Here is a 144,179-nt window from a genome sequence, read left to right as displayed (position 1 = left end):
CGATCCTGCAGAAGGCTTCCTTCTCAGTTGTGCTCTAGAAAGAGAAATACCACAGCCATGTACCGGCTCTATTTTGAACGTGGCACAGAGATTTTTCCTTCTGCTTTCTTTTTTGTGGGAGGACACGTGGAGAAGGAAAGTTTGCTCCACTGTGGGTCAGGTATTCAAGGATTCCTGCCGTGTGGGTGACAGGCTGTAAACATAAACCTCTGTAAAGAGCCTCTCCACGTTTCCTGCAAATGCAGCAGCCTTTCCTCAGAAACTCCCAGTTTATTTTCCCTGCAAAGGTTTTGCTGAATAGGCACCTGAATAAAGTCACCCAACTAAGCAAATGACAGGGTGGGCATTTGAATGAAGAACCACCCGTCTGTAGCCCAAGTCCGTTTACGTGGTGCAAGTTGTTCTTTCTGTGGAAGATGACCACATGAACTCATAGTCAGAGTCTGCTCTCGCTCATTCCTATGAGGTTTTCCTGGAAATCCTACAGGCTCGTTGAATACATGGATGCCCATCCTTTGGCTTGGCCAGGGCTGCTGTGGCCATGCTTTCCACGTAGCCCTCCCCGTGGGAGATGTGGAGTGTGTAGAAACTCAGGGTCCAGGGGAGGAGATCAGACTTTTCTCCATAGCTAGAGGTGAGTACCAGGGTCAGAGCAAGATGCCCCAGGAGTCTGGCCTCGGGAGATCGGGGAAGCTTCTGAGAGAGGGTGCCATCGAGCTGGGCCTAGGACAGGGCTTCTGTCAGGGGACTTGGACCTTGACATGCGTGGTCAGACCCGTGCTAGGAATGCTGGCAGCTCTGCTGTGGGTCTGGCCACGTGGCTCTCCCTGGGGACGTTTGGGCCTTAGAAGAGGGCATGAGCAAGCGGGGAAGCAGATCTTGTGAATCTGGGAGAAGGCTGTGTCTCAGTGTGAACCAGGCCTGGCGTGGCCTCTCATTTCCATTGAAGAACCAAGTCACAAAGCCTGGAGAATGGTCTTAAGCTTCAGTCCGATCCAGCTCGGACAAAGCTATCTCTATCCTCTGCCAGGGCCTGTTCTAGTCCCTTGCCACTCAGAGTATGGTTTATGGGCATCACCTGGGAGCCAGGTAGCAATGAAGCGTCTCGGGCCTCATCTCAGACCCACTGAATCACAAATGTGCATTAACAAGATCTCCAGGGGATTCGTATGAGAAGAACTGTCCAAGCAGCTTTTTAAGTTCTTAGCAGTCTCATACTTTTTTCTGGTTATCAAGGTGATACATGTTGGCTATAAAAATAATATATTCAACAAAAATGAATTCACTCATTATCCCACCAGCCAGGGATAACTATTGTTAATATTTTGGTAACTATCTTCCCAGGTTTTTTAAATACTTTTTTTTTCTTCAAAATAGGGACCAGCTATTGGTACTGCTTTGTAGCCTTTTCACACTTAACATACAGTACAAGCATTTCTTAAGTCGTTCAATGGTATTTGGAACATAGGATTGAGAGCTCTATAGGAACCCATGGCATATGTGGACCCTAACGGATCAACCCCCTATTATTGCAATTTTTTCTTCTGTAAATAATGTTGCAGTGAATCATCCGTGCAAATCTTGTTTATCTTTTGTTTCTCTAGGCTAACTTCTACGAGCACCAGAATCCCAGACTACAAAAGCTTCCCCTTTCCCCTGTGGGGCCCATAGGGAAGGCCTTTGGAAGGACAGACGTATTTAATGAGCTGGCTGAGAGCCCTCCTGGGCCCAGGAGTCTAGTTGGAAATGTAAGAGCAGTGCCAGCATCTCTGGGCTCAGGGAGTCAGGAATCCTCCCATAAATATGGTGCCCCTGGGGGTGAGCAGAGGTAAGACCAAGGAGAAGGCAGCCACTACCTCGGGTGTAAATGTAGGAGACCCCCGTGTGGCTGGAGGGAGAAAGTGAGGTTTTAGAAGACAGAGGACAAGAGCTGCTGTGCTTAGCTTCCATCAAAACTTTTAGAGACTTTTCTGACACTGGCTTGGAGCCTAGACATTAAATTGCCTCTTAGTTTTGCATATATGGCCATATAATATAGGGAAAAGCCCTGTAAAGATACTTGTGAAAGGACTTCCTAAAGGTAATTAGGATACAATAGGAACTGAAAAGAGTTTGAATCAAATGGAAAAACTTTACAAAAAAACCCACAAAAACTAACTCTAAAGGCCTTTTTAGCTAAGGGCCTTAACGTTTTAGTTCCATTCATGTTGAAGCAACAGGATGATACCCCATCTCAACTGCTTTCAGCTGCTTGTCCAGCGCTCCGCTTGTGTGTCTGTCATCGCTCAGGGGCACACTTTGATGACAGCCTAGCAGACCTGCAGTTCAGAACAGCTCAGGAAAAGAGACTCAAAAGGGAGGCCCAGGCGCAAGCCATAAGGAAGCCCGTCCCTCAGGGGAATGTCAAAACGGCCGCTTCCTTCTGTGGCAGTAACTCTAGTAGAGTTCTGACTTGGTTCTTGACTAGCTTCATTCCGGGCCATAAAAATCCAGTCCTATTTGTGCTGTATCCCTCATCTCCACTTTTAGTCAGCCAGTACTGTTTATGGAAAATCCTCTACTTTCACACACACACAAAACTATTTGAGGGTTGGTGTAGAGCTCTCTGAAAAATTATGAACTTTAGCTCTCTTTGGTAGGAAATACCTCCAATTAATGGCACACCCAAGAAATCCTCCAGAGACCAGCCTGCTGTTGCTTGCTTTCCACTTTGCTGTTCATCAAACCGCCTTTATTTCATAGACACCCAGTAGGCATTGCCCATGAAGTGCAGGATTTAGATCAGCACAGTCTTGCCAGCAACTGCCTAGAGCAGAATGCTACCCAACGTGGAGATACAGGAATTCTTGATCCCCCAAAGAAAGAAAGTTAATACAATGGATTTGGGAAAGATGTTCCTCTTTGGGAACACAAAGAAGTAACTTTCCTTCCCACATACCACCTTTGTGGGTTTTGAAAAGCACTACCTTTCCTTGTTCTGAAATACCTTGATTAGTAAGCAGCGCTGAGTCTTTGAGGAAAAGAAAAGGATAGAAAAATGAGATTGTTCGTCCGGGAGGAACAGAAGCAGGTCGGGGGAAGGCACCGGAGGCAGGTCAGAGTGAAGGAAGGCAGCGGGATTTGTTTTAGGAGATGTCTACTTGTGTGGTGGGGGAAGGATGTGAGAACCCAATAAGAGGAGGGCCAGCAGTGGGAGGAAACGGCGTGAGCAGGCCTGCACCTCAGCAGGGCTGAGGGGTGGCTGAGTCTTCTAGAGACAGCCCAGGGTGGGGTGGCCCAGGCTTGGAGTCTTGGAGGGTTTTGATCATTTCCAACCGCTGGCTCCTCCCTCTTAGAATTATTGCTTCTCTACAACCAGTTTTTGCCTTTAATCAAGAGTTACATCATCTTACAATAACACTTTCCACTAATTCAAGAGTTGGATAGCAACCAACTTTCAAAATCACTTTCATTGCTTCAGATGTGGAAACTGAGGCAAAAAGAGGTGTGCAAATTGACCAAAGGCTACACAGCTAGTTAATAGCAGGACTGGGGCTGACACACCACAGGCTGTGTCACTTTCAGACCCTCAGCACGTTCTTCTTGGGGCCCTGCCCTTGGCTTTGGTAAAGCCCACTCAGCAGTGTAGGCGCCCCCAGGAGAGCCTAGAGCACAATGCAATGGACTCCTGGCTATTTTATATACATATGTGAAATATTAACATCACATTCATATATAATTTTATATGGATGTAAAATCTCCAAGGCCTTCCAACCTACCGATGGACAGAGTCTGATCCATGATAAGATTCTGAAGGACAAAATTATATATGCTCTTATATAATATACATGTATTTTACATACTATACATAATCACATTACACTAGTATACATTAGTGTACATCCAACTCCTGGAATACTCTTAAATGAAATGAGATATTCAGGTAAAGACCTGAAGAACAGTTTTCTCACGAAGCAGGACGGGCCTGTTTCACGGCCTGGGTCCTGGGCTATGGCCCTGCCCAACCCACAGGGTTTCACTCCTGGCCAGGCTGCCCCCTCTGGTACACGTGGAAAGCAGGTGGTTAGGAGACCACTGGTAAATTGAAGCTTTGGGTTTTTCATTCTCAGTCGTGTGTTTCCATGAAAACAGGAACTGAAGTGCACAAAGCTATTGATATGGCTGTAGTCAGGTGTTTGTCAGAGAAAATGCACTATCAGCTGTCTCATCTATCTCCTCCCACTGCCGATAGAGGGGCGGGGGTGAGACGGCACCGGAGGTGGAAAGGCGAGATGCCCGAGCAGCCTGAAGCAGGGATGGTTGGACCCCCACCTGGTAGGATGGTCCGGACCAGGCTGGAGGGCAGTCCGCAAGACAGAGCAAGCCGAAAGTGTCTGGACAGCCGCCCCGGAGCCGGTGGGCTGCGGAGGAGGAGGGCTCCAGCAATACCTTCTCTGTTGCCATAGGAAGTCTCTTAGACAAAATGAAAGCTCCCTCAACCTGTAATCTCAATATCTGCTTTTGTGAGAGTATTTTCGGAAATGTACGGGCCATACAAATTCTCTCTTCCAACAAGCGTTTATCGAGTGCCTCCTATATTTCAGGTACGAGGCTGGGCCTGGGTAAAATCCTAAAGAGCTCTGCCTTGACCAGGATCTGAGTTAGGATTACAAGATCCAAGCTATCTCTTACACATCTTCTAAATCAAGTGAAACCAGAAACACCAAAACATTTTGAGAGTAAAGATCAGAATTCTCATTATAGTTAAGTTGGGCCCGTTCTCTTTCTGTTAAAAAAAAAAAAGGTTTCCTGTCCAAACACTTATGGATGGCTCTCCTCTCCCAAGTCACCCATCTGCCAAAGCAGACCTGGGGCAGTTCTTACCTTTGGGGCAGGCAAGACTTCTGCTACAGTCATCTCCATACACCGGTCCACAGTCTAGGCGGAAAAATAGAGCAAAAGACAGTTACCTCCAACTGTGCAGACTACATCCAACTAAGCATCTCTCACTCCCTCGAACTGACAGCACTTCCTACAATCCCTCAGAGGAAAAGTGCCAAGCGAGAAGTCTCTGCTCTGCTCCCCATCCTGCCACCAACCACCAACTACCAACTTCTCTAGAAGCTGCTATGCTCCTCTCACAGTTGAAGAAATACCCACGGCATCACCCAACATCTGGAGAGATGGTGCCAGATAGCTTACTCACCTTTGTCTCTGTGAGGTGGTTCAGCGTTTTGATGATCTCCTGTAAGAAGATGAGCCTGCGTCCTTGGATGCAATTGCTGGTACATGCTAGTAGGCAGACCAGAGCTGGGGTCAGTAGGGAGGTGAGATACATTAATAGAGCTCTATTTGTAATGACAATGTGAGACAATTAGTTTATAAGGTGAAGCTAACAATGCAATTCTGACAAAGATATCTCTATATATAGATTTGAAATTGCTGAAACTGAGGGAAAATGAGTTTACATTGGAAATTTTCATTACACCAGGTTGGGGCCAATCAGCGCCTCTCTTCCAGGAGAAAAAAATGCCTCACAGAAACAGGTAAAATGTTCCTGTGAAATCAGACCAATAGGAAAATGAAACTTTTTTAAAAAATTAACTACAAAGTATCAGCATAGGAAATTACACCATAATTTGCTCTGTAGATTAATCTTATCAGCTTGGGGTTATGCTGGCTTTTTGCTTTGAAGGAAGAGGCCACAGGTGTCCGAATTTGTTGTAGTGCAATCCTCCTGGGGAAACACAGAGTAATATCAAGAAAGCTTGACTTGAATGGTATTTCAACCTGGCTTTTTCCAAGTATGGGTGGCATCTTGGAAACTTTTCTTTTGTGGAAGAGCTGACCTGGGGTTCTTTCTCTGGGTGGAAGGGAGGTACTGACACAGATCCTCTCCACTCCTAGCGCTCAGACAAGCCACTCTTCCAGGTCTCGGTCTTTGCCAAAGGACGGGTCACACTAGGTGGGCTTAGTTTGGGTCCCAGCAGGTCCTTAGGTCTTTCACAGTGAGGGGGTCCTACGCAAGTTAGGACCATCCCAAAGTTTCAGGAGTGGCCCCTGTTTAAATGGGACTTAACTTCATGTTCAGCTCATTAGGAAAAAGAGCCACAGCCTGAGTGATTTACAAATCAGCTCCGTCAATGCCCCACCGCCCACCCTGCTGCCTGAGCCTGATTTCGGGGACCTGGTGAGGTGCTGGGCATGTGCATTATTCCCTCGGATGCTGCAGGATTCCTGCACCCAAACATGGCACGCTGCTTTCTCCTGGAACCTTCCCTTCCCTTTCCTGTCCACTTCTGTCTCTTGGTTTCTGACCTTTCCCTCTGGAAGATCACACAGAAAAGAATCCTGCTAAGGTCGTTCCTGCATTTGGGATCTTACTACCGTGCCTTGTGCTCTGTGAAGGAGAGGACCTGGCTTACTGTATCAAGAAGGCCCTTCCACCAGTTTTAGGGTGCGCACGGACTGCGCAACAAGTTTGCCAAACTCACGCAATGACTCCTGACACCAACTGCGGGGAGTTGGGTCAAACTTCACAGGTGAAGGGCACAGCCTCTACAAGACCGCTGCACATCACACACCAGCTGCACATTTGGGGGTTCCAGTCCTTGCATATATTGTGACATGATTACCTTAAGGCAACGTCTGCCATCTCATACAGACGCAACAAAAATAGGAAAAGACAAAAAGTTCTTTTCCTTGTGATGAGAACTCGAAGATCTACTCCCTTAACAACTTTCCTTGTACACACCGTAGAGCAGTGCTAAGTGTGGTTGTCATGTTGTAATGACATCCCAGGGCTTCATCTTAGAACTGAAAGGTTGTGGTTTTTAACCACCTTCATCCACCTCTGGTAAACACAAATCTAATTTTTTTCCTATGACTTTGTTTCCTTGTTTTTAGATTCCACCTATAAGTGAGATACAGTAGTTGTCTCTCTGTCTGACTTACTTAACTTAGCATAATGTCCCCCGGGTCGAGCCATGTTGTCACAAACGGCAGGATTTTCTTCCTTTTTAATGGCTGAGTAATATTGCGGTGTGTGTGCGTGTGTGTGTCACATTTTCTTTATCCATTCATCCATCAGTGGACATTTAGGTTGTTTCCATGTCTTGGTTATTGTAAATAATGCTGCAATGAATGTGGGGGTGCAGATATTCTTTCAAGTTAGTGTTTTTGTTTCCTTTTGTTAGTGTACGTGTATCCAGAAGTGGAATTGCTGGGTCATATGGTGGTTCTATTTCTAATATTATGAGGAAACTCCGTGTTGTTTCTCATAGTGGCTGCATCAATATACCATCCCGCCAACAATGCACAAGGGTTCCCTTTGTCGTCACTGGCATTTGTCATCTCCTGTCTTTTCGATGATGATCATTCTAAGAGGTAGGAGGTTTTGATTTGCGTTTCCCTGACGAACAGTGATGTTGAGAACCTTTTCATGTACTTCTTGGCCATTTGTTTATCTTCTATGGAAAAATGTCTATTTAGGTCCTTTGTCCATTTTTTAAATTGGATTATTTGTGTTTTTGCTAAGGTAAGTAAATCCTTCACTATACAGATGGGTGGAGTTTATGAGAAGGGTAAACAGTTCCTTTCAGGACAGGTGGAGACTTCAAATTCAGGTTAACTTTTATTTGGAGTAAAAGGGCGCATACATATTCCTTTCTTGAGGAAAGGTTCAAGTCAACGCAGGTGTGAACTTGGGAGTGCAGACACACTGGAGGAGTGTCCGGGTGTAGAGTACACCTCTCCACAACCTGTAGTTTGAGGACAGCTGGAGAGCAGGGAGGTCAGCAGGCTCCTCCTGCGGAGGAGTTTGTGAGAGGTGATAGAAAAGACACCCACATATTTCTGCAGTGATTTTTGCGAGCACCTACCTTCGCTAAGGATCAGATCCCCGGCTGGGGGCTCTGGGGGCAAAGGTGTGAGTCAGCAAAGGGGTGTCATATGGGAACCAGTAGTTCAGAAGCAGAATACAGCTGCTGCTTTCGTTTTTTCAACGGTCGGATGAGACCGGGGAAAAAGGACTAACTTTCCAGAACATCAAGGAGTGGCCAGAATGTCCCCTCAAAGGGAATAAGGAGAAAATGGACCATGCTTTGCAGTGTGGCACCATGGCAGCTGTGCATGTGGCTGGCTGGGCAGAGGCCAGGAATGTGGGGGTCAGAGAATGCCGCTCCCAGCCTGCAGGTGTCATGGGCGGTAATGGTCCACGGCTGGCGGGGTGGGCATCAAAGCTCAGAGAGAAACTGAAGACTCTGTTGTGTATGTCCTGTGTCAGCCATACACCCTCTCCCCTTTACCCTGCATGAGAGCTGACACCCAGCACTGGCCCCGTGGGGCTGCAGAGCTTTCCTCTCAGGCCCTGGAATGTACCAGTTATAAGCGCTGGGCTTTGATGCTTAGCTAACAAGCCTCTTGTCGACAATGTGATCGTGGGCAGATCACTATCTCTCTCTGGGTCTCAGTTTCCTCACCTGTGAAATGGGAATAATGTAACTCCTCCTCACGGGATTCCTGTGAGGAATGAGTGAGCAATTCCGTGAAAAGTGCTGGGCACACGTCACTCCATAAAGGGTGGCTGTTCCTGGATGCCTCCATGGCACACAGTGGGCCCAGGCAGCCCAGAAGTGCTGGCTGCTGGGCTCTGTCACTGCGACCTTGGGCACGCCACTCAGCTCCCTCCTTAAAGTGGGGGTGACAGTTATACCTGCCTTGTGAGGTGGTTCTGAGGAATAAACACTTTAATGTTTTTAAAGCAGTGAGAAGGGTGCCTGGCACATAGTGAGTGCTCTGTAAATGACAGTTCTGTTGTCATTATTCATCCCGTCTCTGGTTGGTCAGATGACTGTGGTACTTAATCTATTAGCAAACCTGACTCTGCACAGGGCCAGGGGAAGTTTGGCCAGTGATCACGTCCCCACACATGTCCTCCCTGGATGTGTCCCCTTTATGGTTTTTGAGGTCCTGTCCTTGTTTCAGGGAGTCGCCTTTAGTTGCTACACTGCAGCCCTCACTTATGTGTCTGGATTCAATACTTTCAGGCAGAAAGCATTTAATGCAGGAAAGTAGGTACTTTTAAAATGTTGGGGGTGTGGGTGGAGGAGCAGGCTCCAGGCTGGGCCTAAAACTTTGAAGAAATGACCCATAGGAAGGACCACTACCCTGGAGGCTGCCACTGCAGGTCTGAAGTTCAAGAACACAGGCCTGAAGCTGCAATCCAGGGATCCCCGGGCTGCTGCCTCAGCTATTTCCAGACACCCACAGAATGGCTCCAGGGCTCCAGCTGGAGGGAGCAGGAAGATGGCGTCTGCCTTCCGCCTTCCTTCCTTCCGCAGCTCCCTGGAGAACAATTCACACCCAAATTCTAACTTCAAGGGGGCCTGAGAACTGAAGTTGCCAGCATTCAGGGGGAAAGGTATGGAGGCTGAACAGAGCAGCCCGGTGAGGATTCTTGCCCCACCCTGAGCCTTGCGGAGCTCAAAGCTCCTCTTCCCTCCTCTTCTGTCAGCTGGCAGGACAGCACGCAGAAGGAGGAGCCCTTTGCAACGCCTCCTGAGCTTATTCATGAAAACCGGTCACAGGCCTCCAAGAGTGTGACGTTAGCAGAGACTGGAGTAAGTGAGCCCTGGTGAGGAGCAGGGGGACCGCACGTGGATGGTCCTGGAGGCCCTGAAGAAAGACAGGGGGACAGGAGCAGGGGGACTGCACCACCCGTGCACAGGGCAGGACAGCAGGCAGGAGCGCGGTGGGTCTGAGGTCCTCAGCAGGGCAGAGCGTGAGTGAGGGCCGTGCGTCCTGGAGTCAGCGGGACCTGGTCATTCTCCGTCCCAGCTCTGCCGCCTACTCTCTGGGGGGTAATAGGGCTGTGGGAAGGTCATATGAGGTCATAAATATAAGGTGCTTGGCCTGATGCCTGGCACATAGAAAGCCCTCGGTAAATGCCAACTATCATCATTATTGCTATAGTTTATGGTTATGATTTTCATTGGCTGAATATGGAGGTAAGGAAGAGTGAGAAGTCACAAAGGACCACAGTTTTCTGGCTTGGGGACCGGCTGTTCACGGAGATGGCAGGTTAAGGGGGGAGGAGGTGAAGTGGGGGGACCATGAACTGAGCTGCCTCCCCCTGGGTCCGCTGCTCTGGACACAGCGAAGGGTCTGGGTTGTTGACACAGAGGGTGAGGAAACCAAGGGGACGAGAGAAGGGAGGAAACCAAGGCCTACAGCACTCCAGCGACACAGGGCAAGGAGAGAAGGCAGGCAGACGAGAAGCCTGAGAGGGACGCCAGGCCTGAGACAGTCTGGAGGAGAAGTGAGAAGTCAGCAGGGGCACACGGTTCACAGGGCAGGTGGAATAAGGGCACATCGCTTCCGCTGGATTTGGTGATAGGAGGTTATCAGTGACATCACAGATACAGCATGTGGAGTACAGACAGGGCACATCGACGCCCAGCGGGGGTGGGACTCACGCAATGGAAACAGCAGTGTGGATGCTGTGAATGTTTTCGAGAAGGGGTGCTGGCTGTGAGGCGTAGGCAATCCATCACCCATGATCAGTAGTTATTTTATAAATGGCACTCGCTGGAGCACAGGCTTCCCCAACTCAGTAAATGGCAACCCCACCCGTCACGGGGCTCACACCACCATAAAAACCTCCTGTGCTCCATATCCAGTGGGTCACCCAGGCGTCTGCCTTCGTACTGTCTCCCGAAGTGAATGGAAAGCCCGTGTGCATTGGGGCGAGGGAGGGGCCACGAGCTGAAAACTGGTGAAGCTGGGCGGTGGAGACCCAGGATTTACTTTGTACGTGTTTGAAATTTCCCATAATAGAAGATTTTTTAAACTTATATGGATAGAAAAATTAAATATATATTTAATATTCGTGTTACCTAAAATACATGTTTATAACTTTACGTGGCCAATGTTCATATAAGTGATATAGCCATAAGTGTATGTTGTACAGAAAACGCATACATATCTCCGAATCTGACCACATCCCACCGCTCCATTGCCACATCCACCGTCATTTCCACAGGAGGTTTCCACAGGAGCCTCCTAACGAGTCATCCTGCTCCCGCCCTTGTCCCCACTTTCCGCTCTTCACGCAGCAGCCAGAGGTGCCACTCTGCCCCCCTCCAGCAAAGCCAGACCCCGCAGCCTCGCCTCCTGCTGCTCCAGTTCTGGCCACACAGATGCTGCTGGAAGGAGCATCCCAGCTCCCTCTTGCTCAAGACCTTGCTGTCCCCTGGCCCTGCATGTTTCCCTCTGTTATGCAGAACGCCTTTCTCCTCCCTCATTTCACCCAGATCTCCTGTGCCTTAGCTCAGGTGGGAGGACTTCTCCGACCAGCCCTCACGACAGGCGGCCCCTCACAGCCCTTGCAGCCCTGCTGCCTCATTGCCCTCGGGGCACCCACCACCACCTGCACGTCCTGTGTTCTCGTGTTTGTGGGCTCTGTTTTGTTCACCGGGTCCCTGGCGCCTAGAAGAGGGTCTGGCCCCCTGTGAAGGCTCGTGGGTCCTCGTGGAAGGGATGGAGGGGGCTTCACTCCACGATGGGCAGCTGAGACTGGGCCTTCGTCACACCAAGGGACCTTGGGCACAGCAGGGACTGGGAGCCAGGGCTGTTTGGACCCTGAAGTCCTTGTCCCAAGCCCCTCCAAAGGGACAAGGAACCACGGGGAATCTGGATCCAAGACAGGCAGGGCCTTGGACTCGAGCTTTGCTGAGCGGATGGTGAAGGAGTCTGTAGACCATTCGCTTCTGTTTTCTTTGAGAAGCAGATGGACAGTCGTTCTCCCGAGAGAGAGGGAAGCTGGCTGAGGAGACGGCAGGACCTCTCCATCTGTCCCCAGGGCATTGATGTCACGTCAGCCTCAGATCTGGACTGGCAGCCCAGCCTTTCCCATGTCATCTCCGGGTCCCTCTGCCCCAGCCTGCTGGGCCGGGGCTGGATAAAGACCCCCAAGAATGGAGTGCCTTTCCCACTTTGGCAACACGGGGTCTGACTGGCCCGAGGGTCCAGCCCGTAGGAACAGGGTTGCTGGACCTCCTGGCAGCCAGGCCTCTGCACATGCCCCCCTTCTCCTGAGACAGCCGGCTACGAGGGAGGGGCTGGGACTGCACAACGGGGTGCTGCTGACCTCTTCCCCCCAGTTGTGATCAGGTCCCTCATGACCAGACATCAATTTCATCTTCTTGTTGTTTTCAATTAAATTTGCCTTTGTCCCCCAGTGGGAAATGAATGTATGTTCATTATAGAAAATGTGGGGAATAGAGATTAGAAGAAAGAAGAGACAATACATGAGAATTTGCCTTTCTAATGTATCGCTGTGGCTCCTGGCCAGGGCCCTGGACCCTCTGGCTGGTGTGGTCAGCAGGCCATCAGGTACCGCAGGGGACTCCCCTCCGGGTTTCAGGAAGAGCTATTGGGCCCCAGGCTTTTGCAAGTGACGCAGAGAATGGAGCTGAGGAGAGCGGCTCTATTTAATTTTGGCATCTACGTCACGGGTGACCACACCGCAATGTCTGCCCAGACAGTGCACGGGCGGGGGCCTCCCTGAAGGTCGCTTTGAGAATCACTTTCCACAAGAGAAGGCACCGTGGAGGGGAAGGGGGAGAACGCAACAGAAAGTAAGGTCGTAAGTAGAAAACCGCTTCTGGGATCTCGCTGGCTTCGTCATGGGGCCCCCCCGGCTGCCGGGAAATCAGTCGATCTGGGAAAGTTTGTTGCAAACCCTTTGCTCTGCTGCTTTGGGTGGAGCCGAGAAATGAAGATAATGAGGCTTTATGAGTTTTTTCAGAGTAGGAGTGGGCCTTGTGTGTGGGAGTGGGGCGTGACCGTGGATACAGCCACCAGTTCTGACACTGGCTTGGCCTCCTAGAAAGACTAGGTAACTGGCCAGCGTGTCCCAGGCCAGGCCGCCCCCCGGGGGTATGGTCAGCCTGGACCAGGCTGGGCCTTCTTAGAAGGGCGTCAGCTGAAGGGAGAAGTGGTTTTTGAGTTTGCTCTAACTGACCAGCTGAATTAAGATCATAAGCGGAAGGAACTTCCCCGTTGATCATAATGAAAAAGTCATAAGCTGATGGACTTGATAAACCCGTCACAAGATGCGGGCCCCTGGCCTCCTGGGTCCTGAGCAGTTCAGAGGGCCAGCCTCAGACAACCCCCAAGGTGACTCGAGTATTTCTGACACCTCATCTGAGCAGCAAACAGAGGTGTTTGGTGCCAAGTTCACCGGAAGCTCATGTGTGTCTCATTTCTCACCTGAGCCCCCACCCCTCTTTCAGTGAAACCTCCCAGGCCTGGGGTTCCTGGGTGTCAAGGGGCTCCCCACCTTGGGCCCCATGACCAGCATCTCCCTCCCACTCACCAAGCACACTGTCTCTTCCCAACCCCTCGCCCACCTTGTCTCTTTGCTCAGGGGTCACCTCCTCCATGAAAGAAGCAAGAAGACAGGCAGAGAAAACTCCCAGCAAACACCCCGGGGGGTCAGTCCCTAGGGGCTGACACTCCCAGCCACAGTGGCTGACACCGACCTTTTGGTTCTCTTTCTATTTTTCCTTTCTCTCTCATTCCTTTCTGGGCCCACCTCCCTGTTGCCCCCAGCAGTGGTTTAGTTGTGTGGCTCTGTGAGGTGTCTGTCTTCTGTGGAAGGCCCTGAGCCCCTCCAGCTCACTGCACAGCACCCGCCTGTGACCACAAGTCCCCAGCCTGGGGGACAGTCTCAGAGAGCAGGCAGAGCTGCGGGTAGCTGAAGATGTGGCACGCCGTGGACCCCTAGTGGTGGAGCCCGGCGGGGCACTGTGTACCCAGCGCGGGGACCTCAGGATGGGCTGGCTTGGAACATCGCCTGGGGACCCTCCCCCATGCCAGCCTCAATTCCAGTCTCTGTTCTTGGGAGATTCACATGGAATTTCACCAGAAGACTTTCCATCTCCCTTTTAGACAGACAGGCCAATGCTCTGGTTGGGCAGAGGACATGGGTCAAAAGTGATGCTGCCGGCAGATGGGTCGCTAAGTTTTGTATTTAAATAAATCAATCTTCTATAAATGTACTCTGGCCTTAAAATCCTCGAATCTCTGGATGGAGAGGGATAGGGGAGATCTTGCCTCCTACCCCCACCCCTGCCTTTGGAAGCTCCCCACCCTCCCAGGATCCAGCACCCTTCTCCAGACGTTCCTTTGCTTAAAGACGCCTTTCAGGTGCTTCGCCTTGAGCTCATGTAGTGTCTTAGTCTTCGCTGGCCCGGGAGGCTGGTACATCACAGGCCACAGGCAGTCTCAGCAAACGTAGTGTGAACCCCCTGGGACCACAGAGACCAGTCCGGTCCCTGCTCTGGACAGCCCGTGGGACACTCAGCTCCTGTGCCCCCTCCCCAGGCCGAGCATCGCTGGCACCCTGCACTGTCACTTCTGGCTTCTCCCCCCACCTCCGCCTGGGTACGAGTGACGAGTCCACAACACGGCTGTCTGTCCTGGTCCCGCACCCCCTGGACAGGTCCGGCCACGGCCTCTGTTGCCTGCAGCAGCCATTGCTGCTCCTGGCTGGCTGCTTCCACTGACTTCTTTTTATTTTTAAATATATTGGGGTGACAATTGTTAGTGAAATTACATAGATTTCAGGTGTACAATTCTGTATTACATCATCTATAAATCCCATTGTGTGTTCACCACCCAGAGTCAGTTCTCCTTCCATCACCATATATTTGATCCCCCTTATTCCACTGACTTCTGAGCACTGCTGTGCTGTCCCCGTGTGGCTCTGGGGACAGAGAGAACACCTGTCTGCCACTCAGCGTTGGAAACTGGTGTCTGATGGCCACCACCCACTGCAAAGGCCTTCCGTCCTCGGGTCGCCCTCTGCTCTGGGCCCCTCCCAGAGCAGAGAGTCCCAGTAGGAACCACTGCTGACAGTCATGACCATTCACTGGGCTTGCTGAGCCCGCTGGTACTGGCACTCCCTCTGCTGGCCTGGGCCAAAGAAGAAGCAAAAAGTCATTTGACCAGGGCCCCTGACCCTGGCTCTCTGCTTCAGCTGCTCCACAGTCCACAGGCCACAAATCAACTGGTGTGTCTTCCTTCACAGAGGTGGTGAGTGCATTCTCCAATGATGAGAAGTGGTAACGTTGAATAGGCTGTCCCTGGAAAGTAGGTAGTGAGCTCCCCATCAGGGGAGGTGCCCAAACAGGTTGATGACGAGATCATAAAGGTCATGCATTCAGGCCAAATGACACTTGGACAGAGGGAGGCAAGAGTTGGAGTGAATTTTAGAGTTGGAGTGAATTTTGAGTTGAAAGTCCTGACGTTACTCCTTGTGTGACCTTGGGCAAGCCACCTTCTCTTCTCTGAGGCTCAGAGAGGTTATGAGGGAGATGCCAGAGGGTGTGTGACTCACTAAGAGCTGTGAACGAGACACCAGAGGCTGGCCACTCCTCAAGAGCTGTGATCACGAGAGGACTTTTGAGGTCCCTGTCTGCTCCAGACGCCCTCCTTGGACCTTGAGAGCCTGGCCCAAGCTTTGTCTCCCTCCCTGCAGGTGGTAGGTGGGGGGGCTGCCTCCAGGCCAAGGCCGCCCTCCCAAGGGGCTGGCTTGCTTTCAGCACAGCTCCTGTCCCTCACTCCCCCTCCTCCAACAACTGGCTTGCCTCCCCAAGAGCTCCAGAGTCGTAAGAACACAGGCCAGCATTCAAAGGCCAAAATAAAAGGCAAACACCATCGGCTCTCTTGCCACCATCTTTATTTCTGGTTTCCAGTGTGACAAAGTCAATGAAAGAACTTATTCAACGACCCATCCGTACAATCCACACATACCATGTACAGTGTTCTAGGCTGTTCATCTATATATTATTAACTCTGATAACATATTTTAATACTCAACTTTAAATATAGGGAAAACAATAAATTACTCCTTGGCTGAGGGCTGATTGCCCTGCTGGCTGGCAGGACCCCAGTGAGGTAGCAGGATTTTGCACACGGTACTTATTCCCAGGGATTCCTTACACCCGCTGCTTTAGTGCTAGAGCCCCTCCCTAGCCCCGGTTCAGACAAATACACTTGTTTAAATAACACACAGTAATAAATAAGACCAAGAGGAAATATGCCTGAGCCACTTTGCCTCAGCTGCCCCTGTGGTAAGTGGATCCCGTTCCCACGGTGTGTCTGGCAAGGGTGGCACCCACTGTAATGCTACAATTTGCTCTAAGGAAGGGGAAGTTGTGTGGGGCAACTTTTTTACCCTTGTCCATGGAGCTCGGAGCCCCGGATGGAGGAGGCCCCACCAGGCTGAGCCCCGGGCACCAAGCCAAGGGGCCGCTGGATTGGCGGGGCTGAAGGCAGGCAGCATGGGCTGAGGTCTAAACTAAGGCGATCTTACCCCCCTCCCTCCCCCTCTTCCCCATCTCCCCAAGAAATTTCTGACATCTGAAAGGAAAAAGACTCAACAACTTAAACAGTCAGGGGCAGCTTCTGCTGATAATACTGCTAGCGTTTCATGCTTCAGTTGAACTTTCCGTGGCGAACGATTTTCCTTGCGTGTCGGAGCAGGTCTTTGGCAAATTGGGACACTTCGATTTTGGTGTGTCTGATGGGCTGGCTGGAAACCTGCTGTGGGGCAGAGGCCAGTGCGTTAGTGGGACACCACCAGAGGAAGGACAGCCGACACCCGCCCGGGGCTTTCCGGGGACCGGCCTGTTGGCTCCTCACAGAAGCCCCGTAGGTGAGCACTGTCATCACCGCATTTTACAGATGTGGCTCCTGAAGCACAGGTAGGAGTCAGGAATGCTCAAGCCCAGGTCTGGAAACCCCAAAGGCCATGTCCCTGCTGCCACAGTGGACCCCCTCCCCGCGGCGGACGCCCAGCAGGTTCCCCTGGAGCTCCCTGGTGAGCCCAGGGCTGGCAGGAGACAGGTGCAGGGGAGCAGGGGCCTTACCCCGGCGGAGGGCTTGTGGGAGCACAATGTTTTCAGTATCCTCTGCGTCTTTTGGATGGCGTGGCAGTCAGAGACGTTGATCAGGGATTCCAGGGCTGCACAGGACTGCAGGGAGGACAGCGTGGCCTGTTAGGCTCTGCTGGGCACCCCCAGCCTACGGCTCGGGTGACACTTCAGTGCGTTTGCAGGAGGAGGGGGACTGAGAAACCTGGCAGAGCTGGGTCTGGGGGGCGGAGGGGCCCGGATTATGAGGGGAGAGAGAACAGGTCTTGCAGCTTGCTTGGAAGCCCCAGCCCTAAGAGCGAGGCTCAGAGAAGACAAGCCCAAGCCTTCAGCCACCTCCCTCCCAGCTTCCGAGTGGTCCTTACCCAGTTAGCCGTCAGGTTGACGTGCCACACCATGCTGCCATTGCAGAGGGAAGCCTGGGGGAGCAAAAGGACAGTGAACTGAATGCTGGCAGGCGTCCCAGTCATGCCCCAGCCACCCCAGGCCAGGCCAGTCCATGGGGGTCAGGCCCCACAAGCATCCCTGGTGTAGCACTGAGACAGGCCTGGTCCCCCTCACTGTCCCTGAGCCCCATTTCCTGTTCTGCACAGTGGGGGAGACCCATCTTCCAGGGTGTTTGAGCTGAGAGGAAGATGGAATGACACAACCAGTGAGGGACACACCTGTGTGAAGCTTGCCGTAGGCAGGGCATGAGGACGTAAGATACCAGGCAGGTAGGAAGGGCCAGGCCAAGCAGATGGGAGGCAGCGGGATCCAGTGTATAAACATCCCGGCTTCCGAACTGGGGGGCAGTGCAATTTGGAGCATGGGCACGCTGATGTCAGCCAGGCCTGCTTTGAATCAGGCTTTTGTGAATTAACCTCACGGAGGCGTAGTAGTGAAACAGGGTCATCATACCTGCCTCTTGAGATGGTTGGCAGTGATGAAATAAGATATAAAGCACCCAGCACGAGGCCTGGCATGTAATCAGTGCCCAGAAAGTGTGAGCTGTCACCACCCGGGAGAGGAGCTGACTCAACTAAGGAACCATTCCTTAAGAATGGGTTTAACTGAGATGCTGTGAAAATGGCCGTACCATTGCATTCAGATCCCGTTGGCAAAAGCCAAATGGTTCTGAGAGGGTGCTGGCCTGTCTCTGCTTTCCTCTGTTAAGAAATGGCTAAGTAGGAGCTGGCAGGGCCGGGCCAGGGGAACAGGTGGTCCATCCATATTGCTGCACCCCCCAGCCTGGGTCCTCTCTCTCCCTCACGGCCCAGCTTGTCCCCTGGTCCATGGCGCTTCTTTCTGACCCACAGGCGTCTTAGCACCAGGTCCAGCCTTCCTGGCCCAGACTGTAACCTGTACTCTTCTGAGAGTCACCCACCCAGCATCCTCAGAGCTGGGACCCTGGCCAGCAGGCACTCACCTTCTGGGTGATGTTGTTCAGCTCCTCAATCAGCTCCCTGAGGGCCGTGAAGGTAGGCACAGGGCCCGGGGAGGCAAGACCACCAAAGCAGGTGAGAGCAATGACCAAGGTCATCCAGTGCGCCATGGAGCCCAGAGCCAACACAGGAGTAACGAGGAGCAGACGTGTAGGTGGGCTGAGCTGACTGACTTGTGGCCTTGGTCTCTTGTGGCAGCTTTTATAGCCCAAGTGTGATGCTTCATACTCTGGTCTCCGCTTTGTCGAGCACTATCTATAAACCACATCTTTACTTATCTTGATTTTACTTTGTGGAAAATCCAGCATCGCATAAAGGAAAGAGTTTGATTTCTTGTGGACGTAATATTGAGAGGGGCTTGGGGCAGTTTCCAAGACCTGGATGGGTTCGCTCCAGGAGTAGGTGAGAGGGCCTTGAGGGGGCCTAGAGCTCCGGCCGTCTTGCTTGGTGACCAACCCTGAGGGCTTGCTCAGCTGCTGTCCTCAGACCCCTTTGAGTCACCACTGTGCTTGGGCAGACAGTGCTATGACCACCAGACACGGGAATTTGGAGGTTTTATTTTTCAATGAAATGATGATCTCTTGCATTACCAAAGTAATACCTGCTTTGGATACAAAATACAAATGGAAAAAGGAGCAGAGTGAAGTTCAGTTCTTTTGGCACCCCCTGGCTTCCCACTGGCCCCACAATGGGAAGGATTATAAAAGTTCAGATTCCCAGGTCTGTACTGAAACAGCCAGTCAGATTCAAGGATCTTCCTGGGAACTTTCCTTCATTCCAGGGCTTTGATGATGACCGAGTAAAGGCGCCCCACCCAGGACCTCAGGGTGGGCCCATCCTGCTGGGAACCCCTTCATGTGCCAGGTTGGTGGGAGGTGGACCCAGCCTTAGGCCAGGTCAGAGTGTAAAGGTTCAGTGCCACTGAGACCTGGAGTGACACCTTTGCCCATCAGTCTCTGTGGTACCAACCTCTACCCTCTGGGGGCCTCAATTTCCCTTCTGAACAATGAAGGCCAGCTTCTGGGTCCCTTGTGAGCAGCCCATCCCATGCAGGGCCTCTGGCGCGGAGCCCTTCTCCTGCTCATCCCCCATTTCTCTAGAAGTTCTCCAGAAACCCCCACAACAGAGGCTGCAGCGTCTGCCTGTTGGGAGCTGATGTCAAGCGCTGTCCCTCCCTCACTTCCTCCCCTAAGCCAGTGCCTCCCTCTCCAGGCCCCCTCCTTCCGCCTGCTGGCTCAGGGGGCCTCTGTGATGCCCCCAGGGGGCACTCAACCTTCTCAAAAGGGTCTTTCAAGAGATGCTGGAGCTGTATCTCTTTCTCAGAAGTTTCCGAGCCTCGCAGACCCTCTCCTCCCACTGGTAACACGATGCCCACCCTCTCCTGTCCAAACCCCAAGCTGCCCACCGAACTGCAGGCCCTGACTGTGGAAGCCAGCCCGTGACCCGCGTGGCCCTCCAGTGCCCGGAGGGCTGCCACCTGGCTGTGTGAGCCTTCTGTGGGCCTCAGTTTCCTCATCTGTAGAATAAGGCCAGTGGCACCTTCCATGGGGTCTCTGTGACGGGGGAAGAAGTGGGGAACCACCGTGGGCTGTGCAAGTCCCTAGTGCAGGCACTAGGATGAGTCAATGCCTCCCCACTCGCCACGACCAGCAAAACCCAGGCGGGGAGCAGTGGGAGGTGCGCCCCGCACGTGGGAGAGGGCGCGCTGGCCCGGCGGCCGCGGTGATGCCCGGCGGAGATAGGGGCGCGGCCTCATGTAACGGCGAGATGGCGCGGGTAGCGGCGCGGGCGGCGGCCGGGGTGAGGGCGGGCGGGGGGGGGGCACGGGGGGGGGCGGGGTGGGCGCGGGGGGGCGCGCGGGGTGGGGGCGCGGGGGCGCGCGGGGTGGGGGGCGCGGGGGGGCGCGCGGGGTGGGGCGCGGGGGGGCGCGCGGGGTGGGGCGCGGGGGGGCGCGCGGGGGGCGCGGGGGGGGGCGCGCGGGGGGAGGGCGCGGGGGCGCGCGGGCCCCTGGCGAGGCGGTGGCGCGTCCGTCCCGCTGCCCCCACCTGGCCCGGACCCGGCTGCCCGCCACCCCCCGGCCCTGCCGCCATCGGCCGCGGCCGGGAGACCCTTCCGGTCCCCAGCCGCGGGACGAGACCCGCTGTCCGTGTCCACTGGTCTGTGTTGCCATTTCTTGATTTTTTGCGGGGCGCCATCCACACGCGGTGATTGTAACCAACACGAACGACAGCAGGGCAGCCCCGTGGCTCGCGGTCCCCACGGCGGGTCCCGGGTGGCGGGCGCCGTCCCGAGGGGGGGTCGCTGCGGCCGACACCGCCCTTCTGCCCACCAGACCGCCCCGCGCAGTTTCGGAAAACTTCCTTTTCCAATTTTTTCCGACTTTGGGTCTGGGTTGGAAAGAAAAGATGTCCCGTCAGTGGGAGTAAGGGCTGTGCGAGTTGTTTTTAATAATGTTAAACATCTAACTTATTACATTGTTAGTTTTATGGAAGTTATACATGCATGTAAAATTTTTAAATCAAATAATTCAAGGAGGGTATAATGAAAAAACAGCAGTTTTGAAAATCAGTCCTCCATGGCCTCCCGCATCTCCGCGCGTCTCGCGCGTGCGGCACCGGCCGCCGCACCGTGTACCCGGCGGCCTTGTTAAGGATGTTTGTGTAACAAGCGGGAAGAGAACACCTTCCTCTGAAGCAAAAGGCAGGCTGAGTCACGGACCGTTATTCCACCTGCAAATTCCCTAAGCTCAGGCTCCCGCTCCTGCAAGGCAATCCCCTGCGAGTACAGGTTCCATCTGGTTCTCTTGGCGTCGCTCTGTGAGAAGTGGGGTTCAGGGAACAAAATTAAAAATGCCAATACTGTGCCTAATGAACTGTTCTTTGTCTCTTCTGCCAACAAGCATGAAATGAGGGACTAACTTGTTAGCATGTGAGTAGGGTAAAATCTCAGATTTTAGTTGTTGACAAGCAACGCCCCCCAACCTCTTCTCCAGAGGAATCATGATTTTAACTATTTCTTTTGATGTTTATCTCCTCCACGTCTCTAAATGTCTTGATTTTTCAGGTGTAGCCATTATCTGTGGTCTACGATGAATATGTACTTCTCTGGAGTCTTTGCCATTCTTCTTCCATTTGCATCCTTCCTTTATGCCATCCTAACAATATACATAGATCATCATTTGGGTAAAATGCCCTGTTTACCATTTATATAATTACATTAATATACTCACAGTTGAAATATGGTTAACTACGATTATTTGTCTTTTCCATCAAAACTGTTTTCTGGATTTAACAATTGTTTTGTTTTTCCATTTGCTTAGTTTTTGTGTTCATCTCAGTGATTTAACCCTGAATTCTCCGCCACTCATATAAATCTCGTCTCAAGAGATTTGGGTAAATCAGTTATTCTCACAATTTCATCTTCCCAACAAACTCTTCCCTGGAGCCTGCTGACATGCTCTGACATGGACAGCTGTCCTTGACCCTTCTACACAGCTGTCACCCTGAAGTCTCCTGTCACCATTGCCCTGGAATTCCCTTTGCCTCTGTCCTGTGTGATTCTTCTATTACTTGTACCCCAGGTCTTCGTCTTTCTTGGGGGGGACACATCCTCATAAACACAGAATTTCAGGCAGGAAATAATTTCCTTTCAGAATCTTGACTGCCTGTGCTATGGCCTCCTATCTTCCAGTATTGCTGTGTGGATGTCCAAAAGCTTTTTTGAATCCAGATCTTTTCTAACTCTCTCTAGAAATTTGTAGGAAATTTTCCTAGTCCCCATGTTCCAAGTTTTACAATGATGTACCTTACTATCTTTCATCTATGATGACATAAACACAGTGGGACCTTTTAAACTGAAAACATGTTATATTCTGGGAACCTGTTTTTTGAAAAATAAAAATTTCTGTTACCATTTATTAAATTTTGTGAAGCCATTGCTTTTTAAAAAACTAGGTTTTATTTATTGTTTTATAGCAGTTTTGGATTCACAGCAAAATTGAGGAAAAATTACAGGGAGTGCCCATGTGCTCCAGGCCCCCATGCATGCAAAGCCTCCCCCATTATCAGCATCCCCCACCAGAGCGGTCCATTTGTTACAACTGATGAACCCACACTGACACATCATTGTCACCCAGAGTCCACAGTTCCCATTAGGGTTCACTCTTGGTGTTGTAGCCTATGGGTTTTAACAAATGCCATAGCCACTGTTCTGTTATCATACAGCGTAGTCTCACTGCCCTAAAAATCCTCTGTGCTCCACCTTTTCATTCCTCCCTCCCTTCCTAATCCCAGACAACCACTGATCTGTTTACTGTCTCCATAGTTTTGCCTTTTCCAGAATGTCATATTGTTGGAATCATACAGTATGTATGTAGCCTTTTCAGATTGGCTTTTTCTACTTAGTAATATGCATTTAATTTTCTTCTATGTCTTTTCATGGCTTGATAGCTCATTTCTTTTTAGCACTGAATAATATTTCATTGTCTGGATGTATCACGATATTTATTCATTCACCTACTGAAGGATATCTTGATTGCTTCCAACTATTGACAATTGTGACTAAAATGCTATAAACATCCATATGCAGATTTTGTGTGGACATAAGTATTCAGTTCATTTGCATAAACACCAAGCAGTATGATTACTGAATCATAAGGTAAGAGTATGTTTAATTTTGTAAGAAACTGTCAAACTGTCTTCCAAAATGGCTGTCCCAATTTTGCATTCCTACCAACAGTGGATGAGACTTCCTGTTGCTCTACATTCTCATGAGCATTTAGTGTTGTCACTGTTTTGGATTTTGGCCATTCAAATAGGTATTTCACTCTTGTTTTAATTTCCATTTCCCTGATGACATATGATACAGAGCATCTTTTCAGGTGCTTACTTGCCATCTGTATATCTTATTCGGTGAGGTGTCTGTTAAGGTCTTTCGCCCTTTTTAAATGTGGGCTGTTTTCTTATTGTTGAGTTTTAAGTGTTATTTGTATATATCGGAAAACAGTCCTTTAGCTGATGTCTTTTGCAAGTATTTTTTTCCAGTCTGTGGCTTATCTTTATTCTCTTGACAGTGTATTTTGAAGAGAATTTTAAAAATTTTATTGAAGTCCAACTTATTATTTCATGGATCATGCTCCTGGTGTTGCATGTAAAAAGTCATTGCCAAACCCAAAGTCACCTACATTTTCCTATGTTATCTTCTAGGAGTTTTACAGTTTTGTGTTTTACACTTAGGTCTGTGATTCATTTGAGTTACTTTTCGTGAAGGGTGTAAGGTCTGTGTCTAGATTTTTTTTTTTGCATGTAGATGTCCAGTTGTTCCAGCACCATTCGTTGAAAAGATTATCTTTGCTCCATTGTGTTGTCTTTGCTGCTCTGTCAAAGATCAGTTGACTCTATTTACGTGGGTCACTTTCTGAGCTTTCTATTCTGTTCCATTCATCTATTTGTCTCTTTATTTTTCAATACCACACTATCTGATTACTGTAGCTTTATAGTAAGTCTTGATGTCAGGTAGTGTCAGACCTCCAACTTAGTGCTTCTTTAATATTGTGTTGGCTATTCTTTTGCCTGTCCATATAAACTTTAGAATCAGTTTGTTGATATCCACAAAATAACTTGCTGGGAATTTGACTGGAATTGCATTGAATCATATATCAAGTTGGGAACAACTGATATGGCAACAATAGTAAGTCTTCCTATCCGTGAACAATGGTCTATCTGTCCATTTATTTAGTTCTTAGATTTCTGAGAGTTTTGTAGTTTTCCTCATATGGACCTTACCCATATCTTGTTAGATTTATACCTAAGTATTTCATTTTTGGGGGTGCTAATGTAAATAGTATTGTTTTTAATTTCAAATTTCACTTGTTCATTGTTGGTATATAGGAAAGTGATTGACTTCTGTGCATTAACTTTATATTCTGCAACCCTGCTATAATAGCTTATTAATTCTAGGAATGTTTTATTGATTCTTTTGGATTTTCTACTTAGACGACCATGTTATCTGTGAACAAAGACAGTTTTGTTTCTTCATTCCTAATCTGTATACCTTTTCTTTTCTTTTTTCTTTTCTTATCACATTAGCTAAGACTTTCAGTACCATGTTGAAAAGCAGTGGTAAGAGTGCCTTGTTCTGATATTTGTGGGAAAGCTTTGAGTTTCTCACCATGAAGTGTGATGTTAGCTGTAGGTTGTTTTCTTTTTAAGAAAAAAATTTTTTTTAATTTTATTGGGGGAATATTGGGGAACAGTGTGTTTCTCCAGGGCCCATCAGCTCCAAGTCGTTCTTCAATCTAGTTGTGGAGGGCACAGCTCAGCTACAAGTCCAGTTGCCGTTCTTAATTTTTAGTTGCAGAGGGTGCAGCCCACCACCCCATGCGGGAATTGAACCAGCAACCTTGTTGTTGAGAGCTCACGCTCTAACCAACTGAGCCACCCAGCCGCCCCTCTGGAAGCTCAGCTGCAGCTCATTGTCTTCAATCTAGTTGTGGAGGGCGCAGCTCACTGGCCCATGTGGGAAGCGAACCGGCAGCCCTGTTGTTAAGAGCTCGGCTCTAACCAACTGAGCCATCTAGCCACCCCTAGCTGTAGGGTTTTTTTAGATATTCTTTATCAAGTTAAGGAAGCTCCCCTATATTTTCAGTTTACTGAGCTTTTTTTTTTTTTTTTATCATGAATGGGAGATAGATTTTATCAATCTCCACATATTTGGGTATTTTCCAGCTATCTTTCTGTTACTGGTTTCTAGTTTAATTCCACTGTTGTCTGAAAGCAGACATTGTGTGATTTCTATTCTTCCAAATGTGTTAAGGTATGTTTTATGGTCCAAAATGGTGATCCATCTTGGTGAACTTTCTGCGTGAGCTTGAGAAGAATGTGTGCATTTCTGCCTTTTTGGGTTGTCGTTGGATGAAATAAGTCAATAGATGTCCACTGTATCCAGTTGATTGATGGTGCTGTTAAATTCAACTATATCCATACTGATTTTCTGCCTGCTGGATGTATCCATTTCTGATAGAGGGTTGTTGAAGTCTCCAACTATAATAATGGATTCATCTATTTCTCTTTGCAGTTCTATCAGTTTTTGCCTCATTCAAAACTGACACTGTGTTGTTAGAGGCATACATGTTAAGGAGTGTTCTTTTTGGAAAACTAACTCCTTTATCATTATATAATGCCCCTTTTTATCCCTGATAACTTTCCTTTGTCTGAAAGTATGCTGTCTAAAATTAACATCATTATTAATATAGCTACTCCTGCTTTCTTTTGATTAGTGTTATCATGGTAGATCTTCCTCCACCCATTTACTTTTATTGTATATGTCTTTATATTTAAAGTGGGTTTATAGTTGGGTCTCATTTTTTGACCCACTGTGACAATCTGTAATTAATTAGTGCATTTAGGCCATGATGTTCAAAGTGATTATTGATATAATCAATACCTACCATAATTGTCACTGTTTTCTATTTGTTGCCCTGATTCTTTGTTTCTATTTTTTGTCTTCCACTTTTTTCTGCCTTTTTTGGTTTTAATTGAGCATTTTGTATGATTTTTCTTTCCTTGATTAGCATATTAATTATACTTCTTACTTTTTTTGGGGGGGTTACCCTAGAGTTGGCAATATACATTTACAACTAATCCAAGATCATTTTAAAAAAAACTTCATGGGTAGTGTATAATAACAAAATAATCCTAATTCCTCCCTTCCAAACCTGTTCCTTATTGTCATTCCTACATATATAAAAATAAGCATGTATGCTAATATATGTTGTGTGTATATGTATATATATTTATATAAAAGCATACACAATCAGATACATTGTTGCTACCATGTTTCCCTGAAAATAAGACCTAGCTTTAATGTGTCTTTTGGAGCAAAAATTAATGTAAGACCTGATTATATTATATTATATTAAAGACCCGGTCTTATAGTAAAATAAGACCGGGTCTAATATTAATTTTTACTCCAAAAGACACACTAGCGCTGATGGTTCGGCTAGGTCTTATTTTCAGGGAAACACAGTATTACCATTTTAAACAAATTGTTATGTTAGCTCAATTAAGAACATGAAAAATAAATGTCTTTATTTTACCTTCACTTATTCCTTCTCTGACGCTCTTCCTTTCTTTATGTAAATCTAAGTTTCATCGTTTTTCTTCTCTCTAAAGAATTGCTTATACCGTTTCTTGCAAGGCAAGCCTGTTAGCAGCAGATCCCCTCAAGTTTTGTTTGTCTGAGAAGTCTATTTCTCCTTCAGTTTTGAAGGGTAATTTCAAACAACCAGCCATTGGGCTGGTTGTTACATAGGGCGCCCTCCCATGGCAGCTTCTTTAAGGTCATTTTTGGCAGCCAGAGCAGCTTCCCTAGAAAAGATTCTCCCTGTCTCCAGCCTGGCTGCCAGCACTTTGGCAGCCAAGGGCAGGTAGAGGGCTGAGCATGGGGAGCTCAGCATCAGTTGTTCACTTAGCACCCTGATTTCAGCACAGCTAGGCCACTCTCAACTGCCTAGTGTTTCTTGGTCCAGATACACTCTCCAGAGAAAAAAATGCTTCCATCTTCTGCTGGAGTTGGGTCACCCGACTTTGAAAAGTAGAAATGGGGATCTAACTGTTTCTTAAACCAAGTTTTGACTTATTTTCACCATTCCCCATCCAGAGGTACTTGATCCTCTGCCAATTCCTGAGCATTTGGGGGAATATGTACATCAGAGTAGGTCTTCTCTGTGGCTAGTTTAGGATTCGGTTTTCTTTGTTCAGCCAAGCAGTCTGCCTGCTGTCAATCTGCTTTCCACCTTTCAATATGTTGTTGATATTGCCCCTTTTGGTGGCATTTTGGTGGGTTTATACCTTTAAAAAATTCTGTTACAGTCATTTTAGAAGACTATCAGGTGGAATTTTGTGTTCACTCCACTGTTTTGGCTTGGAATATGTGGGGTTTTTTAAAAGATTTTTTATTGGGGAACAGTGTGTACTTCCAGGACTTTTTTCCAAGTCAAGTTGTTGTCCTTTCAATCTTAGTTGTGGAGGGCACAGCTCAGCCCCAGGTCCAGTCGCCGTTACTAGTTGCAGGGGGCAGAGCCCACCGTCCTTTGCGACACTCGAGGAGTCCAACCAGCAACCTTGTGGTTGAGAGCCCACTGGCCCATGTGGGAATCGAACCGGCAGCCCTCGGAGTTAGGAGCACGGAGCTCCAACCGCCTGAGCCACCGGGCCGGCCCCTGGAATATGTTTTTAGTGTAGAGAATTTATGAAAGACACAAGCCATGAAAAGCAAACACTAATCTCACACCCCTTTTACTTGGCACTGATAAACCTCAGTATCTCCTAATAGCTCTCTTTCTATGCACATTCATATTCTGTTACAAAAATGGGATAATACATTATATAAATTTACTATCTTTTTCACTTAACATACATAGAGGGGCATTTTCCAATGTTAATATACTGTATTAAAAAATATACAAAAATGTTATTGTGTAAGTTTCAGATATGCAAAGAAAGACAAATCCCCCCCCAAAATCCCAGCTACCAGAGAGATAATAATCCCTGTGATATCTTATCTGTCATTCTACTTGGGGGATATGTATATGATAAGTAGTTTACTCCCAAACTAAAAGGGAAATCTTTGCCTTTGCAAATATTCAGCTTACTGTGGAAGACATGTTTTAAAGAAATGATTACAAAAAATTCATGGAACAATTACAAGTTCATTCATTCATTCAGTTAACATTTATTAAGTGCTTACTGTGTGCCAGACACTACACAAAACAGCACAGTCCTCACCTCTTGAAGATACATTCTAGTAAGTGGAGGCAGGTAACTATATAATTATGTATAGATAGATATAGGTCTGTTCCCCTCATTTGTACTGCGGTCATATAAATTATCTTTATACATTATAAACCCATCAATAGTGTTTAAATTACTTCTTAATGCAGTTATGTTCTAAATCAGATAGAACACAATTAAAAACCAAAATACATTTATACTTTTATTTTACCTTTACCTTTACTGAAGCTCTTTATTTCTTCATGTGGACTAACGCTAGTTTCATTTCAGCTTAAAGGATTCTCTTTTTAGTATTGAAGGATTAGTCTACTGGATACAAATCATGTCAGTTTTTGTTTATGTGCAAATGGCTTAATTTCTTCTGTTTGAGGATAGTTTTCCTGCATATAGAATTCTCTTAGTCTTTTTCATTCAGCATTTTTGTATGCCAGCCCCTGCCTTCTGGTGTCAATTGTTTCTAAGGAGAAGTACCTGTTAATTTTATTGAGGTTTCTTCACTTCTTTCTCTTGCCACTTCCAAGATTTATCTTTGTCCTTGTTTTTGAGTTTGACTGTGATGCATATAAGTGCAAATCTCTTCGAGTTTATTCTACCTGGAGTTTGCTCAGTTTCTATGAAAATTAGTATTTTTCATAAAGTTTGAAAAACAAATTTTGGCCACTAGTATTTCAAATGCATTTTCTACCCTTTCTCTTTGCTCCTCTGTGATTCTCATTGTGCTTGGTACACTGGGTATGTTGATTTGCTTGACAGTGTCTCACAGGTCTCTAAAACTCTTCACTTTTGTTCATTCTTTTTCCTTTCACACTGGATCATCTCAATTGAGCTGTTTTCAAGTTCATTTCTTTTTCTTCTGTCAGTTCAAATTCACTGTTGAGCTCCTCCAGTGAATTTTTATTTCGGTTATTGTATTCAACTCCCTAATTTCTATTTGGTTCTCTTTAAAAATATATAATTTCTATCTCCTTGAAGATAGTCTCTGTTTGGTGAGACATCATTCTCATACTTTCATTTAGTTCTTTAGACATGGTTTCCTTTAGTTCCTTGAACATATTTATACTGACTTAAGTCTGTCAGGGCTTCCTCAGGGACAGTTTCTATTGACTGCTTTTTTAGGCTGTGTCTGGGCCATATAGTTCAGTTTCCTTGCATATCTTATAATTTTTTGTTGAAAACTAGACATAATGTGTCAACTCTGAAAATCAGATTACCCCCCTCCCCAGGGTGTGTACTTGTTGCCGTTTGTTATTGCTATTTGGTGACTTTCTGGACTAATTATGTAAAGCAGTATTCTTTGTCAGGTGTGGTCACTGAAGTCTCTACCCAGTTAGCTCAGTGGTAAGTTAATGATTGGACAGAGATTTCTTTTGATGCCTTGAACTAATAAGTTTTCAAGCCTTTGTTGAAAGGCTGTGTGTATGAGAATGTGTGTGTGTGTATGAGAGAGAGAGAGAGAGGGAAAGAGAGAGAGAGAGATTGAGATTGTTGTTTGGTCATGTTTTCAATGCTTCAACAACTGTGCCTTAGCCTTCACTTCTTGCATGAGTCAAGTTTCAAGGTCAGCCAGAGGTCAAAGTGTTGGGCCTTCTCAGGTCATGAACTTCTGGATTCCCAGGAATATGTTCAAGCTTGTCAAAGCCCCCATGGATATCTCATTCCTTATTTTCCCATGTTTTTCTTACTCTCTTGTTGGCCCCAACTAGTAATGCTGCCTCTGGCAGTTGCAGGATTAACCAATTACCATTGATTGCCTACAGCAGGTAGGGCTGTTGGAGTGAGCTTGCGTCAGCTCAAATAAAGACAGGCACTGAGGATGAAGAGTTTCAGTGAGCTGCCAGACGCATCAAATAGCAGCAGTTCTCGGGCTGAAGATTTGAGGGTGCTCCAAATCCATTCTGCTTCCTCCAGTAGCTGCTGGTTTTCACAGGTACTGTAATTATATTGTTTTTTAAAGCTGGCAGAGACACAGGGAGAGGGGAATGCGGTTAAGGCAAGTTAAAATGCACTGGCTTTTCTTACTGAGATTCATCCGTTGTCCTTGAATAAACACTTTTTGGCTTATTGCAAGCCTTTAGTTAATTTCCAAAGTTTTAAAAAAGTTTGAGTGTTTGCCAGCGTTCTCATTGCTTCTATGGAGCCGATTTTTGGCAGTCCGTATTCTTCTTCCCTTATGGAAGTAGAAATCTTTTATATACCAAAACCATAAATTCACACCGATACTTTGGATTTAATCCAACACTACAGGGTTCTTTTTATAGTCTTTTCCCATTCTAGATATGCAAACATCTTTAACAATGAGAAATTCAGTTCTTATTATCTATGTTTGTTTGATTTTGGTATATAAAGTGGTTTCATAATTGCTAACCCGCACACCTGTGAGAAATATTTGCGTTCAAAAAGATGACTAGCTGCTGTGTTGAGAACTGTGGAGGGCAGAACTAAATCAGTCAGAGCCGTTTGGTGGTTACTCCGATTATTTAGGTTACAGATGATGGTGGTTTGGGCCAGAGCAGTGGTGGTAAAGGTGGTGAAGCAGTCAGATTCTGGATTTATTTTGAAACTTGAACCCACAGTATTAAACTATGGATTGGATGTGGGATATGAGATAAATGGAAGAATGAAGGATGATGCCAAGATTTTTGCCTGAGCAACTGAAAGAATGGAGTTGCCATGAATTGAAAGCCTATGGGAGGTGCAAGTCCTGGGGGAAAGACTGGTTTTGGTTATTTTAAGTTTCGGATGTCTATTAGTAATTCAAGTGTAAGTAAATGTTGGGTGTGCAGCTTAATGTGACTCAGGAGTTTAGAAGAGCTCTGGACTAGAAACTTACTTGAGGAGTAGCATCTAGGCGATTATTAAAGTTGCTGTCAGGTAGCTAATACACCTTTGAATAGCCCTGTTAGTAACTGCTGAGAGTATGTACACACCCCAGTTCTCTTGCCTTAGGTGGGATAATTCTGAGGCATGTATTTTACCAAATTTCCCAGAGTCTCCCTGTGGGATTAAGCCCCAATTGCCTATTATGGTAGCTGGCTTAAGAACACACTCTTCATTGGCTGTCTTCTTATATAATTTCCACAGTCTCCTACTGTGATCTGAGAATTGGTCTGCTGTTTTTTCTCGTGGTACCTTTGTCAAGATCTTTCGCTTGAATCATTATTTCAGGTTCTGCTTCTGGGAGAACCCAAACTAAGATAATAATTTTAAGGCCAGGAGTCTGAATGAGATCACCAAACAAGGGAATGTAAAGAAGTAAAGAGGTGCAGACTCAAACTGAGCACTAAGGCACCGCAACCTCAAAAAGTTAGGGAAATGGGGAACCAGCACAGGGAACTGCATGTGCAGGGAGAAGGCTGGAGGTTGTCAGGGAAGTGTGAGGACAGAAGAGGGGCCAGGCAGGAGAGGGTCTATGCACGACGGCGATGTCCTGATGAACCGTGGAGTCTAAGGTGTACAAGGAGAGAAGGCCAGAGGGAAGTGAAGAACTGAAAAAAGTGGTAGAATCAGTGCACCGAAATTCTGGTGGGCTCAAAGAATTGCTGGGGTTGGAGGCTCCAGGAGTGAACTGTAAAGTACCAGGGGTTCGTTGGAGCATGAGATGCTTCAAATCGAGGTTGTGGAGGTTGCTGTTGTTACTAACAGGACTGGGGTCTGGAGTAAGACTATGGAGTGAGAGTCTTCTCATTGGAGGAAGGAAGGAGGAGCTGAGGCCAGGGAGTTGTATTAGATCATTTGGATACTGAAATCACCAATGACTATGAAATTAGTATTGGAGAATGACAGTGAACTGGGAGCTGAAACTGTCAATGAGTAAGAAAGGGCAGTGAAGAAAACTGCAACAAGAAAGTAAACTGAAGATGAGATTTTTCTTGAACATATAGTACTACGTGCCACGCAGTTCTTAGTTTATAAAGTCTTTTAATCCTTGCAACCCTACAAGATAGGTACCGTCTTTACTTACTTTTACAGATAAGGAAACAGAAGCAAAAGAGGATGAATGACTTGCCTAATTCCAAATCTAGTGAGTGGTGGTGCTAAGATTTAAGTCCAAGTAGTCTGGCTCATATTCTTAACCTCCATCCTGTAATGCCTATTCATTCCAAGTGCGAAGGACAGGGGTTAAATGGAAAAGGGGGAGAAGAATGATCTAGAAATAGCAATGAAAAGTAAGGCACCTGCCCCACCTCCAAGCCCAGTGATAAAAGGAGACCAGGAGAGACAGCAGTGCTCTCAGTAGGGCTGCAAAGGTAACTGCACCCTCAAGAGAACACCAGGCTCGAAACTGGCAAGTCCATTTTGGTTTATAAATAACTATTTCATTGCCTATTATATTTATCTTGTATTGCCTTTTTCCTCATTCCTTATTGCAATGGCTTTCAGAACATGTTGATAGAAGGTATCTGGTTTTATTATTTAATGGGAATGTTTCATCTTTTGCTATTGACAGCTGAATTTTGATTTGATGGCAAATAACATTAAGAAAATATTCTTTGAAATATCGTAAGTTTGCTAAAGCTAGGAGATGGTGAAATTTATTAAATAACGGCCAGTATTAGGCATCTATCAGAATTTTTCCCCTTTGGCTTTGTGATGTTGATGATTTATGAACAAATTTCTCATTTTCTGAAATATTCTTGCACTCTTGGTGTGTTTAATATGACTGGAATTGATTTGCTGTTTCTTAAATTTGTGAGTTCCTGGATCTGATCTCTGAGTGCGAGCTGTTTTTTCTTATGGTACCTTTGTCAAGATCATGCTAGATTAGTAAATAATAGGTAATTTTACTTTTAAAAAGTGAATTAGGATGACTCAACCCTGTCATGAGAAGGAGCCTTGGACAAGAAGCAGTTGGTTGGAGTGGTGGCTATGCTGCTTGGCCCTTTCATCCAGGGATGGGGTAAGGGTTTTTCAACCAGCCCTTTTCATGTGAACCACAGAACACAGGGAATGATTTGAGTAACTCTTTTTTTCAATTTGCTCAAGGACAGTATGTAACTAGTGTTTTAGAGGCACAGAAATGGATTACATATGGGGGATACTATATTAGTTTCTTACTGCTGCTGTAACAGATTACCACAAACTCAGCAGCTTAAAACAACACAAATTTATTCTTAGTTATAGAGGCCCGAAGTCCAAAGTCAGTCTTACTGGGTTAAAAGTCAAGGTGTCAGCAGGGGTGGTTCCCTTTGGAGGTTCTGAGGGGAGAATTGGTTTCTTTCCCTTTTTTAGCTTCTAGTGGTCACTTATAGCCCTTCCTCCATCTTCAAAGTACATCACTCCAGTCTCTGCATCTGTCAACACAGTGCCGTCTCCTCTTCTGTAGTTGTTTCTCTTTGTGTCCTTCTTATAAAGATACTAGTGATTCTATTTAAGGCCCATCAGGATGTCATATCAAGATTCTTTTAATTACATCTGCAAAGCCCCTTTTGCCATATAAGGTAACATTCACAGGTTCCAGGGATTAGGACCTTGGTATCTTCGGAAGCCATTATTCGGCCTGCCACAGATACGTGAGGACTTAGAGCTTAACTCTCTTCTAGACCCTGGTTGAGAAGGGCTGTCTAGACCATATCCTCACTACGTCTGCTGATGGCATAAAACTGTACCACATGACTGACAGATAAAACTCCACAAAGTCTAATCCAAAAGCGTGTTACTTGATAGCATTCTGTGTGCAATGCTTGTAAAAGGCTTCAAGATGTTAGCTGGCAATTCTAAGAAAACGTGTGATTGGGCTTTTGCTAGAAGTGACATCTGGAGTGAAAATGAGAGGCCTACACTTTCAGGTCTGGCTGGACACCACTAGGAGGAGGTCATGACTTTGTGAAGGAGTCTTGCTTGCCTTCCCCCCTAGAACGCACATTTGGAGAGCAATCAGGGTTGACGATAAGCCTGAGATGTTGCACAGGAGAGACTTAAGAGTTAAAGACTTCTTCATGACAGTAGATCAGGCTCGAAGTGAAGGGAGGCCTTGCTCATGGTCAGTTTTCCAAAGGTGCATGTGCACAGTGGGGAACTTCCTCTCACTAGAGAGAGCCCTCAGTCTGGATAGCTACCTACAGAGATATGGGGGGAGAGAAACGGTGGAGATGGACCTAGCTTACTTAAGGTTCCTGTCAAATCCTGAAGCCCCATTCAACTACTTAAATATTAGTTGGGGAAACAGGCCCAGAGAAGGAGGTTACTTGGTTGGATTTATAAAGTTAAGAGCAGAGCCATATATTAACATCTCATTTACGGTCATCTCCAGATATTAATACTCACTGATAACTCAGTTTTTTAAAACCACATCCAAAGAAATAAATTAGGTGGTAACACTTAACCCTGCTTTTTTATTTTTATGCCCAAACCATGAATTGTCAAGGCAGCAAGCATCTCTTCTCAACAGTGCTTTGAGAACTGAAAGGCAGTCGCTGCAGGTCCCAGGGAATCATACATGATGCTGGGGAGGGAAGGGGAGAAGCAAAGCCAAGTGTGTTGCTGCTGAGCGCTGAGGGCCTGTCCGAGGCTTCCAAGGGGAGGGAGTTCCGGAATCCGTCCAAATCTCATGTGAAACAACTTTAATCATTTTAGAACCTCTCAGACATTCAAAATCTAGATACAAAGCTCCTTTTAAAGAACATATTTTCTTACTGACTAGTTGATACCAGAAATAAGCAGTTGCTTGAGGACTTGTGTTTCTAAGGCGTTTAAGTACTGACTATTTTTAATGAACATAAGATCCCAGGGAGCTAACACTGCATTTCACAATCTCTGAGCACTGATCAATGTTCTTCTTAATCCTGTAGAATTTCTCCATATATTCAGATCGCCCTAAAAGCTCCACAAAATCTTCATCATGAGTGATTACCAGAAGCTGGAAGTTACGTTGTTGTGAGCGACTTTTTATTATCCTGAAACAATATATTTAGAACAATTAATTACTAAAGAGCATAAAGAGCTTTCTTTAATTTAAATAAACCACTGAGAACCTTGTCAGACACATGACTGTGTGCTACGTGAGACGACCAGGCCTTTCCTGTGCCGTGTGTCAGAGCCTCTGACAGCCCTGCAGGAAGTGGGGGATGGGCGGCGTCGACCCAGGCAGGTCGGATGGAGCCCCATCTCCTCTCCAGACAGTGGGGATGCATGGCTTGACTCTTCACCTAGGTCTGGCTTACGGACTTGTAAGAACATGTGATCTAGTTTGTTCTAGAACACAGTTTTTCTTACTACAGCAGGTGGAAATGTTTTACTGAGTTTTTCTTAACACCTATGCTGTTCAACTTTAGGAGTCTGATTTATTCCTTTGCCTGGGGTTTTCTTGACCTGTGACTAGTTTTCTCTGGAAGAAAATAAAAATGTTGTTAAAAGACAGACTAGAGGCAAGGGGAATAACATATGCTGCCTTCTTAGGATCTGGCTGTACTGAGAATTCTGCCACCACCAGTCACTAGATGCATCATTAGTATGACACACAGGGGGCCCGAGTGGGTGTACTGAGAACATTTGTGCTTACTACCTGTATGCTGAGGTAACTAGCTTTGAAACTGAGACCCGAAAGACTTTTTCTTTTAATTAACCACTTGTTTACCCCTTATCTGCAGGTGGATGCACTTGGGTTTCAAAAGCACTAGCGCGTACTTGCTGGTTACTTGGAGATGGCTAGAGAAAGGTGGCTCTGTGGCCGCTCAATTCTCCTACTGGCCCAACCCGGGCTGTCAGACAGGAAACATTGTGTCTGCCAGAAAGAGTCTATCTGGAGTCAGGAGTACGCGGAATAGCTTCTCTACTTCTGGGGAAGTGCCTTTCCTTTCCAGCACCGTCCTTAAGCAAGGGCTGCCCATCCCTGGAGCCCGCCCCCACCACAGGTGGTGAATGTGGTAGGATGTGTGTACTCTTTCTGGAGCCTACTTAACCACTAATATACTTTTTGAGTAAGAGCTGTCTGTCATTCCTCACAGATGCTTGATGCATGTGAAAAGCTGGGGAGACAGTCCAAAACCACTGTCACCACCTAGCAGCGGCTTAACAGGTCATGCAAACTCCTGGACATGGCATGTGGGTTCCTCTGGTAGGTTTACAGGAAAGCCAAACCCAGCCAGAAAATGCTCACCATGAGTTTCCCTATGAACACACTTGGGGAGACAGATGCAGGCTGTGTCTGGAGTTGCTGTTCACCATTTCGTTCTTTTTAAAAATCTGACAAATTACTATCAGAATGTAAAGCCTAAGGTCTGGCACCAACCAGCCTTCCCCAAGGAAAGCACATTTAGAGAGGGGTTTCATCACAGAACTCTCTTAATCTTACTTTAAAAGCCTAAAAGGTCATAACCTACCCCACATTTGAGAAACTTACTCAACCAGAGCATGTGCAAGAGATTCGATGTTTTCTCGATCAAGATTTGTTGTTGGCTCATCCAAAGCAAGGATTCCACAGTTCAAGCAGAACGTCTCAGCCAGAGCCAGGCGAATGATGAGTGAGGCTAATACCTGGAAAAAAGCACCGAAGCTGAGCTGCACCGCACAGACCTTTTTCTCACTCACCTTAGGAAAGCACGGAGACCTGGCTTAATCTCTTTAGATGGGAAAGGTCACAGGGTCACTGACCTTAGGTAAATCATTGCTCTTTTGTTTAGAAGAGGCTGGCACTGTGCCCAGGCTCTGATGCCCTTCCAGAAGGTGAACTATCAGGTGCATGATCTAAGCCTATCATTTGCAATAAAGTGAAATGCTAAAGGCAATGCTGACAGCCCCCTCAGCCCCCCCGCCACACACAAATCGCAGGAGCTATAACAAAACTTGAAATCACAGATGTGAATCAGAAATGCATTACCATTTATCTGTAACTAATTATTTTAATAATGGTATAAGATTAACAATCTTATAAATTCACGACCTGGCTATTTTCTTGGTAATGGGATTTGTTAGAAAACTTGGACACATTACATTTTCCAGAGCCTCAGAGACCTTTTCTCTCTTAGAGACTTCTTTAAATCTCTATGTTCTGTGGTCCAAAAGAGGCACCTAACCCACATCATGCTCTAACCCACAAATGTTGGTGTATATAATTTTGAGAGAGAGGATGAATTCCTAGGTCAAGTATCAAGAGTACATAATTATGACTCTATTTAAGCTTACCTGTAGTAAATCCAAGTAACTGAAACTGAGGCACTTTCATGGTTAATAGAAACCTAATACTAAACCCCTCTGACCCAACTGAAACCATCTGAGCGTAGGAGAGACACAGAATGAAGAGAGAAGGACTATTCTAGGAAGTCTAAACTACCTTTGTGTGAGCTGTCAATTCCCCCTCCCCCTGAATTTGTGACTGAAGGAGCATCAGTGAGTGAGTTAGTGGTTTTAGAGCAGTTTACAGCTTCTTTTGTTGCCCGGGCAGGCTGGTAGGTTGCAAAAGCCAGGACCATCCCTTAGCCCTATAGACAGCCCTTCCTTCCTGTATTTGAACCCCACTGCTGCCACCCCCACCCCCACACAGTCAGAGCGGAGTCTAATGGAGCTCCTGGCTTACTTCTACCAAACTATTTGTCTGTCTGCTCCCCCAACACCAAGGAAGCATTTACTGCAAATTAATTTTTATAATTTAGAGTAGCTACAGGAAATCTTTTGTTCAGAAGTTATTTTTGAAAGTATTTTTAATCCGAAGAGATATGTTTCAAACTATATTTTCTCATTCACAATTACCACTAAAAATCACCAAAGCAAGTAGAGGATACTGATTATAGGTCAAAAATTTGTCATTTTTTGCAGACTGATTAAGATAATAATCTGCAGATGCCTTAAATTGGTATCAGCTGTCTGGGCTGACAACAAAATACACACTGCATGCATGGACAAAATGCATGGACTGTCTTTGGGTAAAAATAGAAAATTATGAAAAGACCTCAGATAAAGTGAACATCCATTTCTAGAATTTAAAAATTTTAAGAAAATCAAAGGTTCAGAGATGTCAAGTATAATCTGCTTCTAATTTGAAAGGAGGAAGTTCAAGAACCTGTGACATCTTGAGTACAAACCTGTGCACAGTGAAAGGACTCAGCCCTCTTCCCCAAGGATGGCAGGCCCCTTTCCTGATTCTACAATTTCCTTTCTGATTTGCTTTGTGCTCCATCAGCAGCCTGTGTTGTCTTCCCAGAGCCTCACGTAAAGCCAGGTGGCCTGGCCCAGCAGCTGAGGCTCTGTGTGAGGGGGAAGAGGCAGGGGCTTCTGTGGGTATCACAGCTTCTGGCTCTAATAGACCCTTCTTTTAGATGGTCTGCAGGCCCAAAGGCTAGACTGGGGGGGGGGGCTCTCAGTCTTATAACGGGGCTGCTTTCTCAGTGAGACTCTCTCATGCACTGTGATGCCTCATCTGGCTCAACCTAGGATCTGGTTTGCTAATACTGTATGCCACTGATTCTGATCCTCCCCATCCCCGACTTCTCTGAAATCAGGACGCATCTTATAATTACAATTGCGCTTTTTCTTTCTTGCTAGCATATAAAATAGTGGTGTGTCTACCAATGACATAGTAACCTTATTCTCATAAGGAGTGCTGCGAAACAACGGTCTTCATTGAGCCTACCCTGGGAGAATGTTTCAGGCTCTTCTCCTAAGAGCCTACTTCACATCGTGTTGCAGGCAACTAGGCAGTGAGAATATGGGAGTGTAATGCGGATAGCCGAGCCTGCTTCACTTTCCACGGCAGCCAGGAGCGCTGTAAGGAGCTTCCCGCCATTCAAGGGCAGCCGCGGGTGCGTCCCCTGCCCTGACACTTGTGTCTCTGTCTATTCTCCGGGAAAGGCGACTCCCTAGGGTCCTGCGATACCTGCCTTTTGTCCGGCACTGCATCGTCCTCGCATATCCAATGCTGTGTCTCCCTTCAGCATCACCACTCGGTAGTTGTAATTCCGCCTTTTATCAGAAGCTGATACGTTTTCATCGGCATCAGACCGAATTTCTATATATTCGATATCTGACATGAAAGAAGATTTCAGACAAATTTACACTCTATAGCCTTTTGTCACTTGCAAACATCAAATCAGTATAGGAATGACGTGTGAGCGCCGTGACATTACAGGGAAAACCCTGGCTGTTTGGAACCTTTCTCTCTGGCTGAGGATTCACAAGGATTCCTGGGCCAGAAGCAACTCAGATGCCCCAGCCCTCAGTCCCAGCTCTGCCTCTCTGACTTAGTTCCTCTAGTAAGAGTTTCCTCTTGATGGTTTTCTTCTTATCGCATTTCGGCTTATCCCTATCTACACTTCAGCAGAACCTATTATGTCACCAGCTAAATATAATGTACACTGTAGCCAAATATGTAAGTCCTATAAAGGCTCTAGAATAGAAACTTTTGCATTTTTTCTTGCTACAAGATATTGTCAAGATAAGAATTCTTAGAAAACCTCAAAGAGATGTTCAGTACGGGGTCCCAGAGGTAATCCTGGCATGATGAGAAGATGGGGCAAGAGCTGGAGACAGGGCTATGGAAAAGCACTTGTGATACACCTGTTAGTTAATCACCTTGTCCGCGATAGGTACTGCGCCAAAGGTCACGAATGATTTTATTGATTTCTTCCATTTTCATACTATGAAATTTCATTATTGCTCTGGAAAAAAAAGCCATGGGTACTTTAATGGAATAATATGTTAATGTGTTATTATATATAATAGGAAGATATTTACAATATGTGAAGCATATAATAACGTATATAATAATAACGCAAGGAACACCATAACAATTTCATGAAATAACTTCCCCAATATTTTCAGTGATAAAAGTAGGCTATAGTAAGAGCTAGAAAAAAATAAGACCCAAACCTTGCTGCTTGGCTAGTACTGAAAACTGCCAGGCATCTTTCCAGTGCCCCAGGGTCCCCACCCTTCTCTGTTTTTACTATGATATGACAAACACTCCCTTATATACATACTTAAACATAGTGAAATTTTCAGAAAGCAGTTTTATAGACTTTTCCTTAGCCTTATCGGAAGGCCTGTTTCCACTGCTGACCACAGGTCACACAGGAAGACCGGCTGCTGGATGGGAGTGAGTTAAAGGAGTGAGGGAGGTGTACAGGGTCCCTTAGTCTATGGGGAGATAGGCGAGTCTTTGCAACTGCCCTTTTCCTCTTCTGTTACTGTCAAGGTTTACCAAAAGTCAGCCTCTCAGGCTGCTTTTATTTCTCAGATCTGTGAGGTTTTCATCCACTAGAAGCTTTCGTTCAGAGAGGGTGATTTAGAGGCTTAAGCTGAACTGAAACTCAGAACTTTTATTTTCCCTTCCTAGAAGATGGAGAAATCGTAACTCCGAATATGTGTACCCCTTCCTGCTCCCCTGAAACACTGTTAAAAAACTAGTAGTTTCTGAACACTAAAAAGAAATGTTTGTAAAAAACAAAAGTAGCCTGTCAAAATCTGACACTGTTCTTACTACTTTTCATCAAAAAGCCCTTAGGTTCTTTGGAAGTGGGTTTATGAACTAATAAATGTTGCACCAGTGACAAAGAGGAAAACATCACTGCCACTACCATACAAAGGATGTGAGGAGGCCTTACTTCCATTTGCAAGCCTCTTATCTGATATATACAAAAAAAGAAACTGAACGTAATGCTACTGCCTCTGCATAATCATTTCGTGATCTTCTGGTTCACCAGCAAAAGAGAAAGAAATGACTCAACATAAATACATTTTAAATATCAGATGAAGGATTCTGAAGTAATAAAGACTGGGAAAAACCGTATTTTACTTGTTGATGAGAATGCAACAAGTCTCCATTTTCTACTTTATATATCTACCTCAGTCTAACATTTTATACTCCCTTTAAAGGGTGGAGACAAAACTTCTAAGTATTTGCTAAAAAAAGAAAGAAGAAAACCTCAGAATGTTCATGTAATCCATAGCTTTATACTTTATAATCCTGATTTTGGAAATGACTTTTTAAAATAGTCATCTTTCCATTCCAGTTAAAAATCTTCCATAAATAACATAAATAAGCACTTCCAACAAGCTCCAGGTGGGGCGTGGGCATCCAGGCTGCAAATCCCCTCTGCCATGGCTCCCTGTACAACAGAGGGGTTGCACCCTCGCCTGTCGGTAGGCCTGCTGAGACAGCACTGCAGGAAAAAGCTTTAGTCCTGAGAAAGATCTACAGTCAGCAAGGGGTGTATCAGATAGTTGCCAATGCCTACCACTGCTGGCTGAACCTTTAGCTTTTGTATCCTCTCTATCTAGTTTGAGTTTACAGCCCCACAGTGCAACAGCAGGGGATGGTGAAGGTGACTCCATTAATCCACTTGAGGGAATAACAATAATAATAGTTCTTACTATTGATGAGATTACCTTATGTGAGACACAATTATGCTAAACAATCATGTTATCTCATTTAATCCTTACAACAATCCTGGGAGTTAGGTCTGGTTATCTTCATTTTACCATTAAGAAAAGTGAGATTTGACGAAGTTGGGAACTTGTTCAAGGTCAGAGAGAAAAGTAGTGAGGATATTAACAGCCCTTGAATATGAGAATTAAAGAAAGGCAGTCAAAATGCCATCTTTAAAGCCACCAAGCTCAGATAGTTTTATGAGTAAATGTTATCAAATCTTCAAGTTACACTTAGCTCTCGAGTACATAAAGTATTACATAGCAAGGAGAAAACAAAAAGAAAAATGTATAAGCCTATTTTGCTTATGAATATAGATACAAACATCCTAAATAAAGTCAAATTTAGTGAGGGTATGAAAAAAAATATATCATGACCAAGTAGTGTTTACCCCAAGAAAGCAAGAATAGTACAACAGGAAAAAAAGTTGAAGATGATTTGCTGCATTAATGGATTAAAAGAAAAAAACTGATTATCTCAATAGCTGTCAAAAAGTATTTGTTATAACACTAAGTTTTGATTAAAATCCTCAAAGAAAACAGAGGAAAATTTTCTTAATATGACAAAATGACTCTATCTGATATCCACAGCAGCTTCAAATTTAATATTAAAATACACAGAAGTGTTCCTCTGAAAGCTAAGAACAAGAGAGAGAGGCTTCTTATTACAGCTATGCTAAAATAATGTCCTGGAGAGCCCTAACAATTCAGTAAGATAATAAAAAGAAATGAAGAATAAATGAGGAGAAAAAAAATCCCAAAACTTTCTGCAGGTGATATAACTGTATAGAAACCCTAAGAAATCAACTGAAAAACTATTAATAAGGTGGTCAGAAATAAACATACAAAATTAACAGTTTTACTGTCGAGTAGCAAAATCCAATAGGAAACATGATAGGAAAAAGGACCCTATTGACAATGGCAATAAAAACTATGAAACACCTAAGAATCTAACAGGTACAGGATCTAGAGGAAAACGCTATAAAGCTCGACAATAGCACAAAAAGAGCTGATTAAATGGGAGAGACATACTGTAGGGTCTAAAATGGGAGATACAGTATCGCAAAGATGTCCATTTTCCTCAGTAATCCATAAAGTAAATGCAATCCAAACAAAACTCCCAACAAGATTAAAAACATTTTTTTAAATGAAATTCATAAGGTGACTCTAAAGTTTATATTTCAGAAGAATAAAATCACAGTACTGGGGCAGGAATAAAACAAAATAAAACCAAATACATATAGAACTTTAGTTTATAAATGACATTTTAAATCAATAGGAAAGGTTTTAAGTGTTGGAGAGACGAAAAAATAAACTTATATCACTATCCTTTATCAAACCTCAAACTCCAAATGAAGGAGGATTAAAAGTTAAATAAAACTATCAGAAGAAAACATTTTATAATCTTAGGATTGGGAAGGCCCTTCTAATCAAGAAGCCATAAATAAAAAGACTAAAGATTTGCCTACCTAAAAATTAAGTCACAAATAAGACAATAGAGAAAGTTAAAGGACAAATGACTAACTAGGAATAACTACTTGCAATGTACATGAAAAGGATTAATATCCAGAATATTAAAAAAAAGTGGTACAAATCACTAAGAAAAAGACAGTCTAATTGGCAAAGAGATATGAATAGGCAATTCTCAGAGAAGAAATACAAATAGCCAATGTATGAAAAGATCTTTAAACTCATTAGTCAACAGGAAAATGCAAATTAAAGTGAGAGCATTTTTTTATGTAAGCAGATTGGCAAAAATTAGAGAGTGATAATATGAAATGCAGACATTGAGAAAGGGATACTTACATATATGAACGTAAAAGATTTTCATTGCATGTGAAATGAATGAAAAAGACAACAGAAAAATAACTAGTGTGATACTATTCACATAAAAACAAAAACGATATATTTGTGTGAACATACATGCAAAAGCACTCTGAGGGAAATAAAATGTCACCAATGTAACAATATTTAAGTGCTGAATAAATGTTAGACAGTGTCATGGAAATGAACCATGTTGTCATTGGCATGTTGTCATTGCAGTAATGGAATACAGGGAAGCATAAATATCTGTGATACAAGGCTGAATGGGTTAAGTGGTGGAAGTCGTACAAAATATTATGGAGCACAAAGGAAGGAAAAATTATGGGAAGGGCTTCATCAAGGTAACATTCCAAGAAGGAGAGATCACATGGGAAACTGTGAAAGTCTTAAGGGAATACAATTGTTCAGTTTGTTTAGAACACAGTGAGTACTGAGAGAAGAAATGGGAAAGGCCAGCTATGGAACTCTGTCCTAAAATTAGCAGGGAACAGAGACCACCACCTTTAGGAAAATTTAACCTGGTAGAAGTATAATAACCTGAAAGGAGGGGTAAGAGGTGGGGGAAGCTACCCCAATAATACAGGTAAGAATGTGGAGGGTCTGACTTAGGAGGGACTGTGGGAAACAAGCAGCTCTGAAACACTACTGCGCAGAAACCCTGTGAGAGCAGATTGTTGACTGACAGATACAGGCCCACAAATTAACCTCTTTTAGCACCTGGACTTTACAGGTAATTATCATTTAAGAATGACCTTGAAGGACCATGACCTCTAGTAAACAATCATTCTACTGAGGCAAAGATATGAATTTCATGGGCTGGAAACTGTGGGTAAGTGGTCATCAGCCCCACCCTGTGCCTGGGACGCAATCGCCCAGCTGAATGCATATACAAACTCATATGAAGTGGTATGTTTTGTGAAAACTGAGTCCCAAAAGAAAGTGTAAGGGTCTAAGATCTAAGAATATAGTGGGTTATAAATTATTTGGTCTTATATTTAAATACTCTTAAGAATCTGATAGACTTCCTTAAAAATTTCAGTAATAGCTGGCATTCTATGAGGACAAATGATGGCTTTATTAGTATTGATAATTTTGGTGATTCATGAAAGTCTTAGACGTGATCCTTACAAATGACAAGGGCCTACCCATTTCCTGTTTGAAAGAGGGTACCTTGAGGCAGAAAGACAAAAAGACGTGTGCCAGTGAAACTAGTCTGTATGCTATAATGGTAGATACACATCATTGTACATTTGTCAAAACTTACGTATACAATGTACAACACCAAGAGTGAACCCTAATGAAAACTACAGACTTGGGGTGATTATGACATGTCAATGTAGGTTCACCAAATGTGCCACTCTGGTGAAGGATGCTGATAATCATGTAGCTTTGGTTGTTGGGTGGGGGAGGAATATGGGAAATCTCTGTACTTTCTGCTCAGTTTTGCTGTGAACCTAAAACTGCTCTAAAAAGTCTATTAAAGAGAGAGAGAGATAGAAAAAGACACACGCCAGTGTAGTGTGTGGAGCTGTCTGCCTCCATGTCCCTCTCCCTTCTTTATACAGACACCTCCTTTAAATGTTAGGATGACTGTACTGCCCTTTAGCACCTTTATACCATGGCTGCTGCCCCGGCAATGAGATGATTTTCCTTTTTGTTCTAAGCTGTCCAACTGCATCCCACACTTGGACATTTAATGAAAGGCTTCTGAGTTATCTTCTTCCTAAGCATACACGTGTTCTAGTTTGACATCACAAATGAAACAGGTTAGGCCTCCACAGGACAATAGTTCAGGGTTTTTGCTGCTGCTTTGAGGCCACTTTTTAAATCATCTTACGATTTAGTCGTTAGCAGAGAACTGAATGTCTGAAATGCAATCATTAGAGAGCAGTATCTAAGGGGTTGGAAAAATATCATCTACACAGACCCAAAACCTCAGCTGCCAGGAAAAGACCTTTCCAGGTCTGGCTTCTTTCATTATTTAAACCAGGGGTGTCCAAACTGCGGCCCATAATCCATTGTTAATTGGCCCGCAGCAAATTCCAAAAATATATTTAGTTTACTTAAATAAACCAGGTGAGGCAATACGTACTTCACCTCGAGTGAGTAGCCCGGCTGTTTGTGTGTTTTACCGCATATGGCCCTTGGTGAAAAACGTTGAAAAAAGTTTGGACACCCCTGACATCTCCAGCACTCAAGGTACTGAGTAAAGTTAACTACCATTTTGCAAAATGTGAACTGATGCTCAAAATGAGAAGTACACATAAAATGGCAAACCTTGAACTGGATTTCCAGAGTCTCAAGCTATTTTCTTGAATAAAATATTGATTAAGAGGGCCAAATACAAACATGCCTCTGTAATAAAAAATGTTAGTTCAGAAGTATGAAGATATAGTAAGTTAATAAAAATTAACCAAGATGAAAAAAGTATAAAAGATTATACTTATAAAGATTATACAACATTATTCTCATCCTTGTATTTAAAATTGTATCAAACTTTGAGTTGCTAAAAAATTGACTGTGACCGTTGTTATTCATTATTACATTGGATACTCTTCCCAACTGCCCTGGTACTTACTATTGTGAAAAATTCCTTTCTCTCAAAATTTCAGAGAAAGCCCTCTCATATCAGGGAAATGGTATCATGAGTATCACATTCTGAGTTTCATGTTCCAAATTAATAAAGATTTTCATTATCTAGCAAAACTCAAAATCCCTGATTTGTCACACTTAAGTTGCACATTTAAAAGAAAAATGACTTTTTCAAGATAAAATCCTTAAGACTATTAAACTAAATTCTTAAAACCCTTAAAACTATTGAATTAATTTACTTTAGCCAGACTCCCCAAAAAATCAGCTTTTAAAATTCAGGCAATAGTTCAACCACAAGTGTAAGATAAATATTTGGTTAAAAAAACTGCAGTGAGTGTAAAAAGCCACTGCCTATCTTTTGGTTTTGAAATCAACCCGCTTGATGCTTCAGGGGCTGCTGATGTGAAACTGCACATCCATGGTGAGGATGAGAACGATGGCTGTGAGAAGTGGGCCCAGCCACGTCCTCCATGCACGTGCCACGAGCCAGGCTCTGAACAGACTCAATTTGGCTGCCTTGGATGCAAAACTGTAAAAGTTACATGTCTGTACTTCTCAGTCTCAGAAGAAGTGTGGCTTACTACGCAACAGTCCATGTTCGGAGAAGAATGACAGTGGAACACTGGGCATAGGGTAGAACAGTATATTTTGAGTGATATATTCTACAATCATTTAATTTTAATCGACGTTCTCTATTAAGGAGGCAAGGAGTTATACATTCTAAATGATGGATAATTTCCCCCTTCTCATCTAGTGTGTCTCTGACCACTGGCAATACTTACAATCAGTGATGTTTTTAGATGATTACTAATAACAGATGGCAATCTGCTTTTCTTGAAAATGCATTGCTAATTTCCTGTGTTACCTTGAATAGAAGGCTGAATGCAACAATTGCACTGACTGAATGCTTCATTCTAAGAGGTGAAACAACGAGGGAAATTTTGTACCTCACTTTATTCTAGGTGAGAAGGCAGAGTTAAGGCTCATAGTATAAACTTTAAGAAGGCCACCGTTGGCAGGCACAAGCCCACAAAGACTCAATTTGGGGGAAAACTTACCACTTCTTTTCTTCCGATTACCAGATAACAGAACTTAGTAAACAGCTTAGCTTTACCCCTTAAGTAAGCCTAATTGCTGGAAAGTACCCCTGTACTTCCCTGCCTCCGCAAGCTAACCCCTCACATATCCTCACTCTATTCAGTGTGATGCCTCTGTGATGGAGGCACTTTTCTCTACTGAAATGCCCTTCCTTCATTAGTTAAGGCCCAGGTCAAACACAGACTATGGTCTCCCCTACTGGGCTGGTAGCAGTTTGCAGGAGGGATGGCATGATATCTCTATCTTCCAGAGCCTGACAAGAGAGAACAGAACAGGGATTTATGAATGAACGGGTGCCTTACTGAAAGTGTTCCTCTTCTTCCTGCTGTCACTGGCCCTCGGGGTCTGTAAAGACATCTGGAGGGCTCCTAGGTGTAGTTTCCTATTCAGTTACTGCATATGAAACCCAGGTCGGCGGTCAATGTACTAAGTAAGTGGAAGAGCTACTTTGTAGCAGAATATGTGCAAGTAAAATTGAAAACAAAACCCATCTAACTTACCTAACTGGGCCCCTCATTCCCCTTTAGCCATGACCCCATTTTACTGCTCCCCTTTACAGAAGAACTTGTTGCAAGAATTATCTATATTCATTGACTCCATTTCTTACAACCCATCCTTTCCTCATCCAACTCCAAAGTCTGGTTCCAATCAGGCCACTGAGATTGTTCTGGAAGTGATTAACAATATCTATTTTGCCCAATTCAAGGGTTGGGTCACTTTTTTTTTTAATTTCAGTGAGTTTCTGATTTTTAAAAAAATTATTGAAAATTATAGTTGACATACAATATTATATTAGTTTTGGATATACAACATAGTGATAAGACATTTAGATACCATACAAAGTGATCATCTGAGAAGTCTAGTACCCATCTCGCAACAGTTATTACAGTATTATTGACTATATTGCCTATGCGGTACTTTACATCCCATGACTACTTTTATAATGGCAATTTGTACTTAATCCCCTCCACCTTTTCACCCATTCCCTCACCCACTTCTATTCGACGACCATCAGTTTTGTTCTCTGTACCTATGAGTTAGTTCTTGTTTTGTTTAATTCGTTTTTTAGATTCCACATGTACGAGGTGTAATAAAAAAATATGGTGAATGTTTAAAATTAAAAAAAAAATTATTGTAGTAAAAGACAGATTGCTATTAATCCCCCTCAAAATACTCCCCCTCTCTTTGAACACACTTATCCCATTGTTCTTACCACTTTCTGAAGCAGTTCTGGAAGTCTTCTTTCATGAGTGTCTTTAGTCGAGCTGTCACACCTTCTTCGATGTCCTGAATCATTTTGACTTTGGGGAAGGGCCAGAAGTCGAACGGTGCCAGATCCGGTGAATAAGGTGTCTGAGGACACATCATAATGTTTTTATTTGACAGAAATTGCCGTATACCAGAAGTGATGTGTGACACGGAGCATTGTCGTGATGGAAGATAATTTACAGCACACTTTAAAACACACCTTTTCTCAACTGTAGCTCATATCCGACTGACTGCACCGAACAAGTTGAAATTGTCACACACTGTTACTAAGGTTCGACGTGCCACTTCCCGTATTGAAGATCTTTGCCTTTCTGTTGGATGGGACTCAGCAGCAGCCTTCACCATAGTTTTTGATCACAACAGAAAGGCTCCGTGTCACACATCACTTCTGGTATGGCAATTTCTGTCCAATAAAAACATTATGGTGTGTCCTCCTTCACCTTATTCACCGGATCTAGTACCATGCAACTTCTGGCTCTTCCCCAAAGTCAAAATGATCACGAAAGGTAAACGTTTTGAATCGATTCAGGACATCGAGGCAGCCACAACAGCTCAACGAAAGATACTCACAAAAGAGCACTTCCAGAACTGCTTCAGAAAGAGGGATGATGGGATAAGTGTGTTCAAGGGGGAGTACTTTGAGGGGGATTAATGGCAATGTGTCTTTTACTGTAATACATTTTTAAACATTCGCTGTAGTTTTTGATCACATCTTGTAAGTGAAATCATATGGCATTTGTCTTTCTCTCTGACTTATTTCACTTAGCATAACACCCTCTAGATCCATCCGTGTTGTTGGAAATGGCAAGTTTTCATTTCTTTTTTTTATGGCTGGGTAATATTACGTTGTATATACCTATCACATCCTCTTTATCTATTCATCTACTGATGGACACCTAAATGGCTTCCATATCTTGCCTACTGTAAATAATGCTGCAATACACACAAGGGTGCATTTATTTTTCTGAATTAGTGTTTTTGATTTCTTCGGATAAATACCCAGTAATGGGATTGCTGAATCATATGGTAGTTCTACTTTTAATTTTTTAAGGAACCTGCATACTGTTTTCCATAGTGGCTGTACCAGTTTACAATCCCACCAATAATAGTGCACGAGGGTACCTTTTTCTCCACATCCTCACATCTATTACAACTTCTTTTTGGATAATAGCCATTCTTACAGGTGTGAGGTGGTTTTGATTTGTATTTCTCTAACGATGAGTGATATTGAACATCTTTTCATGGGTTTGTTGGCCATCTGTATGTCCACTTTGGAGAAATGTCTATTCAGGTCCTCTGCCCATTTTTAATTGGATTTTTTTGATGTTCAGTTGTATGAGTTCTTTATATATTTTGGACATTAACCCCTTTTTGGATAAATCATTTGTGAATACCTTCTCCCATTCAGTAGGTTATCTTTTTGTTTTGTTCATGGTTTCCTTTGCGGTACAAAAGTTTTTGTTTGATATAATTCCATTTATTTATTTTTTCTTTTGTTTCCCTTGCCCGAGGAGATACATCTAAAAAAATACTGCTAAGAGCAATGTGAAAGAGTTTACTACCTATGTTTTCTTTTAGGAGTTTGATGGTTTCAGGCCTCACATTTAAGTCTAATCCATTTTGAGTTTATTCTTGTATATGGTGCAAAAAGGTCATCTAGTTTCATTTTTTTGCATGTATCTGCCTAGTTTCCCCAGCACCGTTTATTGAATAGATTGTCTTTATCCCATTGTACATTCTTGCTTCCTTTGTCATAGATTAATGGACCATATAGGCATGGGTTTATTTCTGGGATCTCTATATTCTGTTCCATTGCTCTACGTGTCTGTTTCTATGCCAGTACCATGCTGTTTTGATTACTATAGCTCTGTAGTGTAGTTTGAAATCAGGTAGCCTCCAATTATGTTCTTCTTTCTCAAGATTGCTTTGGCTATTAAGGTTTGGGGGTTTTTTGTTGTTTTGTTTTTGTGGTTCCACAAAATTTTTAGGATTATTTGTTCTGGTTCTGTGAAAAATGCCAAAGGTATTTTGATAAATATTGCACTGAATCTGAAGATTGCTTCGGGTAATATGGACATTTTAACAATATTAATTCTTCCAATCTCTGAGCACAGTACATCCTTCCACTTAGTGGTGTCTTTTTCAATTTTTTTTCATTAATGTCAGATAGTTTTAAGAGTACAGATCTTTTTGATGCAACTGTAAATAGGATTGTTTTCTTAACTTCTCTTTCTTATAGTTCGTTATTAGTGTATAAAAACACAACCAATTTCTGAATATTAATTTTGTATACTGCAACTTTACTGAATTCTTTACTAGTTCAAATAGTCTTTTGATGGAATCTTTAGGGTTTTCTCTATATAGTACCTTATCCTCTGCAAATTGTGATAGTTTTACTTCTTCCTTTCCAATCTGGATGCCTTTTATTACTTTTTCTTGTCTGACTGCTGTAGCTAGGACTTTCAATACTATGTTGAATAAAAGTGGTGAAAGTGGACATCCTTGTATTGAAAAGCTTTCAGGTTTTCACCACTGATTATGATGTCAACTGTGGGTTTGCTATCTGGCCTTTATTATGTTGAAGTATGTTCCCTTTGTACCCACTTTGCTAAGAGTTCTTTTTTTAAAATCATAAATGGGTGCTGAATTTTGTCAAAAGCTTTTTCTGCATCTATTAATATATGATTTTTATCATTTAGTTTGTTTATGTGGTGTATCACGTTAATTGATTTGTGTATAATGAACAACTTTACATACCTGGAGTAAATCCCACTTGATCATGGTGTATGAGCTTTTTAATGTATTGAATTCAGTTTACTAATATTTTGTTGAGAATTTCTGCATTTATGTTCATCAGGAATATTGGCCTGTAATTTTCTATTTTAGTTTCTTTTGCTGGCTTTGTTATCAGGATAATGCTAGCATCGAAAAATGAGTTTGGGAGCTATCCCTCCTCTTCAAATTTTGGAATAGTTTGAGAAGTGGAGGTATTAATGCTTCTTTGAATGTTTGATAGAATTCACCTGTGAAGCCATCTGGTCTAAGACTTGTTTGTTGGGAGTTTTTTGATTAATGATTCAATTTTGTTACTAGTAATTGATTGTTCAGAATTTCTATTTCTTCCTGATTCAGTCTTGGAAGATTTTGTTTCTAGGAATTTATCCATTTCTTCTATGTTGTCCAATTTGCTGGCATAAAATTGTTTGCAGTATTCCTTTATAATACTTTGTATTTCTGTGGTGTCGGTTGTCACTTTTCTACTTTCATTTCTGATTTTATTTATTTTGGCTCTGTTTTCCTTCATGAGTCTGGCTAAAGGTTTATGAATTTTCTTTACCTTTTTAAAGAATCAACTCTTAGTTCCATTGATTTTTTTCTATTGTTTTTAAATTTTCTATTTCGTTCATTTCTGCTCTGATCTTTTACTATTTCATTCCTTCTACTCACTTTGGGCTTTATTTGTTCTTTTCCTAGTTCTTTTAGGAATAAGGTTAAGATTGTTTGAAAATTTTTTTGTTCCCTAAGGAGTAGGCTTGTATTGCTATAAATTCCCCCTTTTATAGCAATACAAGCCTACTCCTTAGGGAACAAAAAAATTTTCAAACAATCTTAACCTTATTCCTGGCATGTTGTTTACTCCATGTTTGTGTTTTTCCCCAGTTTTCTTCTTGTAATTGATTTCTAGTTTCATACTATTATGATGGGAGAAATTGCCTGATATAATTTCAATCTTCTTAAATTTACTGAGACTTGTTTTACAGACTAACATGTTGTTCTCTAAAGGAAACTATTTTGTGTGCACTTGAAGAAAATGTGCATTGTTTTGGGTGGGATGTTCTGTAAATGTCTATTAACTTCACCTGCTCTAATGTGTCACTTATGGCCACCGTTTCCTTATTGATTTTCAGTCTGGACAATCTATCTATTGATGTAAGTGGGGTGTTAAAGTCCCTTACCATTATTGTATTACTACTGATCTCTCCCTTTATGTCTGTTAATATTTGTTTTATGTATTTAGGTGATACTATGTTGTGTGAATAGATGTTCACAAGAGTTATATCCTTTTATTGGATTTATCCCTTTATCATTATGTAATTCCCTTCTTTGTCTCTTGTTACAGTTTTTGTTTTAAAGTCTATTTTGTCTGACGTAGTACTGCTACCCCATCTTTTTTCCATTTCCATTAAATATCTTTATCTATTACTCCACTTTCATCCTGTATGCATCTTTTGATCTTCAGCAAGTTTCTTGTAGGCAGCATATGCGTTGGTCTTTTTCTTTTTCTTTTTAATCCATTCAGCCACTCTATGCCTTTTGATTGAAGCATTTAGTCCATTTATATTTAAAGTAATTATTGATAGGTATATAGTTATTGCCATTTTATTGTTTTCTGGTTATTTTTGTGGTTCTTCTGTTCCTTTCTTCTTCTCTCTCTCCTCTTGTACATTGATGACTTTCTATAGTGGTTTGTATTCCTCTTTTTATTGTGCACCCAATATATATTATAGATTTTTTGTTTTTTGGTTACCATGAGATTCATATACAAATTTTATTTATAACAGTCTACTTTAAGTTGATGGTCACTTATAAAAGTTCAAATGCATTCTAAAATCACATTACACTTTTTACTCAACCCCTCAAATTTGTTTTTGTCATATTTTACATCTTTTGTATATATTTTACATACTTTTGTGTATGTATCCCTTAATTTATTATTGTATTTACACATGATATTATTACTTTTGTCTTTTAACCTTCATATTATTAGGGTGGTACAAAAGTAATTGCAGTTTTTTTTTTTTATTGGGGAAGGGGAACAGGACTTTATTGGGGAACAGTGTGTACTTCCAGGCCTTTTTTCTAAGTCAAGTTGTTGTGCTTTCAATCTTAGTTGTGGAGGGTGCCGTTCAGCTTCAAGTTGTGCTTTCAATCTTAGTTGTGGAGGGTGCCATTCAGCTTCAAGTTGTTGTCCTTTCAGTCTTAGTTGTGGAGGGCGCAGCTTAGCTCCAGGTCCAGTTGCCGTTTTCTAGTTGCAGGGGGCACAGCCCACCATCCCTTGCAGAAATCGAACCAGCAACCTTGTGGTTGAGAGGATGCGCTCCAACCAACTGAGCCATCCAGGAGCTCAGCGGCAACTCAGCTCAAGGTGCCGTGTTCAATCATAGTTGCAGGGGGCGGAGCCCACCATCCCTTGCGGGAGTTGAGAAATTGAACCAGAAACCTTGTGGTTGAGAGCCCACTGGCCCATGTGGGAATAGAACCGGCAGCCTTCGGAGTTAGGAGCGTGGAGCTCTAACCGCCTGAGCCACCGTGCCAGCCCAGTAATTGCAGTTTAAAAGGTTAAAAATAATTGCAAAAACCTAAATTACTTTTGTACAACATAATAGCTTTGTAATTCATTGACCCACTACTTTTAGTTAAGTATTTGCCTTTATCAGTGAGATTTTTTTTTCTTTCCTATATTTTATTTTCAGTTTTGGCCTTTTCTTTTCCACTTCAAGAAAGTCCTTTAACATGTCTTGTGATGCTAGTTTAATGGTAATCGACTCCTTTAGTTTTTGCTTGTTTGAGAAACTTTTTATCTTTCCTTTAATTATGAGTAATAATTTTGCTGGGGAGTATTACTGGTCGTAGGTTCCCCCCCTTTCATCATGTAGATTATATCTATCATGCCATTCCCTTCTGGCCTACAAAATTACTGTTGAAAATCAGCTGCTGGTCTTACGGGGGCTCCCTTGTACATAACTGCTCTTCTCTTGTTACTTTTAAGAGTCTCTGTTTATCGCTAACTTTGGGCATTTTAATTATGATGTATCTTGGAGTGGGCCTCTTTGGCTTCATCTTGTTTGGGACTCTCTATACTTCCTGAGCTTGTATGTCTATTTCCTTCACCAGGTCAGGAAAGTTTTCAGTCGTTATTTCTTCAAATAGGTTTTCTATCCCTTTCTCTCTCTTCTTCTTCTTCTTGGAACCCTACGATGAGAATGTTGATACACTTGATGTTGTCCCAGAGGTCCGTTAAACTATCCTCATTAAATTTTTTCTTTTTGCTGTTCCAATTGGGTGATTTACATTACCTTGTCTTCCAGATCACTGATTTGTTTTTTTTCATCATCTAACCTGCTGGTTACTTCCTCTAGTGTATTTTTCATTTTAGTTATGGTATTTTTTAGTTCTGATTGGTTCTTTTTAATATTTTCTGCCTCTTCGTTGAAGTTTTCACTGAGTTCATCTATTCTTCTCTTGCGTTTGAGAATCTTTATAACCATTGTTTTGAACTCTTTATTTGGTAGATTGCTTGTCTGTTTCATTTAGTTATTTTTCTGGAGTTTTGTCCTATTCTTTCATTTGGAATATATTTCTCTATTTTCTTATTTTGGCTGTTTCTCTGTGTGTTTCTATGTATTAGGTAGATCTGCTACGTCTCCCAGTCTTGAAAGACTTATGTAGGCGTCCTGTTTGGCCCAGTGGCACAGTCTCCCCTCGTCACCATAACCAGATGCTCCACGGGTGTCCTGTGTGGGTTGTGTGTGCCCTCCTGTTGTAGTGGGCTGTGACTGCTGCGGCATGTCGGTGGGTGGGCTTGTTCCTTAGGCCTCCTGGCTGTGAGGACTGGCTGACTATAGTGGAAGAGCTGTTGTGCGGGGGCTGGTCCCATGGAGCAGAAATCCCTCCAGCAGGACTCTGATGCCAGGTGAGGTTGCCCATTGGGTGTGTCACTTGTGGAGCTGCTTGGGTGGGGCTCTGGTGCAGTTGTGGCTGGCCACCAGGTATGTCAGGTCTGGAGCCTCTTGGGAAGGGCTGTGGTGTGGGTTGCAGCCAGCTGCTGCCACTTGTACCAGGTTTGGGGCCACTTGGTAGGAACTATGATAATGTGAACTGCGGCTGATCCCACTTGTGCTGGGTTTGGAGGCGCTTGGGAGAGACTATAATTGAGCCAAGGACAGCTGCCACTTGTGCCAGGTGTAGAACTGTTGGGTGGGAGCTATGATGTAAGCTGAGACTAGCCGCTGTTGTGTTGAGTGTGAGGGTGTTTGGGAGAGACTACAGTGCAAGCCGAGGCCAGTCACCACTTGTGTGGAACGTGGGGGTGTTTAGGGGAAACTATGGTGTGGGCTGAGGCTGGCTAGTGATTGTTGGAGCGTCTGGAGTTGCTGGAAGAGGCTCTGGCCAGGTGAGCAAGTTGGCTGGGATAAGCAAACAGTGTTAGCCAGGTTAGTGGAGGGTGACAGATTTTGTGCCCACCTATGTGAGGCCTGCTACAGGAGAAGAGCTCAACAAAGGAACAATGACATCTGCCAATGCTTCCGTCCCGAGAGAATTCCAACTGATGCCTGGCCTTCCAGCCTCATCCTAAAGTTAGTCAATTTAATTCCTCTCCGTATGACCCAGGCACTTCTTGAACTGCTGCCTCTGTGATAGAGCTCTGCGAGTTTTTGTGCAAACCCTTTAAGAACAGCATTTCAATCTCCCACTGCCCTTCAACTCTCCCAGATATCCCTGCTGGTGTACAAAGCCAGATGTTATGGAGACTCCTCTTCCAGCACCAGTGCCCCAGGATGTGGAGCCTGGTGTGGGGCTGAGACCTCTTGCTCCTCAGGGGGAACCTCTGAAGTTGAGCTATGTTTATTAATCTCCACACTGTGGGTGTGGGAGTGCATCTCTGCCCGTCTTACCTATCTAACAAGTTCCAAGGTGACACTGATAATGCTGCTCCAGAGCTATTCTGAGAGTCAATGCATCTGATTTTAAAATATGCATGTTAAAAATTTAAAGGTAAACACCTAAATAACTAAGGTAGAATATATTATTTACAACCCAAAGGGAAAAAAGAGGAATAAAGAAAAATAATTCAACCCCACAAAAGGCAAGAGAATAGGAAACAAGACAGAAATTAACACAACTCTGTTAAGTAATCATCACAATGAACTGAAATTACTAAATTCACTAGTTAAAAGACCAAGATGGTCAGACCGAATAAAAAGCAAAATTCAGTTATATGCTGAATATATTATAAAGTTGTAGTAATTAAAACAGTCTCAGCAATGGCACAGAAATATACAAAATTACCAGTGAAATAGAATGGAACACCCAGAACTGATATATGAAATTCTGATATATGACATACGTGACACTGCAGATCATTAAGAAAAGGATACTCATAAACAGAGCCAGGGTGATTGATTATCCATAAGGGAAAAATGAAATTGGATTTCTACCTCACATTGTACATAAAATTCAACTTAAGATTAAATACTTAAATGTGAAAAGCAAAACTAAAACATTTTGAAGAAACCATAGTAGTAGGGAAGGATTCCATAAAGACATAAAAAAAAGCTAACCGGGAAAGACTGGTAAATTCAACTACCTTAAAACCAAATCTGTTCATTAAAAGACACTATAAGAAAGTGAAAGGATAAACACAAAAAGTTTGAGAAAATATTTGTAATACATATAACTGAAAAAGAATTAAATGTATTAGAGGTAAAGAATGCCAGCAAATCAATAAGATGACCAATGATACATTAAAAATGGGTAAAAGACACAAATATTTCAAAGAGGAAACAAAATGATCAAACATGACAATATGTTCAATGATATTAGACATCAAGAACTGCAAATGAAGACCACAATGATTTACTATTTTAAACCTCTTAGATTAACAAAAATTAAGACAAAAATCAATGTCAGAGGATGTGTTAAAAAATCCTAGTTTGCTAGTGGTGAAAACTAGTAAAATTACTTTGGCAAAAAAATTAACATTATTTTGTAAAATTGAGCATATCCTGCAACCCTTAAAGTTTACTCCCACATATATTCTATGGAATCTCTTACACCTTTGCTCCAGCAGACATGACAAGAATGTTCCTAGCAGCAAGGGTAAAGACCCAGAAACAACTGACTGTCCATCTACAGGAGAATGGATACATAGTGGTATATTCCCACAATAGAATTCTGTACGTCAGAGAAGATGAAAGAACTACAGCTACAAGCAACATGAACATATAAAAACAAAATTTAAAAAAGCAAATCCTAGAAGAGTACACAGAATACGACATTTTTAAAAAGCTCGAAAAAACAACATACATATGATAAAATTATTTTTTTTTAAAAGCATAGAAAGCAAAAATCTGTGCCAGTGGTTACAGGGAGTGGGAATGTCAGAAGGTAGAGATAAGGAGGAGCATTTAAGTGGATGCCAGTTAGTGATAATGGTAGAGTTCTTGGGTTGGGTGTGTGTGGGGGGGTGGTATCATGAACACGCCTTAGTATTAACATGCATTATAACTTATAATATGCATTATAACTTCATAATTTCAGCATGTACGTGTATCCCATACATATATATAGTTTTTCATTCTTTGGTATGAATGAAATATAATTAAAAAGTAAGAAAGGAAGAAAATATGACTAAAATATACTAGATGATATTCACTGCAATGGGAATCAAATCCCCAGCCCAATACTTACTGGTCAAGGGTCTTATAATAAATGTCCAGATCCTTATTCACAAGCTCTGTTGTTCTCATAACAATCATCATTTCTCTATACTTTTCCTCAGCATCTCGAAATTGAGGTTCTCGAAGCTCTTTCTTAAAACGAATAATTTCTTCCTCATAACCTGTCTGTCGCCCTATTGCCAAACTGTGATTTCTTTTTATGTTTTCTATTTTTGATTCCAATTCCTGATGTTCACTATAAAAAGGAAAAATGACAAATGAGGACTATTTTTAGGTTTTAGCAGCCTGAAGTGGAAAAGCCAGATCTCATTAGAGAGATAAATATCATTTATCATTCTCTTTATCAGCATGTAACAGAACCTCTCCTTGCTTTTTAAGGCTTCAGTATGAAAGAAAATTTTCTTCCTTCCAAATCCCTGAAACATCCAGTTTTCTAAACAACTGATTTTTGTGTGCTGAATAAAGAACTCTCATAACATGTGAGCAGTGAGAAAGTTCCTGACTTTTAGACACTGACTAACCTAAGTAAAGCACTGTTGGTGATTAATATTACAAATTCACAAACTTCTCAATGTGAACTGAGAAAATACAAATACCAATACTGAGAAGTTATTGAATAATAGTTGTCATAATTTTTTCACAATGTCAAAACAAATATAATTTTATCTTAATTAAACTAATTTCTACAGTAATAATAATTAAAAGTTTGTACTCCTTTAGGAAAACAAGTTCTCTCTCACACAAGTATACAAAAAAGACGTAACCCTAACTCAAAATAGTAAAATATCCAAACTTTTCTGATAACTTAGTAGATAACACAGATTTTAATGTATCCTTTAAAAATCTTCATTCACTTAACAATTATCCTTTCACATGCCAACCACTGTTCTCAAGTTTATGAACATCCTTATAGAATTGGCTTGATTATCTGTTTTGTTGACATTTTTGTTGTGTCCTGGTTGAAGAAAGGTTTGGAAAAGAGCAGTTGTACTTAGTAGTTTCAATGGATGCAAAAAGCATTGTTATGTACCAATCACAGAAGGAATTATAAAAATATCTGGTTTTGTTTTTGGTACCAAACAATAAATTGTTTCACTTAAAAGTTTCTTCTAAAAGCTTTACTTTTTCCAACTTTCCACTGAGAGCACTAACATTACAGCGTTAATGAGATGAGGGTTGGGAGTTGGGATATCTGGGTCACATTCCTGGCTTTCCTCATCATTTCCTGTGATACTTTCTGGGTCTCAGTGTCCTAAAGCATAAAAAAATGAAGAAGCTGAAGAGCGCTTCCAGTTATGAAGTCTAATTTCCTCGTTATATGAAAGAGATTTTAAATAGCCAAACCAAGAGTTTTTACAATAACAGGATAAACTAAGAGTTTTTACAATAACAGGATTAACCATTTGTTAGGTTTTATAAATTAAAATTACAATTTATTATATCCTTTAGAAAAACTTAAGCATTCTTTGATTCAGATTTTGGTGTAAAGTCAAGAAGACAAACGAAAAATCTACAAGGAATGGCTGAGTGAATGAGAGACCTATATTTAACCAGCTGAGGTGGTTCAAAAGTATTTGGCGAGCACAATTTTTTATAACAGTCTAGTGCTTTAGCATCAGTCGGGTTCTTGCAGAATTCTTAAGGCAACTCTAAGGCAGAGAAGGCAAGAATAAAATCTTTTCTGCTGCACTAGGAAGGTAGCAACTACCAATAAGACCAGATGAAAGAAGAATCACATGAATCTTAAAAAAACAACAAACAAAAAAAACAACCCCACCCTGCCCTAGTTGGCACATAATCACAACTGGGACCACATAAAAGGGTCTCCAACAGCAAATCACTTTGGCAATAACTCCATTAGCAATATTACAGATTGCACAAGCTCGGACACAGGCAGGATCCACAGGGCCATATATTCTTTTTGCTCAATACCATTATCTTGTGAGGCAGGCTAGCAGAAATCTGTAGATGTGGCATTTTTAATCCTGCCCATCTTTGCAGTATCACTATAAATTCTATATCACTTCTTCATTAATTTAATTTGTAAGGCCATGAAATAAATTTGCATAAAAATACTGTCCACCTTCCTGTAAGTCTCAAGGGACACTTAGGCTAAAGGCTTAATCCTTTTTTAAAAACATGTATTGAATATTCTTCACAATTCAATAATAAAAGCCTTTATGAAACAAAATACTTTTTAAAAACATACTTTTTCATTTGTAAAACTTGCATTTGACCCATTTCCTTCAAATGTTGTTTTCTTTCTTCTTCAACTTCTTTTAGTTCTTCATTTCTTTTTCTTAATGTAAGGTTATCCTGCAGCCACCTTTCTTGTATCTAAATGTAAGTATTAAACCAGTTAACAAAAATAATCAAGTAACCAACAGGTGATTCATAACAGGCAACTGCTGACAGGTACTGATAATTCTGCCTTACTCAGAATCACGTTAAAACTCAAAAGAGAGAGAATAAGCCAGCGTGAAGGAATCTTCAGGCCTGGACTAATCTGGAAGGCGCATATATACACAAAACAGAAATTTAAATAATGAAATAAAAAATATTAACTAGATGTTTAAATATTTTATACCTATATCCCACTGGATCATCTTGCATAGGAACCCTATAATGGAGCCTACTGATCTAAAAGATCACAAGAGACCAATATTACTATCAAAGTTTCCGCCTAATTTTTTTGCCTACTTCTGTTTCCTAATGTGTGCCAATACTTAGATACTGTTTTAAGTATGTGAGATAAGGTCTTTACATCCAAGCTGACAAATAATAATCATACAAGGCAATAAAAAGTGCCACAAAATAGTATATACCTATGTACTTGATGACACTTTTCTGGCCATTGAATTTAAAATTTTAGAAGTTGGCTGTTTTTATTGAGTAGTTTTGTCCTTAAAAACAGACCTAATCACTTAGCAGCAGCAGCAACACAAACACAACTATTTCAGTAGTTTGCTGCTGATTATAATAGACTATGTTGTCAAGAAACAAACATTAGTAAAAAATTTGTAAGTTGACTCTGAAATTTGGAGAAAAATCAATGTTGGGTTGGTCCATAAAAGCAGCCTGATTATAGAAAACTCATCACAAGTTCAAAGTCAGGACTTCTCAAAGATGGAGCTAGGAGTAACTCTTGTCCAGGAGGTAAACTCAGTCATGTGGGAAGTGGAGGGAGAGGCAGATCTTTGGCAATATCTTGTTGTCAACAGTAATGCCAGAGTCACCAGGGAAATAGGGTTTGGGAGGTGGGAGAGAAGAATGGAAGCCAAGACATGTGCTTGGTGTTCATATCCAACCCTGCCCATCTATGAATCACTATTTTGAGGTTGTTTTGTTATTAACTGGCATTTAAGGACACCTTCAGTTTTACTGGAAATAATAACATAAACATAGACATATCTATTAAAGGCATCATTATAAGCAGTTAAAGGGGGTTAAATAATACCGTTTTCCCCCGAAAATAAGACCTAACCGGACAATCAGTTCTAATGTGTCTTTTGGAGCAAAAATATAAGACCCAGTTATTGTATATTATATATAGTATATTAGAAAGACCCGGTCTTATAGTAAAATAAGACCAGATCTTACATTAATTTTTGCTCCAAAAGACATATTACAGCTGATTGTCCGGCTAGGTCTTATTTTCAGGGAAACACGCTATGGTTGTAAATATCCTTTTGTTGCCAAAGCAACCTGATGTACCATGTCAGATGCTGTAACTAAAATTCTTCCATGAGGGACTATCCTTGTACTTTTTCTTTATTAGGAAGAAGAGAATGTGCTATTGCTTGCTTTTATCTATTATGTAACACTGGAATTTGCTTTCATGATTGCAAGAAATAACTCCTTTCATAAATTATTTTTCAATTACAGTTGACATACAATATTATATTACCGTACTTTCAGGTGTACAACATAGTGAATAGACATTTCTGTGCTTACGAAGTGATCACTCTGATAAGTCTAGGACCCATCAGATACCATACAGAGTTAAAACAATATTATTGTCTATATTCCCTATGCTGTACTGTACATCCTGTGACTTATTTTCTAAGTGCCAATTTAATCCTTTCACCTTTTCCACCCATCTCTCCAACCTCCCTCCGATCTGGCAACCATCAATTTATTCTCCATATTTATGAGTTCTGTTTTGTTTGTTCATTTATTTTGCTTTTAGGATTCCACATGAGTCATATGGTCTTTGTCTTTGTCTGCTATATTTCACCTAGTATAATACCCTCTAGGTCCATCCATGATGTCACAAATGGCAAGATTTCATTCTATGTTATGGCCAAGTAATATTCCATTGGTATATGTACCACATCTTCTTTATCCATTTTTTAATTGATGGACATTTAGGTTGATTCCATATCTCGATTATTGTAAATAATGCTGCAATGAATATAGGGGTGCATGTATCTTTTAGATTTCTTTGGATAAATATCCAAAGTGGAATTGCTAGATCTTATAATAGTTCTATTTTTTATTTTTTCAGGACCCTCCATACTGTTTTCCATAGTGGCTGTACCAATTTGCAATCCCACCAACATTGCATGAGGGTTCCCTTTTCTCCACATCCTCACCAACACTTGTTGTTTGTTAATTTATTGATAATAGCCATTCTGACAAGTGTGAGGTGATATCTCATTGTAGTTTTAATTTGCATTTCCCAGATGATTAATGATGTTGAGCATCTTTTCATATGTTTATTGGTGATCTGTATGTCTGCTTTGCAGAAACGTCTCTTCAGTTCCTCTATTTTTAACTGAATTGTTTATTTGGTAATAAGTTGTATGAGTTCATTATATTTCTTGGACATTAACCCTTTATTGGATGTTATCATTGGCAAATATCTTCTCCCATTCAGTAAGCTGTCTTTTCGTTTTGTTCATGGTTTCCTTTGTTGTGCAAAAACCTTTTTAGTATAATGTAATCCCTCTTGCTAAATTTTGCTTTTGTTTCCTTTGCCAGAGGAGATATATCCAAAAAAATATTGCGAAGAGTGATAGCAAAGAGTTTATTGCCTATGTTTTCTGGTTTTGAAACTTATACATATAAGTCTTTAATCCATTTTGAGTTTATTCTCACATATGGTGTGAGAAAGTGGTCTAGTTACAAGTTTTTTGGGGTTTTGTTTTGCATGTTATCTGTCCAGTTTTCCCAACACCATTTACTGAATAGATTGCCTTACCTCATTGTATATTCTTGCTTTCTTTGTCATAGATTAATTGACAGGACAGCCATGGGTTTATTCTGTTCCATTGATCTATGTGTCTGTTTTTATGCCAGTACCATGCTGTTTTGATTATTATACCCTTGTAGTACAGTTTGCTATCAGGCAGCATGATACCTCCAACTTCTTTCTCCAAATTGCTTTGGCTATTTGGGGTCTTTTATGGTTTCATACAAATTTTAGGATAATTTGTTCTAGTTCTGTGAAAGATGCCATTGGTATTTTGACAGGGATTGCATTGAATCTGTAGATTCCTATGGGTAATATGGACCTTTAAACAATATTAATTCCTCCAACATGAGTGTGATATATGCTTCCATTTATTTGTATCATCTTCAGTGTCTTACAGTTTTCAGAGTACAGGTCTTTTACCTCTTTGGTTAAATTTATTCCTGGTTTTTTTAAACACAATTATAAATGGGATTTTCTTTCTGATAGTTCACTATTGGTATATAAAAATAAAAGTGGTTATTGAATATTAATTTTGTATCCTGCCACATTTATCAATAGTTTTTTGGTGGAATCTTTAGGGTTCTCTACAAAGTATCATTTCATCTGCAAATAATGACAGTTTTACTTCTTGCTTTCCAATTTGGATGCCTTTTATTTATTTTTCTTGTATGAATGCTGTGGCTAGGACTTCCTATGTTATATTGAATAAGAGTGGTGAGAGTGGACATCCTTGTCTTGTTCCTGATCTTAAAGAAAAAGCTTTCAGTTTTTCTCAGTTGAGTATGATGGTAGCTGTGGGTGTGTCATATATGGCCTTTATATTGAGATATGTTCCGTCTATCCCCTTTGCTGAGTTTTTAATCATAAATGGATGTTGGATTTTTGTCAAATGCTTTTTCTGCGTCTCTTGATATCGTCACGATTTTTAACCTTCATTTTCTTTATGTGGTGTATTGTGTTGATTTGCGGATATTGAACCAGCCTTGCAACCCAGGAATAAATCCCACTTAATCATGGTGTATGATGTTTTTAATGTGTTGCTGAATTTGGTTTGCTAATATTTGTTGAGGGTTTTTGTATCTATGTTTATCAGGGATATTGGCCTATAAGTTTTTTTGTCGTGTCCTTGTCTGGTTCTGTTATCGGTAATGCTGACCTCATAAAATGAGTTTGGGAGCCTTCCCTCCTCTTCAATTTTTTGGAATAGTTTGAGAAAGATAGGATTAATTCTTCTTTAAAAATTTGGTACAATTCACCTATTCAGTTCAGGACTTTTGATTGTTGGGAGTATTTAGATTACTGATTCAATTTCCTTAGTAGTATTCAATCTGTTCAGTTTCTTTCTTCCTGATTTAGCCATGGAAAATTGTACGTATCCAGCAATTTATCTATTTCTTCCAGGTTGTCCAATTTGTTGGTATATAATCGTTCATAGTATTCGTTATAATCCTTTATATTTCTGTGGTGTTGGTTGTCACTTCTGATTTATTCACCTTTTTCTGGTGAGTCTGGCTAAAGATTTATCACATTCTTTTTTTATATCTTGTTAAAGAACCAGCTATTGTTGATCTTTTCCATTGTTCAAGACTCTATTTCATTTATTTTCACTCAGATCTTTATTATTTCCTCCCTTGCACTCTGTTTAGGCTTTGTTCTTTTTCTATTTCCATTAGGTGTTGGTTAAATTGTTTATTGGACATTTATCCTATATCTTGAGGAAGGCCTGTATTACTATAAATTTCCCACTTAGAACTTCTTTGGTTATGTCTCATAGATTTGGGGTCATTGTGTTTTCATTTTCATTTCTCTCAAGGTATCTTTTGATTTCTTCCTTGATATCATTGTTAACCCATTCATTGTTTAAAGCATGTTATTTAGCCTCCATGTGTTTGTGTGTTTTTATTTTATTCTTCTAATTGATTACTGGTTTTGTCTTACTGGGATCAAAGAAACATGCTTCATATGATTGCAAACTTCTTATTGAGACTTGTTTTGTGGGCTAATGTGGTCTATCCTGGAAAATGTTTCATGTGTACTTGAAAAGAACGTATATTCTGCTCCTTGTGGGTAACATGTTCTAAAAATATCAATTAAATCCATCTAGTCTAATGTGTCATTTAAGGCTACTGTTTCCTTGTTGATTTTCTGTCTGGATGATCTATCCATTGATGTCAATGGGCTGTTAAAGTCCCCTACTATTTCTATGGATCGCTCCCTTTAAGTCTGTCAATATTTGCTTTATATATTAAGGTGCTGCTATGTTGGGTGCATAAATGTTTACAAGAGATATAACCTCTTGTTGGATCCCTTTATCATTATGCAATGTCTTTGTCTATTGTTATAGTCTTTGTTCTATTTTGTCTGATATAAGCATTGCTACTCCAGCTTTTCATTTTCATTTGTATGAAATACTCTTTTCCATCCCTTTACTATCAGCCTGTGTTTTTCAATCTGAAGTAAGTCTTTCGTAAGCAGCATAGGTACAAGTCTTATTTTATATCCATTAAGCCACCCTATGTCTTTTGTTTGGAGCATTTAATCCATTTACATTCAAAATAATTATTGATAGGTATATAGTTGACTTTTTTTCTTCTGATTGTTTTTGTAGTTCTTCTCTATTCTTTATTCTCGTTCTCTTGTGTGTTGATGACTTTCTATAGTGTTGTGTTTGGCTTCTTTTCTCTTTATTTCTGATATATCTCTTGTAATTTTTGGTTTATGGTTACGATGTGCATCATATAAACAAACTATGTTTATAGCAGTCTCTTTTAAGTTGATGGTTGCTTAAGTTCAAACACATACTAAAGTCACAATTTTTACTCACGCCCTCCATGTTTGTTTTTGTCATTTTTTGCTCCTTTTGTGTGTGTATATGTATCCCTTAATTTATTGTTGTAATTACACATGACCTTCCTACTTTTGCCTTTTAACCTTTGTACCAGATTTATAGTTGGTTGATCTACTGCTTTTACTGTGTTTGCCTTTGTCAGTGAGAATTTTTTCCTTTCTTATATTTTCTAATTCATATATTTTATCTTTTCTTCTTAAAGAAGTCCCTCTAACATTTTTTGTAATACTGGTTTAGTGGTGATGAATTCTTTCATCTTTTTTTTTGTTTGGGAAGTTCTTTCTCTCTCCTTTGGTTCTAAATGATAGCTGGCTGTGTAGAGCAACCTTGGTTGTAGGTCCTTCCTTTTCATTACTTTGACAATTTTATCCCAATCCCTTCAGACCTACAAAGTGTCTGTTTAGAATCAGCTGACAGTCTTATGGGAGCTCCCTTGTAGGTAATTGCGTTTCTCTTGCTATTTTAAAAGGCAAAGATTCTCTTTGTCTTTAACCTTTCATATTTTAATTATGATATGTCTTGGTGTGGGCCTCTTTGGGTTTGTTTGGGACTCTCTGCACTTCCTAGACTTGTATGCTTATTTTCTTCTCCAGGTTAGGGAAATTGTCAGTCATTATTTCTTCAATGTTTTCTATCCCTTGCTCTCTCTTCTCCTTCCAGTACCCCTATCATGTGAATAGTACACGTGATGTTGTCCAGAGGTCCCTTAAACTATTCTAATTTTTAAAATTCTTTTTGCTGTTCTAATTGGGTGTTTTGTGCTACCTTCTCTACCAGATCACTGATTTGATCCTCTGCTTTATTTGATCTGTGGTTGATTCCCTCTAATGTATTCTTCATTTCATTTATTGTGTTATTCATTTCTGACAATTCTTTTTTGTTTTCTATCTCTTTGTTCAATTTCTCACTGAGTTAATCTATTCTTCCCCTAAGTTCATTGAGCATCCTTACAACCAGTGTTTTGAACTCTGTATCTGGTAACTTGCTTGTCTCCATTTCATTTAGTTCTTTTTCTGGAGTTTTGTTTTGTTCTTTCATCTGAGACATGTTTGTCTTCCTCATTTTGGCTGACTCCCTGTGTTTGTTTCAATGTATTAGGTAGATCTGCTATATCTCCCAGTTTTGGTAGGGTGGCCCTATGTAGCAGGTGTCCTGTGCGGCCCAGTGGGGCACAATCTCCCTGGTCACTTGAGTAGGGTACTCCAGGGGGTGTCCCTTGTGTGGGTTGTGTGTGCCCTCCTGTTATAGTTGAGCTTTGACTGCTCTTGGCATGTCAGTGGGTGAAACTGACTCTCAAGCTGACTGATTGTCACAACAATGGACGAGCTGTTGTGTGAGCGCTGACCCCATGGAGCAGGATTCACTGCAGCAGACCTCTGGTGCCTGCCAGTCAGTTCTTTGGGTATGTCATGTGTTTGGTGGTGCTCTGGTGTGGTCTGAAGCTGGTCACTAGGTGTGTTGGTTCTAGAACCTCTTGGGAGAGGCTCCAGTGCAGGCCAAGGTCAGTCGCTGCATGTGCCTGGCCTGGAGGCCCCTGGTTGGAGCCATTAAAGTGATCTTCAGTTGGCTGCCACCTGTGGAGGGTTTGGAGGCACCTGGGAGAGAGAATGTTGCAAACCGAGGTCAGCTGTCACTAATGCCGGGCTTGGGTCCACTTAGCAAGAGGTACAGGACATTCTGAGGACAGCTGTTGCTTATCTAAAGTTTGTGGACCTTTGAGAGATTTCAGGAAAGTCTGCAGCATGATTCAAGGCAGTCTGCTTGTGTGGAAAAGTCACTGAAAGAGGTTCGGGTGGGCTGCAGGAATTGGGTGGGGTGAGATCTCAGGGAATCACCAGGGTGGGGTGAATGGTATTAGCCATGTTAATGGAGAGCTCACATTGGGCACCTGCCTGTGGCTGCTGGCTGGGTGGTGGTGGCAGTGGTGGGGTTCAATAAAGGAACAGTAGTACTCTGTGCCTAGAGTGAGCTGCCCTGACTCCTGTCCCTCCAGCCCTTGTCCTGAAGCTAGTCAATAATTCTTCCGTGTAGGTCCCTGGTACTGTTGGAACTACTGCGCCTTTGCTGAATCTCAGAGTGAGTTTATGAGCGAATTAAGTCTGCCTGGACCCTTTAAGACCTGCATCGCTTAATTCTCTAGCAGCCAGTTGTCTTTCTCAGACACAATCCCCACTGGTTTTCACAGCCAGATGTTATGGGGACTTCTCTTCCTGGCACTGGTGCTCCAGGATGGCGGGCCCAGTGTGGGGTTGGGGAGCCCACTGTGAGGTTGGGACCTGTCACTCCTCAGGAGATACCTCTGCAGCTGAGATATCCCTCCCGATTCTAATCACTACACTGTTGATGTGGGACTGCCGTTCTGAGTTTCTGCACCTCTTGCTAGTCTCAATGTTAGTTCTTCTTTATACCTTTAGTTATAGGAATTCTGTTCATCTAGTCTTCAGGAGGTTCTCAATGATGGTTGTGTTGTAATTTGATGTGGTCATGGGAGTAGGCAACCAGTGTTTACCCTATGCCACCATCTTGATTGGCAGTCATCATGAAAGAACTCTAAAGGGACATCACATTTTTGGGTGCAATTGAGTTTTGGCATGAAATAGTGTTCCTGGTGTGTTTACCTGCATAGTCACCAAAAAGGTAGGCATTTCTTTTAAGTTAGCATCTATTGCTCTTACTTTCATATTGAAAGACAGTACATAGCATATTAAAGATCACAGGCTTCGAAGTCAGGTACCCCTAGGCTCAAATCTCAGGGTTATGACTTTCAAACTGGATGACTTTGGACAAACTAAATTCTCTGAGCCTCAATTTAAGTGTAACATGGTGATAATATACCAAATACCAAATATCATATACCAAATACCACCTATCATATAGAAGACTGAGTTAATGTGTGTAAAGTAATCAGCACAGTGCCTAGCTCAGTAATTGCTAGTGAAAGACTTTTGGGTCAAGTCTGTCCTTATACTTTAAGAAGTGAGAATTCCAGTTACCAGGTCGTACAATTAAGTTCACGGATTCATCCTAGAAAAAGTGCTATATACCTCATTGCTGAATATCACTACAGTCTCCTTCGAAGTACTCCCCTTGGGAAGCTACACACCCATGCCAGCGCCTAGTCCACCCTTCAAAGCAATTTTGGAACTCTTTTTCTGGAATGGCTATCAGAGCTGTCATCATATTGCCCTTGATGTCCTGAATGTCATCCAAATGTCTTCCTTTCAATATTTCCTTTATCTTCTGGTAAAGAAAGGTCACTGGGAGCCAGATCAGGTGAGTAGGGAGGGTGTTCCAATACGGTGATTTGTTTACTGGCTAAAAACTCCCTAACAGACAGTGTTATATGAGCTGGTGCATTATCGTGATGCATGAACCATGAATTGTTGGCAAAAAGTTCAGGTCATCTAACTTTTTCACGCAACCTTTCCAGCATTTCCAAATAGTAAACTTGGTTAACTGTTTATCCAGATGGTACAAATTCATAATGAATAATCCCTCTGATATCAAAAAAGGAATTATCCCTCTGATATTGTTGCAGTAAGTTCATGAACTTAATTGTCAGACCTTGTATATTCTATAAATTATCAGAAAAAGGCAGGAAAACCAGCTGCAGTTATAGTACACCAGTTTTTCTATATAGTATGTTTTCCTATTATACTAGCATTTGACAATGTAGGTTCAAGTTCTACCTCTGTTACTATTTTTTTTTTTTACTTTGGGTAATAAATTAGGTCATCTCCAGTTCTCTTCATCTGAAAAATGAGGGAGGCAGATTATTAAACTTCCAAAAATTTTTTCTGTGGACTAAATTTGGTAGGGTGTCATCATGTACATAAGCTATTGCTAGGCTCCTCAACTCTTAAATAGTAATCCCTATCATCCAGCTCAGATGACAGTTAATGCATGTAGCTGGCCACCTAAAGGAAACATAAAAATTAGCTGTATTCTAGGTACTTATGATGGAGCAATACACTGAATAGACCACAGTCCAATATCCACCAAAAGTCTGGTTGGGAAAAATGCCTTTTATAGAGGATTGTCTAAAAGCTATGCAGCACTCTAGCTCAGTTATTAATAGTTATGGATACACATCAAAACCCTTTAAAGTATTAATGCCTCTGCCCATGCCTCAGAGATTCTGATTTTCTGGTCTGGAATAGAGACATAAATGTGTATTTTTAATAATCCAGGTGATTTTTTAAAAAAATTGAGATGTAATTCATATACAATAAAATTCAACACTTTACAGTATACAATTCAGTGGTTTTAGTATATTCATAAGGTTGTGCAGCCATCACCACTAATTCCAGAACATTTTATCACCCCCAAAAGAAACACCATACCCATTAGCAGTCACTCTCTAATCTCTTCTCTTCCTTCTCTCCAGTTCCTGGCAACACTAATCTGCTTTCTGATTTGCCTATTCTGTACATTTCATATAATCATACACTATGTGGTCTTTTGTGATTGGCTTCTTTCACTTAGCACAATATTTTCAAGGTTTGTCCATGTTATAGTGTATATCAATATTTTCTTTTTATGGCTGGATAAATTTTATGGGTCAGTTTGACTGGGCCATAGGATGCCTAGACATTTGGGCAAACATTCTGAGTGTCTTTGAGGGTGTTTCTGGGTAAGTTTAACATTTGAACTTAGGACTGAATAAAGCAGTTTGCCCTCCCTAATGTGGGTGGGCCTCATCTAAACAATTGAAAACCTGACTGTTATGTCTCTGAATGTTAGGTCTCAGAGACCTTGACTTACAGACAGAGCTATGTCTGCAAGCAAACAACAAAATGTCTGTTGGCCTGCCCCTACAGACAGAGCCAAATCTGCAATAACAGAAAACGCCACAAAACAGCTACTGGCTTGCAGGCAGTCAGCATTTTCTGTTCAAACAATGCTACCCTGTCAGCACAGCCCCTATATAACCCTCTTCACCTCCTCAGGGCTGCAAGTCTCCTTTAGGCATGCAGCCCAGATTATAGCGGTCTTTGCTCAGTCTGATACACTTTTCTGTCTTACAATAAAAACTTTCTTAACTTGCCTGACCATGCGTGTTCTTTTACCAGCAGACCTATCACTGACTATAATAAAAAAGCTGAGTAAGAGGTAACTCTTGCCTGACTGTGTGAACTGGGACAGTGGTCTTTGCCTGCCTTTGGACTCAAATTGAAACCTCAGCTGTTCTTTGGCCTACTGGCTCTCCTGGTTCTCAGGCCTTCAGATTCAGACAGGAACTATAACATCAGCTGTCTCCTCCTGAGTCTTCAGCTTTCCAACGACAGATCTTAGGACTTCTCAGCCTTCACAATCATGTGAGCCAATTCCTTATTTATATATATATATGTGTGTGTATACACACACACACATTCATTCATTCACCAATGTCCTGTTGTTTGTTTTATCTTGAAAACCCTAATACATATGATATACCACACTTTGTTTATCCATTCATTAGTTGATAACCATTTGGGTTATCATTATTTTGACTATTATGAATAATGTTGCTATGAACATTCTTATATGAGTTTTTATGAGAACGTGTGTTTTACATTTTCTTGGTTAAGTTCTTAGAAGCGGGAAAAAACAGATATTTGTGATGAGTGCCCCTATCTAACCTTTGCTCTCTAAATATTCTAACATTTATTTTAGACTTCAGTTACACCACCCTCTATGGAACCTCATCAACGGATGATAAAGATCCTAAAACACACTTTAAAAAAATAGCCCCATGAAGTTGTTGAAGACATAGTTTTTATTAATCTATAGTGTCTTCTTTCTGTGACTGCCTATGAAGACATTTTTCTCTGCTCTCAGTACAGGGAACTGGTTTCCTTTTAGCTTTGAGACAATGTGAACCTTAACTAATCGTAACTTCCTTTCTTCATATGACTACTAGAATCTTTAGCAAGCATATCAGATTTCACGGCCTACATTTTATATACAATAAGTTTTCACTCGTTGTCAATAGGTTCTGCAACTTTAAGTTAAATGATATATAACAAAACCAATTTTAGTATATAGGTTGGTTAAATGATATATCACTGGTTAAGTTCCTAGGTATGTCATCAACATTATAATGAAACACTGTTATTCAAGGATTTGTTGTACTTAACTGCTCTCCTTGTCTCATTTTCCCATTAATTTAAAATGTTATTTGGCGTTGCTCTATGTCTGTAACTTACTAAATGATTTCTGGAACAAAGTAGGTTACAGAAGTAAACTAATACAGTCAGAGCCTCTAAGTTTAGAACATCAACATGAAAAGGACCACAGATTGGTAAATCTTACTCATCTTAGTACACGTATATGGAGAGATATTACTGATTTATAGATAATGATTTTACATAGGGAACCCACATATAAGCTAGTGATAACTAAATATTTTGTTATATGTGCTTCATAAATTTATATATTCAGCATATATTAGACGGCAGAGATTTGATTTACCTTTGACTCATATCCATATATTTGAAATTCCTGGCACTACAGTCAGAGATCCTGTAAAAAGCTGATGTGGCTAATCTTCAGAGAATTTAACAACCACTTATAACCAAGTGATTAAAGCATTCAAATAGCAAATTTTGTTTAAAACAGCAGGAACAGAGAAATGGTATACAGTTGACACTTGAACAACACGGGTCTGAACCGCACACTTATATGCAGATTTTTCCCAGAGGGTAAAAATGCAGAGGGTCAACTGTATGCACTGATCTATACCATTTTATACAGGAGATTTGAACATCCTCAGATTCTGGTGGCTGTGTGGAGGAGGAGGGAGAGGGTTTCTGGACCAATCCTCCACAGATACTGAGGGTCAACTAAGTTTTGGGGGAGTCAAAAGTTATACACGAATTTTTGACTGTGTAGAGGGCATTGGCACCAACCCCTGCATTGTTCAAGGATCAACCGTAGTTTTTAAAGGTATATTAACTATCAAGCTAGCATAAGGCATGTTGAAGATAGTTTTTCAATATGATTTTAATTATATTATGGAAATCAATTTAATACGTAAAAATAAATGAGAGGAATCAACTAAAAGATGATTTAATATATATTTTACCTACAGACAACTTTTAAAAATGTATTATTATACCTCAATCCCTGTTTTGTGTAATTTATCCTATATAAAAATATGTAAGAAAAAATAGATATATGTAGGATATTTACTGCCACAGTTTGCAATAAGGAAAAAAGTAATCAAGTAAGTTATGATACATATAACTAAGTTATATGGTACATACAAGTAAGTTACATATAAGTAAGTTATGGAATATTTTATAATCATTAAAAAGAATATTATGAATCTGAATTGAGTTGATAGGTAAACTCAAATTGCAAGTGAAAAAAGCAAGGTGCAGAATATGAGTGGTATGAACTCAACTGTAAAAGTAAACATACCAACACACACACATATATTACCTATCTGCTGGTATATGAATAAGAAACTCTTTAATAACAAACAAAAAGCTGTAACAGTAATGACGTCTAGAAGTGAGACTGAAATTAGCAGAAAGGGAGGGAGACTTTTAATTGTAGGCTTTTATGTTTAAATTTTTACCAGTAGATCTTTTATTGAAAATAAAAATAAAATAAAAAAGAAGAAAAGAATATGTTATTAGAATTGATTTTATCTATTATTTGCATTTCTACTTAATGGACCTATTGAAAATGAAAGTACAAAATGAAGAATATTATTGGTCTAAGTGATACCAAAAGCCATGAACCAAAAAGACCTACCTTCTGTGTATCGATATCTTGCCTCATGATTCCCATTTCCTTATTTATCTTTTCTTTGTGTTGCTCACATTCACTTAGTTGAAGTATTACTTTATTAAGTTCAGTTTCTTTTTGCTACAAAGAAGAAAATTCTTTAAGCACAAGAAATAAAAATATAAACAAATAAATAGTTTTAAGTTCTTAATTACCTTCTTATAGTCGTCTTTCCCATCTTGAATGTAATTCTCAATGTTTTTCACATAAGCATGAATATTTTTAACCTTCTCTTTAATATCATTCATCTGTAGAAAAATATTTATTAAATATAGACTGGTTGAAGACCAGGGCATTTAAGATTTATTTCCAAGGAAATATATTTAAGTAACAAAAACTTAATTAGGATAGCACAGTAAAGCACTGGCTTGGAAGTTAGGAGCCTTGGGTTATAGTTTTCATCATCAGCAACTTTTATGATCTCAGACAATTCCCTTTATAACCTATGGGATTGGATTAAACAGTCTCAACTTCTATTTTAGGTTTAATCCTAAATTTAATCCTTATTTTAACTAAGTTTAATCCTTATTTTAACAAGAATTTTTAAGGTCAAGATTATATCACAAATCTAAGAGTACTGTATCTTATCATGTTTTTAATTTCATGTGAAATAATGGTGTCCAACATGGTGCTCTGAACATAATGTTAGTATATATATTTGGTAAGAAACATATAAATGATCTTACTTTATCCTGTGTTACTTTGTTGCTTGTATTTTTTTTGGAGATTAATTCTTCTTTTTCTTGCTGGAACTTTTCCAGTGTTGTTTCCAAAGGGCCTACCTGCTCTTTAGCATCCTAAAAATGTAAAAAACAAAGGCTTATATACATTCCATTATCTTATTTCGGATATCAAGATTTTACAGTCATAAAAGCACTTTCCTATGTGCCAGGGTTTAAAAATCAACTCATTTGCTTCTTCCAACAACCCTACAAGGAAGGTACCATTACTTTCATCCCACAGTTCAGATGAGCAAACAGGCATACAAATATCTGTCCAGTCACAATAGCCAGTAAATAAAAGAGCCAGGATTTAAATCCCATCCAGCTCCCCAATCTCTCCCTGAGCCATCACGCTATACTGCCTCAGCCACTGTCTCAATTCTTAATCTACACCATGTGCTCCCAATTATATGAGCATGTGGCTTCAGGTATAAGTTTTTATGAGTTTGCAGGGGCCCAGTCTGTGTGACCAAAGAACAAGGAAGCTCATTCACTCCATACCTCTCTTTTATAGGGGGGAATATGACTGTGAAGGACACTATTGTCCTTAAGCTTAGTTTGCTAAGACCAACTAGTATTTTATGGTAAGAAAAATGTACTAGTACACAATGATATTGATGTGTACACACCAAAGTTGGAAGGAAAGGGGCTTTTAAGTGACAAACTAGTTTACTAATCAGAAGTCTGCATTATTTAGCCTTGTAATATCTCTACAGCGTATTATATGATAGCCACTGTTCAAAACACTAATGCTCAAGCATTTTAAGAACCTGAAATATCTAATGAATCCACAAAGGTAGAAAAGAATATTTAGTATTACTTCAATGCAGGTGTATTTTATCGTTTTGGGAAGTGAATGGGGTAGTGCGAAGTCAAATGTATTAGATGTCAGAAGACCTAGTATCTGAAATTAACCCTGCTTCTTACTTAGCTGTGTGAACTTGAGCAAGTCACGCACGGGACATCTAAAAGTCTCAATTTTTTTTTCTGTAAAAGGGGATTTAGTCACATATCTCAACAGGGTTACTGAGACTTACTGTCAAAGTGTTTTATAAACACTAAAAAATTATACAAATGTAAGGTAGTATTATTTCATATCATACTCTAAGCCTCTGATACTTTGTAATCTAAAAATACTTAAGAACATTTATAGTAACTGTAGATTCAATAATATATTTAGTGCTTACTGAATGTATATAATTATGAAAACCTAGGTAAGATTGTTGTTTCTAAAACTGTTCAAAAATGTAATTGGATTAATCTAGATGAGGGATTCCAAACGGGTTCCATTCCATGTGGCAACTAAGTGCCTATTCACTGTTTTGGGAAGGATTCCAAGACTACATCTGGAATCAAACAGAAAAGGTGCTATGACTGAGAGGCAGTGTCTGACGTGTATATAGAATGTGTAAATAAGACAAAGCTCCCATACAAGCAAAAATCCTTATATAGAGTTAGCCACCACCTCCAATAACAGGGAGTTCACTGCTAAATTAACCAGGCAGCCAGTGCTTCTTTATTATGACCAAAATCCTTCTCCCAGAAATCTCTACCTGTTAGTACAAGCTCTGTCACCCAGGAGCCACACAAAGAACTATTATACCATTTTCATTTTATCCTTACAATAACTATAATTCTAATCACTACAATACTAAGGAGCATTTCATACATTTGAACTAATTTTAAAAACAAACATGTACGAATATTCTTACCTTTATCTCTCTGTGTAAGGACTGAACTTCAGTGGATAATTCCACAGACTGCTCCTCCAGTTGCTGACGACGTTGTAAATTAGTGGATATCTGAAGTTTCTCAGATTTGAGTTCATTTGTGACACTTTTTAGGTGCTGAATCTGTTCCTGCTGGTCCTGTATAAGCTTACGATTCAATTCAATCTTACTGGAAACTACAGAAAAATGTATTGACACAGTGATTAATGTGAGGGTACAGAAAACGCTATGAGCAGCATCCTTCCAGTTTTATAGGTCTATGGAATCCACAAAGGCTGGTTTCCATGGGTCCCACCCACTGCAACAAAAGTGCCACAAGAACTCCTGTAGCCCCCAAACCAGCTCCCTGTCCTCTCCTGGATGATGAGTATCAAATGAGCACAGGGCAGGTATGATTGAGAAAGAGAACAGCTCATTTGATACTCGTCATTCAAAATGTGTTGTGCAAAGTGAGGAAACTGAGAAATAGCGATGCGTCTGAGAAAAGAGTGTGCATACACTGTAGGCTGGAAGGAAGAAAGGCAAGTTCCATGTCTATATAACAGGTGTCTATATAACAGGTGTCTATATAACATCCATGTCTATATAACATCTAAATTCAAGATGTCTGCGATGAACTGGGCCTATGGAACAGGTGTAAAATTTTTTAGGTGTAAAATTTATGGTAACAAGCATATGCTGGAAGTGTTGATGTCTTTAATGGGAACATGAGGAAATAGACTGTATTACCTGTATCTAATTTGTGCTGTTTTTCTTGTTTTTCCTGGTTTACTTGTTGAACAGTTCTATCCAAGTCTAATCCTTGTAGTTTAGCTGCTTGTTGTGCAATTTTTCTTTCAACGTCTTTAAGTTCCATCTTAAGAATAAAACAGTTATTTCCTTTAAGAAACTTACTACATTATCATTATTCAAAAATCTTTAAAAATTAATTGCTATTATTTTTTAATCTAAATTTACAACTGCTTTCAGATCAATTTGAACAAAGTTTAACAGGATGAAAATGAAGTTAATTTTTAATAATTTCAATGATGTAAGCAAAAGCAAGCAGACTAAAAATGAAAACAAACAGGACTACTAATTTCTCATAATTTATGAATAATTTAGGATGGGGAACTCTAAACACAATCGGTGCCTGAATAGTGGCTACTGTTCTTAACACTCTCACACTTCACATTCAAACCACCATGAAACAAGTTTTATTCTACCTCAAACTATAATAAACTTACCTGGAACCTCTCCATAATTGTAACATCTGTCAGACACACTTTAGCACTTTCTTCTTCAGGCATTATTGTACCCAAGAGTGTTTCCTGTTCTTCTATGTCATTCTTTAGGCGCTGTATGTCTCTATTGACATTCTGCAGTTTGTTTCTTAATTCTGGTATTTCCTTCTCTTTCAAATCAATTATGCTTTGCCTAAATAGAAAACACAGTTAAAAATTAAGTTATGTATTGTTTTCTCAACAGACTGAGGTTATATATTTTTGGCAATAATATCACAAAAGCGATACTGTAACCTTCTCAGGGCATCATATCAATGGGTACATGATGTCAGTATGTCTTATTACTGGAGATGTTAAACTCACTCTCTTGGTTAAGATGGTGTCAACCAGATTTATCCATTATAAAGTTACTATTTTTCTTTTTGTAATTAACAAACATCTTAAGAGATATATCAATTGAAACTATGTAACTATCCTGTTTCTCCTCAAACTTTTGCCCACTGATTTTAGTATCCACTGGTACTTGTTGCTCATAACAATTATTACTATGTTGTTTGACAAACAGCTATATTCTACAAATTAACTGACAACACTCATCAAAAGTGTCAAGATGATGAAAAACAAAGACTGAAGAACTGTTACAGACTGCAGGAGCCTAATGAGAGATAATAACTAGATGCAGTGTGGGATTCTGGATTGGGTCCTGAAACAAAAAAAAGACATTTATGAACAGACTGCTGAAATTCAAATATGGTCTGTAGTTTAGTTAATAGCATTCTGCCAATGTTAATTTCTTGATAACTGTATTATAGTTACATAAATTGTGATCATCAGAAGTTAGGTGAAAGATTATGTGTGAATTCTCTGTACTGTTTTTGTAATTTTCTGTAAGTCTAAAATTTTTTTCAAAGTAAAAAGTAAAAAAAGTGATGGAAAGAAGGAAGGAAACCATACAGCCAAATGCTACAATGGGGTTTACGGTACAAAAACTATTAACTCAGTTTACTGCTGCTATTCTAGCTAATATGACAGGTACTATATATATGTTTGTTCTCATTATTTTATTAAACAACCCTTTTATGGTTAAGTAGAGAAATAATAAGAGTAGACAAAATTCACACTAAAAACATTTGTCTTAAATCTTGGCAGCCCAATAGGGCTAACTAGGGAGAATTTTTTCCACTTTGCCTTCTAAATTCAAGATGTCTGCGATGAACTGGGCCTATGGAACAGAGCTATTCCCTGATACTAGAACACAGTGCCTTCCCGGAAGCTTATCAAATCCCACCCAATCTTCAAAGCAGTCTAGTCCCTCTTCCTAGGACGTCTCCTCTCAGAACCAGCTTTTACTTGTCTCTTCCTTCTCTGAATATGTACACTCACTTCATTACCACCCAACTTAGCACTTGAGCATTGTCTTGCTCATACAGTTTCTTCTTTCCCTGGCTTAGTGTCCTTTAAAAATTTTTTTTCAATGATAGGTCACATAAAATATTAGTTTCAGGTGCACAACACAGTGATTAGACATTTACATAATTGACGAAGTTGCTGACACCTCTAAAACAATAAAACTTGTATTTTATCTTTTAAAAAGTATCAAATTTATTTCAGAAAAATTCCAAATTCTTAATTAAAGTTAAATTAGTATAATAAATTGAATTGGTTTCTAATGGGAGTCGTATAATAAACTAAGGGAAAAACTAGAAACTCAAGGGTTAGCTCTTGCCTACTGCTATTGAGTTAATGTTTTTTAAAAAGTCTATACTATGACTAAAAAAAATGCCAACCTGAATTGATTTGTGACAATAGAAGACCTATAATTTTTTGCACCACAGAAATGAAAAAAATTCCAAGTAAATCTGAAGGCATGCGATTATGGGTAACTCCATGCTCTCGTCACTTCCTAAATGCTGTGATCACAGACCACAAGTTAGTCTTACATTATGTGCGCAGAACCTAAAAAGTGACCCAGCTATGATAGCCAAACGACAGTCAAGCATTAACTTCACTGGGGATATCTTTGTGGAGAACTACAGGCATCCATTCCCAGTTTGAATCTTAGTTTTACATTTTCACATGCACATACAAAAAAACCCTTATCGATGTGGACCAGGTTTTGGTGTCTTCTTTTTTGATCATTACCTAAGATGTTAAAAATTAATTATTCTAAGAAAAAGTAAAGGTACATCCTGAGAATGGGCTACTGAGACCTAGTAGAGTTCTCTGTTTTTTCAAAATTTTCAGAAAACTCAATTCACCTATTTTTGTAACAGCATTTCTTTTCCAGGGGGATTTTAGTAAAAGAGACCAACACAGATATAGTACTGAAAAAACCTTTGGGAGAAATGGGGAAAAACATTAGTTGAGTTTTTATTTAAATGAGGTGTTATAATAAATGAACCTGAGTTATTACTAAGTAAAATATAAACAGGTATAGTTTTATCTGACATTTTACTCATGATGGTGGTCTTACACATATATTAAGTGTTGGTAAGTTTGGGGCTTTAAATGAAAGTATTAGTTTCCTCAAAGAGGATAAGCAAAATTTGTCTCCTTACTACCGCTCTGAGCTCATCCTTAGCCATTTTCTCCTTTGGCCGTCAGGTCCAACATGCCTGAGGGATTCTGCACCACCTGGAATGCTCTTCTCCTGGAAGCTGCATGGCAGGCTCCCTCACTTCTTAGATCTCTGCTCAAATGCCACCTTCATCAGTTACTCCCCTCCTATCATCCCTCAGGTACTGTCTATTCCCTTACCCTGTATTTTTCCCCACGGCACCGATCATCACCTAACAGACTACATATTTAATTTTTAAACTTCAGGTCATCTTATTTTATGTGTGGTGACCAGAACGGTACACAGGTGCCACTCCAGATATTGGGGTACTATGTGGGTTAAAGTTAGCCACAAATACTTTGCCACGCTGCCCATCGAGAGGTAAAGTCTGTCCTCCCATTGAATCTTGGCAGGCTCTGTGACTACTCTGACCAACAGAAAACAGCAGAAGTAACAATGTGCCAGTTTCTGCGCCCAAGCCTTAAGAGACTTGCAGCTTCTCTTTCCTGTGTCTTGGAATACTTGCTCGTAGGATACTTCCTTTGGTAACGCAGCCACTATGCTGCCCAAAGCCCATGACACATGTGGAGGCCATGTGCAGACATTCTGTTTGACAGCTCCAGCTGGGCTCTCAGCCAACAGTCAGCACCACTGCCAGCCACGTGACCAAGCCATCGTGAATGTCCAGCCCAGGAGAGCCTGGAGAGGACTGCAGCCAACATCTAACTGCCACCACGTGAAAGACCCCAAGTGAGAACCACCTAGCTAAGCCCAATCATTCCACAGAACCCTGAAAAATCATAATAAATCGTTGTTGGGAGGCACTAAGTTTTAAGGAGGTTTGTTACACAGCAATAACTAACTGGACCAGATATTACAGTTCTTGTTCATTCAGCAAATAGACACCAAAGTTAAAATACACAAGGAATTATGGAGGTACAACAATGAATAAACAAGGGGAGCTGCGACAGCAAGTGTCCCAAAATATAATACAGAGTTGATTTCTGCTATTTAAAATATATCACTATTACAAAACTAAGCTCACATTTCCTCAACGTGCACTTTCTACCAACTTTAAATTTTATCTTTTATTTGATCTTTTATTTTTTAAGATATTGCTTGACTCCTTCCTTTTCATTTTCATACTACGCTTTTGTCTCCTTATCATCTTTCTATAGCCCCAATTATTTGATTTTCACCCTTGATGATGATATTAGTTATCTATTGTTGCAGAACAAAATAGCCTACAACTTAGCAGCTTAAAACAACAGTACTTATTTCTCACAGATGTGAGAATCAAGATGTGAGAATCAGAAGAGGTATCTGGGTACTTTTGACTCAGGTGTCTTGTTGAAGCTGCAGTCACCTCATGGCCTAAGTGCTGCAGAATCTGATTCCAGACGGCACACTCCCTCACATGGCTGTTCCAAGGCCTCAGGTCCTCACCAACTGGGGCCCTCCACAGGGCTGCTCACATGGCAGCCGGCTTCCCCCAGATCCAAGAGAAGAGAAGAGGAGAGCAGGAAGCCTTAGTGCCTTATGTAACCTAATCCCAGAGGGACATGCTATCACTTCTGTTGTATTTTATTGGTTACACAGACCAATCCTGGAACATGAAGACTATACAAAACTATATGTACAAGGAAGTAGGGATCAGTGGGGCCCATCTTGGAGGCTGGCTACCACAAAGCACACCTTAGGCCTTTCCTACTTTTCCTGAAACTCCTGTTTGGTTTTCCAGGATAACATACCCTCTTGGTTTTTCTGCTTCTAGAGTTTTTCTCAGTCTTATCCATTCGATACATTAACATTAATTTTCCTAAAACACACCTCTGATTAAATCCCTCAGAATGGGCTACTCATCACCTATCAGTCAGAGTTGTAACTAGGCCTGAATATAGTACAATCCTGTCTTCCCAATTTACGGGAATCAATCCCTTACAAATAACTCCCCAAACTCCAGAAACTACCTCTATTGCTGTATAGGTCATACTCTCCTTCCCTTTATAGTCATTGCTCTTGTTTCCTTCTCCCCTTTTCTTCTCTTAACTGAGTTGAACCAACTTCCCTATGGTTTACATTCCCCTTCCTACCTTGTTCTCAAAATCCTATTCTTTATTCCATAGTCCACTGGCTTCTCTGTTCTTAATAAAGTACTTAATTGGTTCCAATAAACGCATTCTTTAAGTACTTTATTAAGCCCAGCTTTCTAAACGTCTAATTCTGAGAGCTTATCTCCTTTCTTAGACAGTCAGCTCCTTGAGGGTCAGGTCTTACTGGTCTGTCTCTGCGACCAGCTCTGTGCTTTGTTCTTGGGAGGCACCAAGGCAAGCATCACATACTTTCTGATTCTATTTTATTTATAAATAGACCATTGTCTGAATTTCTTATAAATGCAAGTGAAAAATATACAACAGAAATAATCTATGATTCATTCTTTTTGAAAGTGCAAAAGACATAATATAGTTTAAAATTTGTCTCCTGGTGAGCTTTTCTGTACTTTAACTCTTTTGCTGGGTTTTGAAAGTTACATCAGCAAAAAGTTCTAAATCTGTCAAAATTTTTGCCCTAGCCAAGTCTCAGGAATTAAATACACACACACACAGATTGTATCTGCCCTATGACTAGATTCAGAGGTAAACTTGCCTTTAAACAAAAGAATTATTTCTTATCATATAAGTAACATGAGATGGGGCATACTGGCTCAGAATCCTGACTTGCACTTTTATTCATTCAAGACGTACTTACTGGTCCCCGCCATATGTCAGCCATCGGATGGGCATCTGCTGCGGCTGTTGCTGCTATGTGTGCGGTAATGATAAGCCCCTATTCTCACCTCATGGGCACAAGCCCCAGCATTTCATCACGCCGTTTCTCTTTTTTCTTTAGATCTGATTCTGTTGACTTGAGTTTATCTGGAGCAAGCCTCAGCTTAGATTGCAAATCACTGATGACTTCTTGTAATTCAGCTTCTGTCTGAAATACTCTCTGACAGACGGGGCAACAGGACTGATTGTCATCCGTTAGCTGAGTAATGAATTGGGAGTAAACTGCTGTGGCTCCAGCCAGCATGGCTATTTTAAGAAAATAAATATATATTTCCAGTGAGAAGAATATAAAATGTAATTTTGTCAATATGGTTACATCATCTTCTGTAAATATACAACATTCTTTTTGCTTTATAAATACATTATGAAAGAAATTAAAATTCTCTGATATGTAAATATTCTTCCAAAGGGCATAATACATTCAGACTTTGTACAAATTATTTTCTGGTAACACAAAAAGTATAACAAAATGTTAGAGCTTATTATGTGCCAGAAACTGCTCTAAGAGCTTTACTTCCATAATCTCATTTACTCCTCCCTGACAGCCTAGGTGGTAGGTAATTACGTCTTCAGATGGTGAATCTGACGTATAGAAAGGTTTAGATAATTTGCAGTTACACAAGTAAGTTGTTGAACCGGGACTACAACTTAAGCCATCTGGCTCCAGAACCAAGTTTTTAAATCTCCCATTCTTACTAGGTACCTGTTCATGAAAGTTCAAAAGTGTCACAGTGCCTTGATAATATAAAGCAGGTAACTTACCTCGTTGTTTTGAGGACTTTTCAATTTCTTCTTTAAGTCTGTCTAAATCACTTTCGAAATCCTGGCTACCACAAACATCAAACAGCTTATCTTCATAATTGGACAACTGTTCTTCCTTCCTTTTTAGCTCATTATTTATATGATTTTTATTTTGCTCAGCTGAAGCTAGTTCCTTGCTAAAATAAGAATAAACATGGATTACAATGTTAAAACATGAGAAATGAGTTTGAAAAGTTTGAGTAGGTAGATATATGACAAATTCAGCCAAGAAACATTACAAAGGTGTGTTGCAACCAAGCACATTTTTTTAGAAGTCATGGCAGTAATCACTTCCAAATGAACTCTCTCCCCAGCACACTCACTTGCCAACAATGGTCATGGACCTGCTCCCAGAAAAATGTGTAGAGTAGGTGAAATTCTGCCTGGTTTCTATGGGTTCATGGTCTTAGATCTTGAGTTAAAAGCCTCAGCAAGGAGAATATACTTGCTGGATCTATTGGCTGGATCTATTGGAGGGGAATATTCTCCTAATTCCCTTTGGACCCTTTCACCATATTACTTCCCTCCCATAAAAATGTTTCCTTTGTCACCTCCTTGTTGTTGTCAACTACTTACATCCTGATCATTTATTCCCTCTCATTCATCAAAGACTTTGATCACTAGTACAATCCAACTCTTTATCTCCAATCCAACTCTTAAATATCATCCTAGCCAGCCTTCAATGCCGACATATTAGGTTGGTGCAAAAATAACTGCAGTTTAAAAGGTTAAAAATAATTGCAAAAACTTCAATTACTTTTGCACCAACCTAATAGATCAGAGTTTTTCGATCTGCAGGTTAAGATGCACTAGGAAAGTCATGTGATCAATTGAATGCTTCATACTCAGCATATTTTTAAAAAAATGAAACAGAACAGAATATATTGCGGTAGATTGTGCATAGTTATGACAATACTATTTTGAGAAATCTGTTTCAGATAAATGTGTGTAAGGGCACGTGTGCTTCATCTTGACACTTCCCATTGTTTGAGTCATAGTAAAAATTTGGAAGAAAACATCCTGGCCACTGAACACTGCTCATCAAGGTCACCATCTTAGCAGCACCAAACACTGCTGACCCGCCCTGTGAAGGACTATTTCCTCAAGGCACCCCACACACCTATCTGGCTCTCACCCCGGCTGCCTGGGCATGTCCCAGTTTCCTTTACTTGCTCCTCTTCCTTTGCCTGCCAACAGTTTACATGTTGGCGTTTCCCAGGAGCCTGACAATAACCCTTTCTCTTCTCTTTGCATAACTCCTTCAAGGTGGCATGACTCCAGTTATCACTTACAAAGCAACAACTTCCAATCTTCTGAACTTCAAACTGCAATATTCTATTCCCTAACAAACATTTCCACAATAAATACAAATTTAACATAGCCCAAGCCAAATCCACTATCTTCCGCAAAAATGTATGTGGAATTTTTAACTTTCTACCACCACTCAAGGTGACATTTAAAAAAAGCAATCACTTTTTTTGATTGTGGTAAAAAAAACACACATAACATAAAACTTACCATTTTAACCATTTTTAAGTGTGCAAGTACAGTAGTGTTGACTATATGCATATTATTGTGCAACAGCTTGAATAGATGAGTTTTGTCTTGCAAAACTGAAACTCAACACCCAGTGAACAGTAACTCCCCTCTCCCTCTTTCCCCAGCTCCTGGCAACCACCATTCTACTTTGTTTCTAAGAGTATGACTACTGTGGGTACTTCATATAAGTGGAATCACATATTGTCTTTTTGTGACTAGCTTATTTCACTTAGCATAATGTCCTTAAGCTTCATCCAAGTTGTAGCATATGAAAGGATTTCCTTTTTTAAAGTTGAATTAATATTCATTGTGTGTGTGCACATGTGCACACACACACCAAATTTTCTTTATTCATTTGTCTATCAATGGACATTTAGGTTACTTCCACCACTTGATTATTATGAATAATGCTGCAATAAACATGAATTTGCAAATACCTCTTCAAGATTAGGTTTTCAATTCTTCTGACTATATACTCAGAAGTAGAATTGTTGGATCATCAGGTAGTTCTATTTTTAATTTTTTGAGGAACCTCTACACTGTTTCCTACAGGGACTGCACCATTTTATATTCCCACTAACAGTGCCACAAGGGTCGCAATTTCTCAATATTCTCACTAACACTTGGTATTTTCTGTGTTTTTGAGGCCATCCTAACCAGTGTGAAGTGATAGCTCACTGTGGTGTTGATTTGCATTTCCTTGATAATTAGTGATGCTGAGCATCTTTTCATATGTTCATTGGCCACTTGTATTTCTTCTTTGGAGAAATGTCTATTCAAGTCTTTCGCCCATTTTTTAATCCAGTTGTATTTTCTTTTAATTTTTGAGTTGTAGGAGTTCTTTATATATTCTGGATATTGACCCCTTATCAGATACATGATTTGCAAATATTTTCTCCCATTCTGTAGGCTGCCTTTTCCCTGTTTACTGTTTCTTTTGCTATGTAGAAGTTTTTAAGTTCAATGTAGTTCCATTTGTTGAGTTTTGCTTTTGTTGCCTATATTTTTGGTGTCATATCCAAGATATTATCGCCAATAACAATATAATAAAGCTTTTCCCCTACATTTTCTTCTAGGAGTTTTATAGTTTCAGATCGCATTTTAATAAAGAATTTTTATCTTCTCACTTAATTCTGCAAACTTTCAAGGAACAAGAGGCCCAAAATCACTATTTGTTACCATTTTACTTAATTTATAAAATATAGGAAAACCAAACTCAATTAATAAAACATACCATTTCATGACAATACATAATTTTAAAACAATTAAAAATGGAAGCATGAAATAAGAGATTTCTATTACACCTCCAAATGTTGCAACTACTTACTTCAATTTGGCAAGTCTGTCCCTGGTCTGATTAATTTCTTTTGATTTACTATGAAGCCAATCTTCAAGCTGTTTTTTGTTGGGAAAATACCCTAATAATGAATTTAATTCATCACTGTGTCTAGATTTTATTTTTCTGATTTGTTCATCTTTGTCAGCCTATAGAAAGAAAGAAAATCTTTTAAAAATAAAGCTCAATATATCCACATTATATCAAGAACAAAAATAAATTACAGATTGATTAAAGTTCTAGGTTTAAAAAATAAAACTATGGCACTTGTATTTGTTTTTGTTTAATTTGTAGACAAAGACTGACAGGTGCAAAAATAAATCCTCTTTTGCAACCCAGGACTCATCGTTCAGTATGAGTTTTGATACATATAAGAAGGAACATGATAAAAAAAAAAAAACTATAAAAATGCAAGAAGAAAATATAAAATTTCTTAAAGTCTTACAGTGAGGAGGACCTTGCTAAGCCATAAGAGAAAAGACTAACAAGTCTGATGATATAAAAATTAGAACTGCCATATATTAGGTTGGTGCAAAAGTAACTGCAGTTTTTGCAATTATTTTTAATCTTTTAAACCACAATCACTTTTGCACCAATCTAATATATGATAAAAATTAACAGCAATGTGCACTATACTTCTGTATTATTTTTTTTTGTAATTAGAAAATAGTTCTAAGCTTGAAAGTCTGTTTTATAGAAAATTAAGCTCACTTGTACCCTAAAATATAAAGTAAACACTGACTAAATACTTTATAGTGTATTCATTATGAATGTAAGCTAAGCTATTTTAAATATCAGAAATTAGAAGAAGAAGAAAGGTTGTACTTTGTCTTTGGTCAGCATCTCCAGCTGGGTGCGTGTTGTTGTATGATGGTTTAACTGCTCCATCTCCTGGTCCAATTTACGCAGGGTCCTGTCCAGGTCTGCTTTCTCATATTGAAGGCTTATTACTTCTGTTTTTAGAGTTTCTACATTGTTGTTTTTCTCAGCCTTGCTTAGCTCACGTTCCTTATCAATAATTGAAACAAACGCACAGGTTTATGTAGTTTGTGTTTATGTTAATGACAAAGTGCATTAGAAACCAACTATTCACTCAGAATGATCAAAATATAACTGGTTGCTTTTATTCAACAGAGGAAAAAAAACATAAGGAATAAGCGTTTTAAGGAAAATCTTATAAAGTTACCTTACTATGTTATAATGCTAGAGAATCAGTGAATAAATCTGGAAGGGTCAAACAAGGGGGTGGAAACGAGAATTAGTGCCAAATTAAGAAAAATGTGGCCAAGTATATATAGGTCAGTGACTCTTAGTCAACACTTACGTATTTATCAAGTACCCATGTAACTCACTACATTGCTGGGCATTTAGAAACTATAAAAATAGTATGATAGGGCAGACCTAGTGGTGGCTCAGGCGGTTAGAGCTCCGTGCTCCTAACTCCGAAGGCTGCCAGTTCGATTCCCACATGGGCCAGTGGGCTCCCAACCACAAGGTTGCTGGTTCAATTCTGCGGGACGGTGGGTTCCTCCCCCTGCAACTAAAAAATTGAACACAGCACCTTGAGCTGAGCTGCCGGTGAGCTCCCGGATGGCTCAGTTGGTTGGAGCGCGTCCTCTCAACCACAAGGTTGCCAGTTCGACTCCCGCAAGGGATGGTGGCTTGTGCCAAGGGATGGTGGGCTATGCTCCCTGCATCTAGAAGCGGCAACTGGACCTAGAGCTGAGCTGCGCCCTCCACAACTAAGACTGAAAGGACAACAACTTGAAGCTAAACAGCACCCTCCACAACTAAGATTGAAAGGACAACAACTTGACTTGGAAAAAAGGCCTGGAAGTACACACTGTTTGTTCCCCAATAAAGTCCTGTTCCCCTCCCCCTATAAAATCTTTAAAAAAAACACAACAATATGATATGGCCCCTCCCCATTATTATGATAAAATGCTCAACTGACAAAAACGTACAATAGATGTTAAGTTAGGGAGCAAAAAGAAATGTTTACTTAAATTATCAATATGGGATCTGAGAGGGGGATTTACCAAGCTTTCAGATACTTACTTTGGTGGTGGAGATATGAAGGAAGGTGACAGATTAGAAACAAGGATGAAAAATTTAGAAATTCATGAAAAGAATAGTTGGGCTAAGAAAATTTCCACCAGAGAAAGTGATAACATGGCAATAATCTTATGAAATCTACAGTGTGTAGAACCTAAAGGGAAAATACTTGTTTTTTTTTAACTTAGGTAAGTGGTTCTTAACCAAGGTACTCATAAGAATCACCTAGTTTTGTTTTAAACACACATTTCCATGCTCTACTCTTAGAAACTGATTTGGGAGGTCTGAAGTAAGGTTTAAGCGTAAGTATTGATAAAAAGCTTCCTAGGTGATTCTAATTCTTAATCCACCAGGTTCCAGAACCAAAGAGTTGAATGATTAAGATATCAGGTGAATTCATTTTACATGAGATTGCTAGACAAGGTTGATATTTTTATTAACATGCCATAACCTTAGGATTAACAACAGATAAAATACTTCAGAATACAAGATTCTAATTACACCTTAAAATGATTAGATTACTCAAATAATATCTTACAGCTTTTGTGAGCTCCTGGTCCAGTTCAAGAATCCTGTCTGAAGATCCTTCCAACTGCTGTAATTCATACTTCACATTTTTCAGCTCATTCTGCTTCTTACTTAGGATTTCTGATTTTAGCTCAATTATTCTTCCCAGTCCAATTTTCTTATCCCTTATCTCATCTATCTGTTTTTGTTTCAGAGTTTCTTTTTCTGCAAAATCATTCTAAATACACAGAAGAAAGAGTATTAACACTTTTTTCACTAAACAATTCATTAAGCAACAGTTTCTTCATTGTGAAAGTGAACATGCACACTGAAGAAAATATTGAAAAGTATAAATATATGGAGTGGACTTCACTGACAGATAATCATTATTAACTCTGAGCAAAATTTTTCTTTACCATTAGTTTTAAAAAGAAATTTTACTTAAAATCAAATTTAAAAATGTAGGTCTGCATTTTCTTCCTATTTTTATCCTTATACACGTTAGAAAATGTGCTTCCATAAAGGGTTTTTCTATCTTGTAGCAGAGTCTATCCTAACATTAACCCAAAAATATGACAAAACAAGGTCCATCCAAAAATTGAAACAATTCAACTAGAGAATCTGACACAAAAGAAAATAATTTTTACCATCAGTTGGCTGAGAGTTTCTGCTTCCCTTTCTTGTCTCTCTCTCACAAGTTTGTGAAAATTTTTAATCTGTCTTTCACTGAATGGTCCACGCTCAAAGCCATCCAATTCTAGATGTGTTGCCAAAGATTGGATTAATGAATCTCTAGCTCGGATATTTTCTTGATGGCGATCTGCTTGCAGCTGAAGACGACCTTTAAAAAACCATAATTCTTTTGTTTAGCTGAGTTTTTAAAAATTGAGATAATTGTACATTCACACGTAGTTGTAAAAAATAATACAGCAAGACCTCTTACACGCTTTGACCAGTTTCCACAAATTATAACTGTGATATTGTGATTAACAAGAAATACGTATTTGGTCTTTATCCTTGGTTCCTGGCACAGAGCTCTAAAACTTAGAATTTCATGAGTGATAAGAGTGAGAGGAGTGTCTTGTTATTCACAAATCCCTTTCAACCATTCCTGAGTTTATTTCTAATGAGGTAATTCTTGGAGGATGGGAGCTGGGTATCAGAGGAACCAACTGTGTGATTACTGTGTTTCTCCGAAAATAAGACCTAGCCAGACAATCAGCTCTAATGCAACTTTTGGAGCAAAAATTAATACAAGACCCAGTCTTATTTTACTATAATATAAAACCGGGTTTAATATAATAATAATATAATATAAGATAATATAATACTGGATCTTATATTAATTTTTGCTCCAAAAGACACATTAGAGCTGATTGGCCAGCTAGGTCTTATTTTCGCGGAAACAGGATAGCGAGCAGGAATTTTTAGTATCTTCCTCCCCAACTCTGGGGAGGGGCTGAAGTTGAGTTTATCACCAATGACCAACAATTTAATTAATCATGCCTATACAATGGAACTTCCATAAAACCCTTAAATGAGGTTCTGAGAGCGTCCAGGTTAGTGAACTCATGGAGGTGCTGGGAGGGTGCCACAGCCCTTCCCCATACCTGGCCCTATGCATCTCTTCCATTTAGCTATTCCTGAGCTGACTTCTTTATAATAAACTGGTACTGGTGGTTCCGAGTTCCATGAGCCATTATAGCAAATTATTTAACCTGAGGAAGGGCTTGTGGGAATGCCTGATTTATATAGCCAGGTGGTCAGAAGTACAGGTGACAAACAACCTGGACCTTTCAATTGGCATTGGACATAGGAGGCAATCTTGTGAGATTGAGCCCTTAATCGATGAGGTCTGTGCTAATTCTGGACAGTTAGTGAAAGAAATAAATTACAGGACATGCAGTTGCGGAGAACTGGATATTTGCTTGGTATGGAAAAACCCACAGATCCAGTATCAGAATTATTGTGAGTAGAAAAACTGTTTTCTTTTAGTAACATTTTGCAAAACTATACAGTTAGTACTCACCTAATGTCATGGATAGGTTCAACTTTAAGTAAAATGACATATAATGAAACCAAGTTTACCACAGGCTAATTGATATAAACAAGAGTTAAGTTCCTACACATCTCAAAAAACGTTATAACGAAATGCTATTATATATTACATACTACCTATTGTAGTATAATATCAATAATAGCACTGCTACAATCTATCAATCTTATTCAGATTTCCCCAGTTTTACTTGTACCCATTTGTGTGTGTATTAAGTTCTACATTATTTTATCACCTGCACTGGCTCATATATCTATCACAACAGCCAAGATACCAAATAGTTCCAATACCACAAGAATCCCTCTTGTTGCTTTTATAACTGTAACCACACTAACCTTTTTCCTGTCCATCCTCCTACTCAGTAACCCTAGCAACCACTAATCTGTCCTCCACTCCTAAAATTTTAGCATTTCAAAACTGTTACATAAATGGAAACACACTGTATATAATCTTTTAAGACTGGCTTTTTTCAATCAGCATAATTCCCTGGAGATTCATCATTCATGCAGAAAATGCGTAATTATTACAATAAAAAAATAGACCACGTAAACACTTTGTCCTACCCTGTTCAACAAGTAGTTCTGATTTTTCTTGATTGAGAAGCCTAGATTCTTTATTTAATTTTTCCAGTTCACGCTGACAGTCTACCAGTCTCCTTTCTTTCTCCCTTACTGTTCTCTGGTGATTGTGATATAAGTCATTTAGTTGCTCATCGCTCCCTTGAAAAACCTATGTAGAACCAAAATGAAGAGCTTCAGTGAATAAGAAGCTATCACTCTGAGGTACAAAATATAAACCAAAGCTTATTCAATATCCTTTCTTTTGACATATACATGGAAGTAAGGCAAACATCACAGTTTGTATGTTTCTTTCAAAATATGGGTGGCAAAGTGCTCGCTTCGGCAGCACATATACTAAAATATGGGTGGTAAAATGGATTCAAATGAGGTTCACTACAATAATCTCCAAATTTTGAAGTAGAACAAAATTCTACCATCACAAACCTTTTCCATTTTCTGTTCCAGTTCACTATTATCTTTCTCCATTTGCTTCTTTCGGCTTTCCAAGGCTTTAATTTCATTGTCAAGTTTCATTACTTTAGAGAGATTTTGTTCAATTTCTTTTAGACGATTCTGAAAATAAACAAACACTCTACATAAATAAAATTCACTATAGTTTACACTACACATGGATGAAGAGAAATAATAAGTGTGAGGGCCAAGTACTTAATAGAAGTTAGCATTTAATGCTAACGATGCTGTAAAGGGGGCACAGAGAATCTGAGGATCAGTTAAGTAACTTGCCCAACTCCTCAGAGCTATTATAGCAAAGAAAAGCAGGAATTAAACTCCAGTTCTAACTCCACGCACATGCCCTGTCTTCAACACCTCCCATAAGTCATTCATTCATTTGGTACTTAGAGCTACATTATGTAAAGTTCCACATTTTAAGAATTTAATCCTCAAAAGGTTATTTGTTTTTAAAAAATTAGAACTACTGAGTGGGCTAGAAACTCATGGTGAGTCACCAGTGCATTCTGAGCCTGTGGGTAAATTTACAAGGAAGACCAAACTTTAATTCAGAGTTTGCTCAAGCACAGCGGACTCTGAACAAGCGACATGTGACAAATCATCTCAGTGGCCTGCTTCTAGGGATCGTTGGCTGCCCCATCTCCTAGGAATGTGTGTGCCCTGGCTCAGAGTATTCTCCCTTTGATGATGCTGGGTATGCTCTTCCACTGTTTGCTACTACAATTACAAGACCGACCAATTCCTCTTCTAAAACATCTGTAGAACCTAATTTTTAAACTAACACATTACTAGTGTTTAGATATGAACTGTAAGCTTTCAAAGCTGCACCAAAACGCATCCTCAACTTTAATGCCATATAATAAAATTATACTAATACCAGATCTTGTGATTAGTATATTAATTAGTATGTAATCACAATAAAAACAAGAACTTTGTTTACTGCGCTCACTGATGTGTCACCAGCACATGTAATAGGTGTTCAGTATGTTAGCTAAATGAAAGAATGAGAGATTTGAAAAAAGTAATTTTACAGTAACAGTAAGAGCTATCATTGATGGCCGACTACATTGCAGATATTGTACTAGGTGCTGCTATACGTTCTCTTTATCCCTTATGAGGTTGTAGGTGCTAAGAGACTCGGACGACTTATATGAAGCCACACACTTAGCAATAAGAGATTAAGATTGGGAGGCAGAGTGATATAATGGTTAAGTGTGTGCTGGAACCACTGGACATCTGTATGCAAAAAAAGTAAACTTCAACCTTACTTTGCACCATATTAAAAAATTAACCTGAAAAGGAGCACATACTTAAGTGTAGGAACTCAAACTACATATAAAGCTTTAAGAAGAAAACACAGAAGACAATCTTTGTGACCTTGGGTCAAAGAATTCCTAGATAGGAAACAAAAAGCACAAACTGTAAGAGACAAAATTGATAAAATGGACTTGATCAACATTAAAAACTCTTCCCCTTTCAAAAGCATAAAATATTTGCAAAATACATCTGATAAGTGCTTGTATCTAGATTATATGAAGAACTCTTAATATTCAGCTCAGTAAGACAAAAAAACCACATTGAAAATAGGCAAGAGAGTTGAACAGATATTTTATCAAATATCCACATGGCAAATAAACACATAAAAAGGATGCTCAACATTCACAGACATTAGAAAAATGCAAATTAAAACCATAATGAAGAAAAAAATGCTCAGAGATACAACCACGTGTCTACTATGATGGCTAAAATAAAAAAGACTAACAATACTAAGTGCTGGCAAGGATGCAGAGCAACTGTACTCTTAGACGTTGTTGGCAGGACAGTGAAATGGTACAGCCACTTTGAAAGACAGTTTGGCAGCTCATAAGGTTAAACATACACTTACCACACAACCTAGCAACCCCATTCCTAGGGACTTACTCAAAAGAGATGAAACATATTCCAAACAAAGACCTGCGCAAAAAAGTTTATAGCTTTTTTATTTGTAACAGCTAAAAGCTGGAACCTAATGTCCATCACCCAGAGAATGGATGGACACACTTCAATATATGCATACAGTAAAATACCTTCAGCAATATAAAGGAATGAACTACCCATATATGCAACAACATAGGTTAATTAAACAGCAACATGCTAAGAAGCCAGACCAAAAAAGATTACTTATCATTCAATTTATGTGACATTCTAGAAAAGGCAGAACTATAATGACAGAAAACCAATCAGTGGTTACCAAAGACTGGGAGGGAAGGAAGGGACTAACTACAAAAAGACTTACAAGAACTTTTTGGGGTGATGGAAATTTTCTGTATCTTGATTTAGTGGTGGTTATGCTACTACATTCATTTGCCCAAACTCATTGAACTATATATACTTTTAAAAGGGTAGATTTCACTATATGTAAATTACACTTCCACAAATCTGACTTTACAAAGTATGGGCTTAAAAATCAGAGAGGCCTGGACTCAAATCCTGGCTTTAGCCCTTCCAATGTACACACCTGTGCCTCAGTTTTCTTGCCTGTAAAACCTCATAGGGTTAGTGTGGGGTTTACATTTTAAAGCACTTTCATCACTGACTGCCATACACTTGGCCTTCAACGAATGAGACCATTCACGTAACTTGTGAAAAAAATTCTGTGTTCAGAAAATATCTTTTGAACAGTCTAACAAAGAGAACTGGATTGATTCTTTGGAGCACTGAATACAGGCATACCTCATTTTATCGCACTTTGCTTTACTGTGCTTCAAAGATGTTGCATTTTCAAAAATTGAAGAAAAGACCCTCCACCATCAAAAAGATTACAACTCGCTGTATTGCAGTGGTCTAGAATCAAACCTGTAATATCTCCAAGGTATGCCTGTATTAACACCTCTGCTTTGGTACTCCTCAGAAACTTCTTGGCTTCTCTCTAGCAATGTTTTCACTGCCTCTTGGTGGCAGTAACATCTGGGCCTGAATCTTCTGTGACATCTATATGCTTCATTTTCTAAATCCAGCCAGTCATCAGATCCTATGGATTCCTTCTTTCTCATTTGTGTTTTGGCTCTATCCCCAGAGTACACAACCTAATAAAAGGTGCTAAGATAAATTTGCAAACAACAAAAAATAGAGCAGAGCGTTTAAAGCTTAGACATTAGTGTGAAATGAGACAAATGAATGGGGAGGTTGGGCTACTAGGTATACCAAGACCACAAACTTGTGAGTGGAAAAAATAAACAAGAGGGCCAAAGGGTGTTTTTTAACTTGAAAACAAGTTTCTCAAGGAGTTTCCACTGAAGTCAAAAGAAAAACAGCTAAATGGGCCACGGTCAGGGTAAGATGGTGTGGGATGGAAATAAAGTAGTTTATGAGAGGCTTCCTAAAGATGGAGGGAATCTATAAAAACGGGAAAGCACAAATTATAGTGCAGCAGTGAAATGAAGCTGTCTCTGGATGGCTGCTAGGAAGGTGATTTGACCCAAACTTTATGTTGTTCTATGAAGGGGAGAATTCTCATGTATCAGAGCTAAAAAAGGACTTTGAAAATTATCCACTTAATAAATACCTATTGAACCACCAGAGAATAAAATTAAACCCTTGGAGAACTAGTCAATATTAAACACAAGTAAAGAAATTTGCAAACACCTCAATTTCCTACAGCCTCAGAATCCTGGCACCACTCAATAAATATGAGGTATTACCACAGACCTCTCTTGACATTAATTCCTATACAAGGGCTCCATTTCAACTATATGGACTTCCTTGGTAGTGTTCAACAACAGCTTACATTTTACTGTCCCTGCGTCTCTCTGATTACCTATCCATTTATGGTCAACAAAATCATATCTCAAATTCAGTCCCATAAAATCCTCTCTGGCCAACTCAGAGCTATTACAACTCTTGTCTTTTTCTGACTTATGTGTGCTTGTCATCTTTCTAATCAGGCTGCTCCTGAAGAAAATGAAATGTGTTCAAATATCTTGGTAATTACTACAGTACCTACACACAGTTACCAAGGCAACTCATCCTAAGATATGGCATACTTTGTCATTCTTTTGTCTACTGCACCAAATTCTAAAGCCATTAGCTCTTCATAATTTGACTGCAATTCTTATCGTTCACTCCTTTTACCTGATTTATTTAACCCAGGCTCCTCCTCACACAATCCTGTTCTGATAAGCTTGTATGTATAAATATATTCATATATACATATGAATGCATACACATATGTATTGCATATATGCAAACAAAGCTGCTGGTAGGATATATCTGGGAGGTCAGAAAAGAGGAATGGGAAGAACATCTCTTACTCTTTAACTGATATTCTTCTATATTTTTTTCATTGTGAGCATATGTTACTTTTAAAAGAAAAAATGCAAAATAATAAAAAGATACATAAAATGCCTTCCAGTCGCTTTGATTTTCCCCCATTCTGTAAGGTGCAGCTCAGCTATGCCTCCTTCATGAAGGCCTTGTGATAGATTTCTATTCAAGGCCATCACTTTTTTGAACAGCATTACTGAGATATAATTCACATACCATACAATTCATCCATTTAAAGTGTACAGTTCAATGTCTTTTAGTATATTCACAGAGCTGTATAACCATCACCATAATCTAATCTTAGGACATTTTCAATTTCCAAAAATAAACCCTGTACCCATTAGCAGTCACTATTCACTTCTCTCTACCACCTACCCTAGGCAATTGCAAATCTATTTTGTCTCCATATAGATTTGCCTATTCCTCACATTTCAAATAAATGGAATCATACAGTATGTGGTCTTTTGTGATTGGCTTCTTTTCCTTAACATGTTTTTTAGGTTCCTGCATGTTGTAGCATGTACCAGAACTTCATTCCTTTTAAGGCTTAATAATACTCCAATATGTGTATGTCACATTTTATTGATCAGTTATCGATACGTCAGTGGATATTTGAGTTGTTTTCATTTTTCGGCTATTAGGAATAATGCTGCTCTGAACATTCATACACAAGTTTTTGTGCAGATGTACGTTTTAATTTCACTTGGGTATAAGATCCTTCAGAGTAAACTGCTGGGTCATATTGTAACTCTATGTTTAACATTTTGAGGAGCTTGCTGAACTATTTCCCAAAGTGGTTGCACCATTTTACATTCCCACCAGCATGTATGAGGGTTCCAATTTCTCTATATCCTCACCAACACTTATTATACTATCTTTTTGATTGATAGACATTCCAGTGGGTGTGAAGTGATATCTCACTGTGCTTTTGATTTGCATTTTCCTGATGAACAATGTCCTCAAACATCTTTTTATGCGCTCATTGGATACACACACACACACACACACACACACACACACTTTGCAGAAGTATCTATTCAGATCCTTTGCCCATTTTCAAATTGTTATTCATTTTTTTATTATTGAGTTATACTTGTTCTTTATATGTTCCAGATACAAGTCCCTTATCAGACATAAGACTTGGAAACATTTTCCCCATTTTGTGGGCTGTCTTTTTGCATTCTTGATGGTATAGTTTGTAGAATAGAAGTTTTTTATTCTGATGACATACACTTTTATCTTTTTGTTTCTTTTCTCACTTGTGCTGTAGTCACCATCTTTTAACTCCTAGACAACCTATGTTCTCTATGTTCTCTAGGTGACAAGGCACACTGTATCATTCGTGTGCCTCTTCAATTTACTGCTTTGTAACCCTATCTTCTACTAGTTATAAGTTCTTTAAAAGCAAGGTCTCAGTCTTTGGCTTCCTTGTCCCAAAGAGCATATAGCACAGTGCTATACTCAAAACAATAAATATTTCCTGAGGCATGCATTAATGTCAATCAGCATTGGGAAAGAAACAAAACCAAAGCTTTTATAGTTTATAATTCAAAGATCTATACCAGTGTTTATAGGCGAGTTTTAAAAAAATTCAGTAATTTTTAAATGTTTTTTTCAAAAAAAGAAATCTACTGTCTGAAACCTAGAGAACAGCCATTTTCAAGACTGCTCTGATTTCCTTGGATCAGGTATACCTCACGAACAGGGATGCTGTCTGGTCCTCGTAGTACCCATGGCCTGAAGCATCGTCTACCCACACACACAGGACACTCAACAAATGCTTGTGAAATGAATGGGATTTGCTTAAGGTGTTTGAATAAACCAAAGCCATACATCTGCAAATACAGTCAGGCACTGGTTCATGACAGGGATGTCCTGAGAATGCATTGTGAGGCGATATGTCGTTGTGCAAACATCAGAACGCACTCATGCAAACCTAAACGGCACAGCCCACCACACAGCTAGGCTACAGGGCAGAGCCTACTGCTCTTAGGCTACAAGCTTGTACAGCGTGTTACTGTACTGAAAACTGGAGGCAACTATCACACAGCGGCATTTGTGTATCTAAAGGTAGAAAAGCTGCAGTACGGTTGACCCTTAAACAACACAGGTTTGAACTACATAGATCCGCTTATACGTACTTAGCATGAATGGAGCTGGCAGGACTGGAAGTTGCTCTGGGTGCTTCAGTGAGTGAGTGAGTGGGGGTGAATGAGAAGGCTGACATTACTGTAAACTACTGTAAACTTCATAAACACTGTACATTTAGGCTACACTAAATTTATAAAAATATTTTTCTTCAATAATAAATTAACCTTAACTTACTGTAACTTTTTTACTTTGTAAACTTTAAATTTCCCATTCGTTTGTTATAACACTTAGCTCAAAATACGAACGCATTGTACAGCTGTACAATATTCTTTCTTTATATCCTTATTCTAGATTCTTTTTTCCATTTTTAACTTTTTAAACTTTTTTTTTTGTTGAAACCTAGGACACAAACATACACATTAGCCTAGGCCTACAGAGGGTCAGGACCATACCATCACTGTCTTCCATCGCCACATCTCATCCCACTGGAAGGTCTACAGGGGCAGGAACACGCCTGGAGCTGTAATCGCCGAAGACAGCAATGCCTTCTTCTGGAAGATGCGTCCTGAAGGACCTGCCTGGGGATCTTCTTAAGTGGGTGTCACTCTTCCGAAACAGTCTATGGTGGTTTCTTTCACTCATCATAGGTTTGCTTGAAAGCAGAAAATATACCATGAACATTCCTCTCTATTAATGAAAACTTTTCAGTGTTGGGGTCCATGTTATCAAACTTTTTAAGGAGTTTGTTGAGTTCTGCAAAAACTTCTGCTGAAGCCTTCACTATGAATTTTCTTGGGGGTTCTTCTTTTTCTTCTCTTGCAGTTTCCTTTTCTCCTGCCTCTTCTCCAGTTGTGTTCCTGCTCCCGTTCTAACAACTTCTCATTAGTCAATTCCTCAGGAACCCCCTTAGGAGCTACTCCATGTTGTCCTCATCAACACCCAGGTTCAAGTTGTTTGCCATCTCAACCACAGCTGAGGGAATTTCTGCAACCTCCTCATCCTGGCAAGTCGTCCTGGGAAGTCATGGTGAACTTCTTAAATGTCTTCTTCCAGATGCCATTCATACACTTCTTGGTGATTATCACCCCAAGCTCAAGCAAGGTTCTTGATGCAGTCATAGAGGTTATAATTCTTCCAGAATTGCATCAGTGTCTTCTTAGAGTCTTCTTCAGTTGTAGCAATAGCCTGGGCAAAGGTCCTCCTCAGGTAGGAGGCCTTAAAAGCTGCCATCACTCCTTGATCCATTGGTTGGATAAAAGAGGTGGTGACTGGAGGCAGAAACACCACTTTGATATTGCAATGAAGATCACCAATAAAAGGAGGACATCCGGGAGCACCACCAACAATAAGCAAAATCTTGATAGGTATGTTATTCTCCAAACAGTACTTCTCCATTTCACAGGCACAGCAATTCAGGGGAACACCTTGGAAGAGGAGCTGGGTCATCCATGACTTCTTACTGCTCCTCTGGTACTGGTAGTGTGTGCTCACTGATATGCTTGAAGGCCCTGGGGTTCTCACTATGCAAGATCACAAAGGGTTTCAATTTGCAGCCTGCAAGATGGTCCCCAAGTAAGACTATTATTCCGTCCTTAAAAGTCTTGAACCTGGCATTGACTTGGCCTCCTTATGGATGAAAGTCCTTTCATCCATTGCCAGAACAGGAAGGTTTCATTCATATTGAATATTTGCTCTGGCAAGTAATTTCCCTCTAAATCAGCTTTCCTAGCGTTTCCAAAACTTCCTCAATTGCTTTCACACCAGCACTCACAGACTCACCACTCACTTTCACATTATGTAATGAATAACTATTCTTGAATAGCTTAAACCACCCACAGCTAGCAGTAAATTCACACAGTAGTAGGGTGCAGCCTTTTCTTTCAACATTGCAGACAAACTTTTGCTTTGGCTGATCGTCATGGTGCTGAAAGGGATACACTTCTGTGTTTCGTCTTCAATCCAGATCATTAGAAGTTTCTCCATGTCTGGTACAGGTCCTTCTTGAATTTTTGTCAGTCTTTTTGACTTCAGTGGAGTAGATCCTTTACTGTGTTTCTCCGAAATTAAGACCTAACCGGACCATCAACTCTATTGCATCTTTTGGAGCAAAAATTATGGCTGGGTATTATGTTATGCTATGTTATGTTATATTATATTAGACCCAGTATTATATTATAACTTATATAATTAATATAAGACCGGGTCTTATATTAATTTTTGCTCCAAAAGACGCACTGGAGCTGATGGTCCGGCTAGGTCTTATGTTTGGGGAAACACAGTAATAATTTCCATCACTTTGCTCTTGTTCTTCAAGATTGTAGCCATGGTAAAATGGGACATGCCTGATGGGCAAGCAGTAACCATCACTGATTTTCCACCTTTGTAGTCTTTAATCACTTTTTTTTTAAGGAGGACGCAGCTCACAGTGACCCTTGCAGGGATCGAACCGGCAACCTTGGTGTTATTAGCACCACACTCTAACCAACTGAGCTAACTGGCCACCCCCTTACTCACTTTTAATTTAGTTTCCAGGGCAATCCCTCAATGGGGCCTCTTACTAGCAACATTAGCAGTGGATTTTGTACACTTAGGGGCCATGATGAACAAAATAACACAAGATTAAATCAAGCACAAGAGAAAATGAAAATAGTAAAAGGTGACTTTCTCCTTAACATACAAGAAATCAAATTACCTTCAATGGATCAAGTTCGTTCTCATAGGATCTGACAATTTCCTTTGAAGATCTTAACTGAGTTTCCTTACTAGTAATCTGATCGCGAATCTCACAAGCTTTTTCCTTGTTTTGCTTCAGGTATTTCAGTTCTGTTTGACATTCTTTTACTTTCTGACCTTGGGTCTGACGTACCTGCCGAAGTGTTTCCAAGGCTTTAATGTACCTTGAAGATATTAAATAAAAATTAAATTTCTGGGTAAGGAAATGATAGTATATTCAAACAACGCAATATTACACAGATATTAAAAGTTTGTAATAACTTAGAAAACGCTTATGACATAATGGTAAATGAAAAATTTACATATACACCATATACACTGTCAACCAGGTAAGTAAACATGCATAGACAATAAACTGAAAGGAAATACGCCCACTGGTTGCTACTGAGTGAGAGTTAGTAACTGATGACTTATTTGTTTTTAAAATTTTATCTGTTTAAAAAAGAGAAATCCAATTGCAACCGTGGCTCAATAACTTAATGGGCTACAAAGTCTAATTAAAGGTTACAAACCTTGTTGCTGAAAAAATGTCATCAAATTTTTGCTTCAAAGCCTTTCCTTCACTTAAAGGCCAATTAGAATCTTCTTGATGACAGAAAATGACATTATTCAGCACAGACTTGGAAACCCCAAGAGAACTTATCATCTCTCGGTCAATTTCTGCACATTTAGAGCTGAGACTGACCTTTTCGCCATGCCTATGGAAAACGAAAATCAAGAATTCACGTAAAATAACCTCCAGTTGAACCTATTCTATTGCTTAATCAATCCTTTATGGTATACTTATACAAAACAAAACAAAGTTCCCTCATTCATCCTGTGTTGCAATAGCTTCCTCACACTAAAAAGTATTCTGAAATGATTCAGCAGCTCACTGATGAAAAAGTATGTAAAACAGGGTGGTAGAGAAAAAGATGCCAGAATTTGTCCTATTTGGACTTTTAAATATAATAGTTTAAAACATTTATAGACAATACACAGAGGAAAATAAACTATCTCCCACCCGTAAAACCTAAAAATAAGGAAAATAAGAGACTTAAAATAATAAAACAAAACACGATGATCCACAGCAAACAGGCAAAGGGGATTTAAACAAAAACACCGAAAGACTGTATAGTTTAGATAAAGGGTTGTTCAGTAACAGACACATGATAAAGGAGAGTAAAGGTAACCCTTTGTGGTACCCATTTAAGCAAATCCAGGAAAGATTCTTAATTAGTAGGCCTCAAGTTCTAGGGTCACATTGACAAAGCAATTCAATAAAGAGAACTCCCTCAGGGTCCTTTAAATGATTTTCCTACATCATTAAACACAGGGCCAGGAGCATCCCTGCCCCTTGGTTCCAAGAGATCTCTCAGTATCTTTCAGCAGAAGGACAAATCCACTATTTTCTTTCACACCTTCTGTCCAGCATCTGTTAACTAGATTAGGTGGACAGAAGCAGTAGCTGTCTTTACTATTGTTTATATATTCCAATACGTATGTTACACTGAATGAATTGAGAATGTTTTGCAAGGAGATGACACAGATAGATCAGGAGGTTGTCACATTAGACCAGGAAAAGATGATGGTACATAGCTTAAACTAGAATGGCCGTCGTAGAGATGGAGAGAAATACACTCAAAAGACATTTATGTTACATCCATATGACTTGGTTCCATGTTTCCCCGAAAATAAGACCTGGCCGGACCATCAGCTCTAATGTGTCTTTTAGAGCAAAAATTAATAAAGACCTCGTCTTGTTTTACTATAAGACCTGACCTGTTATTATCTAACATAATATAAGACCTGTTCTTATATTAATTTTTGTTCCAAAAGACGCATTAGAGCTGATGGTCCAGCCAGGTCTTATTTTCAGGGAAACAGGGTAACGGACTGAATATGGAGAGCAAGGAAGGTGTCGTGATAGACTTAGGTTCTTGGCTTGTGTCAATGGATGGATAGTGGTGTCATACACTGAGAGGAAGAGCACTGCAAGAGGACCATGCTGTAGGAGGTTTTAACAGAGTCAAGTGTGAAAGATCATGAATTTGGTATGGTTGAATCTGAGGTGTCTTTGAAACAACTGGTAGAAAATGAGAAAGGCAGTTAGGCACATGGGTCTGGAAACAAGTCTGGCCTGGAGAGATACATTTGTGAGTCACCTATGAATACACAGTAATTTGAGTGATATGAATGAGATTATCTAGGAAGAGAATACTAAGCACAAACAAAAGAGGATCTAGGAGTAAGTCTATAGAACTCCAACCTTTATTGATGGGTAGAATGTGGGTATAAGGGAAAGAAAGAGGGATCAGTGTTGTGACATGTCACGGAAGTCTAAAAAGACTGTTTATATAAGAAGTGATTAACAAGTACCATTTACTGAGTTGTAGTACACAGAACAATGGCCCTCCAAAGATATCTATATTCTAATCCCTGGAATTTGTGAATGTGTTAGGTTATGTGGCAAAGGGGAATTAAGATTACAGATGAAATTAAGGTTGCCCATCACCTGACTTTAGATTATCCTGGATTATCTGGGTGGGGCCAAGCTAGTCACAAGGGTCCTTAATTGTGGGAGAGGGAGGTAGAAGAGATGAAAACTCTCCACCATTGCTGGCTTTGAAGATGGAGGAAAAGGGCCATGAGCCAAGGAATGTGGGTGGCCTCTAAAAGATGGAAAGAACAAGGAAACAGATTTTTCTTTACAGCCTCCAAATAGGAACATAGCCCTGACAACACCCTGACTTTAGGCCAGTGAGACCCAACTGAAGCTTCTAAATTACAGAACTATAAGATAATAAATTTGTGTCGTTTTAAGACACTGGGTTTGTGGTTTGTTATAGCAGTCACAGAAAACGAATACATGAGCTCTTACTACATTCGAGGTCGGACAATTAAGTTCGCGAATTCATCCTAGAAAAACTGCTACATACATCACTGCTGAATATCACTACGGTCACCTCTGAAGTACTCTCCTTGGGAAGCTATGCACCGACGTCAGCGCCTAGTCCACCCTTCGGAGCAATTTTGGAACTCTTTCTGGAATGGCCATCAGAGTTGTCATCGTATTATCCTTGATGTCCAGAATGTCATCAAAATGCCTGCCTTTCAATATTTCCTTTACCTTTAGGTAAAGAAAGAAGTCATTGGGGGCCAGACCAGGTGAGTAGGGAGGCTGTTCCAATACAGTTATTTGTTTACTGGCTAAAAACTCCCTCACAGACAGTGCCGTGTGAGCTGGTGCATTGTCGTGACGCAAGAGCCATGAATTGTTGGCATCTAATTTTTTTCTTGCAGCCTTTTCAGGACTTCCAAGTAGTAAACGTGGTTAACTGTTTGCCAGTTGGCATAAATTCATAATGAATAATCCCTGTGATATCAAAAAAGGTTTAGCAACATCGTTCTGACTCTTGATTTGGACTGACGGAACTCTTTTGGTTGGGAAGAATTGGCTGACTTCCATTGTGCGCTCTGACGCTTTGTTTCAGGGTCGCATATGTACACCCATGTTTCATCATCAGTGATGACACAGCCCAAAACACCATCTTGCCTTTACAAAAGGTCTTGGCAAACGTTGATTCTCCTTTGCTTTTGTTCATTGGTGAGCTTCTTCAGGACCATTTTTGCACACACCTTTCTCATGCCAAGATTTTCAGTTAAGATTTTCCTAACTGTTTCTCTATTGATGTTTACTTGGTCTGCTATGCTTCTCACAGTCAGCTGACGTATTTGACACACAATACGATGAATTTTTGCAATGTTTTTGTCAGTTCTGCTCATTAATGGCTGCCCTGACCTCTGTTCATCAGTGACGTGTTCTCTCCACTCAGAAAAACATTTAATCCATTTGTACACTGCCATTTTCTTCATGGGATTATCCCCATAAACTTGGACAAACATATCCCTGATTTCACTTCAACTTTTGCCACATTTAACAAGAAATTTAATGTTTGTTCGTGGCTCTAATTCAAGCTCAGACATTCTTGCTACGGCACACAAAAACACGCAAAAACAACAAACGCCACTCAGCCACATGTCAATACGAACACAGCTGTGAGATACTGATATACCAAGGTTATGAATCCTTACCGAGCTGTTTGTGCAGTGCTGCCAACGTAAGCGCACGGTGGCAAGTTCGCGAACTTAATTGTCAGACCTCATATTAGGCATTTTATATGCATTAGCTCAATCTTTGTAATATCTTTCTTGATATATACAGTGATAATGAACACCTATTTTACAAATGAAAAAAATAGAGGCTCACTCACTATGAGGTCTATTTTATATGGCAATAGCACTATCTTCATTAACACAGAGGTTATTAGTGACCTTAGTTGAAGCTATTTCGATAGAAGAATATGGCTAGAGGAGAAGTGAGGAGGAAGTAAAGAAATGGAAACAGTAAGTATCAACAACTCTTTGGGAAGATTAGCTGTAAACAGGGGAAGATGGACACAGTAACTGGAGTAAAACGAAATCCGAGGGTATGGGAGAGACCTGAGTGTGTTTAAAAGTCAATGAAAATAACCCACCTGAGAAGCCAGTGGCTATTATAAGTGTCTCTAGCACATAACAGGTACTAAACATTCTTGGTTAAATAAAGGAATTATTGAATTAGTTTAACAAACAAATGAATGAAAAGTAGGCGTAAGGAGATCCTTAAGTAATCCGTTCAACAAAGATAAAGCCTTGAAGTCAGGGCAGCCTAATTTCAAAATCCATATTCACTATAAGAGGACACCAGCTCTAACAGAATGCTAACAGTTGAAAGAGACAAATTATTACTCTTTCCTACTTGTCTACTTCTAATCTCACTCATCCCTACACATGACACAGTGGTACCTCAGTTTTCGAACATAATCCGTTTCAGAAAACCGTTGGACTCCTGAAACTTTCGAAAACAGCAAGATCCTAGGCCTCAGGATCTTGCACTCTGCAGAAGCCGCATGACATGTTCGACTTCCGAGGTGTGTTCGAAAACTGAAGCACTTACTTCCGGGTTTATGGCGTTCGTAAACCAAAATGTTCATCAACGGAGACGTTCAAAAACCGAGATACTACTGTATTAGCATTTTTCATTCATTCAATATGTATTTGAGTGATTATGCACCTTCACTTCAGCAACTGTTCATAAATTACTCAAAGGAATAGAGAATTGTCATACATCTTTAATGGAATCATTCGGTTTAACTGATAAATATCAGGTTGGTACAAAAGTAATTGCAGTTTTTGCATTTATTTTTACCCTTTTAAACCACAATTACTTTTGCACCAATCTAAGGGTAATCAAAATAAAAAAATTTAATGGTGATAGTGGGTGAGGCTGTGCATATGTGTGAGCAGGGAATATACATGAACTTTACTTTCTGCTCAATTTTACTGAGAACCTAAAATTGCTATAAAAAATAAAGTCTGTTAAAAAAAATTAATATGCTCCCTAAAATAAGCTAAAATAGTAGGGGGAAAAACAAAGAAACTAAATGGCAGAAAAATGAAGATATTCAAATATAAAATATACACCTACTTTGTTCTAGTAATGACTCCTTCTAGGGTTTTAAATTCGGTCTTTTTGCTTTTCTGAGTACACACCATGGATCTCTGCACAGCTATGAGCTCTCCATTGACATCACGAAACTGCAGACGAATCTGGGCTCTAACATCTGTTTCTTGAGCAACCTTTGAAGGTAGAATAGAAAAATATTATGCTACCTTCCTAAGTATTAGAACGTTAGTTCTAAAAGAATATATAAGCAATCTTACGGAAAATGAGAGGACAAAAAAAGAATTTAATTTTACTATGTAATTGACTTACTAAAATTGTATTATATACCTCCTTCTGTTATTCAGCATCATTAAGAGATCATGCATGTGATTTTTCCAATCAATTTTATCTTTTTAATTACCAAAAGTGTTTTTAAAATATTTAAAACAATCACAAGGTTACAGGAAAGTAGAAATACATAACTTTTTCTGCCTGAACCACTTGAGAGTAAGTTGCTGACCTGCTGTCCCATTACCAATAATTCCTACAATACAAGGACATTTCCAACCATAAAAATCAGGAAATTGATACTGATACATTACTACCATATAGCCCTCAGATACCATTCAAGTGTTGACAACTGTACCAAAATATCTTTAACAACAAAAAAATCCAGCTCAGAATTAAGCATGGTGTTACACCCTGTTCCAAATTACACGTTGTTGTCATGTCTCTTTAACTTCTTTTAGTCTAGAACAATTCCTCAGATTTTCCTTGACTTCATGACTGATAATTTTGAAAATTACAGAATGTCTCCCAAAATTCGGGTTTGTCTAATATTTCTTTATGACTATAATCAGATTATGCATCTTTGGAGGGATATTACAAAAGTGATGATGTGTTCATTCACTGCATCTTATCAGATGGAACATGATTTCAATTTATGTCATTACTGAGGATGTTAACAGCAACCTCTTGATAAACATGGTATCTGCCAGGCTTCTTCACTATAAAGTTATTTTTTATACTTTTCTATTAATAAATATTTGGGAGATATATTAAGCCCATGTAAATATCTTGTACCTTATCAAGCTATTCTCCACTAGTTTTAGCATCGAGTAATGTTTCTCACATGAATGAATTATTACTATACTTGTCAAATAGTAATTTTGTAGTTCTATTATTCCTCCTACATTTAAGATTCTATGAACTTCCAGTCAAGATGGCATAGTACGTAAATGCCTCCTCCCACAACCACAGCAAAATTACAACTATACTACAGAACAACTATCATTGGGAACCACCTGAGGTCTAGCTGAACAGAAGTCCTATAACTGAGAATATAAAGAAGCAGCCAGGTCAGACTGGTAGTAGAGGTGGAGACATGGAACAGGCAGGTCCCATACCCACGTGTGGTGGTTAAGAATTGGGAAGGATATCTTGGCTGCAGAGGTCCCCCCTGAGGCGTGAAGTGTCTGAGCTCCACACAGGACTCCCTAGCCGGGAGCACTAGTGCCAGGAAGAGGAATCCCCGTAACACCTGTCTGGGAAAATCAGCAGGGATTACATCCATGTGAAACAGAGTGCTGCAGGAGATCAAGCTGTCCTCTTAAATGGCCCACGGATGGACTTGCTTGCTCACAAACTCACTCGTCTGGGCTCCAGGGCAGGGGCAGCAGCTTGAAAAGTACCACAGATATACAAAGAAGAACTAAATTGACTAGCTTCAGGACAAGGGATGGACGGGCAGGGGCCCCAAGCAGCTGTCCCTGGGGACGGAAGTGTTGGCAGGCGCCACTGTTCTTTTGTTGAACTCCCCTCCCACTCAGCCAGCAGGCACAGGTGGACCCCCAATCTGAGTCTCCATTAACCTGGCTAACACTGTTTACCCTGCCCTGCTAACTCTCTGATACCCCATCCCACTCAAGTTGCGAGCACAGCCCGAATCTCTTCCAGTGCCTGCTCCACACAAATGCCCTGCCTCAGCTCATGCTGTGGACCTTCCTAAAATCTTTCCAAGGTCCACAACCCCAAACAAGCAGCATCTGACTTCAGTGTGCCCTGTACTTCTTGCTAAGCACCCCTAAGCCCAGCATAACCAGTAACCGGTCTCAACTTGCACTGTAACTCCCATCAGGTGGACCCAAGCCTGGCATAAGTGGTAGCCAGTCTTGGCTTGAAACATAGCTCTAACTGGCCACAAGCCCGGCACAAGTTGGCACTGGCTTCAGTTCACAAAATGACATCTCCCAAGTGCCTCCAAGCACAGCACAAGCATCAGCCAACAGTAGATCAGTTTGTATCTCTTACCAGGCGACCTCAAGCCCAGCACAAGCAGCGGCTAACCTTGGCTTTCACCAAAGTCCCTCCCAAGAGGGTCTAGAACCAACACACCCAGTAGTCAGCTTCAGACCACAGCAAAGTACCACCCAACCAGCTACACAGATGACACACCCAAAGGGCAGCCTCAGTGGGCACCAGAGCTTCGCTAAAGCGATTCCTGCTCTGTGCGGTCAGCCCACACACAAAAGCTCATCCACTGTAGTCATGGCAAGCACTCACAGCCAGTCAGCCTGATGGTTAACCATACCCACTGACGTGCTAACAGCAATCAAGACTCAACTACAACAGACGGGCACACACAATCCACACAAGGGACACCCCTGGCACAGCTGGCTCAGGTGACCAGAGAGACTATGCCACTGGGCCCCATGGAAAATGTACTACATAAGGCCATTCTGCCAAGACCAGGAGATACAGCAGCTCTACCTAATACACAGAAACAAACACAGGGAGTCAGCCAAAATGAGGAGACAAAAAAAATATTTCTCATATGAAAGAACAGAACAAAGCTCCAGGAAAAAAAATAGATGAAATGGAGACAAGCAACCTACCAGATACAGAGTTCAAAACAGGGTTATAAGGCTGCTCCATGAACTTAAAGGAAACAATACATGAATTCAGTGAGAATTTAAACAAAGAGGAAACATCAAAAAGAAACAGTCAGAAATGAAGATCACAGTAACAGAAAAGAATACTCTAGAGGAAATCAACAGAAATTACATGAAGCACAGGATCGAATCAGCAATCTGGAAGATAAGGTAGCAGAAAACACCCAATTGGAACAGCAAAAAGAAAAAAGAAGTTTTTAAAATGAGGATAGTTTAAGGGACCTCTGGGACAACATCAAGTCCACTAACAGTCACCTCATAGGGCTACCAGAAGGAGGAGAGACAAAGAGATTGAAAATCTACTTTAAGAAATGACGAAAACCTTCCTGGCGAAAGAAATAGACATATGCGTCCAGGAAGTGCAAAGGTTTCCAAACAATATGAACCCAAAGAAGCCCACACCAAGACACATCGTAATTAAAATGCCAAAGGTTAAAGACAAAGAGTCTTTAAAGTAGCAAGAGGAAAGCAGTTAGTTATGAACAAGGCACCTCAGTTAAGACAATCAGCTGATTCTGCAACAGAAACTTTGCAGCCACAAGGGACTGGCATGAAATATTTGAAGCGATGAAAAGCAAAGACCTATAACCAAGATTACTCTACCCAGAAAGGTTATCATTTAGAATCAAAGGAGAGAGAAAGAGTTTTCCAGACAAGAAAAAATAAAGGAGTTCATCACCACTAAATCAGTATTACAAAAAATGTTAAAGGAACATCTTTTAAGAAAAAAACTATAAAAAATATGAATAAGAAAATATAGAAAAAGAATTCTCACCGACAAAGACAAACACAATAAAAGCAGTGGATCAACCAATTATAAAGCTGGTACAAAGGTTAAAAGGCAAAAGCAGGAAGGTCATGTGTAACTACAACAACAAATTACAGGATATACATACGCACGCACACACACAAAAGAAGTAAAAAATGACAAAAACATAAACATGAAAGCAGTGAGTAAAATTTGTAGTGATTTTAGAATGTGTTCAAAATTAAGCAGCCATCAACTTAAAAGAGACTGCTATACACACAGCTTGAATATATGTGAAGCACATGGTAACTACAAACTAAGTCAACAAGATTTTTGAAATAAAAGTAAAAGAAAGCAATCCAAACATAACACTACAGAAAGTCATCAACATACTGGAGAGCAAGAAAATAAAGAAACAAAGAAGAACTAAAAAACATTCATAAAACAATGAAATGATAACAACATACCTATCGATAATTACTTTAAATGTAAATGGACTAAACGCTCTAATCAAAAGACAGGGTAGGGTGGATGAATGGATATAAAACAAGCCCCATACACAGATATACTGCCTAAGAGACCCATTTCAGGTCAATAGACACACAGAGCATGAAAGGAAAGAGATGGAAAAAGATGTTTCATGCAAATGGAAATGAAAAATAAACTGGAGTAGCAATACTTATATCACACAAAACAGACTTTAAAAATAGACTTTAAAAAGCTGTAACAAGAGTCAAAGAAGGACATTTCGTAATGATAAAGAATCAATCCAACAAGAGGATATAACTCCTATGAATATTTAGACACCCAATGTAGAAGCACCTAAATATATAAAGCAAATATTGACAAACATAAAGGAAGAGAACTTCAGTAATACAGTAATAGTAGGGAACTTTAACACCCCCCCACTGACATCAATGGATAGTCATCGAGACAAAAAAATCAACAAGGAGACAGTGGCTTTAAATGACACACTAGACCAGATGGATTTGACATTTCATAACATTTCACCCATAAGCAGAAGAATATACATTCTTTTCAAGTGCACATGGAACATTTTCCAGGATAGACCACGTTAGGCCATGAAACAAGTCTCAGTAAATTTAAGAAGACTGGAATCATATCAAGCATCTTCTCTGATCACAATTCTATAAAACTAGAAATCAATTACAAGGAGAAAACTAAATATATGGAGGCTAAATAACATGCTATAAACAATGAATGGGTTAACAACGAGATCAAGATAAAAATCAAAAGGTACCTTGACACAAATGAAAACGAAAACACAAAGACCCAAAATCTATGGGACACAACCAAAGCAGTTCTAAGAAGAAAGTTCATAGTAATACAGGCCTACATCAATATGGAAAATCTCAAATAAACAATCTAATCTTACACCTAAAGGAACTAGCAAAAGAAGGATAAACAAAGCCCAAAGTGAGTAGAAGAAAACAATAGAGATCAGAGCAGAAACAAACAGTCTATTTAAATGTAAAACCCGAAACCATAAAACTCCCATTAGAAACCATGTAAACTGCCTATATTTCACAGCATTCTGAGCTGTAGTTTTTTGGATATGTCTCTTTGGGCAAGGGAAACAAAAGATAAAAATAAACAAATGGACTACATCAAACTAAAGAGTTTTTGCATAGTGAAGGAAACCAATAAAACGAAAATACAACCTAATGAATGGGAGAAGTTATTTGCCAATGATACATCCAATAAACGGTTAATATCCAAAACACACTTGCATTTTCCTGACTGGGGATTTTTGGTGTTAAGATGTATTAGATTCTTATCTTTATCAATTTTCCTCCTTTTGCTTATTTTGAGTTTAATTAGCTCTTCTTTTTCAAGTTTCTTAAGATGAAAGCTCAGGTCATTAATTTTAAACTTTTTTACTTTTCTAATATAAACATTTGATTCTATAAATTTTTAACCATTATTCAGCTATATCCCTCAACTTTTTATATGCTATACTTCATTTAAAGTATTTTCTAATTTTCTTTGTGATTCCTTTTTTAATCCCTGGGTTATTTAGAAGTGCTGCTTCATTTTCAAATACTTGGGAATTTTCCAGTTATTTTTCAGTTTATTGATTTCTATTTATTGATTTAATTTTTGTGTGGTCAGAGAACACACTCTGAATGACTTCAATCCTTTAAATGTATTTCCCTTTTTTATGGTCCAAAATATTTGTGAATGTTCCATATGCTCTTGAAAATAATGTGTATTCTGTTGTTTATCAAAATGTCCAATAAATGTCAATTAGGTTAATTTGGTCAATAGTGTTCAAGTTTTCCATATCCTTACTGATATTTTCCCTACTTTTCTGTTTCTCTTGAGGGGTGTTGAAATCTCCAACCATAATTATAGATTTATCTACTTTTCCTTCAGTTCCATAGATTTTGCCTCTTCTGTATTAAAGCTCTACATTTAGAATTGTTGTATCCTTTTGGTGAAATGACCATCATCATAAAATGTCTCTTTTTACACCAGTAACATTCCTGGTTCTGAAGTATACTGTCTGATATCAATTAAAACTTCAGTTTTCTTTTTATTAGTTGGCATATTTTTGTATATGTTTTCCATCCATTTACTTTTAACCTATCTATTATTTTTAAAAACATTTTCATTCCTTTTGCTTTATTTGGGTCTTTTTATTCTATCTTCCATTTCTCTTGATATGCTTATGTTTTCCTTTACATCTTTCTAGATATTTGTAAGATTTATGTTTTAAGGTTGTCTGCCACTTCTATCATCCCTTTCATTTTGGATCTGCTTTTATGATTGAGTTATCTCCTTTTATGATTGAGTTATGTGTTCCCTTCTCCTTTGCATGCCTGGTAATTTTTTATTGTGAATTTTACACTGTTGAATGAAGACTTTTTTTACTCCTTTATTGAGTGTTGAACTTGGATCAGCATGCAGTTACTTGAGATTTGATCCTTTTGAACCATGTTATTAAGGACTGTAAGTGGGAGAGGCTTACAGCAACCTGTACTCTAGGAGTAATTTAAGATCATTTTCCCTCAGTCTCAATAACCTCCTTTAACATTTCTTGTAGTATAAATCTGCTAGTGACAAATACTTCTGCCTTTAAAAAAAAAAATCTGAAAATGTTCTCCATTTCATCCTCAATTTTTGAAGGATATTTTTGCTGGATACAGAATTTTAAGGTGACTTTAATTCCCCAACCCTTTAAAGATGTCATCTCACTATCTCCTGGCTTGGACAATTTTTGATGAGAAGTCAGCAATCATTGTTTTTCCCCACTGCATAATGTGCTACTTTTTCCTCAATCTGCTTTTAAGAGTTTCTTTATGTCTTTGGTTTTCAGCAATTTGAAAATGATGTGCAACATAAGTGTGTTTATGCTGCTAGTGATGTGCTGAGCTTCTTGGATCTCTTTTATAGTTTTATTTCTTCACTGAGATCTTTTCCCACACATCGTGGCCATTTTTCCTTTAAATTCTTGAATTTATGTGTCACAGCTTTTATAATCCTTTGTCTGCTAATTCCAAAAATCTATCATCTCTGCATCTGTTTCTATTCACTTTTTTCCTCCCAGTTATGAATCTCACTTGCTTCTTGATATGTCCACTGATTTTTATTACATCCTGATATTAGAGATGCTACATTCAGAGTTTGGACTGTGTTGACTTCCTTTAAATAATGTTGAGTTTTGTTCTGGCAGGCAGTTAACTTATTGGAGAGTCAGCTTGGTTCTGTCAAAACAAATCTGTAGGATTTGTTAGGATAGCCCTTCTGAGGTCTCCAAAGTGCACTGGGGAGTTCCACAAGCTCTCCCTCCTCCAGCATATCAGACACAAATGCCCCCCACCTCCCAGCATTGTATAACCTCTACAATCTCCAGCTCACAGTGCCACCCCTCTACCCCAATCGTTGTTCTCTGCTAGCCCTCATTCAATCTCATCCTGGACACGTGTAGCTCAGTATTTGGCCAAAGACTCAAGGGTTCCTTACACACATTTCTGGTGGCCATCTCTGCATAGCAACCCCATTCCTGTACCCTGTCCATTATTTACAGCCACCCCAGCAAACCCAAACTTCTATCTTTGTTTCACCTGCCTAGTGATACTACTGTTCTATGTTGGGTTCTAATTCCATGTGCCAAAGTTTACAAAATATTTCTAGCTAGAAAGCTGAACTGCATGTGTAGTATAGCCGCCTATATTTATCTTTCCTGAAAGATCACAGCTCTATACCATCTGTTGTCCAATGCCTGAAAACAGTTGCTTCAAATATTTTTTCCAGTTTTATAATTCTTCACCTTGGGAGCACATGTTTAAGACAAGGTAAACAGTATTAGGTGTAGAGACAAATTAAAACAGGTAAAAGGAAAGACAAGAGAAGCTGAAGATATAAGAGGGTGAAAGGAACTGAAATGATGAGAAGAACATAGCAGGTTAGGAAAACTGAAAGGATGCAGGCAATTCAGGTGAGGGGAATGGCTCCACCCACAGAAGTAGGTGTGAGGACTCAGGTGGGAAGAGTTGATGAACAAAACAGTGTGGGTGGGAGCTCAGAACTGGGAAATAACAGCAGCTGAAAAGTGGGTAGCAAGTGAAAAGAGCTAAACCACCAAGGCCAGAAGAACCACAGGGAGGACATGAGCAGACAGCTGAGAAAAACAGCTCTAGAAAGATGAAAGCATTTGGAAAGGGGAGTGGGTGATAAATTGAAATTGGTAGATGTTTTCAACATGGAAACATCAGAATGAATGAATGAATGAATGAGTTAATTTAAAAAAACAACAATAAAAGAACACAAAAACAGACAACAAAACTCCCCTTGATCCTACAAACCTTTTCAGCTACTGCCCTATCTCATTTCCACTTACAGCAAAACTCATAAAACAATTTCACTGTGTATTTCAATTCCTTACCTCGTTTTCTCAGATTACTGAAACTGGTTTTGTCAAGATCATCAGTGGCCTCTAGGAGCCAAACCTTCCTCTTATTTCGGCTATCAATATATTTGACATAGTTGATGATTCCTTCCTTCTTGAAACACTTTATTCTCTTATCTTCCAACACATGACTCTCCCAGTTTTCCTTTCTTTACTACTTGTTCTTTTAGTATCTTTTGCTGGCTCCTCCTCCTCTAAATGCTAATGTGCTCTAGGTTCAGGTCTTAGATCTCTTCTCTATATTCACTTTCTATGTGACACCATCAGGCTTTAACACTAACTATATATAAATAACTGTACATATCAATGATTCCTAATTTTCTTTCTCTAGCCCAAACCTCTTCCCTGGACATACTTCTATTTGCCTAATGGACATGTCCTTTGAATATCTAACAGACACCCCAAATTTACATGTTTAAACCACAGCCACCCAAATCTCCTTTTGCAGAGTTTTCCCATTACAATAAATGGCAACACTATTTTATCTAGTTGTTCACATCAAAAAATTTGGAGTTATGCTTGATCATCCTACTTCTTTCATATACCATCATTTAAACCATTAGCTGATCTGTTGGTCCTACCTGTAAAATACATCCCCAATCCAAGCATTTCTCACCATTCTACCACCACCACCTTAATCAAACCACTAATATTTATTATCACATAATCCCCTTTATTAGTCTCTGACCTTCCACCCTTGCCATTTACAGAGTCTTCTCTCAGTAGCAAAACCAATTACTTTAAAATGCCCCTTCCCTACTTAAAAATCTTCCAGTAGATTCCAATTTAAATAAAGTCCTATAGTATCTATTCGCTTCTATCTCTCTGACTTAATTTTCTACCAGTCTTTCCCTCACCATTTTTCTACTGTGATCCTTGAACACACCAAGCATGGTCCTACCTCAGGGACTTTGCACTTAGTATTAACACTGACTGTTCTTCCTCCGGATTTTGGATAACTCACTCCCTCTTGAATGAAAATATTTAAAAGATAACTCGGTTTGCCGTGTGAAAAAAAGAACTTCAAGAATGAGGGCAGACAGAAATAAACCCATGCCTATATGGTCAATTAATCTACAACAAACGAGGCAAGAATATACAACGGGGTAAAGAGTCTCTTCAATAAATGGTGTTGGCAAAACTAGACAGATACATGCAAAAAATGAAACCAGGTCACTTTCTTACACCATATACAATAATAAACTCAATAATAAATGGATGAAAGACTTAAATTTAAGTCACAAACCCATAAAACTTCTAGAAGAAAACATGGGCAATAAACTCTTTGACATTGGTCTTAGCAATATTTTTTTTGGTATGTCTCCTAGGGCAAAGATAACAAAAGCAAAAAGAAACAAATGTGACTACATCAAATTAAAAAGCTTTTGCACCGAAAAAGAAACCTTGGAAAAAATAAACAGCAACCTGAGAAAATATCTGCAAATGATATATCCGATAAGGGGTTAACACTCAAAATATGTAAGAACTCATACACCTCAACATAAAAAAATTTAAAAAAATCCGATTAAAAAACGGGCAGAGGACATGAATAGACATTTCTCCAGAGAGGACATACAGATGGCCAACACACAAGAAAAGATGCTCAGCATCACTTATTACAGGAAAATGCAAATCAAAACCACAATGAGATATCACCTCACCCCTGTCAGAATGGCTACTATCAATAAATCAACAAACAAGTGTTAGTGAGGATGTGGAGAAAAAGGAACCCTCGTGTATTATTGGTGGAATTATAAATTCCAATACTATAGAAAACAGTATGGAGGTTCCTCAAAAATTAAAAATAAAACTACCATATGACCCAGCAATTCCACTTCTGGGTATTTATCTGAAGAAACCCAAAACACTAATTCAAAAAGATATAAGCACCCGTATGTTCACTGGAGCATCATTTACAACAGCCAAGATATGGAAGCAACCCAAGTGTCCATCAACAGAAAAACAGATAAAGATGTGGTACATATATACAATAAAGTATTACTTGGCCTTAAAGAGAAAGAAAACTTGTCATTTGCAACAACATGGATGGACCTACAGGGTATTATGCTAGGTAAAACAAGTCAGACAGAGAAAGACAAATACTATATGACTTCACTTATATGTGGAATCAAGAAGGAAAATAAACAAACAAAACAGAAACAAATTCATAGATACAGAGAACAAATTGATGGTTGCCAGATTGGAGGGGGGTTGGGAAGATGGGCAAAGAAAGACAGGGATTAAGTACAAATCGCCAGTGATAGTCACACAGATGTAAAGTACAGCAAAGGGAACATAGTCAATAGTATTACAATAACTATCTATGGTGCTAGATGGGTACTATTTATCAGGGTAATCACGTCATAGGGTACATAAATATCTAATCACTATGCTGTACACCTGAAACTAATATAACATTGTATGTCAACTAACTAAAAAATGAATTTTAAAAAAATGAGGGCAGGAAAACAAGTTTGGAGTCTATTAGAATACCGTATTTTGCTGTGTATAATGTGCACTTTTTTTGCCCAAATTTGTGAGGGAAAAATAAGGATGTACATTATACATGGGTAGTACTAATTCTGTATCTACATGTTTTTAATTTTTTATTTATGCTTATGAGTTAGAGTGTAACTCTAGAAGTGAATAACAATATCCGTATGCAAAATAATACCCTGGAATATGATAATCAGTTTTATTGAACTTACAACGAACTTGCAACTATGAAGAGTTCTTGACCTTCTATGATGCCTAAATATCATAAATTTGTTACTGGTACATAAAATTTCTTGTATCTTGTATCTCTTCTTGTGTTTTGTAATTATTTGTTACATTAAAATTTCTTGTACCATATGTTAAAAAATAAATGCTAAAATTCCTTAATAAAACAAAAAACAAGTACCTAAATGTAATCAAATAAAAATTTGAAATAAAAAATTAAAATGAAAGATTTTTTCCCTGAAAGTCTGGGCCAGAAACATGGGTGCACATTATACACAGGAGCACATTATACATGGCAAAAATACAGTAGTTCAAAGGAAAAATGATGGCTTAGACCAGGAAAAGAGCAACAGAGATGGAATGAAGGGGCAAATTCTAAACATATTTTAGAAGAGTAGCTAAGAATTGCTTATGAATTTGAAACAAGGTGAGATGAAGGAATCAAAGAATGACACACAGGTTTTAGTATGGGCAAATGTGTGGATGATGACATCATTTATTAAACTGGAGAGTACTGAGTTTGAGAACACAAGAGGGAATGAGAGCATTGGGAACAAAGAGTTCTGTTTTGAACATGTTAAATTTGAGATGCCCATTAAATACCCAAACAAACAGCTGGACGTATATGTCTAGAGTTTAGGAAAGAAGTTAGGGCTAAATATATAAATTTGGCAGTCATCAGCATATAGCCAGAACTTAAAGCGATGAGACTGAATGAGATCATCTAAGAAGAGTCAAGCAAAAGAAGGCTCAGCAAAGGAGACTACGGTGTGGCCAGTAAAAAAGGACTTATGAGATTATAATATCATGGAAGCCAAGAGAGCAATGTTTTTTAAGGGAATAACCAACTATATCAAAGCTGCTGAGAAGTTACTTACAATTAGAAAATGACCACTTTATCTGGCAATATGGAGATTACTGGTGACAAGAGCAGTTTTTGTGAGGGGGAGAAAAAAAGGAAATCTGAACAGAGTAGGCTGAGGAGAAAACGAAAAAAAATGAAGACAAAAAAAAAAAGAAGAAAAAAAGAAATGAAGACAATGAGTACATACAACTCCTATGAATTTTGCTATAAACTGGAACAGAGAAGAGGTAGTGGCCAGAGGGTGGTTTAAAGTAAGGGGAGTTTTTTTGTGTTTGTAGATTGGAGCTACTAAAGCATGTTTACATGTTGATATGAATGATCCTATAAAAAGGGGAAAACTGCTGATAAAGGAGCAAGAAGGAACTGAAAAGGAAAATGCCTGATATGACAAAAGGGATTGGATCCAGTCTCCAGAAGGAGTTGGTTGACCTGTAGATAAAACAATAAACAATTTACCTTTAATAAAGGAGAGAAAATAGATAGTATGGGGTACATATGCAAAGTTTAGTTTGGTAGATTTTATGATTGGAAAATGAGGGACTTTTCATGATTCCTCCTAGTTTCTCAATAAAGTACAAGAGAACTTTCAATGGAGAAGAGCAGATTGTAGGCTTAAAGAGAGAGAAGGTGTGAAGAGTCACTGTAAAGAGGGCCCAGTAAATGCACTAAATATTTCTATTTCTACGAGGAAAATTAGTAAATACTTTCCTTATTACAGTTATCTGTAGTCATATAAAAGTACAAACAACTTAAATAACCATCAACAGGAGTCAGTTAAATAAACTATAGAATATAAACTCAATGGAATACTATTTAGTAAAACAATGAAATAAAAGTGTGTGTATATATACAGAGGGTGCCAAAAAAAAATGTATACACATTTTAAGAAAGGAAAAACTGTATTAAAATTATAATACTTGGGCCGGCCCGGTGGCTCAGGCGGTCGGAGAGCCATGCTCCTGACTCCGAAGGCTGCCGGTTCGATTCCCACATGGGCCAGTGGGCTCTCAATACACACACACACACACACACACACACACACACACGCACACACACACACAAAGGCAAAAAAAAAAAGTAAAAAAAAAAAATTGTAATACTCAATATATACTGATAACAAAAGATGAATACAAGTCATGTGTATACATTTTTTGGTACCCTTGGTGTGTGTGTGTGTGTGTGTGTGTGTGTGTAAACATATATGCAGTATGTCACTAAATAAATGTTTGATTTATACAGTGGTATAATATAAAATTTTTAAATGTATTAAAATACATATGTGAGTATATTTATATACACACACAGATGTTTTCATAAACACAGAAAAAAGCCTGGAATAAATATCCAATGAACTCTTGTGTGGGGAAGATACTGAGAGAAGCACATGACTCCACTATAGTATATGAAACAAGAAAAACCGATAGGTCAAAATATGTATAGAAAATTCTACGTCCTTTACACACATTAATAGTGTATAAATACCATAATTCAAACAAAGATTCATACACAAAGAGTTTCATCACAGTACATTTTAATGAAAAGCTAAAAGCAATTAAATGTAAGAAAATTATTCAGTTATTAAAAATGTTCAAGATTACATAACTTAAGGAAGAAATATTTCACACAAAGTATAAAGATTTTAAAAAGCACCAGGTTCCAAACACTGAGATTACGATTTTAATATAGGTTTTTAATGACATGAGACTTTTTGATAATGTTAAGTGGGGAAAAAAAACCTCAGAATACAAAATTCGAGTATGACTTCAGTGATGTAAAATAATATGTAAAACAGAAAAAAATGCAAGAAAATGTCAACAATGGTTTTCACTGGGTGCTAAGACTTGTGTCTGGGTGACTTTCCTATCTCTTTATACTTTTCCACTGCCAAGTTTTCTACAATAAGCTGTTACCACTTTCATAATTATAAAAATTTTATTTTAAAAGTACAAAATTTGGGGCCGGCCCGGTGGCTCAGGCGGTTGGTTAGATGCTCCTAACTCCGAAGGCTGCCGGTTCAATTCCCACATGGGCCAGTGGGCTCTCAACCACAAGGTTGCCAGTTCAATTCCTCGAGTCCCTCAAGGGATGGTGGGCTACACCCCCTGCAACTAAGATTGAACACGGCACTTTGAGCTGAGCTGCCGCTGAGCTCCCGATGGCTCAGTTGGTTGGAGCACGTCCTCTCAACCACAAGGTTGCTGGTTCGACTCCCACAAGGGATGATGGGCTGCACCCCCTGCAACTAGGAACGGCAAATGGACCTGGAGCTGAGCTGTACCCTCCACAACTAACACTGAAAGGACAACAACTTGACTTGGAAAAAGGTCCTGGAAGTACACACTGTTCCACAATAAAGTCCTGTTCCCCTTCCCCAATAAAATCTAAAAAAATAAATAAATAAATAAGTCTTGATAAAATGAAGTCAATCTGACTTTTCTAATTCAATATTCCTTAAACTTTCCTCTTTACCCTTTGTTTCAATTAATGTTACTGGATCATTTCTGTATTTGTCTGATGAATAAGGAAACACTCTTAACAGTCATGTTTTTAAAAATAAAAAATAAAATAAATAAAAGTACAAAATTTTCCCAGCACCGTTACCTTGGGATCGTGAACAAATGTATTCCCTTTGGTTCCAGGAGGGAAATCTCCAGTACAAATATATTTTAGACATTCAATGATGGTCTAAAGAAAAAGAAAATTATATTATTTAGTTAAAAGAGAATCAATCACATAAGTTTATCATAAAAATAGCCTTTATAAATAAAAATATTCATTATAATAATACTCTTTACCATTGAGACTATAAAGGATACAAGCAGATAAAACTGACATAAAACCTGTAATACAGGTATAATTAAGTGTTAACGAATAATTGCTACGAATTGACAGAAAAGCCACATAACTAAGAAAGCATACTAATATCAAATAAACAATTACTGTTTGGAAAAATTTTTTTCTATTTCCAATTAAAACCCTTTAAGCTAATTTAGGTTAATAACAACAATGGCTAACATAAAACATGGTTATCATAGTTGATAACTCTATTGTATAATTGAAATTTGCTGAGAGTAGAACTTAAATATTCTCACCAAAAAAAAAAAAAAAAAGATAAATGTATGAAGTAATGGATGTGTTAACTAGATAGGGGGAAGGAACCCTTTCACAATATATAGGTATATCAAATTACCAGAGGTATACTTTAAATATCTTACAGTCAATTATACTTCAATAAAGCTGAAATTCTTGAAAAAGTTAAAGAAAAAACCCACCCAAAACCAATGACTAAGTTACATAGACCTTACTATGTGCCAGTTATTGTACTAACCACATTTACATAATCATTTAATTCTGACATTAATCTAGACTGTAGAAACTATTTTTATCTTAATTTTACAAATGAGAAAACTGGGGCACAGAGCATTTAGGTCACTCTTGCCCACATTCACACAGCTAATGACGAAGCAAAAAATTCGTGTTCAGGTAACCAGGGCTCATAAACCCTAGTCTCATTTACAGTATCTCCTGAATACAATGCTACATACATGATGGGCACTCAAAATGATATTTTTATATAAACAAAAGAAGACAAGTCAGGCTTTCAACTCTCAACACTAAACCTTTCCTTTTTCTATGCTTTTCACAAAACTGCATTCACTCTTCTCCCCGTGACACTGTTATCACCTTGCTTTCTCTCAAGCCACCCTTCCAAACAGACCCTTGGCTACACTTTTTCCATAACTGCTTGCCATTCCGGGGCCCAACTCAAATTTCTAAATATTTCCAGTGCCTTAAGAAGTCACAGTAAATAAGTTGTGCTCAAATTTTGTACACATCTTAACGACAACACACAGGCACAGCGTCAGAGAGATATTGCTGGCTGGCTCCAGCCCACCCCAATAAAGCGAGTCCTCGTGTTTTTGCTGGGCGGAGGGGCTAGCCTTCCGTAAAACACATCACACCTGTGAGTGCAAGAAAAGCCCCGAGCAATAAAACCAGGTCCGCCTGATGTTCTCCAATTTAACTAAGCCGCCTCGGTTTCATTTGAAAACTGAGCCATGTTTCCCATGTATTACGCTTAGCTAGTTGGCATACGGGGACACTCACGTATTTATATTTTATCACTTGTATAGAAATCCCTGTATTGGGACAGTGCGTGCTATGCTTTGCGGGCGAGTATTAAAAAACATCAATACAGACGAAAACGCTTCTTGTAGGACTGTGAGCTCGTAAGAGCGCTTAGCGGTAGCTCCGGGTCTCGTGCGATTCTCGAGAGAAACCCTGTCCACCCGACAGGCGGGCCCGGCTTAGGTCGCTGGGTCGGGGTGAAGGCCACGCCAGGCCACGCCCGGGCCGGGGAGTCACCCGGCGGAACAGGCGCCTCTGGGGCCCCAGGGACGCGGCCGCCGGGCCGTGGGGGCGCCTCTCGTCCTAACCAGCGTTCCGGACTCGCCAGGTATTTCATTCTCCAGACTCATAAGATGTGGTGACACGAAACACTGAAGGCGGCTACGTAGGACTTACCGTCTTCCCCGCCCCATTGGGTCCAACCAAAATTGTGAGAGGACTGAAGAAAGTGATAATTTGCTTATCTTTGTCCTCTATTCCAAAACTCCGCACGCCAAGAATACTCATCTTTTCGATCCGGGACATGTTTGTGAATGTTTCTTATCTCAACACCAGGGGCCTAGAGACCAGCAAGGTTTAGCAGTGAGGCCGCAGCAGGGCGACGGCCGTGAGGCTCCAGGGGGAGCGAAGGCTCTGACTGGAACCCTTCCTCTCACACCGGCTTCCTTCCCGGCTGGCGGGCGAGAGCGGGTGGGTGCCGGCCAGGGGATGCCCGGGGACACCCCGACCGTGCCCACTCACAGATTCCCGCCTCGGCTGCCCCGCGGGTCACGTGAGTCGCGTCGGCCTGCGTGCATTTACGTCACAGGCCCGGGGCACGCCGGGAAGTGGCAGGCGGGCGGTGCGCGCGCAGCTCTGGCTTCCAGGAGCAGTTCCGCCCGGGGGGTTGGGTGCTGGGACGGCTTAAGGGTGGCCGTAGATTCAGGTTCCTTGCTGGGGACCTGGATGGCACTAAAAGCCACTAACTCTAAGGGACCACAAAGGCTTGTGACGGACAGCGGTTCTCAACGTGTGATCCTGGGACTCTGGAATGGAGGGGTGGAGGGGTGTGGAATCTGCTAATGTCAAAACTGTTTTTCTAATAATACTCAGACGTTATTTGCTCTTTTCACTCCTTCGCAATTTTCCACTGAGCACATGATATGTGGTGACGCCATCGCAATGGTGACTCTTGGAATGTGTGTTTGTACATTCTTGTGCTTAAAAAATGTCAAGTTTAATTTCTACTTGAGTAAACACTGATAGTTGTAACATAAAGTCTCTTTGGAGATGTAGTGTACAGCACTGGGAATACAGTCGATAATACTGTAATAACCTTACAGTGACAGATGGGTACTAGACTTAGTGTGATGATCACATCGTAAGGTACGTAAATGGCAAATCCCTATGTTGTACACTTGCAACTGACATTGTATGCCAACTATAATTTCAAAAAGTTGTTTAAAAAGCTCTTAGGGCCCTCAGTAATTTTTAAGAATGTAGAGAGGTGTTTAAGACAAAAAGCTAAGTGCTGTTACAAAACTAAAATATGCAAATATGATGTGAAAGAAATCCACTCCTATAAGTTCTGACACAAGATAGGAATAGACACCTTTCAAGTAGACAGTTTTGGTTATGCAAGATGGATAATAAGAGATCTGCTGTATACCACAGTGTCTACAGTTAACAATATTGTATATTTAAGAATTTGCTAAGAGGGTAGATCTTAAGTGTTCTTACAAAAAAATAAAGAAGGTGGGAGGAAATATTTGGAGGTTATGGATATGCTGATGGTATTGATTGTGGTAATGGTTACACTACAGTATATTCATCTTCAAAGCATGTTGTATACACTATGTACAACTTTTTGTATGTCAAAAAAATTACTGTTCTCAAAAATGAGAATATTGCATTTTGGAAACCAACTTAATGGAGGGACGTATAGTGGAAGACATTACAAAAACAATAGTGGAAGACATTCAAATCAAAACAAAAATTTTGGATTGCTGACATAGAAAAACGTAGGAAACACACTCTCAAATTACACACTCCCAAGACAATCATTTATAGAACTTAATACCTAAACTAAAAAAATGCACACACACACATTATGATCAATTTGTATGATCTTGTTTCCTATTTCTCTGAGAAAATAAAACCAGAAGAGACATTTAAAAAAAAAAATTCACGTTAAAGGATGCAACTGGGGAAGGTCAGAGAATTGTGTCTTAATTTACCAAGCAAGAAAATACGAAAATGTCAGTTATAGTAAATGTTTTAAATTACCCATGGAACAAAACAGATTGAAATTTTACAGTAGTACCTTATGTGACTAACCAAATGTAATAGAACAATGACAAAAGATTAGAGGCCTTTTTTTTTAATTAAAAAAAGTTTGGGTTTTTTTGTTGTTTTTCACTCAATACCGGAAATTTACTAGGAGAAGCTAAAGAAATGAATGTTTAGCGTCTCTGTTTGGCTGTACTTCTCACATACAATTTTTCTCATTGGGGCTTTTATAAGGTTTCCATAGAAGACGATTCAAAATTGACTTTACTGGTAAGTTCATTATTTTCACATTTATTCTCTATGGCTGATTGAAAGGAGATTCTCATATTCTCATACTAGGACTCCAGACGTGTAAACAGTGAGGAAACTAGGACGTCTGATTTATGCTTTTGCCCAGTAGTATGGCCTTAACATAGTGAAAGCCCATTTTTCTAAAGTCAGGTTTACTGAAGCATAATTTACATACAGTAAAAATTCACCCTTTCCAGGGTATAGTTCCATGAGTTTTGACAAATGTAAATAGGTGTGTAACCACCAAGACCATTTCCCCGCCCCCCACCATTTAAATAAATATTTGGATACATACTTGGATGTCAAATAAGAAGAAAAAAGCAAATCTATACCTTATTGTACTTACCACTCTAAGTTCAAGATGGATGAATCTAGATATTTCTGAAAGCAATAAAAGAAACGCTCAGAAATGTAATTAATTACCCTCTTTCAAAGCAGAATTTTATGATTCAGAGTAACACAAGAAATTAGCAATGACTGGGACAACCAGATATTATATCTCCTCCTGTGATCTTAACATGAAGTATCCAACCAACATCAGCTCTTACGCAGTTTTGTTTTCTTTAATCAAGTTAAACTTGAAATCTAATCACACCTTTAAATCGAACTTCTAGTTCACAGGAATTAAGGATTATGCTAATAACACTACAAGAATGGAAAAGGCAAATTTGGAAGGTGGGATGTGTTACAAAACACTAGCCCAGGCTCTCCTTGTCATTCAACCAGGAACTATTATAGATTACACAAGACTTAAAAAAAAAAAGAGACTGTTGCAAATCAAAAGAGATTTGAGTTACATGTCATCCAAATGCAACACATGGTACCAGATTTGATCCTGTTTTCAACATACTGATGTGAAGGGAATTACGGGGATATATGGGGAAACTTTTTCTGAATGTGGACAGGAAATTAAATGTTAAAATAGAATTATTGTTAATTTCATTATATTAGATGTGATGATATTTTGCTGTGTAAGAAAATGATCATTTTTGAGGTGTATATGGAAGTGTTAATAATAATGTCATGCTTTCTGTAATTTAAAATACTTCCGAAAAGAAATTACAAGTTGAAGGAAAAAAATGGACATGACAAGGTAGCCCGATTCCATCACAAAAGTTTTCAACTTTGTAACAATAGGAAACTATAAAACTAAGATAACTCTACGAGGAGGGTGGAAAAGATTTGCAATAAAAATGATTAATCCCTAAAAATAAAAAGAACTAAAAAGGTAAATCGGTCAAGTTCCCAGTTCTCAGTAAACTACTACTGGAAAATGTTTGGTTTCACTTATATCTGACTTAACGGAATGGAAAATAAAACTACCATGAGACACCATCTTATACCTGTTAGTGAATGTCTTTATCCTTGTAATACTTTCTCACATAAATTCTTTTTCTGATATTGGTATTAGTAAAATACATCAGCTTTCTTTTGGTTAGTATTTGTCCAGTCTTTGATTTTCAACCTTTGAATGTTGTTTCTCATGGAGTGTATCTCTTGAAAATGGCTGAGATTATTTTTGATACAATTTGTAGTGTTTTCCTTTTAGGAGCTGAGTTTAATTTGTTTTCAATTACTGTGATTCCTGATAAATTTGGATGTATTTCTCATGTATTTTTCTGTGCTTTTTCTTTGCTTCTTTTTCGCCTTTCCTGGTTTCTTCATTGATTGAGCTTCCTTTTTCCCATGTTTTATTCTACTGGTTTTGGGAGTTATGCATTCTATTTCTGTTATTTTAGTGGTTACTCTTAAATTTTTTACATGCCCATTTTGAAGTCTAAAGTTAATATCTTTAGCATCCTTCCAAACAGTACAAGAACCTTAAAGTGCTCCAACTCTGATCACTCCTTCCATCTCCTGCATTATCATTGCTTAGTATTTTTGTTCCTCATTGTCTTGAAATCCCCTAAATAGGTCATTTTTAAAAACAGCATTATTTATTTAGGTTTACCAATACATTTATCAATCTCTTTGATTACCACTGCTTCTCACATCATACCTGCCTTCGGGGTTCATTTCACTTATTATATTAGTAAAATTATTGATCCCTCGTGCTAAAGAATCTTCAAGGAAAGAAACCTATCCCACAGTAAAAATATGAGATTTTGCTTTGAATATTTTCAGAGGAGTGATCTGGTAAAAATGTAATAAAAGCTATAAAAATGGTCACATGCTAGGGAACTACATATATTTTTTGAGAAGAGTTCTCTGAAGTGTCAACATAAGGAACGTCCAAACCTGTAGATATTTTTTATAAGAGTTTATTTGAGCTAAATTGATGACATATGTTGAGGAGCAAAATCTCAAATGGTCCCAAGGAAATATATATTTTTAAATTATACATAAAGCTTTCTAGTAGCATTGTTTACACTTGTGGAATACCAGAAACAAATCAAATGTGAAGTAAATCATGGTACATCAATTTCATCTAATAGCAGTTAACCTTTAAAATAACAAGCAGATACATGAAAGAGTATGTAAGCAAAAAATATAAACATAAATTGTATATATTCATTGATTACAATTCTGTAAAGCTATCTATGTGTTAGTAAAGATTGGAAGAAGTCATCAAAAAACTGATAGTTGCAAAGCCAAGAGGAAGAAGTTCTGTTTATTTTTCTGTAATGTTATTTATTCAATAAAAAATTATTTTAAATATGCTTGGGGATTGAAAGGATAGAGGTTAGAATAGGGGCAAGGAAAGAAAAAGATACTATCATTTTACATTTAGTCACTGTGAAAAATCTGTGGCATCATGCCCAGTTGATTGATTAGAATCAGTTCATAGAAAAGTCATTTGACCTTAAATGACTACACAGTAAAAAAACCACAGTTAACAGTCTCTAAAATCAGGTAGCCAATTTGAAAACCACTAATAGAAATACAGGTTTTAGGGTAAACGAATGGGTGTTACTCACTAATACAACTTTTTGCCACTATTCAAACTCCTTTTTCTAATTTATGTAATTACTAACAATTCTTTAAAATTCTGAATACTGGTTGCTAATTTCTGTTTGTTCTCCTAAAATAATGTGGGTTTTTTAAAAGGCCATGGTAGTTCACACTGGCTTGCTCTTTACAGCTTAGCCTCCTTAAAGCTTTGTTCTTTTTTTTTTTTTAGGAGTCCTATTAAAGTTGCTTCTATTCCTTCAGACTCCTTGAGTTTCTACAGTATTCATATTAATTTGTTCAACTAATACAATCAAATGTCTGCTTATTCATTCAATTATGTACTCAACAAACATGAATTGAGTGCCTGCAATAGGCTGGTCCTTGAGAATAAAGAGATCAATTAAATAAAATCCTTATTCTCAAGGAGCTCACAGTCTAGTGGTGAAGGAAAAAAGTCCCAAGTGCATGACATTGATGAGATACAAAGGCTCTTTAATAAGAATAGTAAAAACAATCATTAACTTTTTTCAACCTGCAACGTTATTTTTAATAAACTTTTTATTTTAAATAATTTTAGATTTGCAGAAAAGTTGCAAGAATATTCTAGAGAGTTACCCGGCACCCAGTTTCCTCTGTTGTTCACATTAGTAGGGCACATTTGTCACAACTAAGGAACCCACACTGGCACATTACTAGACTCCACAGGTTTTTTGGGGGGGAATTTCTCAGTTTTACCTACTGTCCTTTTTCTGTTCCTGGATCTCATCCAGGATACCACATTACATTTAGTCATCACGTCTCCATAGGCTCCTCTGAGTTATAACAGTTTCTAAGACTTTGCTCATTTTTGATGATCTTGACAGTTTTAAGAAGTATTGGTCAGGTATTTTGTCCTTCGATTTCAGTATGTGTAATGTTTTTCTTATGACTCGGCAGAGCTTATGGGTTTTTGGTGGGAAGACCACAGAGATAGAATGTCATTCTTATCATATCATATTAAAGATACATGCTACTCTATGACTTCACCGTTGATGTTGAACTTGATCACCTGGCTGAGGTTTGACAGATTTCTCCACTACAAAGTTACTCCTCTTATACTCCCTTTTCCATGCTGTACTCTTTAAAATGAAGTCACTGTAACCCTCACTTAAGGGAGGGTTACACTCTACTTCCTTGGAAAATTTACAGAAGTTACTTGGGATTCTTCTGCACAGGAGATTAAAACTATTAACTTCTGTTTGGAATTTCATAATGAAAAATTTCTTTCAAACACATTATTTTATGATCCTTGCTCTAAGAGAGTCTGCAATCAAGTTGGGGGATCAGACTCATAGAGGAAAAGTTAGTGACTCTGACAATATTATACGAAATATGATTTTGCACACGTATGTTCATGGCAGCATTATACAATAGTCAAAAGATGGAAGCAACCCAGTGTCCACTGATGGATGAATAAATAAACAAAATGTGGTATATTTATACAATCAAATATTACTCCACGTTAAAAAACGAAGGACATTCTGTCACATGCTACAACATGGGTGAACCTTAAAAACATTATTCTAAGTGAAGTAAGCCAGTAACAAAAAGACAAATACTGTACAAAAGTTACCTAAAGTAGTCCAATTCATAGAGGCAGTAAGTAAAAGCATGGTTACCAAAGGCAAGGGAAGGGGACAATGCGGCATTGTTTAATGGGTATATAGTTTCAGTTTTGCAAGATGAAAAGAATTCTGGAGATGAATTACACAACATGGCGAATGTACTTACCACCACTGAACAGTACACATAAAATGGTTAAGACAAATTTTATGTTATCTGTGTTTTGCCACAATTTTTTAAAAATGTAAAAATAAATGTAATTTTGAATAGGAGTTTTTAAATAACTAGCCCTTCAATAGAGACCCACAGTTGTACTGTAAATCAGAGGCTACAAAATGGCACCCTGTACACTTTTTAAAAAATATAAATTGCCAATATTTAAAAATCAGGAGATTATAAATAATAATCAAAATTGCTGGCTTCTTCAAAAAATTGGGCGATCCGGCAACATGAGCCCAGGGTGTCATATGGCAATAATCGCGTGGAACTGAGTAGCACCTTTAGACATGTCATACTTGCTGTAGTTTACTGTTGCCCCGCCACCTGTGTCGTGTTACACCTTGCTCTTTTCACTCATTTTCATAGCCAGCCAGTATGACTTTCCTGAAAACAGTGAGTACTTGATGAGTTTTCTCCTGCTTAGTGAAGGCTGGTCTAGTAGCGTCTCAGTTATCCACCACATAGATTGCCCATGCGGCCCTATAATAGAGAGGAGTTGAAAACTCAGAACTTTGCATATTTAAGGTACTAAAATAACAAGTCACTTGGCAGTTCCTCTGAAATCTTCCTCTAAGCCCGCACTTCCTCAGTGTAGCTCAAAGGAGCCAGAAGAGAACCAGAGCAACGAACACTTCCTCAGTGTAGCTCAAAGGAGCCAGAAGAGAACCTTGCAATGAGCAAGGAAATCCTCTGGGGAGGGAAGGCTCCAACCAGAACTCATCTTTAGTTCTGAGAGCACCATTTGAAGGACACCTTGATCCAAGTCTACTGGGATTCCTACCTGACTCCTGAAGTGAACCAGTATCTCTCCTGCAATCTCAAGGAAAAGGGCTTTCCAGTGTTCAAATAAAACATGTCTAACCAGGAGTCCAAACCTTCAGAAAAATAAAACCAGACATGGTACAGGAAAGCCGCCATCAAAGTCCTACACTACCTTTATCCTACCTGTGCAAAGCGGTGATTACAAGCACGTAGAAAGCATGTCTATCTCCCAGCTGCCTCTACTTCTACAGAACTCTGTCTAGCTTTGGAAAAGGGTTCTAGGTAGTAATTTGTATTTGGTACCATCTGCCCTGGATATTCAAAATAGTCCTAAAGTCAGGCTTCCTCCAACACAGAATCACTTTGGGATGCTCACTAAAACCCTCCATTCAAAGCAAATGGCTTATATCTCTATTATGTGTGCTCTGGCCCAAGAAGAAGAAAGCATGTAGATTAGAAAGGGGCCTCATTTGCTCCTTTCTGGGATTACGGGTCTGAGCCTAAGGAACACAAAGGTTGAATCCCCTGATCACACTATTTATACATGACCCATCCAGGGTGCAAAAGGACCTCCCAACCCTGTCAGACGTGAAGGAGAGGCCATGTCCGTATGTTAAGTGGCTGTGATGGATGCTTATTGGTCACTGTCCCAGCAACCATATCTCTCTTACTACGACCTAGGATCTCAAGTTACTCAGGTATGCCATTTGGGTGAGAAGAAGCCCACCTGCAGATCCAGGGAGAGCCAATCAGTATATCTCCTGGCCACCGTTCAAGGGTGAACATGTAACCACTTGGCACAAGGAGGCTGAATTCTAAGACTTTTGATTGAGCAATCAGAAAAGCACAATTTGCTTTCTCCTGCTGTTCATGAACAGGATACACATAGATCCAGGGGTTTTGACATCATCTTGGGACCACAGTGGGAGAGATGCCTGACAATGGAGTTGAGAAAGAGTCACTGAGCCAAGCAAGATATAAGGAGCTTCCATATGGGACCATTTGGTTATATGAACTAATAAATTCTCTGCTGGGTTCAACCAGTTTGGGTTTGGTTTTTGGTCACTGGCAACAGAAAGGATCCGAATCAAGACCACAGTGAACACAGGTTGACCCCTCTAAGTTTTAATGGACTCTGCTCTACTCACCATCTTTTCACTAGTATTTTCAATTCCTTTTAGGGCACATCAATCTAGCTACAACCGTGATAGAATTTAGTAGACCTGAAAAACCAAATGTTCCCTAAATTTATGTATTTTAGCCCAAAATTCTATTTAGTGGTTTACATTATACTTCTGTTTTTCATGTCCACCTTTTACAAGGAAATTCAATCTTCTGATTTTAAGAAATGCAAATGTGGGGCAATGATGCATCAACCCAAAGATTCTCTTTTTCAGTAGAAAATGCTTTTAAAGGGGAAAAAGATAGGGATTTTTATTATTAAAAGATGAAAGTAAACTTATTTTTTAAGGTACTAGGCATTGGAAACATTTGGTTTCACAACATGCCATTATTAGACATTCTCTATCTGATTGTTGAAAATTATTCATTTCCTCAAAGAGAGAGAATAAATTGGTTGGGGATATAATCTTGTGCAATGCATTTTCTCTGCCCAAGGCAAAGGCTGAACCTATCAGAGCCATGAGGATGCTTCTGAGTGTTCTAGCTCTTGGAGCTGCCCACGTTTGTGCTATTGCTGTAGAAAGCCCTATGAATAGACTGGTGGCAGAGACCTTGGCACTGATCTCCACTCATCGGACTCGGCTGATAGGCGATGGGGTAATTTTCTGTTTTGAGTCCTACAGGCATCGGTAATCGTTCATGGTGGTTGATTGTTAAAGAGCTTTTACTAATAATGAAATTGTAAGAGTTAGTAATAGATAATTGATAACCGTGTTACAATCATTTTATTAAAAGGTCTGAATACTAGAGTGCTTTAAAAATGAATGTATGTCCTTTCCTTTTCAGAACCTGATGATTCCTACTCCTGAACATAAGAATGTAAGTTAAATTATGATTCGATAAAATGATTGCATGACTAAGAAAATTGCATACTTTAAGCTATAAAGCGTTAGTTATCATTGGAACTATTTAATGTTCTGTATTTTTTTGTGAGTGTGGATGTGAATGTATGTACTTATAAATATTAGGAATAACTTTACAACAAGTAGAAGCCATTAAACAAGTGGATAAGGCCGTTTGGGGATGTTATCAGTTTCCCATCTCAAAGAGCCTGTGTCAGGCATTCTTTCCTGAAAATTCCACACTAGGAGACTAGGAGAGGTGCCTCCTAGTCTCCTTTCAGCTCTGACTACTGCTTTCCTTACTTTAGAGTATTTTTGAAAGTATTAAGAACTTAGAATTATATTTTTAGAATCATGGTCAGTAGACCTTAAAATATACAACAAATGCCCTATATTAATAGTCATTTCCACGTATTTAAATGACCATGACATATAATAGAAATGTATACGTGTGGAGTATGTCATAGTCATATTAAAATGTAAAATGTATGATTTCATTAGTCAGTCTAAATAGTATTAAATTCCAGCTAGAACTATAAAAAGAAACTGATGTGAGGTCCATCAGTAATGCAGTTACATTAGACATCCTAAACATTTTATTTTTATGTAAGTACCTAATTTATATAATTTGGAAAATTTGTCAGGAATTATATAAACCTCATCTACTTTTGGAAATTATTTCTCAATATGAGTTGATTCGCCACCTAGAAAAGGAACAAGTAAAAAACTCTTTGGAGAAGGGAACTTATGTAAATACCACAAAACAGAGTCTAACTTTTCAGACCAAATTTTAATACCTGGATTTGATTACTTATATTATTTAAATCTTCCTCATTTAGCACCAACTATGCATTGAAGAAGTTTTTCAGGGGATAGACACACTGAAGAATCAAACTGCACAAGGGGATGCCGTGGAAAAACTATTCCAAAACTTGTCTTTAATAAAAGAACACATAGACCTCCAAAAAGTAAGTTAAAAACACGTAGTGGAAACTTCCATGTATTTGTGTGGCTGTGCCTGTTTTTTATAGGAATTGACAGTTCCTACAATACTTATTGTCTGTCCTTTTTCACAGAAAAAGTGTGGAGGAGAACGTCGGAGAGTAAAAAAATTCCTCGACTACCTGCAAGTATTTCTTGGTGTAATATATACTGAGTGGACAACGGAAAGTTTAGACTAAACTGGCTCATTGTAGCCAACGATTTTGGAAGAGAAGTCTGTTTTGTTGCAATGAGAGTGAGAGGGTAGAGCCTTCACCTTCAGTGTAATTAAACTCCAGAGGCAAAGTAGCAATTATTTTAGGCTACCTCATAGGGGCAGAAAGCCTAAAAATAAAATATTTGTGATACATTTCAGATAGCAGAATCACTGAAAAATTTTCCTCCAGTTTTCTCCAGGCAAAGTAGATGTAAACTTTTATCTTATTTAACATAGCATTCTGTAAGATGTCTGTTAACTTAATATTATTTATGAAATGGTTAAGAACTTGGAAAATAATATTTATTTCATGTTAGGCTATGTTCCAATAAAACAAAAATAGAGAACTCCGGTTCAATTTGTTGCTGACATTTATCTAACTCTTGAAGTGAGCGCAGTCTGTGTGAGAACAGGCTGAGTTTGGAGGGAGGGTCTGTATGTGTGCCTGCTGAGCTCTGCCGTCTCCCTCATGGCAGAAGTCACAAGATTGCTAGGCATACGACCAGTGGAACTGACCCAGCAGGCCTGAGTGGGGATGTGGGCAGCAGAGACATGGGCAGGGGCTGAAACTGGTTTCCTCTTCACAGTATATCAAAAACATAGGATGGTGCAGGTTAAATGGTAGGTGGTGAATGAATGAATGCATGAATGAATGAATGGGCCTTCCAGGACTGGCCATAGAATTAAAATGAGTTTCAAGGCTCCCTCTGGGAAGAGAGCTGTATAGGAATCTGTAACTAGGTCTCATCCCCCAGCCTATGAGAAGAATTTGGCAGACCAATCCCACTGGCAGTTCAGGAGAAAATTTTTCAAGGATCAAAAAAATATTCTTTACAGTATATTTTAAAACTGAGCCCTTGAGGAGAGACCCAGTAACAATATTCAACTATGCCATTGATTCCTTCATTTGTCTACTGACCACAGGCCCTACTCTGCTTGCTGGATACAGTTGTGGGTATGTGCTGGATGTCCTTAGAGATGGTGCCGTTACCCTGGGCATTATCGACATGGATTGCATGTGATGTGTTTGACTGCTTGTGTGAAGCAACCACTCCTACTGTTTCTGAGCATGGGGGAGGGGCCACAGCCGTCAACACAGATTCCCTGGTGGGAGAGTGCAAGTCCTTCTATGTAAGAAGACATGTTTTCCTTCCTGCACAAACCCAGGCCTGGCGGTCAGCACTCTGCCATGGCCCAGGCCCCCAACCTGTGCACCCACCAAGCCACAAGAGCTGGAGCTGAGCCGATGAAGAGGAATGTGCATGCACACAGCACCAAGCTGACTATTCTAGAAACTGACAGGAAGCAGGGAACTTGATATGTGAAGAGACTGAGTGTCAATTTCAGTCAATTCAGCAAATATTTATTAGTCTCCCGTATGTTCCAGAACTGTTCTAGGGACTAGGATCCATCAGTGAATACAACAGACAAAATTCCTTGCCCTTGTACACTTATATTCTCTCTCAAAAAAGGTCATTTTCCCACTTTTTTGTCAAGGTCCAATATAGTTAATATGGATTTGAGACTGGAATACCCTATCTAAATTCGCACTAATGAACTCTTACTTATCCGCCAGGTCTCAGAGAAGCTAAAAGCAATCAGAGCTATATGCCACTGACAGAAATGGAATTTCTTAGATGTACCAAGGATTTTAGGGCAGAAACTACGATCCTGCAGCTGATTCCATCTTCCTTATAGAAGCAAACCATTATGAGGCCTCCTGGCCAGAGGGAACAGGGCTTTTGCCAGTCACATCAACTATCCCCTCACCCAAGCCTGACTACTGTGGGGCTCCAGAACCTAAGGCATCCGGGGAGAGGGATTTTGCAGCCTCAGTATTATAGGCATACTTTTGTGAATCTTGCTTTTCCTCCTAAAAGCGTATCCCAATAACAGAGCATTTATTTTCATTCCATCTTAGTGATAACACTGTTATTGTCCAGTGGGAGGAGCCAGTGTGGGCCATTAGGCTGTTTTTGGAGCAACTTTCCCAGAGAAGATGTCACGTGGGGTGGCATGCGGGGGTCTCTGGTCCCGCTTCCCCCATAAGAACGCAGGATATGGTGAGGCCAAAAAGGAACACCCACGGAGCCATAGGTAGGGGAGTCATACCACTATAGTCTCGCTGGCGGCTGGGTTGGAGACACAGGAGGCAGGAGTCACATGATCCACAACCCGCCATCCACTTTCTCTGACAAACAATCTCACTTGCTAGCTGCAATCCGCCTCTCTGCAATCCACAATCCACACTCCACCATGCCACCACTACACCACACCACCACTACACTACACCACTTTGCTAGTTTAGCCGCGGCAGTTATATCAGTGGCCAATGGCTAACCGGTAACAGCCGATGGCCAACTAGTCACAGCTGATGGCCATCTACTACCCGAGACAGCACCTTTCTACGTGAGGCCGAGAGCCTGGAAACAGCTCTCTGGGGCTCTGTCCCCACAGAAGACATCAACATAATGCGTCCAAAGCCAAAGTGCTCTTTGTCCACCATGCTCATCCCCTGAAACTTGCCTCTGTTGCTCCTCCTTGTCCTTTTTTCTCCTCCTCCTTTGAGGTTTCCCATCTCGGCTAAAGTAACCATGGTTACCTCCCCATCACCTTTCTGGATGACTCCCTGACTTTTATCCTCTGTGCTCTTGCATCTACTGTTCAGCCTCTGAAATGTCTCTCTGATGCCCGTTTCCATCCCTCCTGCCTCAGTGGAGGCCCTCACCTCTCACCTAGTGTGCGGACAGAGCCCCAGAAAGCAGTTTCCAGGCTCTCGGCCTCACGTGGAAAGGTGCTGGCTCAGATAGTAAATGGCCATCGACTGTGATTGGATGGCCAGCAGCTGGGGCTAGTTGGCCGTCAGCTGTAACCAGTAAGCCATTGGCCTCTAATATAACTGCTATGCCTACTCTAGCAGAAAATGAGGGGCTAGCAAGTAGATGATGGCTGGCAAGTGCGGATTGCAGTTAGGACGCCGGGTGGACAGTGTGGCTCCTGCTTCCCGTGTCTCCAACCCAGCCGCCAGCGAGAATATAGTGGTATGACTCCCCTACCTATGGCTCCGTGGGTGTTCCTTTTTGGCCTCACTGTATCCTTTGTTCTCATGTGGGGAGCAGGACCTGAGACCCTGCATGATGCCCCACGTGACACCTAGACTCAGCCACAACCAGCTTCTCACTTCAGGCTTTCCCCATGCCTGTAAGTCATGGCTGCTGATAAAATACACTCATGGCCACACGTCACTACTAGGCTTACTGCTATCTCAGGTCCAAGCTCCTTCACAGGTCATACCTCTGCCCCAGGCATCTCTCACTTAACAATGTTTGCAAGAAAATGCTAACCAGGAGCCTTGTTCCCATTATTTTAAATTTGTAGTCCATTACATCTCAATGGAAAAGCCTCAACCAATTTTCCAAAACATAAGACACAGTAAAATAACTGTATATAAGCAACAAGCTAACACATTGGGTTATATAATATTTTCAATTTATTTTTTTGTGTGTATTTATTTAATCAACTGGTAAAATAAGGTTGTAAAATCTGTAAAACAGTACTCCCTGATCACTAAACCATTAATTCAGCTGCTTTGTCTGTGTAACAGGGTACATGTCCCCTTAGCTGACATTCAGAGCCTTTCCAATTGTCATCTGTGAACTTGGATATGCTACCAATTATATGTGGAGTGAACTGAAAAACTTTCTCTGTTGAGTTCTCTCCCATCATTTTATTTTTAAAAATGTGTAGAGTTTGGGGCAATATAAATATATTTTTTTCCTATATAAATATTGGTAGAAAGGCATTGTATTGAAAGATACGTATGTTCTACACAGAAATGTTCTATGTGGAAAACATTAATGGGGAAGAAAGTACAGAGTTCCTAGACACCCTCTAACCCACATATGCATAGCCTCCCCTACTGCACCGTACATTTGCTACAATCCATGAACCCACATCAATGAGGTGTCTGCTCATTATCACCAAGGTTCACAGTTTACATTACGGTTCACTCGTTCATTCTATGGGTTTTAGAAAAGGTATAATGCCATGTATCTGCCATTAGAGTGTCATATACGTGTAGAATTGTTTCACTGCCCTAAAAATCCTCTGTGCTCCACCTTTTCATCTTTCCCTCCCCACTAACCTCTGGAAACCACTAACGTTTTCACTATCTCCATAGTTTTGCCTTTTCCAAACATCATATCATTGGAATCACACAGTAATGTAGCCTTTTCAGATTGGCTTTTTCCCTTTGTAATATACCTTTAAGGTTCCTCCATGTCTTTTCATGGTTTGATAACACATTTCTTTTTAGCATTGAATAATATTCCATTGTCTACATGTATCACAATTTATTTGTCCATTTACCTACCGAAGGACATTTCGGTTGCTTCCAAGTTTGGGCAATTATGAATAAAGGTGCTCTAAACATCCATGAGCAGGTTTCTGTGTGGATATAAGTTATCAGCTTATTTGCATAAATACCAAGCAACAGGAATTGTTAGGTCATATGGTAAGCATATGTTTGGTTTTTACAAGAAACTTCCAAACTGTCTTCCACAGTGTTTGTCCCATTTTGCAATCCCACCAGACATGGATGAGCATTCCTGTTGCTCCACATCCTTCTGAGCATTTGGTGTTGTCAATGGTTTGGATTTTGGCCACTCTGATGGGTGTGTAGCAGTACTCGTTTTAATTTGCAGTTCCATAATGACATATGACGTGGAGCATCTTTTCATATGCTTATTTGCCATCTGTATATCTTCTTTGGTGAGGTGTCTGCTCATGACTTTTGCCCATTTTTTAATCAACTAAAAACATTTTAAGATGAATAAAAACTTAGAGACCGGATTACCAATAAGTTCTCACTAAAAGGACTTTAGTAGGTTGTACTTGTGGAAGAAGAAAAATTGTCTCAGAAGGAATGCAAGAAGGAATTACACGTTTACTGTTTTATACAGGATAAAGTTTTCTTCCTCCAGAAATGATTTACTTTACTTTTAGCAAGTAATTAGGGTAAGAAGAGATCATCTTAATTTAGTCTGAGTTACAGCTGATGGAAAGCTGGGTTTTGGTTTTAAAAGACTGGTCTATTCTAAGTTAGTTCTTTCTCTTAGAGTATAACTCTTCAGAGGTCCCAACGGAAAGCCTGGAAGTATTTACAGAAACCCCTCCTAGTTGGTGGCCCCGGACCCCAATTTTTGTTCCTTCATACCCATGAGACAGCCCCAAACTCTGCTTCATCCGCAGTCCCTCAGCCACAGCTTTTCTCTCAACTTCTCCACTGCTCAGCTTCTCAACCTCGAGACTGCATCTTTCCAATCAGTAAATGCCTCAAGGCAAGAAGCTATGCCAACTGTCAGGCTCACTTCTAAGCTTTCCTTCTAGGAACTTAGTCTCTTAAGTCTTCACTGCCATGTTAGCGCTCTGATTCTTTCAAGCAGATTTTAAAAACTACTTGAGTTTTAAAAGCTTTCCTAATTGTTCTTAGCTAGAGCTAGTCTGTACAAGTTAGTCTGCCATAGCCTGAATTGAAATTTTTTGCAGAGCCCAGAGAAGTAAATTGAATGGGAGTGTGAGAGGGGCCACCACTCTTTTGTGTTCAAGCCTTTCATGGTGGCAATCACCCAGGAATACAGCATTGCATTGGATTTACTATCTTGATCAGAGATGGGATAGTTTCAAGGCCTTCTCCTTGACCCTTACTTTATAGATCAGAGAACTCATATGAAGTTTCTCCCAGGTGCTAGTAGGTATGTTTATCCTATATACAGTAAAGAACTAGAAAAACAATCACAAGGTATATAAAAGATTCATGTCATAGCTCCATTTATCACTTATTCGATATAAATTTTATTCTAACCAGGTGGCATTTAGGTTTTCCAGGTATCAGTGACAACTCAGACCTCTTATGTATCCATCTTTGAAAGCCTGAGGATTATTATCCATCTTTGAAAGCACGGTTATTCTGATGATGGCACGGTTATTCAGTAAAGAACTGAAGAAAGTTTACTACATGCCCATGCAGTGGGGTTGTATGGTCCTCCTGTTTAATGAATGGACACTGGATTTATGAACTGCCTAAGATCTGGGAAATGGGTGAAGGGCCTGATTTTCCACTGTGGTGGCTGATGTCACGCCTCTACCCACAAACTCTTGATTCTGTGTGACTACATATACATTGAACAGCATGTTATTGATTATCCGCCTCTTGCCTCGAGGAACACTTTAATGTATCTAGCACCACTACCTACCCCTGAGGGTCAAAGATCAAGGCACCCTAATTGCCACTAGAACCTTGCTGCTCATTGTAGTTATTATAACCCATGGCCTCCAGGGATAAAGTGCTCCCAATCTAGCCTCTGCCATTCTAGGGTTCCCATCTTGCCCACTGATATTAGGCAGCCCTTGTCAATAGCAGCGTCCCCGACCTTCAACCCACCTTAGAGAGAACACCTACTACCAAGCTTTGCAATGATGACAATGTCTCCTCACTAGTGTATCTGTCACTGCATTAGAGAAAAGAGTGTTCTCTGTGCCCCCCCAGGGAACACAGTCAGATTGTGGCTTCTCAGACCACATACAATAAATCCATTTAGTTTTCCCCGCTCTCCCAACCTATCTACTTTCTTCTTCAATATAATGGAAAGGAAGTTCTGGCATTTCCATTTCATATTCTGTAGGCCATCCTCAGGGTCAGGTTTCAAAAAGTCATTCCAACAAACCATTAGGATCAGCTCTAGGTGTTCTTGTCCAAACATTAAATCCCAAGTTCATTGTGACTAGCCCCCATATCAGTGAATTCAACCCTACTGGGCTCTATATTCTTCAGAACCCATTCTACCCAGGATTCTGACAGGCCCTATGAGTGGCCTTCCATAGGCCCTATTGTTCACTTCGAGGACTATATGTCAATTGTGAAGCTATTGTCCTTTAAAACCACTTTCTTTCTTTCCTTTTTTTTGGATCCCTCCAGCTTGTGGGTCACTGCCTCTGGGGTGGGGTCCTGGGCCAGGCCGAGTCTCTGCCTTTCCTACCCTTCTTGGGCATCTCTTTTGTCTTGTTGTGGAGGCTCTGTTCCTCCTTTCCTCAGGTCTTTTTCAGAGTAAGATTATTCCATATGTAGCTGTGAATTTGTTGTGCTGGTGGGAGGAGGCGAGTTCAGTGTCTTCCTATGCCGCCATCTTGAAACCCTCCAATCAAACCCACCTTCTATACTCTGCTGGAACTGTATTATGGAAACTTTTGCTAGGCAGTGCTCTTTTAGGATCTGTCAATAGCGGGTGCTAGACTAGGAGGCTGGAAGAAGAAGGTACTTGCTCCTTCCTGTTTGCTTCTTATTCCTTGTTTTTGTTTTCTATTCCTGTCTTTTTAAAAAATATTTATTTATTTTTTTCAGTTACAATTGACATTCAATATTATTTTATATTAGTTTCAGGTGTACAACATAGTGGTTAGACATTAACATAATTTATGCAGGATCCCTCTGATTAGTCGCCTACCCACCTGGCACTATACATAGTTGTTGCAACATTGTTGACCCTATGCTGTACTTAGATCTCCATGACTGTTTTGTAACTACCAATGGTGCTTCCCTGAAAATAAGACCTAGTCAGACAGTCAGCTATAATGAGACTTTTTTTTTTCCTAAGGGGAACAGGACTTTATTGGGGAACAGTGTATACTTCTGGGACTTTTTCCAAGTCAAGTTGTTGTCCTTTCAATCTTAGCTGTGGAGGGCGCTGCTCAGATCCAGTTCCAGTCGCCATTGTTAGTTGCAGGGGGCACAGCCCACCATCCCCTGGGAGAATCAAACAGGAAACCTTGTGGTGGAGAGCCCGGGTTCCAACCAACTGAGCCACCTGGCCACAGAGGAGCTGAGCCGGTAGCTCATTGACTTCATTCTAGTTGCGGAGGGCACACCTTGCTGGCCTATGTGGGAATCCAACCGGCAGGCCCGCTGCCCAGAGCTCGCGCTCCAACCAACCAAACAACCCGTCCGCCCCTCTAATGAGTCTTTTGGAGCAAAAATTAATATAAGACCCGGTATTATATTGTATTATACTATATAAGCACATCTTTGAAAAGAAAGAATTAGTCTGTCTCACGCAAGAAGATACTCTCCTCTGGCCAGGGAAAAGCACTACTTCTGACAGTCAAGGAGGGCTCGGAAGAATTTGCAGTTTCAAGAGTCTCAGGTTTCTATACTCCAATGTTCCTATGTATCCCTGGTCTCGTGGTCCCACCCTTTCCCCATAAGGGCTACAACTTGGACACAGATGAGAGCCCAAGGTACACAACTATTCTCCTTTGAAGCTCTACAAAGACCTGCACGTGATAAGACCCTGAGCCCAGTTTTCAGCTCAGTATGCCTTGTGGCTGCAGGAGATGAGGGTCTCTTTTCAAGTTACCACAGAAGTCTTCTAGCATTCAGAGCACAGCTTAAATTGGAATTAGATTGCCCTGAGCCCGTCATTCTCTTTTGGTGAGGTCACCAGTGCTGTCAGAGGAGTCACTGTCCTCTGCAATCCTTGTAATTAACATGGTTCTCATACATCTGAACCACTTCACCTTCCCTTGCCTTGTTCTCCATCAGCCCTTCATCCGATATAACAGAGCTAAAAGCTTAAGAAATGGATAAGCAACTGAATGCCAGAAGTTATCGCTAACCTACTCATTCTCAGCAATAGGTTCCTATTATTTTTAGAGACATGAGCGATCCAACTACAAAATTTCATTCCAAGGGTTTGTTACATCTGATACCAATTGTCATAGCCCAGGTCTCCTCAGAAAGCAGAGCCTGAGGCAAGGACTAACATGCTGATCCTTTATTTGGGAGTTATAAGCCTGGATTGATGAGGTTGAGGAAAAAAGGGAAGTGAGGTAAGAAAGATGCGTGGCAATCTGATGTGATACATCCATGTGACGTAGCCATACTTCACAGAGGCGTGAAGAAGGATGGCAAGTCTCTCAGCAGGTATGTTGGTTTGTTACATGGACTTTCTCCAGAAGCGTTGAAAAGAAAAAGTATACCTCACGAGTATAACAGTGCAGAGAAAGGTCAAAGGAGAGGGAAACTTATATGCCAGCCTCCCTTTTCTCTTCCATATCCTATTGGTCCGTAGGCACTTACTTCCCTGAACTTTCAAACTGCATCACCTGGTCATTGGCAGCCACATAAAAAGCTGGACCCCATTCCACGCAGTGTGGCATTTCATCCGTGTCCAGAAGTGAAGGGTGACTTGGGATGGGTGGGGTACTAACCAAGAGAGAGAAAGCAGGAAGTGGAGGAAATCTGAGAAGGCACACAATAGAGACCAATACAAATAAAAATGGCAAAAACTTATGTGAGAAGACAGAAAATCTCAAGGGTTTTAGAACCATTAAAGAAATGGAATTAATTGTTAAAAAATATTCTCACAAAGAATGCACAAAGGCCAGACAGTTTTATAGGTGAGTCCTCCCAAACTTTCAAGTCACTGGCAATTCCAAACATACATAAACTCTTACAGAAAACAAACAAAACGGAATATTTCCCAGCTTATTTTGTGAAGCTAACATATATTATAGTAAAATCAGAGGGGGATAATGTAAGAAAATTATGATCTTATATTCACTCATGAACATGGAAACAGAAATTGTAAATCAGATGTTACCAATCCAAAAGCAGGATGTATGAAAGGATATTACATAAATAACGAAGTCAAGTTTATTCCAGATATTCAAGACTCAACATTATAATTTTGTTTTAAGATTTTATTGTGAAAGGGAAACAGGACTTTATTGGGGAACAGTGTGTATTTCCAGGACTTTTTCCAAGTCAAGTTGTTGTCCTTTCAGTCTTAGTTGTGGAGGGCGCAGCTCAGCTCCAGGTCCAGTTGCCATTGCTAGTTGCAGGGGGCACAGCCCACCATTCCTTGCGAGAGTCGAACCGGCAACCTTGTGGTTGAGAGGACGCGCTCCAACCAACTGAGCCATCCGGGAAGCAGCTCAGCTCAAGGTGCCGTGTTTAATCTTAGTTGCAGGGAGCGGAGCCCACTATCC

General features: G+C 40.0%; 4 protein-coding genes across 5 annotated transcripts in view; 1 reads left to right on the top strand and 3 right to left on the bottom strand.

Annotated features, from left to right (window-relative positions):
* IL4 (interleukin 4) overlaps positions 1–5,317 on the bottom strand; it is a gene marked incomplete at both ends in the record, with an annotated part of 7,864 nt that extends 2,547 nt beyond the window's left edge. Inside the window, 3 exons of the mRNA XM_081036206.1 lie at positions 1–34; positions 4,864–4,917; positions 5,186–5,317. The exon at positions 1–34 is cut by the window's left edge and continues 95 nt beyond it. Coding sequence (XP_080892332.1) covers positions 1–34; positions 4,864–4,917; positions 5,186–5,317 — 220 coding nt within the window. The remainder of the gene's footprint in view (positions 35–4,863; positions 4,918–5,185) is intronic.
* Positions 5,318–16,482: 11,165 nt separating this feature from the next.
* On the bottom strand, positions 16,483–18,486 carry IL13 (interleukin 13; the record flags this gene model as incomplete). Its single annotated transcript, XM_081036205.1, has 4 exons — positions 18,328–18,486; positions 17,285–17,338; positions 16,917–17,021; positions 16,483–16,590 (listed from the first exon to the last, which is right to left on the bottom strand). The coding sequence occupies exons 1-4, from the start codon at positions 18,451–18,453 to the stop codon at positions 16,483–16,485; spliced, it is 393 nt and encodes a 130-aa protein (XP_080892331.1). The 5' UTR covers positions 18,454–18,486.
* A 14,049-nt stretch (positions 18,487–32,535) lies between these two features.
* RAD50 (RAD50 double strand break repair protein) lies at positions 32,536–123,689 on the bottom strand. Of its 2 annotated transcripts, XM_081034907.1 has the most exons (25): positions 123,276–123,689; positions 121,353–121,436; positions 106,576–106,727; positions 101,579–101,764; positions 101,026–101,230; positions 91,914–92,042; positions 91,473–91,638; positions 89,501–89,694; positions 88,885–89,091; positions 87,117–87,299; positions 86,283–86,440; positions 83,378–83,553; positions 82,624–82,861; positions 77,234–77,423; positions 76,737–76,863; positions 75,990–76,183; positions 74,242–74,352; positions 73,711–73,803; positions 73,523–73,636; positions 59,944–60,071; positions 57,745–57,969; positions 39,637–39,722; positions 38,946–39,088; positions 36,473–36,606; positions 32,536–35,027 (listed from the first exon to the last, which is right to left on the bottom strand). In XM_081034907.1, the coding sequence occupies exons 1-25, from the start codon at positions 123,402–123,404 to the stop codon at positions 34,841–34,843; spliced, it is 3,939 nt and encodes a 1,312-aa protein (XP_080891033.1). In that variant the 5' UTR covers positions 123,405–123,689; the 3' UTR covers positions 32,536–34,840. The 2 variants fall into 2 exon arrangements, with proteins under 2 accessions (XP_080891033.1, XP_080891034.1); XM_081034908.1 differs by lacking the exons at positions 32,536–35,027; positions 36,473–36,606; positions 38,946–39,088; positions 39,637–39,722 and adding an exon at positions 48,237–48,357.
* An 8,865-nt stretch (positions 123,690–132,554) lies between these two features.
* IL5 (interleukin 5) lies at positions 132,555–134,143 on the top strand (the record flags this gene model as incomplete). The annotated part of the gene is made up of 4 exons (XM_081035545.1): positions 132,555–132,692; positions 132,882–132,914; positions 133,777–133,905; positions 134,014–134,143. 4 exons carry the CDS (start codon positions 132,555–132,557, stop codon positions 134,116–134,118), a joined length of 405 nt encoding a protein of 134 aa, XP_080891671.1. The 3' UTR covers positions 134,119–134,143.
* Positions 134,144–144,179: the final 10,036 nt, after the last annotated feature.

Source organism: Rhinolophus hipposideros, assembly GCF_964194185.1.
Source record: "Rhinolophus hipposideros genome assembly, chromosome: 23".
NCBI classification, from domain to species: domain Eukaryota; kingdom Metazoa; phylum Chordata; class Mammalia; order Chiroptera; family Rhinolophidae; genus Rhinolophus; species Rhinolophus hipposideros.
The sequence above is the reverse complement of the archived record's forward strand: the minus strand, read 5'-3'. Positions and strand labels throughout refer to the sequence as shown.

Excerpts from the sequence above, each read along its gene's own strand:
- RAD50 (XM_081034907.1), bottom strand. The coding sequence starts at position 123,404 with ATGTCCCGGATCGAAAAGATGAGTATTCTTGGCGTGCGGAGTTTTGGA. Across the intron at positions 89,695-91,472 it reads AGAACTACTTGTTGAACAGG|GTCGTCTTCAGCTGCAAGCA; the intron begins GTAGGACAAAGT and ends GGTTTTTTAAAG. Across the intron at positions 74,353-75,989 it reads CCTTACACAGAGAGATAAAG|GATGCTAAAGAGCAGGTAGG; the intron begins GTAAGAATATTC and ends TTACATTTTTAG.